Below are 110,045 nucleotides of genomic sequence, written 5' to 3'. Positions count from 1 at the left end.
GGTCTTGTGCTCAAAAAAGAAGTTTGCATGAGAGTTCAAATGTGAGGGTTTTCTGCAAATAGATGATAGTAACTGACACCATGGGCATGAATACGGTCACTCAGTAAGATGGAATAGAGCAACGCCGTGCAATAGAATGTTGGAAGTATTCTGTATCAATGTGGCCCAATACAATAGCCATGAGCCACTTGTGGTTTTTGAGCCCTTGAAATGCCTAGGGCAATTGAACTGAATTTTTAAATTCTGTTAACTTAAGTTTATTAAACAGCCCCATGGGCTAGTGGCTTCCATATAAAACAGCATAGGTATAGAGTTCAAAAGAAGGCCTAGGGCCCAGACTTGTGTGATTCCAACATTTGATGACTAGATTAAAGGAGAAGTGGCCTGAGATATGAGAAGAAAACCAGATGAAGGCATTTGCAAAGTAGGATCAGCTGTGTTAAATTGGGCCAAGAGGTGGAAAAAGATGAGAGGTGAATATATATTGAATTTAGTAACATATATTAGCCAACATAATGAGAGGGTAATGAGAGAGGGAGCAAGGGCTCCAGGAGATAGAATCAAAGTATGCATGTGAAACTTGTAGAAACACTGTCAGGAGAAGTCTCGTGTAGTTCACTGCTACCAAACATTTATCAGATTTACCGGTTGTCAATTTAGAGACACTCTGAGGAGAACAGACTTGTAAGGGCCACGATGGAGGAGTAACCCAGGCATTTTGCTCATCTTCCCCTTTTGCCAGGAAGTCGGTCTGGCCATGTATGTACCAATGTCCTTACTATGTATCGAATGTACTCAGAATTTTAGGACTAGAAGGGACTTAGGATGTTGTTCCAAGCTTCTCATTTCACAAATGCTAAAATGTCCTAAAAGGAGATAAAAATTATGTTAGACCTGCAACTCTTCACATCTTGCACCATTAGAGCATGTGAGATACAAAACCTTGTGGAGCTTTAAAGTCACAGTTTTTATTTATCTTTTTTTTACACTGAGTTTTAGTTAGATGTGCTTGCTGTGCTCACATTCTACCTGGTTATGGTTTCCCACTTTTACTAGCTAGCAATCAGCATACAGGTTAGGTCAATGGTATTGACCTTGAGAAATTGATTATCATGGGAAAAATAAGTTACCCTAGAGAAGCTTGTATATGCTATAAATGTTACAATTTTGTTTTCTTATCTAAGTCTGATCATATTCTTCTTAAATTAAAAATATAAAGATTTTAAAGTCAGTCATAGAATTAAACATTAATCAAAATCTGACTTGCTTTTTATCTAAATAACACTTAAATTAGTATTTGTAAATTATGTCTTTCAGAAAACATAGCCCAAGATTTTACTGAATCGAAATCTTTTATGTTTTGTTTATCCAAGCAGTAAATTCACGACAAATACGTTTAAAGTAAACACAATCTCTTTTCTCATTCCCTACCTCCACCTATACATGTGTTTGTCATAAAGCTAATCAAGAATAGATATGCAATATTTTTCCAACATTATTAATTAATAGAAATATTCTAAGTGATAAATGTTGTTAACTCCTAGTTAACTATAAGAAACAAAATTTGGGGCTTCCCTGGTGGCGCAGTGGTTGAGAGTCCGCCTGCCGATGCAGGGGACACGGGTTCATGTCCAGGTCTGGGAAGATCCCACATGCCGTGGAGCAGCTAGGCCTGTGAGCCATGGCCACTGAGCCTGCGCATCTGGAGCCTGTGCTCCACAAATCACTAAAATTTTGTATTGGAAAAGTTATTTGTGTCTGCACTGATTTACTTCTAATTCTGCAGGCTGTGAACATTTGCAATAAAGTTCAAAATTGTTATCAAATATTAATATGTCAAATAAATACTTTTACAAAATAGCTAAATGATTACAATCATGGTCCCCATAGCTAAATAACCTGGATTTGAATCTCAGCTTCACTGGTTACTTACTAGTCATGTGACGTGGACTAGTGTGACCTCTGTGCCTCAGTTTCCTCATCTGTAAAATAGAGATAATGATGGTAGCTAACTCATAGAGTTATGAGGATTACATTAATTACTATCTATAAGTTGCTTAGGACAGTGCCTGATACATGGTAAGCCCTAATATATATAAACATTAAATAATTATTTGAAGCATTTAATGTTTTATTGAAACTTTAAAAAAATGGCTCTAAGGCTAAACATTTAAATTGTATCTTTTTGGGGGAGTGTGTCCTGTTTAATTTTAAATTTTGCTTTTCATTTTGATTTTGAGAAGCTTTTAAATGATTTTTGAGTAGCATGTAAGCTATCTTTTTCTGTTACAGATTTGGGGTTTTTTAAGCAGTTGTTAGTATAATTATTTTGCTGCCACTTAATTTGTTTTTTTTAAATCTTTTTTTAAATATTTATTTATTTGGTTGCGTGAGGTCTTAGTCGCAGCAGGTGGGCTCCTTAGTTGTGGCTCACAGGCTCCTCAGTTGCAGCATGTGGGCTCCTTAGTTGCGACACATGGGCTCCTTAGTTGCAGCTTGCCAGCTCCTTAGTTGCGGCACATGGGTTCCTTAGTTGCAGCACATGGGCTCCTTAGTTGCACTGCCACTTAATTTGGAAGATAGAACAGCAGCCCAGACTGAGCATTCCTTTTTTATTCACCTTAAATCCATTTTTTCCTCCTACTGTGCCCTTTAAAACTAATGGTTTGTTACTAAAACCATTATGCACTTAATGTATGTTACATACTAAAGTATGCTATAGGAATGTTTTGTCTGTATTTCACTATACTTTCCCAAAAATAAAGATTAAAAATACACACACCAACACTTTAACAAAACACACAGGCCTTAAGAATTAAATTGCACCTACTTTATGGAGTCAAATATTGTAATGTACCCCATAACTGAATTACATACCTTCATTTTCTTCACTTTTTTTTTTTTTTTTTTTTTTTGTCTTTTTTGGCCGCACCACACAGCTTGTGGGATCTTAGTTCCCTGACCAGGGATTGAACCCGTGCCCTTGGCAGTGAAAGCGCAGAGTCCTAACCACTGGACCACCAGTGAATTCCCTGCATTTTCTGCACTCTTAATGAAAAATCTCTAACTTTTTATCCTCTATTATATTCCTTAATGATTACTCCAGTTTTTCGCTTTCAAAAAGCCACAAGTATAATTGAGATATGTTTTTGTAATTGTGTAAGATTCCTGAAATCCAAAGTCATAAATATGGAAGGGATCTTAAAGGATTATATAGTAAACCCCTATATTGAGGAATAGAGTACTTGTTCTGCCTTTGACATTTAAAAAAACAAACTTTTTTTTCCTTTAGTAACACATACTCATGGTTACAAGTCCTTACAGCCATAGTATTAGACATGTAATAAATGCTCAAATACTTATTTAAGAACAGTATATTCTTCTTAATGGCTAAACTAAATTATTCTTCTAACAATTCAGACTTTTTGCTTCATGTCCTTCAGAGGTTATGGAAACCCATAAAATGTAAGGTTATTTTTGGTTTTATTTTCTAAATGATTTCCTCTTGCACGTCATTATAGAGCCCAGTTTCTAGGTACGTAATTATTTTTATTACTTTTCTCTGGTATCTTTCCAAGTAATTTAATCTTCTTTATATGTGGGCCAAAACTATTAAATTCAATATTCCACTTAAAAAAACAACAGGGACTTCCCTGGTGGTCCAGTGAGTAAGACTCCGTGCTTCCAACGCAGGGGGCCTGGGTTTGATCCTCTGTTGGGGAGCTAGATCCCACATGGATGCCACAACTAAGAGTTCGCATGCCGCAACTACGAAGTCTGCGTGCTGCAACTAAGAAGTCCGCCTGCTGCAAATAAAAGATCCCGCACGCCTCAACTAAAACATGTCACAAGGAAAATCCCGCATGCTGCAGCTGAGACCCAGCACAGCCAAAATTTAAAAAACAAAACAAAACAGAAAAAACAACAGATGATCATAAAGTTAAGGACAGACTTTTACAATTCAAGTAATTATTTTTTCTTGAAACTGGGCTACCACATCTGACTTCGAAGATGGCCCTGAGTAACAACTCTTCCGATAAGTCAAAAAATGTTTTTTGTTTTTTAAGAGTTTTGAACTGAAAGTCCACCACTATTTCAACCAATTTCTAAAGACATAAAGTTCCAGAATATAAATTTTAAAATCCACATTTATGAGGTCAATTAATTAGATTTTTATAATATTTTTCTAATTATAAAGGTAACACATATTTAATAAAGAAGTCATAGGAAAAATCAAAGGGAAATAGTACTTATAATGCCATCACCCTACAATAGCATTTACCTTTTGCTTTTTGATATTACAAAAAGATTTATTATATATTTTGTTTTGTAATTTTTAAGACTTACCAGTAACATGAACATCTTTCTGTATATATAATTATCTTGCAAATGCATGAGTCCTAATGGCTTCATAATATTGCATTATTTGGATTTTCCATAATTTACTGAATCTATCACCTATTTTTTAATGTTTAGTTTATTTCCTTCCTTTATAAATATAACAAGCAATGTTGCATTGAATGTCTTCGTGCATATAAATTTTTTTATAATTGATTATTTTCTTAGGCTAAGTTCCTAGACGTGAAATTTCAGGGTATGTGTATTTTTAAAACTTTTGGCATACATTGCAAAATTGATTTTCAGAAAGGTTATATCGGTTTATTCTTCTATTAGCTTTGTATTTGAGTGCCTGTCTCCCACCATCCTTAGAAATTCTGAGAAAGATCCTTCTTAATCTTTGTCAGTCTCATTAGCAAGTTTTAATTATCAGATCATCACTTGCTAGTGAGGGTGAACTTTTAAAAGTTTATTCATCATTTACATATCATTATTTCTGAATTGCCTGTTGATATCTATAATAGACATATTCTGTATCCTAGAAGTCTGGCTTCCATTCTGCCTTGTTTTGGTAATAGCGTACAAATGTTTTTTTGGTGGGGTGTGGGTATGGCCTCTCTGTGCAGTTTTGGAAGGACAGAACATTGGAGGACCTTGACTGCCCCAGCCTAACTGTGGGCACATGACCAAATGTGCCAGTCTGGTTCTCCTAAGACTTTTGAATTTTGCGGGGTGTGGTGCAAAGTCAGAAAGTAAGTTCGGTTGCTGGGTCTGTTAGCTGCTCGTACTTCACTGCCTCCCTAACTAGAGAGCTGCCTTGCCTATGGGCAGCCGAAGGGTGGACTGGAGAAAGGGACAAAACAAAGGCCTTTGCCTCTCCTTGGGACTGCTCTGACGAGCGCCCTGTGGGGTTGGCTAAGGCTTCAGCTGCATCTGCAGCGTTAGTTGGCTTCTCCCTCTGCCCAGTCTCGCCTCCTCATTTCCTTACAGGAGTATCTTTGGAAAGCAGTCACCAGCGAAACTTCATCTTCCACCTCAAACTGTTTCCATGGAACTGTCCTTTTATTTCAGTGATAGCACTCAGAAAAGTCTGTATAGTAGTCCTTCTGGAACTACTTCTCTTGTCCTTTTTGCATCCAGTTCTCTTTGCTTTTAGCTTTCCTATATTCTCCCAGTAATTCACTCTTAAGTTAACCAGAGTTGGCTCCCATGGCTTGCTTTTTGATATTACAAAAAGATTTATTATATATTTTGTTTTGTAATTTTTAAAACTTACCAGTAACATGAGCATCTTTCTGTATATATAGTTATCAATGTTCCTTGCCATTTTTCCAATGTCTTTTACTTACCAGTTTTAGGAGTTTTTAGGTATCACAGACATAAACCTTAAACTAAACTGCTTCTCTTCAGTTTATCAGTTGCATTGTAGTTTTGTTCATCCTAGTGTTGACATGCAGTTATTTTTAAAACAGATTGCGATCAAGTATCTCAATCTTTTCCTCTGTGATTTTTACCTTTTATATAATGCTTAGAGAGAACCTTGCCATTACAAGACCATGTGCATAAAATTAGTATGTATATATGTTTCAGTTTAACATTTTATGTTTAATCTCCTAATTCTTATATAACATTTACTTTTGCTTTGGTATAAGGCAATGATTTAATAATTTTCTTCAAATAATTTGAGTATTTTGGCTTTTATATTAAAGTCTACTTTAACAGTATCCTCAAATTTCAGTGCAGAAATAAGATAAACATTTATCTTTTACTCAGACTATAGTGCAGAACTGTGTCTCAAACTGGCCAGGTAGCTCTGCCATTCTCATCAGGAGCTCTCATCTCTGGGTCAGAGGCAGTTGCTTTCTATCTTGCTTTTTTCTAGTCAGTGGGAACTAGAGAGTAGAAAACAAGCAACTTCCTTAACAACACACACGTGCGTGCACACACACACACACACACACACACACACACACACACACATACTAACACACACACATACTCGCATTCTTGCATCTTACTGGCCAAAATTTAGGCACTTGGCTATGCATAGCAGGTTAGGAAATGTCATCTTTTACTGGGCAGTCACGTGGCCAGCCAAAACCCATGGAATTGGAATTCCCTTTGATGATGAGTCCTGCCAGTGGGTAGAAATCTGCATTTTGAAGGGTTATAAAACATTCTATTAAAATGGCAATTATGTTGAACATGGAACTGAAAATGTACCTAGAAATATTAAGTGAAAATTATACATAGCTAACATTTTGTGGGGGCTTCCCCATACAAAATGGTGTGTGTGTGTGTGTGTGTGTGTGTGTGTGTGATGGTGTACCATAGCAATTCAAAGCTTCTCTTCCTCTTCCTTCACCGTCACCACCAATATGTATTTGGATGTGGAGCTTAAGTTGAGAAGAGATTTTCTTTTAATTAGATGATTTTAAGCCTCTTGACATATCTCACGTACTCCTTTTGTTCAGCTCTCAGATTCCTTTTTTGCAGGGTGGGTAAATATAAGCAATGATGACAGGAAGAATACATTAGTATGAATATTTAAGAGGATTTGCAATTTATGTAGTAAATTCATCAAGAAATACTATGTTCTTGAAAAGGAATGGCCTATATCTGATTTAGGAAGAACTATTAAAGATCTAATAATGAAGAATAATCTTCTCATCTATTCTAAATATACTCAGTAATGGGACTGATTTTTATTGTGATGGTTTGGGCACAGTTTTATATTCAGTTTCTCTGTACTTTATTTTGGGGTTATAAATGCCCAAACCTTAGAATTCATCCTGCAAGCCCAAAAGATGACTCCTTGGAAACTAACATAAAATATTCTTTGGTATCATAGACAGAATATTGGTTTTGTGTATTAGGTGCTTTGTTTTATTTTTATAGTTTTTAATCATGATATATAACAGATACAGGGAAGTGTTTAAACATATATGTACATTTTGATGAAAATTACAAAGCAAATATCTGTATAACTCATGATTTGGTAACCAAACATAACATTGCCAGGTCTCCAAAAGCCCCCAAGTGTGCCTTTTCGTCCTTACAGCCCTTTTGTCCCACTCCCAGATAGTTTGTGATAGTCATTTCCTTGGTTTTCCTATCTGTATATACACCCCTAGACATAATATAAATGGATTCATACTGCATGTTTCTTTGTGTCTTGCTTCTTTTCAGCATATGTTTGTACAGTTGATCCACGCTGATGTGTCATAGTGCATTTATTTTCACAACATTATAGCTTTGCCTTGTATGGCTATATCACAATTTATGTAGCCATTCTACTGTTAATGAATATTTTGCTGGTTTCCACGTTAGCTTTTGTTTTTGCTATTGGGAACACTTTTGTCGTGAACATTTTAGTACACGTGATGGCGAATATATGCGTGTTTCTGTAGGGTCTATATTTAGGAGGATATTGCTGGTTCGTAGGGTATGTTCTTCACCTTCTATAGAAGGTGACAAACCATAGATGGCAAACTTTTCCAAGTGGTTGTACCAAGAATGGTATTATTTTTAAGATTCTTTACCATATGTTCAAATATTTGCTAAAAGTTTCTTGAGAGAGGAAAACAAACTGGTTATACTATGGTATTGTATTTTATTATAAAATAAATTTTGTTTTTATTTTTAAATTTTATTTTATAGAAACAACAGTACATTTTATTCACCACACATTTTCATCTCTTTTGCCTATCTGCTAAGAAAGATGGATGATTGTAGAATGAACAAACCATAAGCACCCAGAAGGAAATAATAATTAAAATAATCAGGAAAATGATATTATGTTAAAGCTATTTTGGATGATGTTTTTTTTTTAATTAATTTTTATTGGAGTATAGTTGCTTTATGTTAGTTTCTATAAAATAAATTTTAAAACACCATCTAGAAAGGATGGAAGCCCATTCTTTCCCAGTCATGATTTAAAAAGGTATCTCAATATGGATGATATATATTAATATATATTATATAAAATATTTATTATAAATTATCCAGTATTAATATATAAAATATAGTATAATATATAATTTATCAATGATATATTCATATAATCGTATAATGTGTAAATATATATCAAATATACTATGTAATACAGCATAAATATATAATATAGATAAATATATATGGTAAAATAAAATTTTAAATCAAGCAAAAGTCATAAGATGCAAAGTAAAGTCTCTACTAATTCCTCTCCCTAAAGTTCTGCCTTAACTGACTGCCTAATTAACAGTTTCTTTTGTATGATTCCTGGAAAATTGTTTATATATATTTCTCCATGTACATAAACAGATGAGAATACATATGGTATTGTTACTGAGTCCAAGCTCGCTCTGCTCGCTGCATGACAGGCCAAAAAATCGGGAGATGAGGTGTTGAGGCAAGGAATACGACTTTATTCGGAAAGCCGGGAGTCCGAGAAGATGGCAGACTAATGTCCTAGAGTACCATCTTATTGGGGTCTCGATGCTAGTTTTATTTTTATAGAACAGAGAGGGGGAGGAGGTGTGAAAGTAAAGTAAAAAGGCCATAAGTCTTACAAAACATCTGCTGGTTTGGCCAGCCTCAGGTAGAGGATGTGTTAATTTCTTCTTTCTTGCAGCCATTCACAGGTGGGCAGGGTCAGAATGTTTCCCTGTGAGATCAGCAAAGGCACTTGTAGTTTAATATTTAGGCAGAGAGACAGGCTTCCCCCAAGGAGGCCATTATGTATGCCAATAGCTATAGACAACATACAAAAAGCAACTGAGAGCAGAGGTTAAAGTAAAAGAAACAGATCCAACATGGAGTCAGATTTTGTTCTTTCCTGTTACAGTATTTTTTGTTTATATTCACTTTATGTAACAGCATGTATGATTCCATTCTTTTAACAGCATGTATAACTCTTAATTTGCAATACTAAACAATGTTGAATTGTTTGGGTATATAATAATTTATTCAACCAAGCACACTAACTGATGGATATTTAGGTCATGTCCAGGTTTTTGTTATTAATGATGATGGATCAGTAAATACATTGGAACATATGCCTGGTAACTGTTGAGAGTTTATTCACTGGATGAAATCCTAGCTGTAGACTTACAGTTCACAGTGTACAAGCATTTTAAATTCTGATAGATATTGCAAAATTGCCCTCCAAAAAGTTGTATCAATTTACATTTCCATCACCTGCTTTTGCCAACATTGTGCATTAGCAGAATACTTTATGCTTGCTTTTCTGATCATTGAAAAATATTGGTGTGCATTTACTTAATTATGAGTGAAGTTAAGGATGATTCTATTTGTTGTTCTTTTTCTTTCAACTGCCTGTTAATATCCTTTGCCTGTTTTTGTATTGGGTAGTTGCATTTTTTTCTCTTAGTGTCGCTGAATGTAAGTTTTTGTGCCCGATGCACAGTGAGGCCAAACAAATGGAAACGTTGGAGTATGGAGCAGAGAAAGGTTTATTACAGGGCCGAGCAAGGAGAACGTGTGGCTTGTGCTCAAAACCCCAAACTCCCAGACGGTTTTCTGGGAGAAGTTTTTATAGGCAAAATTAGGGGTGAGGGCTACAGGGTGTGACTTTCTTCTGATTGGTTGATGGTGAGGTAACAGGACAATGTTCTAGGACTTCGGTGCTCAGCCTGGAGTTACCATCCTCCACCTGGGTGGGGGCCTTATTTCCTACCAAAGAACTCAAAGATATATTGTTATGTGTATTCCTTGAAAAGGAGCTGGAACTCTGTTTTACTGCTGCACTATTGTTTGTTGATTGCTCCTCCTTTGTTTCTGCTTTCCCTCACTTTTCTGATTAGCAACTATTTGAATCTGCCCTTTGGTACCTTTGGAAGGTCTAGGAGGCTGAAGCCTTTTTCCTACAAACAAGAAACAGGGGACAAGGAAAGGCTTTTGCGTCCAGAAGGGCCCTGCGAGTTCATGCTCAATTTCATTAGTGATTTGTAAAACTCATTATAAATTAAAGAAATAAACTTTTGGCCTATTATGTGTTAACAAATATTTTCCTATTTTGTAGTTAATTTTTGTAAATTTTTTGCACTAAGTTTTAATCTTTTTTATGGTTTGGGGGTTGTACATAACTTGAAAATTGCTTAGAAGCCTATTTCACATGTTGTCATTTGTTTTGTAAATTTATAAAGACGGCTAAATTTCAGTTCCAGACCACCCCAATAAAGTGAATAGCACAATAAAGCAAGTCACACAATTTTTTCGATTTCCCAGAGCATATAAAAGTTATATTTAGGGCTTCCCTGGTGGCGCAGTGGTTGAGAGTCCACCTGCCGATGCAGGGGACACGGGTTCGTGCCCCAGTTCGGGAAGATCCCACATGGCGCTGAGCGGCTGGGCCCGTAAGCCATGGCCGCTGAGCCTGTGCATCCGGAGCCTGTGCTCCGCAACGGGAGAGGCCACAACGGTGAGAGGCCCGCGTACCGCAAACAAACAAACAAACAAACAAAAAGTTATATTTACACTATGCTGTAACCTATTAAGTGTGCACTAGCATTATGTCTAAAAAATGTACATGCCTTAATTAAAAGATTTTATTACTAAAAAATGCTAACCATCATGTGAACCTTCAGTGAGTTGTAATCTTTTTGCTGGTGGAGGGTCTTTTCTCAATGTTGGTAGCTGCTGACTGATCAGGATGGTGATTGCTGAAAGCTGGGGTGCTGTGACAATTCCTTAAAAATAACAATGTAGTTTGCCACATTGATGGAATCTTCCTTTTATGAATGAGTTCTCTGTAGCATGCAATGCTCTTTGACAGGATTTTATGCACAGTAAAACTTCTTTCAAAATTGGAGTCAGTTCTCTCAAACCCTGCCACTGTTTTATCTACTAAGTTTATGTAATATTCTGAATTCTGTGTTGTCATTTCAACAGTCTTCACAGTATCCTTACCAGGATTAGATTCCATCTCAAGAAACCATTTTCTTTGCTCATCCATAAGAAGCAATTCCTCATACATGCAAGTTTTATCATGAGATTGCAGCAATTCAGTCACATCTTCAGGCTCCACTTCTAATTCTAATTCTCTTGCTATTTCTACCACATCTACAGTGACTTCCTCCACTGAAGTCTTTAATCCCTCAATGTCATCCATGAGGGTTGGTATCAACTTCCTCCAAACTCCTATTAACATTGATATTTTGATCTCTCCCATGAATCATGAATGTTCTAAATGACGTCTAGAAAGGTGACTCCTTTCCAGAGGTTTTTTAATTTACTCAGATCCATTGGATGAATCACTATCTATGGCAGCTATAGCCTTATGAAATGTATTTCTTAAAGAATAAGCCTTGAAAGTTGAAATAACTCCTTGATCCATGGACTGCAGCATGGATGTTGTGTTAGTAGACATGAAAACAACTTGAATCTCATTGTACATCTTCATCAAATCTCTTGGGTGACCAGGTGCATGGTCTATGAGCAGTAATATTGTAACCAAGCAGGATCCTATGAGGGCTTCCCAGGACAGACCTCTCCCCCATATCCTCTACTTTAGCTCCTCTCTGAAGTACCTAGATAGTAGTATCTAAAGCACATTTCCTGGGTTGTTTTACAGATTCTAAAACCCCCACCAAATGGAAGGTGTCAACTACTTGATGACCCCCAGGCCCTCAGGCCTACTGGTGCCTAAGGATTGATGATGTTAACCCTTGTGACACCACCCTGTTACCTCACCATCAACCAATCAGAGAATTGTACATGAGCTGATCACTTACCCTGAGACTCCCCTCCCTCAACTTGACTTTAAAAATGCTTTGTTGAAATCCACGGGGAGTTCAGGCTTTTTGAGCATTAGCTGTCCTGGACTCCTTGTACGGTGCCTTACAATAAATGCTGCACTTTCCTTCACCCCAATCTGGTGTCAGTAGATTGGCTTTGCTGCATGCAGGTGAGCAGACACAAGTTTAGTTAGGTAACAGTATTTTGAAAGAAATCTTTTTTTCTGAGTAGTAGTTCTCAAAAGTGGGCTTAAAATAGTCAGTAAACCATATTGTAAACAGATGTGTTGTCATCTAGGCTTTGTTGCTCCATTTATAGAGCACAGGCACAGTAGAGTTAGCATAATTCTTAAGGGCCCTAGGATTTTCAGAATGGTCGATGAGCACTGGCTTCCACTTAAAGTCACAAGTGCATTAGCCCCTGACAGCAGTCAGCCTGTCCTTTGAAGCTCTGAAGCCAGGCATTGACTTCCCCTCTCTGGCTATGAAAGTCCTGGATGGCATCTTCTTCCAGTATAAGGCTATTTCATCTACAATGAAAATCTGTTGTGTAGTGTAGCCAAGTGTAGTTATCTTAGCTAGGTCTTCTGGTTAACTTGCTGCAGCTTCTAATCAGCACTTGCTGCTTCACCTTGCACTTTGATGTTATAGAGACAGCTTCTAAATTTAAACCTCATGAACCAACCTCTGCTAGCTTCAAACTTTTCTTCTGCAGCTTCCTCACCTCTCTCAGCCTTTATGGAATTGCAGAGAGTTAAGGCCTTGCTCTGGATTAGGCTTTGGTTTAAGGGAATGTTATTATGGCTCCTCTGATCTTCTATCCAGACCACTAAAACTTTCTCCAACTGGCAATAAGGCTGTTCTATTTCACACACAAAAAGATTTTAAAACCATGATTGGAAGACAGGAGAGGGGAGTAAGCTATTCCATGACTTCAAAAAATGGTTCTGATGTTACAAAAATGTTAAACGTGTATTATATTTTTTGGGACACTTTTGGTTGCAAGCGATAGAAACCCAACTCAAACTGGCATGAAATAGCTTAAGCTAGTTCTATAGAACATCTAATCGAAACTCTGATGATGGATCCAGGGGCTCATTATCAGTCATCAACCACTGTAACCGAAAGTGGGGGCCAGAAGCTTGGTGGAAAGGAAAGTTTGCAAAGTTGGTGGAAAGGAAAGTTTGCTTTATTTTGGATGCCAGCAAACGGGGTGGGGGTGGGGGAGGGGACGCCTGAGGCCGACTTCCCCCACCCCCACCACTGACTACTGACTATCAGTGGGCAAGAGTTTTATAGACAGAGGGAGGGGGCTACATGCAGAAACAGCGCAGTCAGCTCTGACAGTCATCTTGAAATTGGTCATTGGTAGTCTGACCAGCGACATCTTGATTGTTTTAAGTACAATTCATCTTTAGTTCCAGGGTCAGTTTGTTCCCATTTCCTTGAGGCCAATTCTTAGAATTATGGCAGCTTATGTCATGGCTCTACTCTGGTCATCATGTAGTTCTTCCATCTGGTGAGGGTTTCAGTATCTACAAGGCAGCTCACAGGGTATGGCTCAGAATATTACCTATAACAATCGAGAAGGAACTGAAGGTCCTTAACTATTCTTAACGACTAAATTATTAATTTTTAGTCTTGTTAGACTGTTTTCCTTTGTCTCTGCATTTTCTCACATCTCTGATTAAACTTATTCTTTGGCTGAAGTTTTGCCACAGACAAAAGGCAGGTGGAGGATGTAAGGGGCAAGGACCATAGGGTCCTGCTCTGTTTCACCACCAGCCAACACACATAGTAAATAAATATTTATTGAATGAAAATCAGAGCTCTTTCTCCAACTCTAGATTTTTTTTTTCTCTTCGTACGTTAGCATCACTTCTCTTCCATTGGTGAAGGATTCCTCCATGCAGTAATAAAGATGCCATAAGCCATTCCTGACATTGTCCTTTCAGCTTACAGTCACAGAAGAGGACTTCTGAAAGGGTTCAGAGTGTACCACCCTAAAATATGCCACTCTGGCCTATGGATTATTTTGAGCTGAAGGCAAGTGAGAAAAAACAGAGACAAGAAAAACTCTCTGGCCTCCCCATCTGTACCACAAAGGGCAGAACAACCCTTAGTCATTGGAGATAACTCTAGACTCTTATCAGCCCTGGGATGGCACCAGAGGAATCTACATACTATACCTTACCAACTAGCCCTTATCTTCCATTAGTTTCCCCATATATTTACCTTCCCACAGTTTGCTACCCTTAGAAGTCTAAAACCCTTTCCTTTGTCTTGTCACTTCTCTACAAATTTTTTTCTTTTGTTAAGAGCATATATAAACCCCACTTCTAAATACACCTCTGAGTTACTTATTCATCCCTGAACTTTCCCGTGTGTATGTGCAATGCATGTGTTAATAAACTTCTGTATGTTTTTCTCTTGTTAATCTCTCTTTTGTCAGTTTAAACCCCCGCCATTGAACCTAAGATGGGTAGAGGATAAACATCTTTTGTCATTCACACTTCCCATTAACTGACAGAAACTTCTCGGGGAGGTCTCCCGCCACGCTCTGGACTACCTTGAACTGGGTTGTGTGCGTATGACTAGGACTGGCTGTGGATGGGTAGGGGTAAAGTCAGTCTTGCCGAGACCTCATAGCAGGGGAGACAATGATTCCCCAAAGGAATGGATGCTGGCAAACAAACTAAACAACTGCGTCATGAAATCCTTTGCATTACAACTATCTTGGTCTTAACTGACCTAAAACAAATAAACTGCTAGTTATTTCTCCAGTGAGAATGGTTTTATTTGGGATCAACAAAAGAATTGCAATTTGGAGTCTACCACTTTGGTGTGCCCTGAGCAAGTCCCCAACCACAAGGAGAGGAGAATTCTTTTAAGAGGGGAAAGGAAGTTGAGAGAGTTATAGTGAACAAAGAGTCCTTTGGAAGAATTGAGAGTTGGAAGTATAGTGACTTTTCATTGGCTGAGTTGTGACAGTCTCTCACTGGCTGAGCTCTTGCCAAGCAGGAAGAAGGAGTCCTGTTGGTCTCTGCTATCCTCTTAGGGCATGAGAGCTCCCCCTTCTGGCCTCCTGACTCTATTTTAATTAAGGTTTCTGTTTATTAATCTTCACAGTCTATCTATAGCAGTGCTTTTCAACTCATGCTGCAGGTTAGAATCACTTGCTGAGCTTTTTAAAAATAGAGATGCAGAGACTCTACCCTAGACCAATTAAATCAGAATTTCTTGGGTGAGAGTTGGTGGTGGAGAGGGGTGAAGCAGTGATATTATTTTTTAAACTCTTCAGATGACTTTAATGTGCCTTTTCAGTGTGGAACCACTAGATTATTGTGTAAATCACGGAGATAATATTCAAGACAGAAAAATAACAAAAATATTTATAGATAATCTGTTGTCTCATGTGAATACTATAGTTACTTGTTATGAAAATTACTTAAAAGTTCATAGGCCATCATAACCTGTGATCCCAATTAAAGATTTAAAGAAAGAGGAGAATTCAGTGTTGGTTTGCACTCCTTAAGCCAGAGGTAAATATAACACATTTATAAGCTCTTAATCAACTTGATGAAGTTAGGTTAGCTACATTAACACATGAAAAACAGTCAACTTGTTCATGTGCTTTAAACCTATAGGAAATGGATTCATTAGCATCTCCTAGAGGAGAAATTGGCACATGCCATTTCCTCAGCAGTATAGGTGACAAATTGTGCTCTGCAAGGAGTTCTTGAAAGATAGAAAAAGGTTCTATACTATCCTGTTTTCTCACTAGTTATAACTGCATTTTAGACGCTATCTCTTTCAAAAGCCAAAGCTACCCTTCCAGAAATACGAAGGATCAGACTTGTAATAATTCATTCAGGACTGTTATATGATAGCTTTATAAATTCAATTTGAAAAGGGCAGCAATCATTTCTGAGTTCTAATATCATATTGGTGGATAGAGTCTAATGTACTAATAGATGCTAATATTGTGCTAATCCAAAATGTCTTATGCTTACCCTTTGTAAATGGTATAACTGACCATTCTCTCTTTTAATGATGGAATAACTATACTTTTGTAAGCAGCAGCATGGCATAATGAAAAGTAGCTTTTAGGATCAGATATACCTGGAACTAAATTCTGCCTGCTATTTATCAACTGTGTCATCTTGGGCAGTTTAACTTCCTAGTGCCTTAGTATTCTCAAGAGTAAATAACAATAGGACCCATCTTGCAGTGTTGTAAGAATTAGAAATGGCAACTACTGTCCTTCTGCATTTTGCTTCAGAATTTTAAAAAATTGCACAGTTAAAAAATGAGTAAATGTATTCTCCTTATAAGAAAGTAAAACATTACAGGTAAGGAATTTAGTCTTTGATGACCATACCCCTTCCCACCTTGCTAATGGTAACTAGTAATATCAGTTTAGTGCATAACGAGGGACTGAATATACAAATGAACAAGAGCCAGACCATGTATATCAATAGAACTCTGACACACACTCTCTCTAGCACCCAGACTGGTAAGTCAAACCACAAGTTCGGCAGCAATTGGTCCAGAAGTGTCTGAGCTTGGTCGATGACTGTCAGCTTCCAACTCAGGACCAACTAGAGAGAGCAAAGTACGTTCCCTAAACCAATCACATAAGATACCCCTGCTTCAAGTTAGCCAGCCTCTAGCTTTCCATGCCAACAATTTCTGATCACAGAATACCTGAAGACTTCCCTTTTCCCACTATAATACTTCTTTTTACCACTCCCCTGCCTGTCTTTCAGCCTCTGCCAAATATCAGTGATGGTGGCTGACTCCCTTGCTATAGCAAGCCCTGTATAAATATCCTTCTATCATTCTCATTTGTTTATTTCCACAATAGCTTTCCAGTCTTTTTATTATGCATTTACAGATGGATATTCATATGTACGCTTGGGAAATATATACTGCTTTATAGATTTTTTTAAATTGAAGTATAGCTGATTTACAATGCTGTGCCAATCTCTGCTGTACAGCAAAGTGACTCAGTTATATATATATATATATATACACACATTGGTTTTTTTATATTCTTTTCCATTATGGTTTATCCCAGGAGACTGGATACAGTTCCCTGTGCTATACAGTAGGACCTTATTGTTTATCCATTCTAAGTGTAATAGTTTGCATCTACCAACCCAAACTCCCAGTCAGTCCATCCCTCTCCCTTTCCCCCTTCCCCTTAGGAACCATAAGTCTGATCTCTATGTCTGTGAGTCTGTTTCTGTCTTGTAGATAGGTTCATTTGTGCCATATTTTAGATTCCACATGTCAGTATATCATGTGGCACTTGTCTTTCTCTTTCTGACTTACTTCACCTAGTATGATAATCTCTAGTTGCATCTATGTTGCTGCAAATGACATTATTTCATTCCTTTTTATGGCTGAGTAGTATTCCATTGTATATCTGTACCACATCTTCTTTATCCATTCATCTGTCAATGGACATTTAGGTTGTGTCCATGTTTTGGCTTTTGTGAATAGTGTTGCTATGAACATAGGGGTGCATGTATCATTTCAAATTAGGGTTTTCTCTGCATATATGCCCAGGAGTGGGATTGCTGGAGCATATGATAATTCTATTTTTAGTTTCCTGAGGAACCTCCATACTGTTCTCCATAGTGGCTGCACCAACTTACATTCCCACCAACAGTGTAGGCGGGTTCCCCTTTCTCCACACTCTCTCCAGCATTTGTTATTTGTAGACTTTTTAATAATGGCCATTCTGACTGGTGTGAGGTGGTACCTCGTTGTAGTTTTAATTTGCATTTATCTAATAATTAGTGATTTTGAGCATCTTTTCATGTGCCTACTGGCCATCTGTATGTCTTCTTTGGATGCTTTATGGATTTTTAAAAACAAAAATAGTGTCATATTGTACATATTTTTTTGTTATTTGATTTTTTTCTCAAAAATATCCTGGAAATCTCTCCATGTTCACCCCAATTGTTTCCACTGGAGGAAGGTAGTAATATTTATTCCAGCTTCTTGTAACACAGTTAGCTCTGTGGTGCTACCTACTCCAGTGCTTTGCAGGCTACTTGTTTTTCTGTGTCCATCACAAGAAGTTTCTTTCTGCCATTGCACCTCTATCCTACTTCCCTTTGACCCCCATCTCCAGATTACTCCTCCTTTAATCTTCATCCTCTGAGCTGCAGTTAATTCTCTGTGACCTGGCTAGCTGCCTTCCTTTATGGCTGTTAGTAATGGATGTTCTAGGGCAGCTTCTTCACCTTTGCAAAGTTGGGGCATGTCTAGGGCTTCAGAGACATTGGTCTCTGACTGCTCTAGGTCCTGTGTATTGTCTGCTCAATTTCCTCATTGTAACATATGACCAATGCAGTCTTACTCATGCTAGATTCTTTCACCTTGAGTCAGTTTTCCAATTGTATGTAAAGAATTTCTTCCAGTGAATTAAACATACCAACCTTAGAAACCAGTTTGTGAAGGAAGTAAAATAAAGTTAAATGCTTTGTTTACTTTGTTTTTACCCCAAAATTTGGGTAAACCTTGCAGTCATCTGAATAATGTCCCTCCTGGTAAATACCAATACATTCAGAATGAAGACATCAGTGGTAGGGTCTTGGAAGAATTGTGTTTAAGCACTTGGGATGGTAGAACCTTTAGACCCAATATGAATAATTAAATGAATTGATAACTAGCATATATACTCTGGAGCAATATAGCCTTGTATTTAGATCTTGATTCCTCTGGTTCAGTGAACTCGGGCAAGTTTCCTAATTTCTATGAGTCTTAAGTTTCCTCATGTCTACAATGAAGATGAAATTACTTACATTGCAGGATTTGTCAGAGGAAAACCTTTCTTCTACCCTCTTGGGTTCAATAATTGAGGATGTGTGAATTAAGCTGACAAAGAGAAAAGACAAGAGAAAAGACAGCTTTTAATCAACTATTTACGTGGGAGCACAAGGTAAAATGAGACTCTCCAAACAGTTAACAGGAATGGGCAGGGGGAGAAAAGGCTTCTATGGGAGGAACAAATGCGTTTTTAGGGGAACAAATGGGAAGTAAGAAAGATTGTGATAATGTTTGTTGATGCAGGTGCCGGTGGTCTTCTCCATCTTCTTTCTGGCCAGTAAAGCTCCCCTAGAGAGGGAATTTATGACATCCTCACTCCCAGAAATTTCTGCCTTTATTTTGGTAAGAGAAGCTCTGAAAAGACTTCTTTCTGCATCTGTTAAATATCGACTGTTTTATACACTAATATGTATAAAATGGATAACTAATAAGAACCTGCTGTATAAAAAAATAAATAAAATAAAATTAAAAAAAAAATCTCAACTGTCTTTAGTTTAAAATTATCTTCTTACCAACTCTGGGGGTCTGAGTAGGTCTCAACAGGATGCTGTGAGAATAACTGAGGTTAATCTGGTGAAGCTCTTAGCACAGCACTCCAAATATGTTTGCGGTTACTATCGATATTTGAAAATTACTCTTTCTGCCTTGACACCAGTAGCAGAAGAGAAATTATGGGAAGATTGAACCGTTTAATAGATCTCAGCCAGTTTGCTTAATTCCTGGATCAGCATTTCTTATATAGTTATTCAATTACTGATTCATCCCTTTTTGCTCATATGCAATTAAACTCTCAACCTAACTTTTCCAAATCAATTTCTTCTTGATTGTTAAACTTGCCTTAGAATTAATTGCAGTTGTCCTAAATAATTTGGGTGACTCAAGAAAATTAATATCTGCTAAGATCTGTTCCTACCTTTTCCACCTTCTACCTGGCTTCCCATGGATGTTCTGGGTTGTCACTCAAGGTGGGGTTTTTTGAGGGGTTTTTTTTTTGTTTTTTACCTATATCTCCTTCATTTTATTCGGCTTTTTGGCCCTCAAAGGAGAAACAGAAAAATTTTATCTTTGCTTTGGTAACCCTCTCATGTCATCGGTTGTTTTATAAATGCTTAGCATATATAGCACCCTATGAGTTACTGGGAAAAATACATCTTATTAATAGACGTCATCTTTTTTGCCATTTGATAATGTTATAGACTTTCATAGAAGGTCTCAGGAGCTGGAGTGAGCAAAATCCTAGTAAGTTTAGGATAGGTCAGAAGATTTGGATATTAGTTTATATTACTTGCAGGAGGTATGTAACTTCTCTTCAAATTGGCTTGAACACATAAATTGCCAATGTTCTCTTCTGCTGCCTCAACTCACCAGATAAATATTTGGTTTACTTTGCCTGGGAAAGCATTATCAATATAAAAATATGTTAGGTGCTCTCTACACAAATGCAATGGAGTATAAACAGGCTTACTAACTGACTACTTTAAATTGGTAATTGCTATTTTGTTTGTCAATAAAACTTTTATTTATTATTATGATATTAAACAATTGGTATAAATATATTAATAGAATTATTTACTAGTTTCTAAAAACATATACTGTATTTTGTTTGTGAAAATGCATTTAAAAAAACTATAGTTGGTCATTTGACATGAAAGCATTATATCATTTTGCATTCAAAGTTGCCAAGATGAAAATATTTAATGCCATTCCCTGAAGGCTAGTAAGTTTACAATTTGTTGGACCACCAGGGGGAGTGAATTCTAGAGCTAAGAGCCCCTCAGTGATTCTACAGTAGACTTGAATAAAATAAAGTCAAGATCCGTTTACAACAGCCTGACAAAATGCGTAAGAGAGAGCTAGTTTGGCAGCCTTGGGAAATTTGATTAGAAACAAACAATTTTAATATTTTCAATAAAATAAATCATTAACTTCTTTTAAAACCAGTTATGTTTGCATTTGATTATGTCTTTTTACACTAGAAAATTAGAATTTTATCTATGAAATGTCAGCATAGACTCAACTTCAGACTCAGTCTCTGTGGTTGTGGAATTTATTCCTGGTTTACTAGCAACTATTACAAAGCAAGGTCTTCTAAAAGACGTCTTTCTTAAGTTTTCTGTCTCCTAAGAAAGAAGCTGACCCCTAAAACGTCACTTAAAAGACTGCCAACTCAAATCAGAACATTATTTACAATAAAAAGGCAATAGTTCAGGTCTATAACCATAATTACTTGGGTAAATCGGGATAGGACACACTAATTTTTCTACATTGCCAAGGTAATTGAGGGCTTTTTCAGTCAATTAGCCTGAATTTTCCTTTACTATACCATTCATATGACTTGATAATTCAAACTCCATACTTCAGAATTTTAAGCCTTATTTTGAAAAAGTGGCATTTGTCACATTTTGAGATACATAACTTAAAACAGAGGTGCCTTATTGAAAACTGCTACAAACTAGTGATTGACGCTATTTTGCATATATTTTTCCTTCTTGATGGGATCTTAAAGACATTGATTATTCTTAGTTTCTCATATTATGCTATTGACCATTCATCCCATAGCATATTATTTTCTCTAGCTAACAGATGGATAGTCTGAAAACCTGTCCTCTTAACTGAACAACTTGGCCCTCTCAGAACCGACTGGGATAAAGCTGATTTTTCACAAGGTGGAGAGGTGAGGAAGAGGCCTGACTTCTAAATGACCGATGATCTGCCATCTTGGTACAGACGGTTTGATGAAAAAAACTGTTCAACATGGATTCTAGGTAAAGCAGTTAGCTGGCCTTGGAAGACAAACCAGAAGTAACACCTGCATGGCCTGTCCCTAAATAATGGTCCTCCTTACTGACCTGCCATTCAACGGGAGAGGCTGATACCAAGCCCCAGTAAAGGAGCCTCACACAGGCTGGACAGGATTCTTATTACTCTTGCGATATTGGAGCAGAATGAGAACCAGGACCGAGGAAGAAATTCAGCTAAACAAACCAGTGCTAGGGACTTAGGACCAAGGTTGAATTCTGTTATCACAGGCATCAACTAGTCATACATAACTGATTCTAATGGTACCATCATCCATCGCCCCCAGGCCTCCTGTGTCAGACCTATTACTTTTTTTTTAATCTCTCAACTCAAAGGATCTACGCTTTCCTTCATAAAAAGCTTGACTGCATAGTAAAACTATAGCAAAAGTTATTGTCAAAAAACAAAAGCTGGTTTCATTTCCTTAAGGGAAAAAAAGAACTTGGTTTTACAAACATGGGACTCATCTCCATTCTTTGAAGAAGATTGGAAATATTTGTTTTATGTTCTGAGGGTACAAAGATGGGTTCTCTTCTCCAAAGATGTATCAGAATCTTCCTTTGAATACTAGTGTAGAAGGGAAAATATTCCATATTAAAAAAGGCTAATTGTTCATATCCATAATACGAATAACTGCTGGAAAACAAATTTTTCTGAAGGAAAGTACTATGTAATTCCCAAACAAAAGGAAAATAATGGGCTTGATTTCAATCTTCTGGCACAAATATTAAAATGATAATTTTACTAATATAATCACCTTTTTTTAACATCTTTATTGGAGTATAATTGCTTTAAAATGTTGTGGTAGTTTCTGCTGTATAACAAAGTGAATCAGCTATATGCAAACATATATCCCCATGTAAATTCCCTCTTGAGTCTCCCTCCCACCCTCCCTATCCCACCCCTCTAGGTGGTCACAAAGCACTGAGCTGATCTCCCTGTGCTATGCAGCTGCTCCTCACTAGCTATCTGTTTTACATTTGGTAGTGTATATATGTCAATGCTATTCTGTCACTTCGTCCCAGCTTACCCTTTCCCCTCCCTGTGTCCACAGGTCCATTCCCTATGTCTGAGTCTTTATACCTATCCTGCTACCAGGTTCATCAGAACCACTTCTTTTTTTTTTTTTTTTCTTAGATTCTGTATATGTGTTAGCATATGGTATTTGTTTTTCTCCTTCTGACTTACTTCACTCTGTATGACAGACTCTAGGTCCATCACCCTCACTACAAATAGCTCAATTTCATTTCTTTTTATGGCTGAGTAATATTCCATTGTATATATGTGCCACATCTTCTTTATCCATTCATCTGTCGATGAGCACTTAGGCTGCTTCCATGTCCTGGCTATTGTAAATAATGCTGCAATGAACATTGTGGTACATGACCCTTTATGAATTATGGTTTTCTCAGGGTATATGCCCAGTGGTGGGATTTCTGGGTCATATCATAGTTCTATTTTTAGTTTTTTAAGGAACCTCCATACTGTTCTCCATAGTGGCTGTATCAATTTACATTCCCACAAACAGTGCAATAGGGTTCCCTTTTCTCCACACCCTCTCTAGCATTTATTGTTTGTAGATATTTTGATGATGGCCATTCTGACTGGTGTGAGGTGATACCTCATTGTAGTTTTGAGCTGCAATTCTGTAATGATTAATGATGTTGAGCATCCTTTCATGTGTTTGTTGGCAATCTGTATATCTTCTTTGGAGAAATGTCTATTTAGGTCTTCTGCCCATTTTTGGATAAGGTTGTTTGTTTTTTTGTTATTGAGCTGCATGAGCTGCTTGTATATTTTGGAGATTAATCCTTTGCCTGTTGCTTCATTTGCAAATATTTTCTCCCTTTCTGAGGGTTGTCTTTTGGTCTTGTTTATGGTTTCCTTTGCTGTGCAAAAGCTTTGAGTTTCATTAGGTTTCATTAATTAATTAGGTTTCATTCATTAAGTTTCATTGTTTCATCTCATTTGTTTATTTTTGTTTTTATTTCCATTTTTCTTGGAGATGGATCAAAAAGGATCTTGCTGTGATTTATGTCATAGAGTGTTCTGCCTATGTTTTCCTCTAAGAGTTTTATATTGTCTGGCCATATATTTAGTTCTTTAATCCATTTTGAGTTATTTTTGTGTATGGTGTTAGGCAGTGTTCTAATTTCATTCTTTTACATGTGGCTGTCCAGTTTTCCCAGTACCACTTATTGAAGAGGCTGTCTTTTCTCCATTGTATACCCTTGCCTCCTTTATCAAACATAAGGTGACTATATTTGCGTGGGTTTATCTCTGGGCTTTCTATCCTGTTCCATTGATCTATATTTCTGTTTTTGTGCCAGTACCATACTGTCTTGATTCCTGTAGCTTTGTAGTATATTCTGAAGTCTGGGAGCCTGTTTTCTCCAGATCCCTTTTTCTTTCTCAAGAGTTTTTGGCTATTCATGGTCTTTTGTGTTTCCATACAAATTGTGAAATTTTTCGTTCTAGTTCTGTGAAAAATGCCATTGGTAGTTTGATAGGGATTTCATTGAATCTGTAGATTGCTTTGGGTAGTATAGTCTTTTTCACCATGTTGATTCTTCCAATCCAAGAACATGGTATATCTCTCCATCTGTTTGTCTTGTCTTTAATTTCTTTCATCAGTGTCTTATAGTTTTGTGCATACAGGTCTTTTGTCGCCTTAGGCAGGTTTATTCCTAGGTATTTTATTCTTTTTGTTGCAGTGGTAAGTGAGAGTGTTTCCTTAATTTCTCTTTCAGATTTTTCATCATTATTGTATATAGCAAAGCAAGAGATTTCTGTGCATTAATTTTATATCCTGCTACTTTACCAAATTCATTGATTAGCTCTAATAGTTTTCTGGTAGCATCTTTAGGATTCTGTATGTATTGTATCATGTCATCTGCAAACAGTGACAGCTTTACTTCTTCTTTTCCGATTTGGATTCCTTTTATGTCTTTTTCTTCTCTGATTGCTGTGGCTAAAACTTCCAAAACTATGTTGAATAACAGTGATGAGAGTCGGCAGCCTTGCCTTGTTCCTGATCTTAGAGGAAATGGTTTCAGTTTTTCACCATTGAGGACGATGTTGGCTGTGGGTTTGTCACATATGGCCTTTATTATGTTGAGGTAACTTCCCTCTATGCCTACTTTCTGGAGAGTTTTTATCATAAATAGGTGTTGAATTTTGTTGAAAGATTTTTCTTCATCTATTGAGATTATCATATGGTTTTTCTCCTTCAATTTGTTAATATGGTGTATCACATTGATTGATTTGCATATATTGAAGAATCCTTGCATTCCTGGCATAAAACCCACTTGATCATCGTGTATGATCCTTTCAATGTGTTGTTGGATTCTGTTTGCTAGTATTTTGTTGAGGATTTTTGCATCTATGCTCATCAGTGATACTGGCCTGTAGTGTTCTTTTTTTGTGACATCTTTGTCTGGTTTTGGTATCAGGGTGATGGTGGCCTCATAGAATGAGTTTGGGATTGTTCCTCCCTCTGCTATATTTTGGAAGAGTTTGAGAAGGATAGGCATTAGCTCTTCTCTAAATATTTGACAGAATTTGACTCTGAAGCCATCTGGTCCTGGGCTTTTGTTTATTGGAAAATTTTTAATCATGGTTTTAATTTCAGTGCTTGTGAGTGGTCTGTTCATATTTTCTATTTCTTCCTGGTTCAGTCTCAGAAACTTGTGCTTCTCTAAGAATTTGTCCATTTCTTCCAAGTTATCCATTTTATTGGCATACAGTTGCTCGTAGTAATCTCTCATGAAACTTTGTATTTCTGCATTGTCAGTTGTTACTTCTCCTTTTTCATTTCTAATTCTATTGATTTGAGTCTTCTCCCTTTTTTTCCTGATCAGTCTGGCTAATGGTTTATCAATTTCGTTTATCTTCTCAAAGAACCAGCTTTTAGTTTTATTGATCTTTGCTATTGATTCCTTAATTTCTTTTTCATTTACTTCTGATCTGATCTTTATGATTTCTTTCCTTCTGCTAACTTTGGGGGTTTTTTGTTCTTCTTTCTCTAATTGCTTTAGGTGTAAGTTTAGGTTGTTTATTTGAGATGTTTCTTGTTTCTTGAGGTAGGATTGTATTGCTATAAACTTCCCTCTTAGAACTGCTTTTGCTGCATCCCATAGGTTTTGTGTCGTCTTTTCATTGTCATTTGTTTCTAGGAATTTTTTAATTTCTTCTCTGATTTCTTCAGTGATCTCTTGGTTTATTTAGTAGCGTATTGTTTACCCTCCATGTGTTCATTTTGTTTTACATTTTTTTCTTGTAACTGATATCTAGTCCCATAGCATTGTGTTCGGAAAAGATACATGATAAAATTTCAATTTTCTTAAATTTACCGAGGCTTGATTTGTGCCCCAAGATATGATGTATCCTTGAGAATGTTCTGTGAGCACTTGAGAAGAAAGTGTATTCTGTTGTTTTTGGATGGAAAGACCTATAAATATCAATTAAGCCCATTTGGTCTAAGTTGTCATTTAAAGCCTTTGTTTCCTTATTTATTTTCATTTTGGATGATCTGTCCATTGGTGAAAGTGGGTTGTTAAAGTCCCCTACTATTATTGTTCTACTGTCAATTTCCCCTTTATGGCTGTTAGTATTTGCCTTATGTAGTGAGGTGCTCCTGTGTTGGGTGCATAAGTATTTACAATTGTCATATCTCCTTCTTGGATTGATCCCTTGATCATTATGTAGTGTCCTTCTTTGTCTCTTGTAATAGTCTTTATTTTAAAGAGTGTTTTGTCTGTCTTATCTGTTCTTCTGCCTCAGTTATTCTGCTATTGATTCCTTCTAGAGAATTTTAAATTTCATTTATTGTGCTGTTCATCATTGTTTGTTTGCTCTTTAGTTCTTCTAGGTCCTTGTTAAATGTTTCTTGTATTTTCTCCACTCTATGTCCAAGATTTTGGATCATCTTTACTATCATTACTCTGAATTCTTTTTCAGGTAGACTGCCTATTTCCTCTTCATTTGTTTGGTATGGTGGGATTTTACCTTGCTCCTTTATCTGCTCTGTATTTTTCTGTCTTCTCATTTTGTTTAACCTACTGTGTTTGGGGTCTCCTTTTTTTTTTTTTTTTTTGCGGTACACAGGCCTCTCACTGTTGTGGCCTCTCTGGTTGCAGAGCACAGGCTCCGGACGCACAGGCTCAGCTGCCATGGATCATGGGCCCAGCCGCTCCACAGTATTTGGGATCCTCCTGGACAGGGGCATGAACCCACGTCCCCTGCATCGGCAGGCGGACTCTCAACCACTGCACCACCAGGGAAGCCCCTGGGGTCTCCATTTTGCAGGCTGCAGGTTCGTAGTTCCCATTGTTTTTGGTATCTGCCCCCAATGGAAGAAGTAGGTTCAGTGGGTTGTGTAGGCTTCCTGGTGGTGGGGACTGGTGCCTCTGTTCTTGTGGGTGGAGCTGGATCTTGTCTTTCTGGTGGGCAGGGCCACGTCTGATGATGTGTTTTGGGGTATCTGTGAACTTAGTATGATTTTAGGCAGCCTCTCTGCTAATGGGTGTGGTTGTGTTCCTGTCTTGTTAGTTGTTTGGCACGGGGCATCCAGCACTGGAGCTTGTTGGCCGTTGGGTGGAGCTGGGTTGTAGCATTGAGATGGAGATCTCTGGGAGAGCTCTTGCCGATTGATATTACATGGGGCTGGGAGGACTTTGGTTGTCCAATGTCCTGAGCTTGGCTCTCCCACCTCAGAGGCCCAGGCCTGACACCAGGCTGGAGCATCAAGACCCTGTCAGCCACAAGGCTCAGAAGAAAAGGGAGAAAAAAGAAAGAAAAAAATAATTTTAAAATAAATAATTATAATTTAAAAAAAGAAGAGAGCAACCAAACCAATAAACAAAGCCACCAATGATAACAAGCGTTAAAAACAAAACTAAGATAAACATAAAAATCAGAAAGAAATCAGTCGCAGACAGCAAACGCCAAGTCTACAGTTGCTCGCAAAGTCCACTACCTCAATTTTGGGATGATTCATTGTCTATTCAGGTATTCCACAGATGCGGGATACATCAGTTTGATTGTGGGGATTTAATCCACTGCTCCTGAGGCTGCATGAAGAAATTTCCCTTTCTCTTCTTTGTTCACATAGCTCCTGGGGTTCAGCTTTGGTTTTGGCCCCGCCTCTGTGTGTAGGTCTCCCTCAGGCATCTTTTAGGAGGTCTGAAGTCTGCCAGGGTTCAGTAGGTATTCTGTAGGAGTTATTCTACATGTAGATGTATTTTTGATGTATTTGTAGGGAGGAAGGTGATCTCCACGTCTTACTCGTCTGCCATCTTGAAGATCTCCCCAATACAGTCACCTTTTATCATATGTGAAAATGAGTCACTGATACGATAAATCAGTCTTTGTCTTACTCCTCTGATTGAAGTGATATGAAAGAGTGTTGAGAACTTGACACCATGACCATATGTGCTTCAAATGATACCACACTCCTGATTTTCAACAACCAGGTAAGTATAGATTTTTCTTGCCTGTGCCACCAAATTCCATTCCTAATAAACACCAAAACTTATCATCTTGTGTTGAACCTATGGAAACTCTATTTACAGTTGGTGAATGTCCCTTTATGATCAGAAGGAGTTAATGTGACTAAACCTTCTAAATGTCTCACTTAACAGCGGACACTCTGGGGAACTGGACTTATTAATGTATTTTTTTTTTTGGTTTAGTTTTTAATGAGACTCAGGAACTGCCCCCCCAAACATTTTTATTAACCCATAATATGTGTCAGCCCTTGCGGTAGATACCATGGAGAGTAAAACATAATCCTGATGACGGGAAAACATGGAGTCTACTGGAATAGAGATTCTTGAATTTTTTTAACCTTCTATTTGTTCCCATGAAAGCATTTTCAAGAGGACTCCACCACAGAAGCACTAGACATCCATAAGAGATTAATAGTGTTTCTCTTTGAGTGGTGTGATTACAGGTGCTTTTATGTTTCTAAGTTTTTTGTTTGTTTATTTATTTTGCAGAGAGTATAGTTAATTTTTTATAAGTAGAACAATAAACACTAGGTTTTGAAGCGATTAAAACTAGGTTTTGAAGTGAAGTAGTCCCCCTTATCCATGGCAGGTATGGCCCATACATCCCCAGTGGATGCCTGAAACCACAGGTAGTGCTGCACCCCACCTATACTACTAGGTTTTTTCCTGTACATCCATACCTATGATAAAGTTTAATTTCTAAATTAGGCACAGTAAGAGAATATCTGAATTGTCAGCATTGTCTTGCTCTTTGGGGTCATTATTAAGTAAAATAAGGGTTACTAGGACACAATACTGCTACCCAGAGGGCTACCAAATGACTAATGGGTGGGATGTACAGAAAAAGGGTGGTTCACATCCCAGGCACAACGGAGAAGGATGGCACGAGGTTTCATCATGCTACGCTGAACGGCGCACAATTTAAAATGTATACATTATATATTTCTGGAATTTTCCATTTAATGTTTTTGGACCACAGTTGCCTGCAGGTAATTGAAATGGTGAGAAGCAAAAGTGGATAAGGGGGGACTACTGTAGTGCTTTTTCACGACAACCTCGATGAATATTTGTTAAGTGAATGAATACATTTTTCAAATTCTTGAATTTTTCTCCCTTAAAAACATTAAGGACATTTATTTCAGGTCAGAAGAACTCCTCAGACTTCCTCTAGGAGAGGTATTCTGCTAACTTGTCTTCAACATTTGAAAACCACTGACAAGTAAGTAAAGGGCTTGATAAATTCTATGGATGTTATATTGTACCCAGAGGATAAAAAGGTGAATTTGTCTTCTCACTTTTCATTTTTAGAACATTTTAGAAATAAACTCTATTTATGTAGGACATAAACATAGTTTTAGATCATTAAAACAGCTAAAGTCTTCCAACCCATCTTGATGGACTAGATTAGAGAATGCAAAAAATATCTGTCTAAGCTGTAGGATGTAAAAATAAGAAAATGTGATGAAAACTAACCTTAAGTTACTAGGCTAGTTACTTAAGTTACTAGGTTAGTTACTTAAGTTACTAGGCTAGTTGGCTGGAATGTGAAGGATAATGAGTCCAGCATTCCAACTTTAGACAGCCCACTCCCTTGGTATATTTCTTTAGCCAGTGGCTATGTTGCTAAATTAGCCAGACTTCCTGCATAGATGTTCTATGGTCTTAAGGAAACCAGATAATAGGAGCACAGTGATATCATGAAAAAACCAATTCGAAATACAAACTTTAAAAACTGTGTGTGTGTGTGTGTGTGTGTGTGTGTGTGTGTGTGTGTGTGGCAGGGGGTGCTTTGGCTGGTGGAAGAGCCTGGAAGTAGCAGTCGTATTTGTTGGTAAAATTCTCTACTGATCGGGTATATGCCACCGAGACATTTAGAGTCCTGTTGAAGAGACAAGAGACATACACACGGCAAATTAAATAATAAGATACATCATATGCCTTTTATAAGCCACTCATTTCCCTCTGTGCCACATCTTATAGGTCTTGGACAAAAGACCTATAACTGGACAAAACTCATGTAAGCTCCTGCCAGTTACCTACTACTTCCTGCCTAGAGCTTCTCGAAGGCCAGTAGAAATGCATAGTCTCATGCATGTACAATCAGGAAGTACAGGGGAGTTATTGCCCGCAGAGCCATCTTTAATCAATGGGGGACAGGATCTTATAAATAAATATTTCCTCCTTTCATCTCCCAGTGGATTTCCAGAGATGCATTTCATAAGGCTCACTAGAAGATCCTGGTGAGACCTGGCATCAGTTACTCACAGTGGGGGCCAATTCAATAAGGCATCTTTGGACTGGCTCTCCCTCCTTCTTTGTCCCACTCCCTCAGCCTCTTAATCATGCTTCTTGGGATCACTGCCCACATAAACTGCCAATATGCAAGCCTATCTTAGCTTTTCTTTTGAGAGACCCAATGTCAGACACCAGGCAGGGAGAAATCAATGTGATGATAAGGCCATGGCCTAAGAAAGGTAATTGTATTGTAAACTGAAATCGAGAGATGGATTTCAGAGACTCTACGAAAGAATTGTTAGAACTCAGTAATAAAATAATGAAGAATGAGAATAGTGACCTTAGAGAGCGAGATGATGAGTTCTATTCTAGATGAGGTCATAATTTAATGGTAATACCCAGCTGGCAGTTGGGACTAGGATTTAGGAATCAAATTGAGAGTTGAAAACTTGAGAGTGAATAAGTTCTCTAAAAGAAGACTTTTGAAGAGATAACCAACGGCTATAGACTGAATTTCAGATAATGATCAGATTTCAGAAGTCAAGAGGAAAAAGAAAAAACTAATAAAAAATAGAAACATAGGGGCTTCCCTGGTGGCTCAGTGGTTGAGAGTCCGCCTGCCGATGCAGGGGACACAGGTTCGTGCCCCCATCCGGGAAGATCCCACATGCCACGGAGCGGCTGGGCCCGTGAGCCATGGCCGCTGAGCCTGCGCGTCCAGAGCCTGTGCTCCGCAACGGGAGAGGCCACAACAGTGAGAGGCCTGCGTATCGCAAAAAAAAAAAAAAAAAAAAAAAAAAAAAAGAAACATAGGAAAATAGGAGTTTAGGGCTATGTATAATGGTGGGAGGGGACATATAGTTCAATTCTACCATCAGATCAGGGATCAGACTGAAGAGGCTCAAGATGAAAATAGGTAATACACAGTGAAGAGATGGAGACAGTGATGGAGAGGGCTTACTGCACACATGATGTAGGTGGAGATAGTTCGTTCCTGACACACAAGCTTGCTATTGTGAACTGAAGGAGAGAGGTTAGAAGCTTGTAAATCTGAGCAATTTTTTTTTCAGAATTTAATAAATGGATAAAAGGTAGTGGAGAGAACTTACATATAAAATATATCCTGAGCTTATTTTATTTCTAAATAAACTTTATTGAAATTAGTCATTAGTTACTTAAAAATTGAGATTTATCTTGCTCTCACACTTTCTTGCCTTTTTATTCTTAAGAACACTCATTTTTAAAAAAAAAAGCATACTCATAAGCACTTTCTCTAAGATGTTGGTCTACAGAATGGCATTATTGAAAAGTACCTCTCTTCCAGAAAATATTGGAAGAATTCCACTTGCATAAATATTGCATAACTCAGTGCCTACTTTTACATACCCATATTTGCGGTAAGCTAATCCTGGTTTCCAAAGAAAGGCTTTTGCACTGTTGAACAGCATTTCTGAAATACTGCCAACTGCATCTTGCGATTAAAGTTCTCTGATATAAAACAGGTTAGAAAGGGTGAGATGCCATGCAGGTATTTAGAGAGAGAGTTTGACTTTGATGTTTTATATTTGAATGAATCATGGTTTAGTTAATCTGTTTCTGCAAAAATATTTTCAATATGCAATCTGATCATTTTCTACTTTTCCATTGAATGTTTTCTTTTTGGTGATTTTCAACCATCTGCTTTAAATATAAATGACAGTATATCACTGTGTGCTTAGATTTTAGCATACTTCATCCCTCCAGGGTATGTTTATTATCTGTTGGACTTATACTTTGAATTAAATAGTTATTGAATGAGTGAGATTACAGACAGTGGCTAGTTGCCCACAGAGAATAAGTGAGCCTTACAAACCACATATTGTTTATCCAATTAGTTGTGATAAACCTCTTGCTTATCTATACAATATAACTATGACAATCAAACTGTAATGCACTTGCAGGAGGTTTTTTGTTTTTGTTTTTCTTGTTTCACATTCTTATGACCATGGTATTATTTCAATTGATATTAGACTACTGCTGAGCTCTCACTCTTTTTAAACTTTTACAGCTTTTAGTTTTGCTTAACTTGTGGACTGACAAACATTCCACATGTTATTTTAATTCTTCTTTTGGTGTAAAACTTTCTTTGTTCTCAATGCACAAGAAATGCAAATTCCTTTTTTTTGTTTTTGTTTTTGTTTTTGTTTCTTGTGGTACGCGGGCCTCTCACTGTTGTGGCCTACTCCCGTTGCGGAGCACAGGCTCTGGACGCGCAGGCTCAGCGGCCATGGCTCACGGGCCCAGCCGCTCTGCGACATGTGGGATCTTCCCGGATGGGGCTACGAACCCGTGTCCCCTGCATTGGCAGGCGGACTCTCAACCGCTGCGCCACCAGGGAAGCCCGCAAATTCCTTTTTGATAATGAGATTTTTAAAAAGGAGGGGAAATAAAAATTTTGCAATTCTACCAGAGAGAACCACTACTGACATTTTAGTTTATACAATGTCATAATTTCTCGTATGTCTATATAAACAAAAATGTGATTAAATATGATATAATCTTCCCAAACTTACTTTTTTCATTAGCATGTATCATAAACACATAATGTTATTTATCCTAATATTACCCTACAACATGATTTATATTGGGTACATTATAGAGATACTAATCTGTTTCTTTTAAATGTTTAGTGTTTTTTTAAAAAAATTTCTTCCAGTTTTATTGGGACATAATTGACATGTAGCACTGTATAAGTTTAAGGTGTACAGCATAATGATTTGACTTACATACACCATGAAATGATTATCACGGAAAGTTTAGTGAACATCCATCATCTCATATAGATACAACATTAATGAAATAGGAAAATCTTTTTTTCCTTGTGATGAGAAATCTTCAGATTTACTCTTTTAACAACTTTCATATGTAACATACAGCAGCATTAATTATATTTACCATCTTGTACATTACATCCCTAGTACTTATTTATTTTATAACTGGAATTTGACTACCTTCAACCAATTATCCCCCCACACCCTGCCTCTGATAACCACAAATCTGGTCTCTTTTTCTTTTTTTAAAACGTTTATTGGGGTATAGTTGATTACAATGTTGTGTTAGTTTCTGCTGTGTTTAGTGTTTTCAATGCTGTGATCAACAGCTGTGTAGTTAAATCTTTCCTGATTTCCTTAATTAATCCTTAGAATATATCGCATTATTTCTGTATTAGAACTTTTATTTTCAAGTAACAGAAACCCACCTGAGTTAACAAAAAAGAGGAATATATTAGACGAACACCAGGGGTATTTTGAGGAACCTAAGGACGAGGATGGAGCTGGAAATATTCTCTCGACTCCTATGTATACTCGTCTCTGTACTTCTGATTCATTACCTCTCTCTCAGCCAACAGTCTTCCGCCGCTTCATGTTACATGGCCACAGACAGCAGCCAAGTTTATATGTCACAGACTCAGCCATCCTGAGAAAAACTAAATCGATCCCAATCCTTTCTCATCTCCCCACCCCATTCACAATTCCAGATTTCCAGGATTAGCAGATGTTCACGCTGGCACAATCAACTTGGGCCAAAGGGTGTTGTTTGGTGAACTTGATTGCCAAGAGTCACCCAATAGCCATATAAATGGTGGGGAGGAAAAGAGGGACTGGGGAGATGATCTATAAATACCGTCACTCATCACACACATTTTTATTTTGAGATATTCATTGTAATAAATTGGCATTGTTAAACCAGCAAAAGAAAGTAAATTCTTTTTTTCTTTCTTTAATAAGAATAGCTTTTTCCAAGACTGAATTCATTTTATCCGACAGTGGACAGCAACACCTTTACATATTTTTCAGCTTATACTTCTACAAAGGAGATACCATCCTCTACAATCTAGTTTGACTCAAATGAAAAATTATCTATTGTCAAAATCATAATAAGAATAAGAAAATTCTAGTTTGGGATTAACAGATACACACTACTATATATAAAAAAGATAAACATCAAGCACCTACTATATAGCACAGGGAACTATATTCAGTATCTTCTAATAACCTACATATATATGTGTAACTACATATATGTACATGTATAACTGAATCACTTTGCCGTATACCTGAAATTAACACAACATTGTAAATCAACTATACTTCAATTTAAAAAAATTAGAAAAAAAAAGAAAATTCTATGATGGAAAAACAATCTTAAAATTTGTCAACTCTTCTCTTTTAGACCTAAATATAAAATAATGTTTCTTACGTAATGAATTTTATGGTTATTATAAGAAAAGTACATCTAGTATTTAAGAATAGAACATTAATATTTATAAAGAAAAACCATGACCAACTTAAAGTAAATCTAAATTTTCTACAGACTTTCATTATGCAATTAGGAAAACATTTCCACAGGAGAGTGAAATCTTCCAGTCAAGCATGTTGAAACCTTTTGGAGAAGAAGGAAATAATAGGATAGAAGGCACGAGGTGAACAGAATTTCACCAGTTCTATGTTATCTAGAAAAGGCTATAATGTTATATAAGTCTGGGATTTCTACATGTTTCTCAGTTCTCTTATTCTCTACTTTATTTACCTATTGCTGAGTAATAAATTACCCCCAAATTTAGTTTATTTAAAACAACAAGCACTTATTATCCAACATAGTTTCTGACACTCGGGAATCCAGGAGGAGCTTAGCCAGGCAGTTGTGGCTCAGGGTCCCTCGTGAAGTTGCAGTTAAGCTGTCAGCTGGGGCTGCAGTCATCTGAAGGCTTGCCTTAACTGGGGGATCTGCTTGTAAGCTCACTCGTGTGGCCATTAGCAGGAGGCCTCATTTCCTCACTACAAGGTCCTCTCCGTAGGGCTCATGACACAGCAGCTCATTTCCTCCAGAGCAAATTACCTGAGAGAGTTGGTAGGGAGGGGGACATAGAAGCTACACTGTCTTTTATGACTTAGCCTTGGAAGTGACAAACCATCACTTCTGCCATATGCTACTGGTCATGTAGAACAACTCTAACATTAAGGGGCTTGGGGGCGGGGGATTATGTGAATACCAGGAAGTGGGAATCACTGGGGATCATCTTCTAGGCTGGCTAACACATACACCATTCTCAGATCTTAAAAATTGCCCTCACAACTTGATTTATATTTACATCTCTAGATCTGATTCCCTTCTACTTTTTTCTTGGTACTCGCTGTAATGCTACAAATTAATTGTAATTTTACGGTTTGTATGTGGAGACTTTCTTCCAGTAGTCCAAAGTTTAGGGCTTGGGTTTCTTACATTTTTACCAATGATCTAAATTCTGAATTATACATATTATACTTATTTTAAAAAATAGGTTGATTAAATGTTTCTCTCTTTTTAGGCTATTATTCATTTATTAATTTATTCAGCAAATAATTATTGAGTTCAGTGTATTGTGTTTTTTAAAGTTTTCCAATACGTCACCCTGTGTTCTAGCCTCCTCTTTTATTTATTTATTTTTATAAATTTATTTATTTTATTTATTCATTTTTGGCTGCATTGGGTCTTTGTTGCTGCGCGCGGGCCCTCTCTAGCTGTGGCTAGCGAGGGCTACTCTTTGTTGTGGGCTTCTCATTGCAGTGGCTTCTCTGGTTGCGGAGCACGGGCTCTAGGTGCGTGGGCTTCAGTAGTTGTGGCAGGTGGGCCCAGTAGTTGTGGCTCACAGGCTCTAGAGCACAGGCTCAGTAGTTGTGGTGAACAGGCTTAGTTGCTCCGCGGCATGTGGTATCTGCCTGGACCAGGGATCGAACCTGTGTCCCCTGCATTGGCAGGTGGATTCTTAACCACTGCGCCACCAGGGAAGCCCTAGCCTCCTCTTGTAAAACAGCTTATTGAGATATATTTAACATATCATCCAATTCACTCATTTAAAGTATAAAGTCCCCTATTTTTTTTTGGCCACGTGGCTTGCAGGATCTTACTTCCCCAACCAGGGATTAAACCCGTGGCCCCTGCAGTGGAAGCTCAGAGTCCTAACCACTGGACTGCCAGGGAATTCCCCAAAGACCCCTACTTTTAAACTGTATTTTTCAAGACAAATGGCCTGACAATATCTAAAATTGAGCAATCAAAGATATTTGGCCACTCTGTATGTACTTAAATAAGAAGGTCCATCTTTAAGACTCCATGATCTTCTACCAGAGCAAACTTGAAGAACAGATGTCTTATTTATTCTTCCTGTGACTGCTCTGCAGAATTCTGGAGACTTAGAGGGGTGTTAAATGTATAGCAAACAGGACCAAACAAGTAACCTCAGTGACCTGAAGACCTGTTTACCAGGATAAGTCCTCCAATCACAGCTCTATTATTTCCCCCAAAGAACAGATAAACAGACCAAGTCCCAAGTGACTGTAAAAGACTATGTTTACCAAATTATCAGCACACACCCAAATGCTGTTGCTCCAGATAATCTGGTCTTAATGAATGGAAATCATCTTAACTAATGATATTTCAAAAAGTAAAAGATGTTTTCACGTGCTCTTCAAAAGCTGTCACACAAGCATAAAACAGAGTAAGTGTTGATCTTAACTGAAATGTAGCATATAGTCTTTTGTTTCCCTCCTCTGGAATAATTTTTAGCTATTTAGAAAAAATTATGCAACTCGTACATGTACTCTGCTGAAAATAGAAAATACTCAAAAGCAAAAGTACAAAAAAGAATTCATAAGCACCCTTAATCCTATTATCCAGAGATAGTCTGTGCTGGTTTGCTGTGTATTCTTTCAAAAAACAAATTTTGAGGAGCATATATTTATATAAATTTTAACTGGTATATTGCAAGCTTTGACAGTCTGAAATTGAAAACTGGGCTTGCATTAATATCTAATACTCACATTATTTCTAATTGTTGTGCAGTCAGTCTGTCGTGATCTCCAGGAGGTATACACCACCGTCTTTCCTCCCTGCTCTGGCTCCCCTGAGTCCATGTGCACTGACTAAAACGGCCCTGAAGGAACCTCACCATCACCCTGCCCGTTTGAAGGGACCTTCCATCTCACAGTGCTTAGAAGGCTGCCAACTATCTCATGGACCTCAAAGCAGCATTGACATGTCCATGACTCTGGAGAAAACAGCTCTTTCAGCTTCTCAGAGCTCAGCTCTAAATTTCCTGTCAGCAAGACTACAAACAGATACACATATTTATCCTTATCTGTAAGAACAAGTGACATTTTTTAGGAGAGTGAGATCTCAAACCAAATATATAAAACAAAACAGTTCTCTCAAACAATAATACCTGTCACACAGTTAGCACTGTATGCATGTAAGCTAAGAACACTTAGCTTCCCCATGTAGGCAGCCTCCTATGTGAACCTCTAAAACATTCAAGGCTGGGGGGCTCACCAACTCAAACACCTTCTATTCGAATGAGGGATCAGCTTAATACTTACATAACTAAATGGCCTATTCAGGATTATCAGATCGAAGAAGCAATCTGCCCTAAAAGTAGATTCAATACTGCAAAACAAACAAACCATAAAAAGCAGCTCACTGTATTGACAGTTTTGTAAGGTTTTCATCTCCATCCAGGTTTCAGTTGGCCAGGTTTCAGTACAGATATGAGTTCAAGGTCCTTTTTCCTTGATTAGTAATCTCAGCTCCTACGCCAGTTCCTCTGTGGAGGGTCTTAACTATGGGTGTGAGTGGCAAAGGGGGTTTCATATTCATGCTTTAGGCATATGTATACTTTCAAATGGTTGCAATGAGAATATAGTCATATATTAGTTATATAATTTAGAAAAAATACTGCCAATATCACAACCAACAAAACAGAAGTAGAAACCTGGCCACAAATACTTTGAAGCCTTCACCGTGGATCTCATGGTACATCTATTTCTAGCTCACTGTTGTGTAATGGTGGCAGCAGCGTGATCCAGTGGAAAGATTAGCTCAGGAGTCAGTGCGCCTTGCCCTGTAACAACTGTGCGATCCTTGAGCATGTCATTCAGTTTCCTTATCCATCCTGTTATGGAATGCTGATGTCTCTTGGAACTCCACCATTCTAGAGTGTGTATGACTCTGGTTTGAATGCTCTGGTTGTAAGAAATGTCACATTCTTTTCTTTCCCAAATAAAATTGAATCTTGATTTCTCTTTTACTGTGTTGAGGGAAAATTCAATGTCGATCTTTTTTTCAGACTTCTTTTCCCCTGCTATAGGATTCTGCCAGAGTCCCAGGGACATTGTGCAGCCCACCCATCTAGGAGTAAACCCCTGGTCTTCGATACTAAGCAGTGTGAACATGTTGCTTGTCCAGTTCTGCAAGGCCTTGTGTGGCAGTACCTCAGCTTCTTTTACCCTTAGTGTGACCATGAGGATCCTTTAACAACCCTCCAAGATAATCCTCTTAAAATGTATTGCTACCTCTCCTATACCAGTCATTTGTCTGTTTGCTTTCCGCTCTGTTCCTGCTGGTATACTTTGCTCTTTTAATATTCTAGAGAGCTGAAAGTCTGCAAGTTACATTTCCCAGGGTCCCTTGCCAGCAGGCTTCTGATTGGGGCTGCTAATGGGAGGCACTAGCAGGGTACTGGAAGTCAGGAAGTAAGGAAAAGATAATCATTCTGTGGCTTCCAGTTTCTGACAGCATCTCGGGCAGCAATGATGGTAATGACTACAGTGACAGGGTTGCCAAAGTTCCATGCCCAATTGGGGTGGCACCTTACAAACACATCCAGAGCCCACTATCAGCAGAGTGGCAGGTACAGGCTTGTGAACCACAGCCTGGGAACACTGGCAGTTTATAGTCTTTGGGTATCATCCTTCTTGCTTGTCATCCTCCATCTCCTTCCTTTCCTGTTTTCTCTCTTTTAGTACTTTTATAAGCAATTGGATTAAATTTCCTCTAACTGGAATATCTGACTTGGGTTTTGTTTTCTTGACTAGATACTGATTTACAAACCCTGTGTCTCCCCTACCTAGTATCCTTGAGGCATCCTATCACAAGATCTGGTTACCTCTCGTGGGACCCTGGGTAAGAGTAAGATGTTGTCCCTGCTAGTCTCAGATCCCATCAAACCCTAGTTAGTTAAAATTCTTTGGGTTGTAAATGACAGAAACTCAAGTGAGGAAACAAGACAAATTGGAAAATTTATTATAAGTGTAAGCCATAGAACCTCAGTGCTGGGAAGTGTCTAGGCCTCCAAAACCGTGGGTGGAAGCACCGTAGGTAACTATCAGTTAGCTAATGCTGTACAGCAAACAAAGACTCAGTGGTGTATAATAACAGTAAAAAACTTAGTGGTTTATAATAATAATCATTTATTATTTTTCATGAGTCTGTGGGTTGGTTGGGTAGACTGGGCTTGCATGATCTCATCTGGGTTTCTTCATGTCTCTTTGGTCAGCTTGTGTATCCTTTAGGAACTGGCTTCTTAAAATGACCTTGGTTAGGGCACTATAGTCGTGCTCCTTATCCTTCCAGCAAGTGAGCCAAGCATGTTCTCAGGGAGTGGATGGATCAAAGAGAAAAAGGGTAAACATGCAAGGCTTTTTGTAATCTATGCTTGAAACTGGCACTCTCTGACTTTCACCAAGTCACAAGGCCAGCCCAGATTCAAGAGATGAGATATTAAGCTCTGCCTGTTGATGGGAAGAGCTGTAAAGTCATATTGTGAAGGGAGGGACATATAGGAAGGGGAGTGAAGAATTGGAATCAGGTTTGCAATCTACCCACTACAGTAAACCCAGGAAGTCAGCTCTGCTTTTCTGTGAAGATTTGCTTTATTTTTCATTCGCACACCAGTTTTTTTCCTTTACCTGGTCCATGTGGTAGAAAATGACCGTTGCTACCAGCTTCCTCATTTATGTGTTCACTATTCAAGAAGACAAGCAGGCTACAACTGGAACCTCAACCAACGCTATATATCCTGGAAAAGATCTCAGGGGCTCATCTTGAGTCAGGTGTTCACACATGGATCAGTAAATTTTGGTCTAGAAGACAGAGTCAATTGGTGTTCCCATTATAGCCATATGGATGGAAGGAGAATAGACAGTAGTTATCAGATCAGGAGGCAACAACCCAAATGTTATCTAAATGAACCACAAAACATAAATTGTTCCAAGATATCTTCAATTTTGTTTTTAAGAGAAATGTCTTTTTGAAAGTATGACTTACGTCATGAACAAAGGAGGAAGACGGGTTAGTGTGGAGATCAAGAGGATGGGTTCTAGAGTTAGACTGCCTGGGTAGGTATCTCCCATCTGCCATATCGTAACTGTGTGACCTTGGGCAAATTCTTGACCTCTTTGTGGTCCAGTTACCTTAAAAGTTAGACTGGAAAGAAAATGATTCCTACCTTATAAATTATTAGAAGAAGAATTTAATTAGAGAATGCATACTATATATACAACACTGTCCATACCTAGTATATGCTTGATAAACACTAGCTATTGATACTGTTATTACCACTAAAGAAAAAGTGTTGAATGCTGAGGATAAAAATTCATTAGCATAGCACTTGTGATTTCTATAACCCTCATTGTCAGGTATATCTGCTAGGTGCTGCTAGAGTTCCCTAGTTTGAAATTAAATTAAACTCTTCACAGGGCATCCTCACTGGAAATTCCAGATTTGTGTTTACCATTCTGACGATTAGTCATCTTTTCAAGGCCTTCCTTCAGGTTTCTGTGCATGTTTATTAAAGACACAAAGAGTTAAGCCAAAAGTATACAAAGTCCAGGAAGGCCAAAATGGCAGTGATGAAACTGTGAACCCATCAGAAAGATGGGGATCAGAGAGTGACTCTGCTTGAGGCTATAGTAAGTCAGAAAATCATATAGTTTTGAAGAAAAAAAATTCTTTCTTATCCAGTTTTCCCCCAACTCCTACATAAAGCCCAGAAACCTAGAAGTGTTAGTGATTGTATATCCAATAGTCCTGGCCAAAAAGGAAAAAGAAAAACATTTAAATATTGAAAGATTTAATACAGATAATGTTAATAATACTATGTAGAATGCAAGTAGGCAGGAATTCGGAGGACACCAAATTCGAACCTTATTTTAGCAAAGATAGGAAGAGCTATCTGCTTTTTTCTTTTAATTTTTATTTATTTTTCTTTTAATTTTTAATGTAATATAATTTTTTGAAGATTAGATAGCATTCAATGAACTCAGTTTAAAAGTATGTGCAAGATGTTATGAAAATAGCTTCTTCTGTTTTATATGCCACACCTACATTCTTCGTGCATATTCACATAGGAAGCAGCTAAGACTGAAAGCAGGCAATTCTTTTATAATCTTATCAAAAATAGAAGCCAATAATTGTAATGACTCACTTGTTTCCTTCTGTTTTCAATCCTTATCTTGGGACCACAGATTGCATTACAGTTCATAAGTAATTGTACATCTTTTGTGAAGCACCTTGAAATGTTCTGGCATGACAATAAACTGGCCGTGTTTTAGAATTCCCAAACAAAGCTAAGTTTTGTGGCTGAGTCCTGTCCCTTTAATGTAACACTTAATATTATTTTAAGAACTGCAGCAAGTCACTAGAAAAAAAGATCAGAGCCAAGCCCTTAATACATAAAATAAATCAATTTTTATAAGAGATTTCCCTAGAGTGAAATCTATGTAATTATTTTCTTCACTTCTAAAATATGCAATAAGCTTATCTCATTGTAAATTCTAGGTAACATGATGATTAGAGAGTTTTTTCTTCTGTATTGTCCTTGATTCCAATTTATATTTTCTCTGCAGAAGTACATTTGAGTATCTTGAAAACTATGAATAATGTTAGTTTGGTTGAGGGTCCAACCGATATTAAAGAAATTCCTATGGCAGAAACTAGGCACAACTCATTTGATTATTAATACAAAGTTAAAATGTGTGGTGCGGAGTGTGGAAGAGACTGTTAGTTGTTCCCTCAAATCCATTTTCCACTTATTCTCTATTAATAAAGCCCCTGGTATTTATCTGCGTACATGGCTGCCCCAAATCAAGGCTGCATTTCTTACCCTCCCTTGCAGCTGGTTATGGCCAGGTAATTCAGTTTTGGACAATGGGATCTAAGAGGCAGTTATGTATGACTGCCTATAGACATTCATGTGAGCGAGAAATACACCACTATTACCCCCGTCCCACCACCCACCTGCTCTCATTGGATAAAGGGATAGTGAGAGGTGACAAGAAAGAGAGTTCTTTGTCATTAGGTACAAATGACCCTGAGAAGGAACTATACCTCAGGCTGTAATCAGAATAACAGACCAGAGCCTTCACCAGCATACAGTTTCAATAGAAACAACATATTTATAAGCCATCCTTAACAGTACAAAACATTTGTTTGTGAGCTGGTAATTACTTTTCTATCGGAGGTTATCACATATTATAGTCCCCACCAATAGTTCTACCTCTGTTGAAGGTGGAAAATGAGAATTGGGCTCAAATCATGGGAAGAGAGATTTGCACCATAAAAAAAAAAATTTAGAGAAGAATTTAAAGATACTAAAGATAATGAAAAGTGAAAAAACCTAAGTAGAAGATCTTAATTCTGTTTATATTTGAAATAGGATAAAGAGCTGCATTTCGTTTTCTAGTTTTTCCAAGTCTCTTTTTGCTATAGACTTATATGATTCCCCTAAATATTGCATCTTTTTTTTTTTTTTTTTTTTTTTTTTTTGCCACGTAGTGTGGCATGTGGATTCTTAGTTCCCTGACCAGGGATCGAACCCATGCCCCCTACAGTGGCAGTGTGGAGTCTTAACCACTGGACCGCCAGGTAAGTCCTATTGCATCTATTTAAAATTATAGAAGCCCTTTTCAGAAAAAGGTATAGTTTATCCTTTATTCTTTTTTTCTGTCTAATAGGCATTACTTGGAAAAATCTACATTTGACTGCAGATGTGAATAATTCTTAGGGAAACTAAAACAAACAAACAAAACCCCACTAGCTTACATTTTTATTTTTGTCATGGATACCTTAGGTAGTCAGGTAAATATATATTTAATCATATCAAAGCATCCAGTTAAACTATAATTTCTAAGCCATTTTACAGGTCATAAATAGGACAAAGATATCCTCATTGCATATTGTAACTATTTTGTTTAGAGCATCAGGTAAGATTGACTGTAATTATAGTTTTCTTTATCAAATTTAGAAGGCTATCAACCATAACACACATTTATTCTACCAGTCATTTTAATCAAGTCTGAAAACCACAGGGCAACCATCACTGTATTAGTGGTCATATATGCCCTGGGGACAAAAATGCCTAAACAATTCTTCATTCTCTGGGACATGAGAAAAGAAACAAATGTGAGACAATCTGTGCTTCCTTTTGGTGGTCTATGCAAATTCTTGGCCCTTGGTCATCTCTTTTCCCTAAAAGAAAAAAAGAGTGATTGATGAATTTATGCTACTTCTACTACTCCTACAATAACAGCAAAACTGATCCTAATTTTTCTCTTTTTGCCTGAAAAATCTCCCAGAATAGCCATATTTCTTTAAATACAACTTATATCTAGGCAGCTAAATCTAGAGTTTTTCCCTAAGTTTTACAAATACATTGTCAAGATATGGTAACTATACCAGTATATGTTTCCTCTTTTCTATCTTCTCTTTAATTTTGACTATAGTCTGCTTATACTGAACATTGACCAGGATGAAACATAACATTATCAATGGAGCATTCTGCCCATATCTTAGCATTATGGTATTTATTTATTTTTTAAAATTATTTTTTTCTGGTAAAGTGTGATACAATGGAAAGGAAGGTAGACCAGGAATTAAGAGAACTAGATTCACTTTTTGCGTTGGATCTTGATGTGCAGTGTGAACTTGGGTACCCAGGGTGTTAGTGGGCATCATTACTTCACCTCTACCATGAAGGGAATTAGACTAAAAGGTCCCCAAATTTTTTTCTCTAAATTACAATATGCTGAAGTCATGATTTGAACAAAAGTTTAAAAATACCTATTTATTTACCTGGTATACTCAACTTAAGTAAATTTTCCTGGTTTTTGCTTTAAAAACTATAAACCTTAGCCATAATAGCACTTATGGGGCAATTTTAATGGGAATTTGAAGTAGATCCTTTATTGATGTTTTAAAAAAAATACTAACTATCCGTGTTTTCTCTGTGAAATGAGTGGATTATATATGATTATTTTATACTTCATGAGCATTTAAATATAGGACCTCCAACTGCAAGCTATACTTGGAGTAAATTAAATAATGAGCAAGTCTGCAAATTTATTATTAAAATCATATTTTTTGTTTTGTTTTTTGTTTTTTCAAACTCTAAGTGTATATTTTCTAAATTAACTGATGCTTAAACTTTTGGAGAAGAAATTTGGAATTGTCGGAATCTTTATTCAGACTATCAGAAACTATAGAAATAAAAGCATTCCAAGGATGAGCCAGATTTCATCGTAATTCAGTTTGTGCATTAGCCATTCCCATAGCCCGGAGTGTTACTTTTCTCATCCCGAACCCATTAATTTATATTCTTAGAATGCCCTCCTCTTCTTATTCCCACTATTAAATCTCTTCTTCCCTTCCCCTCCTCGGGCACCTACTCTGCCTCCATACTATTGATTACTGGTGCAGCTCACTTTGACCTTTCCTCCCCCAGCTGTGGACCAGGCACTGAGACATCTCAAGGGAATGCAAAATCCCGGGGCTCATGGGATCAGTGCAGTCTGTCTATCTTCCACACCTTTTCCTTCTTGGTTGCTTTTAGCCACAGAGCATTCGTCCTTTGTCTTTGGAAGGTGTTGCTGTTTGTTTATGTTGTATAATAAATTTAGTTAGCATCTGCAATTTCAAATTATTACAGATTTCACATGAATGAAAGCATCGGTTCACATGGATTCCCCCTTGACCTTCAAATAAGAGCTAACCTAAATCAGAATTATGCATGGGAAAGCTTATAATTCACTGAATTTACCTCAGGACTTTCATTGCCACTTTTAAAAATTCTCAGCTGATTTATAGTGACTTTACAATGCTGCGGAGAAATGCCAAATCGTTTGGAAGATATAGTAGTTTCATCAGCTACTGAATGAATACAGATAAGGAAAAAGAGCTGAAATATAAGAAGCACCTGGTTTATATTCAAACTACAAGTGCTTCAGACTGACTACCTAACAGTTGTCTTCACTTTTCTGAGGAAAATCACTAAAATGTAGGATTCGTTTCCTGACGTTAGCGGACTGATAAGGACATCGGAAAGAGGTAAACTTTGGGTAACCAAAGGCTGTGGAAGGTTCAAAATCAAGGGCATTCTGAGTCATGCTTAGCTTGAAATTATAAGCTGGGCAATGATGAGTACTCTAGAATAAACTAAAAATCTTTGTAATGTTGAGAAAGGAAGACAAGAAAGGAAAGTTAGGTGAGCAGAAAAGCCAAAAGTGCAGACAAAACGTTATTCAAAAGCATGCCCTCTGAATCAACACTGACTGGCTGTGTTTTGTTTATATAATTCCCGGATGTATTTGAAAAGTATATACTTTCCATTGGTAAATATCATGTTTTGTGTGTGGCATTCATTCATAGTCAGAAACAGTGTCATGTTACATTCATCTGTTCTTGGCAAGGAAGCTGGAGAGAAGTCAAATTTTGAGGGCTTTTCTTAAAAACGGTGCTGAATCCATCCATAAAGAAGAGAATGTAGATGTTGAAAAGCTATGGTGTTAACCTGCTAATTTCTAGACTTGCTTGTAAATTACATTCTCTTTGTTAGCAAATACATCAATTTTAAGTCAGATAGATTTTTGCCATAGTGCAGCTGTGTTCTGCTAGTGAATGAAAATTATTTAATAACCTGCCACCAAATTCTTTAACCAATTCATCATCTGGGATTAAAGTTCTCAATGTTCATTCTATTGCTGAGTGGGTTTTCTCCAATTTAACTGAGAAATTTTACAGACAACAGACAAGGTTTTCCTAGCTTTAGAAGTGCATCAATGCATCCGTACTAAAATTCCTTGCTTCTATTGAATTATTCATACTACTGTCATCCAATTAAGAATTCTCTCTTCATTTTGTTAAGGCAGTTCGTTTTTATGTCACATGAAAATGGGTAAAAAGGCATTTGCTTAATAAATGAATGATGCTGGATTATTTTATCTTTAAGGTCCTTTGTAACATAAATTCTATGATAAAACGTTAATATTTTCTGAAAAATAGAAATTTAAGACTTTTATTATTCACATATTAAATGACATTATTCACACCCACATAGAAATCTTTTCTTTAAAACATCCTTTAAAGTTGTGAGTTTCTGGTATATGTTTAACAGAATGCAAGTCTTCCTAGGAAATAAAATTTTGAACTATTTTCTGCTTTCAGAACTTAAATATTAGTTGGAATACCCCTCTTTTTTGAATTTTATTTTGTGACTTAAAAATAATATGTGTCACCATAGCCACATGGGTAGATTCCAAAGCAAAAAAGTGGGGTATTTTGACAACCCTTGGTAACTCTGTAAATTAGTGGAGAAGGTGTGATCATCAGTGGGAGACAGCATGCAAATCCGCATCCAGATATCAAGAGAAAATTCTTTTATTTTTTCACAGAGTTCCATACACTGAGACTATCCCTGTGAAACTGCCTAATCTCGAATTCTATAAGTGTTTTAAGTGGACTCAAGCCTTATGTGTTAGCTTTGTATTATAGCTGCCTTAACAAATTACCACAAATGTAGTAGTTTAAAACAATATAAATTTATGTTTATTTATTAAGCCAGACACCGGTCTCACTGCGCTAAAATAAAGGTGTTGACAGTGCTGAGTTTCTCTCTGGCAACACTAAGGAAGAATCCATTTCCTTGCTATTTCTAGCTTCTCGGGACTACATGCATTCCTTGGCTCCTGGCCCCTTCCACCATCTTCAAAGCCAGCAACTGTGTTGAGTCCTTCTCATGCTGCCATCTCTCTGGTTCTGTGCAGCAAGGAAAGGTTCTCTAGTTTTAAAGACTCATGTGATTAGTTTGTGTCCACCTAATAATCCAGGAAAATTTCCCCATTTCAAGATCCTTAAATTTAATCCCATCTGCAAAGTCCCTTTTGCCAAGTAAGGAAATATATTCACTGATTCTGGGGACTAGGGCATGGACATATTTGGGGGAGGGAGTTCATTATTCTGCCTACCGTACCTTGGTAGACATTCATTTGCTAATGCTTTTATTCCTCTCCTCTCCCTGTCTGTACTGATAATCATGAACATTCTGTCTTCTCTTCATGCCCTTCTTTCAGGAATTTCATTTACTCTCAAGCATTTGACACCTTACGTTTACTGGGGATGATTTTTTATTACTGACACATAATGAATTCAGTATTTTGTGTTTTAATTTCAATTAATCTGAAGTCAGTAATCTACTGTTACTTATTTTCATTTATATGACATGTAAATCAGTTATTAAACAGGCAAAATTTGGGAATTCCCTGGCGGTGCAGTGGTTAGGACTCTGTGCTTTCACTGCTGAGGGCCAGGGTTCAATCCCTGGTCTGGGAAAGTAAGATCCCATAAGCTGCACGGCATGGCCAAACCAAACCAAACCAAACAAAACAAAAAAAAGGAAAAAAAAAAACAGGCAAAGTTTTAGCTGATTTAGTAGGTTGTAACAACTATGTATAAACTATTGTTATTTTATAAGCTAAAATATTGATGTAAATAAATGAGGAATTTTCATCTAGAATGCCTTCTCTGACTGATTAAAGGATTGATTTTCTGTTAGAGACAAGCTGCTTTTCAGAGTTACTACTCACTTGAGTCTCTGATTGGCTGTATAAAAATATGGATTAAATTTAAACTATATTACAGGGATGGGACTTCCTTGGTGGTCCAGTGGTTAAGAATCTGCCTTCCAATGCAGGGGACGTGGGTTCCATCCCTGGCTGGGGAACTAAGATCCCACATGCCACAACTACTGAGCCTGCATGCCACAGCTTAGAGAGAAGCCCACGAGCCAAAACAAAAATCCTGAGTGCCACAACTAAGACTGGATGCAGCCAGATAAATAAATAACAAATAAATAAATATTTTTAAAAACCTGTATTACAGGGATAGGAGTGAAGGGTAGAGAAGGAAAGGAGATTAGTAGCTTGGATTAGGTTATTACCTTTATTAGTGGTATTTGTCAAATACTCCTGTTTCATGGCCCATTGATTTCAAGTCGCTAAACCACTCACTTTAGAACTAGTGTTGCCAGGTAAAATTCAGCACACCCAATTAAATTTGAATTTTAAATAAACAATGGATGACTTTTTAGTATAACTATGTCCCATGGAATGTTTGTGACATGAGACCAAAAGAACAGTTGTTTATCTGTATTTCAAATTTAACTAAGTATTTCATAGTTGTACTTGCTAAATATGGAAACTCTATTTGGAACTAAAATTTGCACCAAAAATATAGTTGATTTTTCGACAAAGGTCAGGTTAAATTTGTCTTTGCTTGTTCCTGATAAATTTCTAACAAATACACTCGAATTAAGGATGGGGTGATAATGCCATATAACGATTAGAGAAACAAGTTGAGTGTCAATAGTTGTTCCTCTTCTTTTCTGCTAGGAATTCTATGGGAAATGAGAAGTTTCCTAACCTCTGCATTTTAGTTTTTCATTTTGAAACACAGGCCACCTAATTCAGAAACATTTGCAAGTTTATAAAAGACAGGGCAGACCAATTTTGGAATATAAATTTAAATATGGATGAGATTAGTAAATGCAGAAAAGAACAGGGATATCATTTTATAACATTCCCATAACTTTATTTTTAACAAAACCAGTTGTAAAGTTGCCATAGATCAAATACCCACATCACCACCAGCTCTAAAGTAGCTGTACTTTCTCAGTTTTTGTTATAGTTGGGATTTTTGATGTTTCAGATATCACTTGAAACAAAGGGGTAACTGACTGGTTGCTTAGGTCCTTGGATTGTACAGAATGTTAGTTGACTTGGGACTTTTTGCCATGGGGCTCTCACTGCTCCATTGCTGGGCCTCTGGGATCAAGTTTCTGTCTTCACTTTACCTTTGCCATCAACCCTAATGCTTTTTACATCTTCATTAGTAAACCTTAGGCTCATTCTAAATCTCTGAGTCTCTGTAGCCTTGTACATCTTCATCTTCACCGCATAGTTTCCACACGTGGGCATGGCGTTACCCTAGATTTTCTGTCATGAATTTTCCAGAGACTTTGAATAGAGTCATTTCTCCTTTAGGACCACATTCTCATAGCTCTGCATCCTCTGTAGGCAGCTATTATCATTTCTCTCAGTGAAGTCTTCCTTGGCCCCCTTGACCTTGCTCTCTGCCTGACTTCTATTCTGACTGTTCCAACACTGTAGATTACCTTCCATCTTGAGCTTTCCATGACCTGGACCTCAATTTCATGACCTTACAGACCTTCTTCTCCTTTTTTTAAAAAAATTGAAGTATAGTTGATTTACAGTGTTTCAGGTGTACAGCAAAGTGATTCAGTTTTATATATATATATATATATATATTCTTTTTCAGATTCTTTTATATTATAGGTTATTACAAGATACTGAATATAGTTCCCTGTGCTATACAGTAAGTCCTTGTTATTTATCTCTTTTATATATAGTAGTGTGTATCTGTTAACCCCAAATTCCTAATTTATCCCTCCCCCCTTTCCCCTTTGGTAACTATATGTTTGTTTTCTGTGTCTGTGAGTCTATTTCTGTTTTGTAAATAAGTTCATTTGTATCATATTTAATTTTATTAATTAATTTATTTATTTTTTATATTTTGGGCCGCACCCATGCAGGATCTTAGTTCCCTGATCAGGGATTGAACCTGTGCACCCTGCAGTGGAAGGGCGGAGTCTTAACCATGGGACCTCCAGGGAAGTCCCTGTATCATATTTTAGATTCTACATATAAGTGATATCATATGATATTTGTCTTTCTCTGTCTGACTTACTTCACTTAGTATGATCATCTCTAGGTCCATCCATGTTGTTGCAAATGGCATTATTTCATTCATTTTTATGGCTGAGTAATATTCCATTGTATATGTGTGTGTGTGTGTGTGTGTATATATATATATATACACACCACATCTTTATCCATTCATCGTCCATTCATTGTATATATATATATATATATATATGTGTGTGTGTATATATATGTACCACATCTTCTTTATCCATTCACCTTTCAGTGGACACTTAGGTTGTTTCCATGTCTTGACTATTGTAAATACTGCTGCTATGAACATTGGGGTGCATTTATCTTTTCGAATTAGAGTTTTCATCTTTTCTGGATATATGCCCAGGAGTGGGCTTGCTGGATCATATGGTAGCTCTATTTTTAGTTTTTTAAGGAACTTCCATGTTGTTTTCCACAGTGGCTATACCAATTTACATTCCCACCAACAGTGTAGGAGGGTTTCCTTTTCCCTACAACCTCTCCAGCATTTATTATTTGTAAACTTTTTGATGATGGCCATTCTGACCTGTGTGAGGTAATATGTCATTGTAGTTTTGACTTGCATTTCTCTAATAATTAGCAATGTTGAGCATCTTTACATGTGCCTGTTGGCCATCTATATCAGACCTTCTTTAGCACCTCTTCCTTGGTAAGAGATTTCTGGTAAAAGATATAGGACACTGTGGGCCAGATCCTTTGCAAAGCCAGTTGTGTCATTAAAAAGATTATAGGTCATGTCTAGAGCCAGAACAAAGTATGAGAGGCAGGCAAGATCCAATCAGGACTAAATGAATAGAAAAGTTTGCAGCATCTCATGATGCAGTAAAGCGATTAATAGAATCAAATCAAAGCATGAAGGAAGTTAATTGCAACCAGGATGAGGGTACAGAATTCGAGATATCCCAGTTCGGGGATTAAAATTGACTTCATGAATGGCATGGGGTTGTTAACACAGTTTATATAAAAATGGTAAGTCCACTTGTGGTTTCAGCAAAATAATGGATATGTAGATCTCAAGTCCCACTTTCTAGGCTTAAATTTCTGAGCTATGAGTAACTATATCAAAGTCCTAGAACTTTGAATTAATCACTTCATTCTACCTGACGTGATAAATCGCCATTAATTAAATGTCTTGATATTCAGGAAGGTTTTAAAGTTAAATATGAATACAATGAAATAAATCAAGCCCATGGTAATTTACCTTTATATAAGAACATTTTACACAATCATTAGGAAAATGTGTGTATTTGTTACCTAATCTGAGAGATTACACATGTGACTTCCATTTGAAATATGTATTTGGTTTAGACATGTGACTTAAGTGGAAAAATATAATAAAATTGGAATAATTTAAAACATCAGTTTTGTACTATTTAAGGACATTAGGACAATTGTGATTCATATTTTTTGTAGATATAATTTATTATATTTGTAAGAGTTACGTAGGAGCTGAGGGAGATCTTTCTTGTTAGGGCTGTAAATGTGTCTGTTCAGGCATTTGAAATGCTTACCAAAACTCAGATTTATTAAATGTATAATTTAAAATGTGAGACCAAATGTAATTAACTAAGTATTTAAACAGAACTTCTTACGTGATTTTAATCTGTTCAACAGAAGTTAGTTGAACATTAATAAAGGAATATATGAAAATGGTTTTTCCTGTTTTATATAACAATTAGATTTTTAAGTGGAAGATTTGGATGTTGATCTCAAAGGCTTAAGAAAACATTGTTAAAATTTTTTTGAATATTACTTTGAAACCTAAATAACTGTAAATAGCCCGTTTTGAACACAAACTAAAACACCGGACGTAACATTTAACATTGTATGTTTTCCCTTCCCTAATTTGTTTTTCTGCTGCCAGAGTATGGTAAACAGCTTCCTGTTCTGCCCCAGATACTTCTTTTTCTTCCAAGCCTGGCTGAAGTTCTGCATCTTCAGAGTATCTTCCTTAAAATCCAGCTATCAATGATTATTTCTTGCTTTGAACTTTTAGTACTCTTTTATCTGCTTCATTCACTTTGGGCTGAACTGTTATAATTTTTCAGCCACAACAATGTCTCTTAACCCACTGGAAGGCAACATCTTTGCACCTCATGCCTTCTGCACTACTAGGTACTTTATGCACTACTAAGTAAACAGTTGCCTGCATCAAATCCTTGACTGAGTGATTTTATGTATTTCAATAGCAATAAAGTTTTTTATTTATTTCAATAATGCAACACATTTTTATTTTTAACAGCTTTGTTGGGGTATAATTTACACACCATAAATTTTTCCCATTGAAAGTATACAATTCAATGATTTTTAGTAAATTTATAGAGTTGTGTGACCCTTGCCACAATCCAGTTCTAAAACATTTCGATCACCTACCCCTCCAGAAAGAATTCCTTTGTGCTTATTTGCAGTCAACCCCTATTCCTACTTCCAGCCCCAGGTAATCACTGATCAATTTTGACTTTGCCTATTCTGGACATTTTATGCAAATTGAATCACACAATATAGAGTCCTTTGTGTCTGACTTCTTTCACTAACAAAATGTTTTTGAGGTTCATCTATACTGTAACATTTATCAGTATTTTGTTCCTTTTTATCGCTGAATACTCTTCCATATATGGATATACCGTTTTGTTTAATCATTCGCCAGCTGAAGAACATTTGTGTTGTTTCCAGTTTGGGGCTATTGTGAATAACACTGCTATGAACATCTGTGTACAAATCTTTGTGTGAATATATGTTTTCACTTTCTTGGGTAGATTCTTAGGAGTGAAAATGCTGGATCACATGGTAAGCTTATGCTTAACTTTATAAGAAACTACCAGAACTATTTTCCAAAGTGGCTGTGCCATTTGTAATCCCAATGACAGCAAACATTCTGAGACCTATTTTTTTTTCTAGACTCTGCTGGTTTCTGTGGTTTCAAAGAAAAGTCACAGTCCCTGCTTCCTAAGGGTTCACAGTCAAGTACAAATAAATCAATTACCTAGACTTGGTTTTTATGGCCCTGTAGAAGACAGGACTGCATTTGATTGTAAGTCGCACAATACTTGTTTATCAGATTATCAATATTTCAATATTAAAGACATTTAATGATGTCAGATAATAAGAAGTCTAAAGATAAGTACCCCTACTTGGGTGCAGCAGTTTAACAATGCTATTGGTAGCCACCGTTCTTTGCATCTTTCCTTTCAACCTCAATGGGTTGACTTTTCATTCTAATGCTTGTCATAGAAGGTTTCAGTATGGCTATTGTAGCTCCAGGAATTGCATCTTGAAACTATTGCATTCATGGCCAGAAGAAGATGTAGTCCTCATCATTGTTTTTCTTCTTATTACAGATAAATCTCTTCCAGAAACCATCCCCCATAGAAAATTTCCCTTATATTTGTTTGACTGATGCTGGGCTACATACCTACTTGTAACCCAGTCTCTATCAAATGAGGATGGATTACCATGCTCACTTACCCTGGGACTGGGTGAGAAATACAGGTCACATTATGGTTTTTTTATATTGAAGTATAGTTAATTTACAATGTTGTGTTGGATTCGAGTGTACAGCATAGTAATTTGGTATATATATATATATATATACCAAATATATATATATAGGTATATATATAATTTGGTATATATATATATATATATACCGTATATATATATATATATTCTTTTTCAGATTCTTTTCCATTATAGATTATTACGTGATATTGAGTATATTTCCCTGTTCTATAGAGGAGGTCCTTGCTGTTTACCTATTTTATATATAGTATTACAAGTCATGTTGAATCTCATTTTTACCGTGATTCTTCGGACAGTCTTTAGAATCCACGTTGGGACCATCACATTAACATTCTGAGCCCCAGTTTCCTGTTCTGTAAAACAAGGGTATTGAAGTTAGACTAGATCTCTGAAGATTCTTTTCAGCCTAAAAGACACCTTGGCATATTAGAGTTATTAAAAATTTCCCTTCTCCATTCTAATGTGAATTTTATGGGGTCCAAGTTCATTCTTACTTGATTCTAGGTACTACAACCAAGGTATAGAAGTGGAGAGGTGGGGAAGAAATTTTTATTTTCATTTGATTTCAGGCAAATCCACCTTTTTCTCCATCTGACTTTGCTTGGATCATATCTTAGAGCTTAAAATACTTTTATTAAGATAGCATTGAAAGAATTCAAATCATGATCTTCAATACTAAAACTCCCTTGTTTAAAATATGTCTTTGTGGTTGGCTTGTCTGCTATTTTAAAAGCACTATGATGCTTAACTATTCCAGCTGCTAAATAGGACAGGTGTCTAATGATCCTCAGAGCAGTTGTCTAAAAATAGAACCTGAGCCTGGACTATATTATCCGGCACAGCCGTAAGCAATCACCACTATAATTAATGTAAATGAACACCATTTTATTGATGAATTTTAATGCAGTACAAAAAGATTTTCACTATTTACAAAAATTGGGTTAACTCTTCCAGATTAGAACCTAGAGTTTTATGATTTAGGGGAAAATTTTTAGCCTACTGCAAAAAGGTATGGCACAAAATATTGTATGCCAGAGGATGTCCATTTGGTATTTTTCCTATGAACTTCTTAATGTAGGTGGCATGATGAGATTAATTTTCTTGGACTTCATGAGGATATTCTACATATTGCTTTTTTCACTTAATACTGTACTACTCTGGAGATCATTTTATAACAGTCTATGTAAACATACTTCATTATTATAACAGTTTGAAAGTATCCATTTATTTAACCAGTCCCTTCTTGATGGATACTTAGGTTGCATCCAGTCCTTAGTTTATTATCAACCACTGTGCGTTTCAACAAACATTGCAATTTAACAAACACTAAATACTTACTCTGTATAAAGCCCTATTTCAAACATTATTAGATAAATTAGAAGTGTTCTTTTGCCATCAAGGAACTCACAACCTAGTAAGTGTAGTTGGCTGACAGTTCATGGCCTGTACATAAGAATCCAACATCACCCAGAAATACTTTTTCCTGTCTTGATATTGCCACTTTGTTTAAAAATCCCCAGTCTGCCTTTCTCTTTACATAGATACAGGAACCATCCCCCACCTTTTTTTTCCCTTTTTGTCTCTTGACTCTTCATCTTTGGTACTTTAGGAGAGGCAAAACTTTACCTCTACCCGTCTTAGATTTTCAGCTGGGATTCTTTAACAAAAAGATGGATTATCAAGAGAAAAACAGTTTATTGATGTGTACAGCCCACATCGTGGGAGAGAAACCTAAACCAAAAGTAACTCAAAATGGTGGCCTAGAATTCCAGCTTATATAGCATCTTCAACCAGGAACAAGAGATTTGTAAAGTAATGACAGGATAGAGGAAAGTAGTTGCAGGCTGCCAAGGACACAGACTGGGGGAAGGTAAATACTTACTGGATACAGTAAGGTTTGTTTGCAGATTCCTCTGGTGCCATCTCTGGGCTGATAAAAATGTCTTCTTTCCTCCTGGTGCAGGGAGGGCACCTTTATCTCCTGTTTTTAGGAAGGAAAAGGAGAGCCAGAGTATCTTTCTTACACCTGCTATTTCTTAAGTGCCAACAGTCAATATTGACTACTGACAATAGTCAATATGCCAAAGTGGCATACTTTGGGGTGATATATTCTGGTTTACTTCAGGACCAAAGAGTTTGCACACTAGTGAAAGGATTGTGGAGGATCTGTGAGCTTCACCATCCTTGGTATGGTAGATCAATTAGAGAAAAAAATTGGAGGTACAAATACCATTGCAATATTCAATTAGCATATGAATTGCAGATATAGCTATGATTAAAAACACTGTGGGGCTTTCCTGGTGGCGCAGTGGTTGAGAGTCTGCCTGCCGATGCAGGGGGCACAGGTTCGTGCCCCGGTCCGGGAAGATCCCACATGCCACGGAGCGGCTGGGCCCGTGAGCCATGGCCACTGAGCCTGCGCGTCCGGAGCCGGTGCTCTGCAACGGGAGAGACCACAACAGTGAGAGGCCCACGTACCGCAAAAAAAAAACAAAACACTGTGGATATAGACCAAATGCAGGTAAATATTATAAAATATTTAACAATAAAATAAATAATATTTAATAATAAAATAAATAATATTTAATAAAAATAAAATACTTAATTCTTGATAGGCTATTAATAATATTTCAAATTTGCACAATAATTTATTTTTAAAAGTATTTTAATACATATAATCCCATTCACCCAGATTATTGGACAGATAGACTCTTGGAAATGCTTTGGAGGCAAAACTTTATCACTGTAATTTTGTTTGTCTTTGCTGCACTGAGGGGCATGCGGGGTCTTAGTTCCCTCAACGAGGGATCAAACCCACACCCCCTGCAGTGGAACTGCAGAGTCCTAACCACTGGACCACCAGGGAATTCCCTATCGCTGTAATTTTAATGAACTAAAGTGAAAATGAACTTTAAGGATTTAGAATTGTAGTATTTTAGCACTAGAAGGAGATTGACAGTTTGATCAACTGGTTCAAATAGTTCTGTGAGTCTAGGATCACTTAATAGTCTGATAAAAGCTACATTTCTTCTCCTTAGAAAGATAAAATTCATGATATAATTTTGGTGTCCTGAAGCAAGTCCATGTACCTCTAGAGCAGTGTTCTGTTTTATTTTTGAATAACTTTATTTAGATATAATTTAAATACCGTAACATTCACCCATTTTCAGCATGTAATTTAATTTAATGTATTCACAGAGTTGTACAACCACCACCACAACTTAACTTTAGAACATTTCCATCGCCTTAAAAAGAAGTCTTCATTCCCTTTAAAGTCACCCCCCATTCCTACCCTCAGCCCTAGGCAACCACTAATCTAATTTCTGTCTGTATCTGTAGGGCAGAGATTAAAAAATTTTTTCACTCTTATCCACAAGAAGAAATATGTTCGACATCCAACTCATAGATGCACACGAAGACACAACAAAAGTTGTATAAACAATACTCTTATTCTGTTCAATGTACTCTGATATATTCCATTCTATCACAAAAATGAATTTTATGACCCACTAGTAAATTCTGACCCCCAGCTTGAAAGACTGTATCCTAGAGGGTCTACCCTAAGTAAAAATAAAACCAAACTGAACCTTGAAGCATATGGCCTCCTGATTTAACAGCTGAAGAAACAGGTCCAGAACTGTGACTTGCTCAAGGCAAAATTAGGATTAGAACTCAGTTCTCTTTTGTCCTAGGGCATTTCATTACTTGTTCTAATTCCAATTTCCATGACCTAAGAGCAAAAAGTTGCTAAATGGTCAGGAGAAAAAGTGTTTAATGTGTTATAGTTTGGTGCAGGAGAAAAGAAACTAGATTCTTCCTGGAGGATGGAGGATCACGGAGGGTGGAACGAGTGTGAGGTTGTTCTGGACCACTAGAGGAAAGCACGCCTGTTGCAAGGTGACCAAAAGCTTGCCCTGGAGGGCACAGCCTGGGACTAATGGCCCTGCATCTTGTTCAGGTTATTAGAGTTGAAGCCAAGCAGCCTTTCCCACTGAGATGTCTCCTGTGGCTCTGTTGCCCAGGAAGTTCTGGTATGAGCAAGGGAGTTTATAATCTTTAGCAGTGACTCTGTAGCCCAAGCAGAAGGTCCTTCATTTGCTTTCTGCAGCGCCGGTGGCCTGTTACCCATCTGCGTTCAGAGCACATGCCTACAAGTGCATCGTCCTTCTTGTTTGCTTTGCTGCAAGTTGAAATGTTAGCTCTCCATAAACTGCTGAATACTCAGTGTGATGATTGTGAAACCTATTGCCTGTGATTCATATTTTGGGTAACAAGTGGCAAATTGGATGGTAATAGTAGGTGTCAATGTTAAGAATTCAGATATTAAGCAATTAATCACTGAACTAACTGATGATAACTGTGAAGAAAGGTACAGAACCCCCTGAGATCTTATAACAGGGGTTACCTCTCTAGGCCTGCTGAATGATGGACTCCAAGCTTTTATCATTCTATTTTCAAGATGGGAGTGCTTTACATTTCCAAAGGGGCCCAAGACACCCTCTCCTGAGCTTTAAATGTGGCTGAGTAGTTGAATGAAGTACATGGGTAATTTCCAGAGCAATTATCAGCTTCTTTGGTAGGGAGATACATGATTAAACATTTTGTCAACCAAATCAGTTGTGGAGAGGAGTCACAAAGAATGAGGATTCCATTTCAGATTCCAACCCTGGAACTTCTTAGAGCTCCTTAGCTCCTAGGAATGGAGCTCAGGGTAAACTAGAGAATGTGTTTATGTTCTTGTCAGAGGGAAGAACCAGATATACAGGAACTAAATGCAATCTGGCTTGAGCAGAGTGTGACGGAAATTTGCGAATGAAAAAAATATTGGATGCAAAGTTTTTCGAGAGAATTGAGAAAACCAGACAACATATGATTCTAGTAAGATGGAAGAGAATTGAAACCTGAGTAAGGAGAATAAAAAGTAGAGAAATATAAGAAGAGGAAGAAGATATAAAAATCCACCTGAAGGAGAGGTAAGGATGATACGTGTGAGCCTCTTCATATCAAAAAGTGTATAACAATCTGGACCATTTAGAAAAGGAGTATGCATACTCCTGAGAATAATGGTGAACCAATACCTGGCTCTTGAGAAAGGAGAGCAGAAGAATGTGACTTGGACAAGAGGAGAAAAAAAAGGAAAGAATATGGGACAAAGAATGGCATACTAACCTGGGAAGAATTGTGATTCATCCAGGAGGGCCTTAACTATTAGGTGGAAATCAACCTTTTGAGTGAAAAATGGACATTGTGATTTCTTGTATGTATCAAATTTTGTATTGTATCAAATCTGCAGATTTGATGTGGCTTGTCTTTCCCCAGTACAACAGTTGGTATGGAAAGTCTAAAAAGAGTTATTGAGCCCATTTATTGGAAAATGAATGGGTTTGGAAGCTTATTTTGTCAAGAAGTTTCTAGAAAATAAATTGATGGACTTTAGACATAGGAAAATTGTCATTCACTTTTTCCAATTAAGTTCTGTGACTTTAGATGACTGATGAGAATTTAAAAGGTAAGGACTAGTTACCAAGATGGGATCTGAGGATGGGATTTAAATCTCTAAATCATAGCTACAAATAATAGGAAGATAGACTTTTGGCTATGGCTGGGGCACATCTTGTTAGAACAGAGAAGCAGGCATTTGCCTGGTCTAGAGCTCTTAGAACTAAATAGGAAGGAGATGGGGAGAAGATGACGAGAAACACCCAGCCCTCTAGGGAAACACCGGTTGACATGGAAAGAAGATTGTGGGAGCTTCTCAGGTTTTGACAAGTGACAATTGGCAGGGCACCAAAAATAACCCTTGGAGCCTTAGACATCCATCCCTTGTGTCATATGGGTATAGATAGCAAACAAGGTGAACAAAGTGAGCCTAAGATCATAATCAACAAGTTTGAAATTAGATGCCTCACTCAGTGTACTATGCCATAGCCCACAGTGGGAAAGGGCAGTGGCAGCAGGAAAGAGGGTAGAGATGATGTGTTAAGAAGCCGGTGGCGCAGTGGTTGAGAGTCCGCCTGCCGATGCAGGGGACACGGGTTCGTGCCCCGGTCCGGGGAGATCCCACATGCCGCGGAGCGGCTGGGCCCGTGAGCCATGGCCGCTGAGCCTGCATGTCCGGGACCTGTGCTCCGCAACGGGAGAGGCCACAACGGTGAGAGGCCCGCGTACTGCAAAAAAAAAAAAAAAAAAGAAGCTACATATCTGGGAGGGAATCCTTTTACCTGCTCCTGCAAGCAAACTGCAGAATAGGAGAGAGGATGAGGGAAGAGAAAAGCGTTTCCTTGCTCTACAAGTAAAATCCATCTGGTGAGATAGGTATAATGAACAATGCACTCCTGCTACAGATCCTAAAATTGTCACAGAGAAAACATATGGTGGTGATGGAGGGTTTCAGCTAGCCAGTCATCTGCCTGGATGTTTCACTAGGCTGAAGGTAACCAAGTTTTGTCCGGCTTTAGTGACTATTACATTCACCAGAAAGTCATTTCTGTCAGTCAGCTGTACTATTTCTCATCCAACGTGGATAAAAGTCTAATGGCCTCAGCCCATTCAAACAGTATTTTCAATCCCAGAGAGCCACAAGATTAACACCAGGCTGCAGCTCTTCCAGAATCTAAATAAAATTTATGTCTGATGGTCAGTTGACTAAAACAATAAAAATAACCTAAAATGTTATTTTCTCAATTTAGTACATTTTCTCCTGTTTGTCATTCAGATACCTTTTGGAGTCTGTGTCCACCTCCCTGCTACTTTTCCCTTTCAATGGAGGAGGAATTTTGATTTTCCATTCAATATTACATGAAATGCAGAGAAGAGAGTAAGGGCACTGCAAGAAGGGAAAATGTATGTACTAGGCAGGTTTTTTCAAAATAGTGTGTTAATAAGAAGATGAAGTAAAGAGGCCAGTTTGGCTATAGTTGGCTGGAGTATTGATTCAATGAGGGAAGTAGTGGGAAATAACCTTGGGTAGATAGTTGGCAGTCAGATTGTGAAAGCCTTGAGTGCCAACTTAAGTTGTTTGAATTTTTTTTGGCTGCATTGGGTCTTTGTTGCTGTGTGCGGGCTTTCTCTAGTTGCGGCGAGCAGGGGCTACTCTTTGTTGAGGTGCGCAGGCTTCTCATTGCGGTGGCTTCTCTTGTTATGGAGCACGGGCTCTAGGTGCATGGGCTTCAGTAGTTGTGGCGCACAGGCTTAGTTGCTCTGTGGCATGTGAGATCTTCCTGGACCAGGCCTCGAACCCGTGTCCCCTGCATTGGCAGGCGGATTCTTAACCACTGTGCCACCAAGGAAGTCCCTGAATTTTATATTAAAAGTATTGGAAGTCTGGAAATGTTTGAATGGGAAGTATCAAGATGAGAATGATTTTTAGTAGTATTAATTGGGTTGCCATGGCTAGGGTAAATTTGAGGGCTAAGGGGGTTGGGGGGATACTGACAGTAGGGAAACCAGATAGAATAATATAATAGGGCAAGCATGAGCTGAAGAAGGCCTGAACTAGACTGATGATAGTGAAAGAGGTGGAAAAGAGAGATTATGCGGAAGAATTTCCGGGGTTTGATGAGGGAGAAAGGGGGAAGTCAGATTATGCTGGAATTTGGAGTTCAGGTGGCCAGGATAATGAAAGAGAAGATGAAAAATGAAATTATTGACATAGGACTTCCTGGTGCTGACAGGAAATCCAAGTGTGGAAGTCCAGGAAGCAATCTGAGATAAGAGAATGCAGACAGGGTCAGAAGCTGGAGTTAGAAATACAGATTTTGAATTCATTTTCACAGAGCTATTAGCTGATGCTGTAGAAATATGAGCTTTAACTAAAACATTCATGCTGTTAGAATTATTTTTGCTAAATATATTTCCTCCAGAAAATATGGTTTAAGGTAGGTTTTTTCGTGCCTTTATCAGTCAGAGTTCAGGTGTAGGCAACAGAATCTAGCCTGTTTAAGCAGAAAGATATTTGGCTATTAAGAAGTTTGTGAAATCATTGTGGAGGAGGGAGCTGAAGAAACAGCTTCCAGGTTGAACTTCCAGTAATGACTCCTCAAATCTCATTCCAGACCTGGGCATTGGTGTGAGATGCTTCAGTCTCCCTCCACCAGAGAGGGAGAAGTCTCTGGGTCAGGAGGCCCATCACTTCTGCTAACCACAGGACAATGCTGCATCTGTCACAGACCTGCCTTTCTCTTTATGAGTGTTTCTGAATCAAAATCGGAAACCGTAAATTTAAAGGGACCAGATGTCATTTCTTAGCTTTGCAGCTTCTAGATGCTAGAAGGGAGTTGGCCTTAATGCTGAGTAAGTCAATCCACAATTATCCAACACAGTGTTTCAGCCCCATTTACAGTAAATATCTAGAGCTGAACTTTGGGTTTGCATGACTCTCTTAATCAGAGGAATGAGACTGCAACCCTGATCTTTCTGTAGGCACTATGTCATGTTTTTCACGGTCTTTTGTTTTTAGCATGTTCTCCACAGAGCTACTAGTTCAGGCATGACAATAAGAGCCAAGATTCTGAGGTTGTGTCTAGGCTCAATGAGAAAGCATGCCAAGATTGATAAATAATGTCTGCCCAGGGCTGGGGAGGGGACAATGGTACCTTCTATTTGCCGTCTCATTACTAGGTCATTGCTTCATTAGTGATAAATTACTAGTTTGTGACTGTACATTACTGTTCTTACGTGTTAGAAGAAATAGCCACTCCAATATTTGGGGACTGGAAATGTTTTCTACTAACAGAACGCTTACTAAGTCCTACATACCCTGAGTGTACTATGTACTTGAATTATTTTTTTTAACTCTAGGTTTATCCAGTAGTTCCTCCCTGCTTCCTCTATGATCCGTCTACTGATTGGATCCATCTACCCTATCCTTTTCCCAAACTGCTGCCTTGGGAGAGTCAGGCCCCTCAGTTTGTGCTTGTGGGAGTGAGAAGAAGTGGCATCAGGGCCATGCAGTGTGGTGTGAAGTTGGAAAAGGCCAACACCTTAGCAACTTCCAGCTTCTAAGAACAGGAGCATTGCAAGCCTTAGGGGTAAACTCATCTGATGCTACCTGGAGGGGTTTCTCACTTTCCAGGGACCTGGTGAATTCAATTTTAACTTTTCTGAATGTCTCTCCCTCCCGTGCTATACTCATACTTCAGGGTCACCTGCTCTTTGACACTTCATTGATGACATCCCCCGTCCCCACTCTAGACAGAATTGGCCACTCCTTTCTCTGTATTCTCAGATTACTTGGTACGTACACCTTCTGTTGTAGCAAATATCAAATTACATTTTAGTTGTTTATGTACATGTCATACTTTCAGACTGAGCTACTCAAAGGCAGAGGCTGTATTTTTAAAACCACTATTTATTAAGCTTTACATATATTATCTCTTTCATTTCTTACAATAAACCTATGAGGAAACAGAGGCTCAGAGGTGTTAAATATCATGACCCACTGTAAATACCTGGCAGAAACAGGGCTTGAAACTAGGTCATGTTTTATATGTACACCTAGCACAGTGCTTGGCATATGTGTGTGGGATGTCAATGAATGCCCATCAAATGAGTAAGTAGTTAAATAAATAAACTGTACGCCACAAACCACAAGGAAGCCTTTTTGGGCCACCAGTTAAAAATAAGTCCTTTCAGTTACTCTTACAGCTCTGAGCAGTTCTGGGGTTGCTGAGTGTACAGTTAATTCAAACCAGACCTTAATACCTAGGAGAAGGATATATCATGAAACCAGATTACTGGAAACAAAGCAGCTGATCATCTTACGTAAGGTCATCTACTGAGCCTGGCCTTCCCAATAAGGGAAGCTTGTCATCATAATGCTTATTTATAGATTCAGTTTAAAATGTTAATACCACAGTGTCAGAAACATACAAACACGAAGAAAAGATGGAAAAATAGAAGCCTTCCTTCCATTCTACACATTGAGTTTTGTCATGCCCTGTGTTCAGCTGAGAGGTTTTCTAAATAAGACCTACCTAAGGAACATGGACAGAACAACTTACTCCACTATGTTTGTAGAGCCTTCATTGATTACTAGTTTTTGGTACCACTACCTTCCAATGTCCCAAAGGAGATCCTTGCTCTGATTTTAATAAACAGAGATATTGTCCAACTAGATTAGTTTTAGGTCTAAAGATTTTGTCTGCTGGCATAACTAGTAAATAGCAACCAGGTGTCTGAATTATCTTTTGGCTTTCCTCTTCTGCTGTGAAGTGAGTTTTTCCATCACTAGGTCTTCCACCACCATCTATAGGGGTGGAGGTTAGGAGTGGCCATGTGCTTCCAGGGTGCTGCTCTGGGAATGCTGGACTCTCTGTTCCCCTGGGTTCATGAGCTCACCCTGTTTCCATGTGTCACTGCACACGTGTTGGATCCTGATGGAAAAATAGTTGGGATTGAGTGGAAATAGCAGGGAGTGGGACAGCTGCATTTCAAAGCTTTTCATTTCCTTTTCCTCTGTATCCAGCATATGGCTTTAATGGGGTTGCTGAGTGTATAGTTCTGTGTAGTTTCCTCCTTCACATAGTTTTCTCTTTCACCTCTGTGCTAACACCAGCCCTAATCTTAAAAGCAAAATAGCATTCTCACCTGTCTCTTGGGAAGATGAGTTTTACTTTGATTAAAAAGAATTTAAGAAATTAAGCTCTCTTAGAAATTCTGCTCATGTAATCTAGGACTATTATTTTTTTAATGTGATCATCCACTGTAAATTTTTTTTTTTCTATATCTTTTTCTGGAGGGGAGTAGGGTAGAGGTTTGGGATATATCATGGTCCTGTGGTAGTAGGAATGGAGACTTTTTTTCTGGTCCTAACTTTGCCTCTAACTAAATGACTATTTCAGACATGTCATTTAAACTTTTGGGTCTGTAGAACATGAACATTGAAGGCTAACTGGATGATCTATAAAACCCCTTCCTGATTAAAAAAAAAAATTCTAGGATTACATCCATCTAATTTTCAATATTTTTTGTTTGCTTCTCTTTTGGTTTCCCAGAATCTGAGTGAAATAGAATTTGGAGGAAGTACAAAGTGTGAACAGGACTATTTTCATCCAATAAGGATTTTCTACCATAAACACATTTTTCATTGATTTGTTGTTCTGTGGATTTTCTGTGAATCAAATTTTTCAAAATTACCTGTGGTTCACATGTTTAGAAAGATTGGAATATAATTAGATCCTTTGAATGACTCTCAGAGTGACCATTAAATCCTCTCTGGAATTTTATTAGTTTATTGAAAACAGGGCCTTAGTGTCTTCTTAAGAAGAAACAGAGTATGTATTTTAGGAAGAAACTTCCTGGAATGGATTAGTCCAGGAATTTGTGCTCAGGATTTTAGCTTCCAGTCCCCTCCTCCCCATCTTTATTTTTGCACTTGATTTACTACTTAACCTTCAACAATTGCTTCATCTCTCTAGGCCACAGATTGCTCAGCTAATGAACAGCTAATGTATTATTTCAGAATTATCTAGAACTTAAGGGTTACCAAGTTAATTTCTGTAATGTGTTTTGAGATATTCCAATAAAGAGTGATAAGGACAATGTCTTATTTTAGTCTCATTTTCCCCTTCATGCTATTAAAAACATTCAATATGAGAAATCCTATTTTTGCTTTCCAAGCAGAACTTTTGAAAATGTTCATGGTAATAACAATGCTGTAAAAAAAAAATCAGATATTTATTAACCTTAAGCATTCACATTATTTATTAAGCTTCAAATCATCAGCATTAAGTTCTCCCTTTTTTTTTTTCCTGGGTGCTATCTAATTTCTTTGCATATCTTGGTGATTAAAAGTATCCTATATCCAAAAAAAAAAAAAAAAAGTATCCTATATCCACTAACAAGAGGGTGGCTTCACTTCGTGCCAGATAGAAACTCTAATTCTCCCTAGAGACTTTAAATTGTGTAGAGTGGATTAGAAGGACGTCTTTCTTAGTTCTATGAAGGCCACTTTTATCCAAGGACCTTTATTTCCTGGCCTAATTTAGCCACAGGCGTCCTTTAAAGTTGAATAGTACCGATGATTGATAAATATAATCTGCATGGAGATATAACAAGTAACAACTTAGAGACTGTTCTTTATCTTTGGCAGTGGAATTTCAAATCCACATGTCTTTACAGATTAAATACTTATCTCCTGGGTTGAATAATTTAAAACATCAAAAACTTACTTGCTTTGAAATGGCTGGCATGTAGACTAACCATTTTATTGTCATCTAGATCCTTTATTATTTTATTTTTTCATGTTTTTCAAATGTTACAACAGTTGATGGTCTGCTGGGTCAGTAATATGGACATTTTACCTGCTAATGTATGCCAGTGTGAGGGTGGATCCAGGTTTTTTGGGGGGCTTGTCTGAGTTTGTTTGGGCTGCTACAGCAGAATACCATAGACTAGGTGGCTTATAAACAACAGAAATTTATTTCTCACAGTTCTGGAGGCTGGGAAGTCCAAGATCAAGGTGTCAGCAGAGGGCTGGCTTCCTGGTTCATAGATAACTGTCTTGTCATTGTGTCCTCACATGGTGGGAGGGGCAAGGGAGCTCTCTGAGGTCGCTTTATGAGGGGCTAATTCCATTCATGAGGGCTCCACCCTCATGGCCTAATCACCTCCCGAAGACCCAACTGCCTAATACCATCAAATTGGGGATTAGGTTTCAACATACGAATTGGGTGGGGGGAGGGGTAAGACACATTCAGTTTATAGAAGGGCCTAAAGCTTACATAATTGGAGAAGTCTCTAAGAAAAAGAACACAAAGTAGGTATGATGGTGAATTTATACATAGAAAAAGAAGTTACACACAAAAATAAATTTAAAAGAGCTGATAAATATCACAAATTAAATATCTGAAACTAAACTGCCCTTTCCCCAATATTTTTGGGTATATGCACTTTGATTACCTCTTCATATACCAACAATTTGAAATTGTATATCATTTTCTGTAGATGAAATAGAATAAATTAATCTTTTCACTAGCATGGTTGGTTGAAAATTTTTTTATTATTATTGATAGTTTATAAATGTTTCTTTTATTTCCACAACCCATTATTGGTCATGAAAATTATTGATTGTTGTCAAATTTGGGAAACCTCTAAAAGTTTCACTCACATATGCACTGTCTCTAGTATTCCTCCAAACACAGAAATGTAATAAATATATTTTATTTCATGCAATTGCCATCAAAAGAAAAAATATGGTGTGTTTATAATTGTATATGCTGCATTATTGAGTATATTCATGACAGAAAGAGAACTTTTACTTTGACTAGATATTTATGGGAACTACATCCTCTATTCACAATTTTACAAGTCTGATGATTGGAGGAATTTTCCAAAGACTCACGTTTCCTTTTTCACCCATATACATTTGTTCCTGGGGGCCATAGAGGACGTTCAAGTCACAATACTACCTCTAGCTCTGCACATTTGTGTTGTGACGTCTGGTGAGTCAGCATAGTAGGCATTAGGGATATTCCTGGAAGCCATTCCTTACTCCAGGATGGTTGGCAATAACTTATTTATAATGGAGTAATTGTGAATCATAGGAATATATCTCATTCAAGCCAAAGTAAATGTATACCCTATTCAGTTTCTATTTAACTGGATCTTAAACATGCCTACAGGCAGGTCACCACTAACATGAGAACTTAAGTGACAGTCAGGACAAAGGAGTAGAAAGAGACCTTGGTCTTAACTAATTGTTGTTACAAGACCTTTTCCGTATTTTATAAAAATGTAATATTCTCTGAGTACATTGCTGGGGTCCCTCCCAGGGCCTTGGAAGGTGCCTATGAAAGTGAGGATTCTGAACCATAAATGCTATTAACTTCACAGAAAACCTGACTCAGACCACGTGCTGGGATTTTTGCCTTTGGAAATAATGTTCTTTATATCTCTGGTCCAGGGGTGAACACCCCGTTGCGGCGCCAGGCATGGTGCTGATGGCAGTTCTGCTGTCAGGGAATAGCAGTGGACCTCTTTCTTTCCCTTCCCCACCTTTCCTTTTGTTTCTGGTATTCCCAGAGCCTAGCATTATACTTGGCACATACCATGTGGAGAAGCAAGAAGATGAACCTATTCAAAAGTTCAAATCCCACTTCTGCTGTTTGGCTTTTGAAAGATTTTTTTATGAACCTCAACTGTAAAATGGAGTTAATAATACATATCTTCAAATGTTTTTGCTAGCATCTGAGATAATACATGAAAATTAATTTTTGTGAGCCTTGGTTTACTCATCTATAAAGTGAAATTAATAGCACATATCCTAAAAGGTTGTTTTGAGCATCTGAGATAATGCATGTAAGTTAACCAGCACAGTACTTGGAATCCAGATGGCATTGATCAATAAATTATCACTACTTGTAGGAAAGACTCACCAAATATTCTTGTGCTCTTCTTCCCAGCCTCCCTTGCAGTTAGGTTGTGACTAGCTCTGGCCAATAAAATGTGAGAGGAAAGTGGCATTTATGGGCCAAGACAGTTAAAAGCCAGTGTATTTCCTGCATCTCCTTCTACCTCTGCAGCAGCAACCTTGGTGATGGTGTAGCTACACTATGCATGGATCCTGGATCCCTGAGTCACTATCAAAGGAGAATTCACAGGAGAGCTTCTGGGCTGTATTTGGACGTTGTGTGAACATGAAATAAGAGTTGATTGTGTTAATCCACTGTGATTTGGGTTTTTTGTTACTATGGTTTAGCCTAGCATTATATTGTCATTATTATTATTGTTATTATTATTATTACTGAACTGAACTACTCATGAACTTTGGCATTTTAGTGATACATAAAGCTACCTAGCACATTGGCTCCTGTGCTCAGTAATGGGGACATAAAAATATTGCTGTTGCACATAAAACCACTAGTTCTTCCACAAACACTGGATCTAAGGAGGTCAAACTAAAATAAAATAGGAAAGAGAAAGAAGTGCATTAAAATTTCCATTTGGCTCACCATATCTAATCCTTTCTATTTAGGCTACGTTATTTTCATGAAACGCCGACTCTAAGAGTCATGCATATTTTTATGACATTAAAAAATAATGTCCTTTTCTATCAAAGTTTTAGAAATTATGTTTCCTCCCTTTTAAGTTTCATTGGCTCAGCAATCCTTCATTCCTTAATAAAAGTTCTAATTAGAATGCTGTGCACTGCCTTCAGCATTAGGAATAAATTCCATAATCGCAGATTCACAGATGGGCAGCTGGTAGGTTACATTCAGAATTTAGCCAGCAACAGGCACCAGCATAGAATGAATATCTGTGTTTTTATTTTTGGAGGAATTATCACTTAAACTACATGGAAGGGACTTCCCTGGTGGTCCAGTGGTTAAGACTCTGCGCTCCCAGCGCAGGGGGCCCAGGTTCGATCCCTGGTCAGGGAACTAGATCCCGCATGCCCCAACTAAAAGATCCCGCATGCCCCAACTAAAAGATCCCACATGCCGCAACTAAGACCTGGGACAGCAAAAAAAAAAAAAAAAAAAAAAAAAAATTCGTGGGAAACTTCCATTTACCACCTTTTTTTTTTTTTTTAAATAGTGAAACTCTAAAAATGGTTCCAGGTGTCCAGCTCTCTTTGGGAAGACTGGTAGAAATGGGTTGTTTCCTAGATCCTGTGCGATTGTTATCAAAAACCTCCAGAAGTAGACCAGGGCCAGTGCAGATCATGGCAAGAGGTTAGTACCTGAAGGGCTTCAGGACATGCCACCCCAAAATATGCTGTTTTGACATATTGACTATTTTGAGCTGAAGGCACTTGAGAAGCAGCAGATGGAGGAAGGGCTCTCTGACCTACCTTTTTCTACCTAAAAACAGGCCATAAAGTGAGAAAGATGCCTTCCTGTACAAGCAAGAGAAGTCTCTGATCCTTAATACCAGAGACTGGAAACAGTGCTGAAATGGGTCTGTACAAACTTACTAAAATAACCTTATCTTCCTAGTTTTGCCCCTCCAGGTATCTCCTCCTCACTTCCCACCATGTGCTGCCTCTATTTCAAACCTCTTTGTCTTATTTCTTATAATTTATCATTTCTTTGTCTAAAAGGTATAAAAGCTTTCTGCTCTGGTCACTTCTTCAGGTCTTCATTCTCTTGTGAAGGTCGCCATTTACCTATAAAATTCTAATAAAACCTGCATGTTTTTCTCCTGTTAATTTATCTTTTGTCAGTTTAATTCTTAGGCCTAGCCAGAGACCCTAAGAGAGTAGAAGAGACTTTTTCCTCCCCTACATACCAAAGAAGTAATACCAATATTGGTAATACCAATACCATCACACTAATCATTATTGTGATGCTCTAGAGAAGTGACCAGACCACAGATCAGAAGGTTGGAAAGTCAGGTGGGACACAGATGGTTTGGGAAACTGGCCTTGAACCAAGACAGAGTACTGGATCTTTTTTTTTCTGAGTGCTGCCTAGACACCTGGGATGGGGGCAGGCAGGCAGCAAGAGTGATGAACAGGTCACAGTCTTAAGGATGTGGAATTAAGTTGGACCCTCAGGACAGTTTGAGAAAAATGAGAATGCTTTTGACACAAAGGAAACATGCTAATATTTATTAAACTTGAAGATGATATAAAAGAAATATACATAGGTTAAGGAGGTTTCATAACCTTAGTCTAATATGGACAGAGGGGTTTACTATTAGCTTTATATGGTCCTTGTGTCCAGATATTCCATGACAGAAAAAAGAGCAAAGATTAAAAAAAAAAACAACCCACATCTAATGAGCCTCCTTAAATCACCAACTGAACTACTATGTTGCAGAAATACTTGGATAGGGACTTCCCTGGTGGTCCAGTGGGTAAGACTCTGCGCTCCCAATGCAGCGGGCCCAGCCAGGTTCGATCCCTGGTTGGGGAACTAGATCCCACATGCATGCCATAACTAAAAGATCCCTGCATGCTGCAATGAAGATCCCGTGTGCCATCTTAAGACCAGGCGCAGCACAGCACAGGGAGATCAGCTCGGTGCTTCGTGACCTAGAGGAGTGGGATAGGGAGGGTGGGAGGGAGACGCAAGAGGGAGGAGATATGGGGATATATGTATATGTATAGCTGATTCACTTTGTTATACAGCAGAAACTAACACACCATTGTAAAGCAGTTATACTCCAATAAAGATGTTAAAAAAAAAAACAAAACCACTGTACACTTTAAATGGGTGAATTGTATAGTACGCGAATTAAGTCTCAATAAAGCTGTTTTGTTAAAGTGAAAAAGAAGAAAAGCCCAGGCACAGCCTAAATAAATAAATACATCATAAAAAAAAAAGGAAATATTTGGATAGTCATAACAGATGGGCCTAACTTAAAAAGCTTCTTGGCAATGTTGGGATATGACTACACATTCTGAAATATTTGAAGAAATCTACATAATAAATTGCAGCTACATCCCCAATAAGGAGACATGCAGAGGAAAAGGAAAGCGTTCCTGCAGGTATTCTGAAAGCAGGAAGAGTCCTTGTGCTGTCTCACTAGCAGAAGCAGAATCATTGCTCAGATTTCTCTCTGATTTACTACCACTAGCGACAGACAAGTTGTTGTGAGTTCACTCCGAAAACCCTCCCATGGGGGCTTCAGTGCTTTTTCCCATTTTCCAGAGCAGCGGCCTCCAGCAAGAGGCTTGCCGGTGGCTCTCCCTCTGGCCAATTTAGCCTCATTAACCACCTGCAGGCCTCTATTCCCATTCCTCCATGAGGTGCTGGCTCTCACACTTGAGCATCAGCATCACCTGGAGCGCGCGTTAAAACACAGATCGTTGGCCGAGCTCCCCCTGTTTCTGATGCAGTCGGTCTGCTCTGGAGCCCAGAAACTGGCCTTCCCAACAACTCCCCTGGAGATGCTGTTGCTGCTGGCCTGGCGGCCACCCTTGAAGAACTGCTGTTTAATATACACCCCAGAGGTACTTTTATAGTAAGTGATTTATTAACAAAGTGAATCCTTTTCTGTAATCCTGGAGCATGCTTACCAATCATTTTTTACTACTCGATGCTGAATGTTTATAATGTTTCTAAAGATCTTCTCTGAATCACCAAATCACTGGATCTCGGGTGTTCGACAAACCTTACGGGGCCAGACTTTCTAATTTCTTATTTTTCCCCCTTTCTTTATTGGGCTTAAGTATAATTTTACCCTTTGTGCTCCAACCCAGTATCCCTGGATTTTCTGATAAAGTGTCTGTCTTCCTCTCTAGCCAGTTGTTTATCAGTGACAGGCTCTTTCTTCCTGTTCTTCCTTGTCACAAGTAAGGATGGTAGTCTAAGAAACACATTGACTTTAATAAAAGTGTTGTAAATCGACAAGGTATCGGTATAATCAGTACTACTTTGGGTCACCTCCCCTCTCGGAAATGGTGCTACTCTTACCCGATTTTCTGTACTATTATTTGATCGCCTATTACTTTTTCCTCTCTGAAAAGCATGATATAATTCTTGCAGATGAGAATCCAGCTTAATTCCTTCTTTTTTTCTAGTTCTGAAAGTTCTTTTTTCTTCAGGCTCATGATATTTTCGTATAAGTTACTTTCTGTCATCGTGTCTCCCTGCTTGCTCTTCTTGGTTTCTTGTTTGTTTTCATCATATATATATTTTTTACTGTGCTAAAATAGACAAACAAAGTCAACCCTTTTAATGAATTTAAGGTGTACAATTAAGTGGCCTTAAGTACATTTATAATACTGTGCTACTATGACCACTGTCCATTCTCAGAACTTTTTCAACATTCCGAACAAACTCTATGCCCATTAAACAATAACTTTTCATTCTCCTCTCCCAGGCCCTGGTAACATGTATCTACTTTCTGTCTTTATGAATATGCCAGTTTTAGGTCCCTCGTACTGAAATCCTACAATATTTGTGGCTGGCTTATTTCACTTATTATAATGTTTCCAAGAATCATCCCTGCTGGCTTTTATAATCTGTATTTCTTCTTAGTTCTCTGCAACAAAGCTTGCACTTCTCTAGTACTCTTTTCCAAAATAAAACTCTTCTTTTTATTTTTATGACCACCCCTGCTCCTCCCCCCTCCACTTTTCTTTTGAAAACTGACTCTCCCTATCATGAAAGTAAGGATTCTAGCATCATTTCTTTTGTTTGGCTTTTACTAGCAGGTGAATAGAGTTTTGTGTGCTGAGTATTCATCCCGTGACTCATGTGTAGTGCGTCACTGAAATCTCTGCTATCATCTTGTTCCATAACCAGCCACAGCAAGTAGAATTTTCCCAAAACCTTTTAGGTGTCTCTCAGAATTTTGCCAAGATCTCTTTCTAGATCCTTCTAGAAGTCATCTTTAAACTGAGGGAAACAGGGAAGAATGAAAGTACCTGTTGGAAGTTGTATTGCTTGGACTTTATCTGCCAGGCAACTTTAGCATCCTGTCATTCACATGACTATTGTTTTTTTCTCAAATAATGAATGAAGAAAGTAGACAGTAGGGGTTGTGAAAAAGTTTAAAGGACAGGAGAGTCTTTTAATCACATTTACCTGTATTTTGTTGCACAGGCTGGTGCTTTACATCTGACAGAGCGGCAGCACATGAGTCACTGCCAAAGCGGGGAAAACCCCAATTATCTGATAGATATGGTTGGCACAGGGCGATATCTTGGCTTTTGATTACATATGAGTTCAGGTTGTGTATCACTTTGTTAAAGTTGTGGAGAAAGTAAGGGTGCCTTCAGGGAAAGTAAATAGTACGGCCAAAGTACTAGATCAAAAGAAATTGTTTCCACCAATAACATGGATTCCTTTTCCATCGTTTGAAAGTCACATTAACTTATAAACTGCTTGAACATTAGGCTTGTGCTCAACTATGGCCCAGCTATCAGTTGGCTATCAAGCATGCAATCAATCCAAAAATGATTTTGTTCATTTTTGTTCATAGTGATCTCATTAATATATATACATTATATATATACACATATACATATATATACATTTATATATATTATATACAACTGTACACATGATTGGAAAAGCTTGGGTAACTACTAGTTCCTCCTTCCTTCCTTTAAAAAACTGCTTATTGGTACTAATTAGTGAATGATGTTTTAATAAATAGTACTCTTTCTTTACTTTTGTATATGACAAACTCCATGTGCTCAGAAAGAATAGAGATTATGTGTTTTTACTGGACTTCCAATTCAATAAGCTAAGCTTGGTTTCATTTCCAAGTTCAAAGTTACTTAAGGAAAATGGGAAACATAAATAACATTGTATGTACATTTTGTGGGCAGATAAAACAGAAAGTACTTGCACAGAAACATTAGCCTTGCACATTCATTTTGCCTCAACCCTGATATTATATTCCCCCACCCATCATCATGCATTTAGAAAATTATGTTTTAAAAAATGGCTCACACTACAGAAGCAAGGAATGAAGAGATCATTGTAAGGATGGAACTTTAACCCCTCTATCCTGAAACTCTGTTTCTAATTAAGAACTTGAAACATTCAATCCATGTTGTGGCTATATTTTCCAGCATGGAACTTCTTAATAGATATTGAAAAGAAAGTGTTCCCTGTATTTCTAGTTCTTCATTCAATCTCTTAGACTTTGAGTACTAAGATAATTTGATTTAATGTAGTCAAACCAAAATTTGAAAGAAAAGTTTTTAAGCCCTGCTTCCTATTTGATGATTAGTAAGCAAAGTTCCTTCTTGCAAAAAGTTCATAATTTGGCAAGGGTAAATGCGGGACAGGGGTGTGAAATAAGGTGAATAGACATGTACGGTTTAAGACAATGCAAAGAAAATGAAGGCTAAGGAATAGTACCAAGGCCTCTGGCTCTGAGGGTTTGAATGGGGAAAGAGATCGGGTACCCTAGAAGAGATAAGGAAAAAACAGGTGGTAGCATTTGAGATGGATCTTGATTCTCAGAGTTGAATGTGCATCAGGATCACCTGGAGGACTTGTTAAACACAAATTGCTGGGCCCACACTCAACATTTTTGATTCAGTAGGTCTGGGGTGAAAATTTGTATTTCTAAGTTCTCCAGTGATTCCCATACTGCTTATTCAGATATAGTACTTGAAGAACCATTGCTCTAGAGAGACTGAAAAAGAACAGAGGGTGTTTAACCCAGAGAAAGAGAATGGGCAAACTTGAGAGGCAAGAAACTGAAGGGCACTTTGAATAATAATGATGATTGATACCTAGATTTTTAAAGTTATCTCATTTTTGCCAATGAGGACATGAAGTTTCACAGAGGTTAAAGAGCTTGCTTAAAGTCACAGACCTAATAAGCAGCGAGTCAGGATTTGAACCCATGGAGTCAGCAACCCAGAACTTTATGTCTAACTGCTGTGATTAATAGTTAAAAGCAGTACATCTTGACTGACACAGGCTTTTTTTTTTTTTTTTTTTTAGGCAGTAGTGAGAGTTAAGGCTTAGCATGCAGGTTGCAGTTATATTTCAGAGGGGTTAAGTACAAAATTCCTTACCCTGGCACTTAGGATGTTAATAGAGATGTATTAAAATTTTTTGATCAGGATTAATTGAGCGGTAATGTATATAATCAAGAGAGGCAAAAGGATGGAAGCTTAGTTAGAAGCTTTTATAATAGCCCAAGGAGGGAATTTCCTGGCGGTCCAGTGGTTAGGACTCCACGCTTTCACTGCCAAGGGCATGGGTATAATCCCTAGTCCGGGAACTAAGATCCCGCAAGCTGCGTGGTATGGCAAAAAAAAAAAAAAAGCCCAAGTAAACTAGGGCAATTGCAGTTGGAATGGGGTGGGGGGATGGGGATAAGAACTCCTTTGCAGATTGGCTATACTAGTGATCCCCAGTCCTTCTACCAACTGTGATTCCATGATTTGAAAGATTTGGTTTATGATGCAAACTTAACAAAGAGAAATGTGTTCTATCTGAGATCATTATTTTTCCCACCGTAACACATCCAGATTGTAACTGACAGTCCATAATCATCAAGGGCTCAAAATCCCAGCACTGTCCCAGTTGTGAATAAGCACCAAGCCTGAACGAGTGAGCAGACATTTAAAAATATTTTACTGCTTTCAGTTGCAGGTCTTTGTCATGGTACCCATATCCAAGGTCAGTCACATAACGAACATTTAAAATTTAAGTCTGATCTACATTCATGTTTCAGAAATTCTTCTGATGCCATCAAAAGCCAGTGGAATGTTTTCATAATCCTGAGATAATAACTAACCATACTGACGTAAAATAATTCCAGCCAAAACAAAGAAATCCATGTGGTTTTATGACTAAATATGTAATATACACTAGCCATTTGAAAAATTGAATATATCTTTCCTCTCTTTATGCTTCTAATAATACAGGATTTTGCTGCCTGATAATGTATGTGGGTGCCTATGATTAAGAGTCAAGAAACATTCTCTAGTTTGAGGTCTGGCATTTTGGAGGCAGCTGGAGAGTACCGATCAAGACAGAAAGTTTGGAGAAGGGCCCCATTTGGAGGAGCTGGTGCTAAGTTGATGTGGATCAGGACAGGCATGTTGGGATGTCTTTTAAACTCAGGACCCTGAGGCAGGATATCACTGCCAATCAGTGCTTATAAAAACAAATATTGAGGGCTTCCCTGGTGGCGCAGTAGTTGAGAGTCCGCCTGCCGATGCAGGGGACACGGGTTAGTGCCCTGGTCCGGGAAGATCCCACGTGCCGCGGAGCGGCTGGGCCTGTGAACCATGGCCGCTGAGCCTGCGCGTCCGGAACCTGTGCTCCGCAACGGGAGAGGCCACAACATTGAGAGGCCCGCGTACCGCAAAAAAAAAAAAAAAAAAAAAAAAAGGAAACTTCGGGAGTCCAGAAAAACCGAATTTGTCTCTATCCAAAGTGAAATATTTTAACCTGATAAACTTTTCGAATGCCATTTTCAGATAAAATAAAACTTTTCTAATGTTGATCTAAAAGTTCCACTTAAAGTTTGTAACTGCTAATACCCCCAAGCCCCATGGAAAAAAATTTTTAAAGTTTCTTTTAGGCATAATAGTGATAGCCCACATGTATGTGGTCAGGAAATAGTTATGCACCAGGCCTCCAGTACCTGTAGCTGGAGAAAGCACTCAATGAGGGGATCCATTTCTGCACAACAGAATCTAGTTTCTCCCTCACAGTAGCATCCAGCTGAAAGTCAGTCCTTCTCACACTGTCAAAAGCCAGAGCACCTGAGAGGGGAGTCATTCATGGAAGCAGGTACTCTTGTAGAGGGCCTGGGAAAGGAGTTCTAGTATCTATTCCATAGAAATTAGGAAGAGCAATAGCTAGCGCTATAAATACAATTCATTACATGTATTTGGAAATTGAATTTTGAGCAATTACCATCAAAGATACTGAATATCCACTGCAAATTAGCAAGTCAACCTTGCTAAAGGAAACAGCAACTCTGACACATACCAAGGTAGGAAGGGAAACAGCACAAAAACAGGGAAATATCAGCAGATAACGTCACCAAGACGATGAAACAAAAGGAGACACGAGGAAGACCATAACTGCTGTATTATCCTTAGCTACACATAGCTAAATGCAGCAGGTATATTTAGCCACACATAAATAAATGAGTCACCATTCTCTGATGAGGAAAAATTAGAAAAAATGCTAAAAGGGAGTAATTCCAAGCTATATATCACTTACAGTGAATATATGTATGTATGCCTCTATTTGCTTAAGTTAGATGTTAAGGAAGTTCTATGTAGTTTATTCCTCAGTGGGGGGGTCAGTCATCAACAATTATATTTTTCCTTTCCTTATAGAGATTCATAGGAATTTCCGGGTGTCGCTAACCAAAACCCGGTGGATCCAAGGAGCGGCCAAGCCCTTGGTACTAGCGCAGAGGGATGAAGGGGCATCCCTGTGCACCCTAAGCTGCAGGACCACCCAACCAGGGTCAGTGCAGCCCTGGCAGCTGGCAGAGCACAACCTGGGACAAAAGGTAGATTTAGGAATGAATCTTTAGTTCAGGGTTAACCAGAGAGACTGCAGCTGGGCAGTGCAAGCTGTTGCATCTTGTAATTAAAAGGGTTTCCTGTGTGGTTACCTGACATAGTTACTGAATGGCTTGCATGAAACAACATGCAGCATTCTGCAGATACTTCACAGTTAACCTTATATCATCACCATGCAGTCAAAAGACAAAGAGAAAATGCAGGGAGAAGCTTTTAACAGCAATTTGTAGCAAAAATGTTTAGAATAAGAACATGTAGTTCTTATTGCTTGTTACCACTGGTTCTTATGTTAATCGCCTAATTGCAAATTGGCTTTCATTAATGTCTGGATACAACTGAAATAACAACACTTTCTCTGCTCTGATATCCTGCTACTTACGTACATAGAGCATGCCTGTACATAAAGATGTTTTTTCTTTCCACAAGCATTTAATGGCTCCATTTTTTTCCTTTCTGTTTGGTGGCAGAGAAATAAGACTAGTGAACCATGTGGCTGTATTCTGAACCCATATCTCATAGATGGACTATAATATAAAAATGGAAGTGTTCTGAAAAGCAATATATGTATCTGTATTTACAAAACAGCCATCAAGTCCAAAGTTCTGGAGAAGATATTTGCTGCCTTTGAATATTGCTCTCCTCTTACCATGGCCCGTCCTGGCATGGTGGCCCTCTCTCCTTAAAGAGAGGCAGGCTTAAAGTCACACTTACTCACTGCATTCTAAAGGTGACCATCAGCTTCCGTTAATGAAAAAGGACACTAACCAACCATTGCTTGCGGCACTTGTTTACAAAACCAAGAGTACCGCCTGCATGGTCATTCCTGGCCTCTAGGTGTGTACCATTCCAGATGTTCCCATGGCACATAGAGTATCAACACCTGAATACGTAGTGTTTAAGTGAACCAGTTTGGAGTAAGCCAGTTACTGCAGCATTCTACCAAAGGAAAGGTAGAATTGCCAAGTGGCAAACATAGCATTTCCTCCTCCTCCTTTTTAAACTTCCCTCTAATGCAAACTCTGTTCATTATAGAAGATCATGTAGTGATAAAAATGTACAGAAGAAAACAAAAATTACCCTTTCCCCATGCAGAAATAATCGATGTAAGTACTTTGCAATTTTTTTATCCATTCTTTTTCAAGATTTATTATTTCTATTTTTTGATACTTCTGGATATATTTATTTCATTATGTATAATGAATGTATATGTTCATCACTCAGAAAATGTTCCAAGTCTATAAGGATTAGTTTACTTTGTTTGTTTGTTTTCCTCCGAAAGGAGGACTTGTTTTCAAGAAGCCAAATTTTAAGTCAGTATAGCATTCAGGTTACAGATGGTCCTTTGATGAGCTACTGGAAAGGAAAATGCAGAACTGTCTATTCCATTGGTGGTATACCATAGTACTACTCTATATCTCTGATTTTTCTGTTTGTTTTTTATTAGGCTAGTTGAAATACATGTTCATCTTCATTTTGAATTTATTCCCAGAATTTTCTTTTTCATAGCTCTGGGTTATACACTTTAACTAATTGTCTTAATGAACTCATCTTATCTTCAAGAATATCTAATTCAAAAGTTACTGTTTATGAAAAACAAATTTTTCTTATAAAATATAACCTTAAGGAAATAAATAGAACACACCAAAGTAATGAATAAGCAGGATAAAAGAAAAAACTATGAATGCAGCTTAAGGTCTAAATCTTAATTCCTTGGGTAAAAACCCTCTTTACTCTCTCAATCATAGAAAAGGGCCTGTTTTTTGTTGTTTTAAAATCAAGCTAAACATAACACCAACTAGTTTCATGCCTTGAAACTAAAAAAGTCTAGTTTCTCTAAACCAAAATTTTCCTCTTTCTTCTTTATAATGGGCTGAACTTGTCATCAAGTATATCAAAAGCTTAATAAAAATTAAACTACTGAAAAAAGTGACAAACCTCTTTGGTTCTGATTGGAAATTTACTGACTGAAATGAAAGCACTGAAGGCAGGAAATAATTTTTTGTGGATAAATTCAAATGGGATGAATGAATGAATTCAATTTTTGGTCTGTATAATTTTTCCGACTTTGGCTTCCCAGGCTTTCTGGTGACTTTCACAAATAACTGCTGTTTTGGAAGTACACAGATTAATTTGGCTCCCAAACGAGTTTTCCTAGGACACTCTTCAATCAGGGCCCTTAAGCCAAGTTCACCCAGCATTCAGGCACATGTGAAAGTGTCTGAAAAATTTGCAAAGAGGAGGTAGAGATGTGCTGGGTTCACTAGCCTCCTGAGCAAAGTTTCATTGCCAGAAAGAAAGGGTGACCTATTCAGTAGAGAAAAGGGGTGACACTGTGGCGGCCCTCTCAAATTAATCCCTAATACCCAGATTAATCCCTGGTTCCTATGTAACAGTTTTAGCAGCTTTGCCGGAAGGGGCCCTAGCAGCTTCAGGACACGATGGCCTTGCCTCAGAGTTTGCACGCTCAGTAGGGAGAATTGTACCCTTAGTGGGCATTGGTGATGGCCGCTGCTTTTGGGGGTGAATGTCACCCTATATCTAGTGCAGGAGAAGAGGAGCACCAGCCAGAGGCCACCATGAAGGTGGCAGAGGAAGCATTTTTTTTTTTTTTTTCTTTTTGCGGTACGCGGGCCTCTCACTGTTGCGGCCTCTCCCCTTGCGGAGTACAGGCTCCGGATGCGCAGGCTCAGCGGCCATGGCTCACGGGCCCAGCCGCTCCGCGGCACGTGGGATCTTCCCGGACCGGGGCACGAACCCGTGTCCCCTGCATCGGCAGGCGGACTCTCAACCACTGCTTCACCAGGGAAGCCCGAGGAAGCATTTCTTGAGAATTTTCATATTTTGTGGGAGGAACTGAGGCTGACGGGGGCAGAGTCAGAAAATACTGTTTTATGATAAATGTTTTGACAACATATTTATTTTTCTAGCTGCAGTGACCTAGGAGATATGAATTTTCCTCCAACTCTGAGTCTGTGCTAGAATAAAGATGAGCCAAAGTGGGTGGAAAAAGCATCTGAGGCTTGGAAATATGATTAAGTATGCATTTTAGATACTATTTACTATCCAATTTTTATTTATGTGAACTGGTTGTATCCTACTAATGTGCATGGCCCAGTTCCAGTTGGATGTTAAGCAGGAAATGTCATATCAGAATGTCTAGCAGTTGATAAAATATGATTTATTAAAACTCTGTGGTATGAGGAACACTGTTTAACGCCATGGAACATACACGTTAGAGGGATGGAAGCAGGGTATGTGTGGCAAATTCCTATCTCCATTGAATGTGTCCATAACTGTGCTTTATGCTGTTGTCTTAATTATGGGCTAAATGACTACCAGTAATTGTTAAGAGCTGTTAAAGGTGTTGCCTCTTATAGAAGAAGTATGTCTTTTAGGCTTCCATTGTAAAAGCTGTCTAGTGCTGGGTCCTTAAAAACAAGAGCTTAGTGTGGGGATTCACAACCCAGGAAGCTAGTAGAAAAGGTCAAGACAGTTCTGTAGTTTGGCAAATAGAGCTTGTCAGGAGCATATGCTGATGTAAACTTCTAAGGCCAGGACCTTATTTGTTTTGTTCACTGCTGTAGCTCCAGCACCTAGAACGGTGATGCTCATTAATATGTGTTGAATGAATGAATGAAGGGACATGCAGTGAGCACATCTCATGCAACTTGGGCAGGAGGAGAACCAGTTTAAAGCAAACTAGATGAGCACAGCTCCGTTTCAACTGAAATTAGAAGTTGTCAGCCTAGAAAAGAGCCATGTAGTCTTCCCCAGGAGGCAAGGAAGATGATTTTGATCCATGGGTAGCAGAAGAGAAATGTTTAAATCAGGGCCACTGAGAAAAATTTGTAACTTATATTTATGTCCCCTGTTGTCTCCCCCATGCCTGTATTGAGAGAGTTTTGTAGACCATCTACTATGAGAAGGGGTATAGGCTCTGTGGTTGTAGTAGTTATCTGTTGCTGAGTTACAAAGTTACCGTGAAATGTAGCAATTTATTTTGGAATCCAGACATAGCTTAAATGGGTGGTTCTGACTCAGAGGCTTTCATAAGGATGCTGCCAAGCAGTTGGCTGATGCTGCAGTCATGTCAAGGCCCGACTGGGGTTAGTGAGTCTGCTTCCAAGCCCACTCACGTGGTAGCTGGTGGACCTCAGGTCCTCACTGGCTGTTGGTAGATCGACCACAAGGTCACAGGAACCTCTCTTTAAGGCTGCTCAAACACAGGATACCGTTTTCCCCCAGGATGAGTGATGAGACAGAGAGAGAGGGGAAAAGAAATGAGACAATCTTCTATAACCTAATCTCAGAAGTGACATCCTATTACTCCTGCCATATTCTGTTGTTCACACAAACCAACTTGAGAAGTGTGCGAGAGAACAGTTCCAGTATATGAATACCAGCAGGCGGGGATCCCTGGGGGCCACCTGAGAGGCTGGCTACAGTACTAGCTATGGGCACGGTTCCATAAAGTGTGTCGCTCCATAGGGGAAAGAGTGGCCTAAGCCCCAAGGAGTTTATAGTCTATTCTGGACTATAGAAATACTTGAATAATTTTTTTAAAAACGAAAGCTATCTACAAGTTCGAAGTAAAATCCAAAGATCCTCCATAGGTTTCTGCCATAGTATTTGAAATGGAATGCTTCCAAAGCCAACTAGTTTGGGGCCCAAGAGCAGAAATTGATGCCAGCCTAGCATCTCTGGATCAGTCCTATCTGTGCAAACTGTCAGAAGGGGCGGAAAGGAGTCACCTTTTCAATTCAGCTTCTATTAGTTGGTTCTCTGGGCAGGAGTGAGGGGAAATCCTTTTAATCACTCCACACCCCCATTTTCTGGCTTGCACAACCTCTTTTTGACATAAGGATTATCTTCACAATAAGGGGCTTCCTCATACCTCCAGTCCAGCCTCTAAAAAAAGCTGTATTTCCATCTAGAGAGTGTTACATCCATAATAGTCTCACAACTTATGCAATAATTTAAAAGTTGTCTGACAAGTGAGGACATGCACCTGTGTCCTGGTGCGATGGGAGAGAGAGACATCTGGGCTCACGGAGACAGGGCTTTTCTGTGGGCTGAGCTCTGCAAACTGTCCTCTGTGTAAAGTGTTCCTGTCTTCTCAGTGCTTGGTGAGGTTGCTCCTGTGGCTATGTTTCCACACGGGGGAAGGATCAGCAAAATAAGAGTCCCAGAATGTCCTGTTTGAGATCCACAGCCGACCTGGCTACACCACAAGGAGTTAAAGCTGTCCCTCTGCACCAGCAAAGCAACACAGAGCAAGGGAGGCTCTAATTGCTATTTTAGAACCGGCCGGGGGATCGGTAGATGCAGTGATCTAATAGTTTTTTTCCATAGCTATTGTTTTGAGACATGAGAGCTATCGGTAGTCCTTATAATCCAAATTTTCCAAACCTTAGCAGTTGTCATGATTTGAGTTTGAATTAACCTTTAAGCCATTTTATTCCTTAGATCCCTGAAGCCATTAGACAATAAAAGCGCAAGCTGCTAGACTCTGGCTGTTTTGTAAAACCACATAGTAGATAATAATTACAATGGTCTTTTCCATTTCTTAGATAAGCTCTGCTGGCAGGATTAATAAACTTGATTTCAACATTTCAATGAGGGAGTGGTTATATTAAACTACTGAGGTTGATTCTAGCAACATAATCTTTACAGTAAATATTAATAGAGGAAAATCTGATTCTTGGCAAAAGAGATAGTGAGGTTATTCATCAAAATTTTACTTTGATCTAAATTCCAATTTACTTAATACACATTCTTTAATAAATCTTATTATAGACACATTGTTCAAATTATAGACTCTAGTTACAGAAGTCATTCCTGCCAACTCTCTGGGTGCTAAGAAAGCCATGATTTAAAGGTCTGTTTTTAGGTAGGTATCTGATGAGAGAGGAAATAGTGTCTTCGTTTAACAAATGGGAAAGAAAACAAATGAAGATTTTGGGTGACCATCTTCTCTGCTCTTCTTTGTCTGCAACAGTTTATTTCCTATGATTTTTACCCATTGGCATGAGGAATAGGACTACTTGTCAAAAGCCGGTCTGCTGAGTAGAATTCAGTTTCTAAGGCAATTATGCAAAGATTGTCCTACTTTTTTTTTTTTTTTTTGCGGGGGGTGGTACGCGGGCCTCTCACTGTTGTGGCCTCTCCTGTTGCGGAGCACAGGCTCCAGACGCGCAGGCTCAGCAGCCATGGCTCACGGACCCAGCCGCTCTGCGGCATGTGGGATCTTCCCAGATCGGGGCACGAACCTGTGTCCCCTGCATTGGCAGGCAGACTCTCAACCACTGCACCACCAGGGAAGCCCTGTCCTACTTTTAACAAAACTTACTTGGCCCTTGCACATAATGCTCCAGGAATTCTAGGCAAAGCATGATGGAAAGGAGTGTGCTTTTAGGAGTATGGCTGCAAAATGTCCCCAAGAAAGGTTGTCTTGTCCCCTGGATAGGTACCTCCAAGACCGCCTCCATGACTTTGAAAAAATGTATCACTTGGTTGTTATCAGGGCCTTCACAAAGGTCGCTTTATTCGTCTGCTAACATTTAATAAGCACTTACTGAATTCTACTTGGTGCCAGGTAGAGAAGTAGGCGCACTGAACAACAGATGTGTAGCATCGTTGTTAAGAGCTTGGATTTTGAACGCTAATTGCATGAGTTAGGTTCCTATTTCGGACTTGCTAATTGTGTAGCTTTGGCCAAGTTACTTGACTTCTTTGTGCCTTGGCTTTTTCAGCTGTAAAATGCGGATAAGAAGAGTATCTATCTCATAGAGTTGATGTGCGGATTAAATGAGTTAATGTGCGTAATGCCTTTAGAACAGTGCTTGTCATATAGTAATGCTGCATGTTTTAGTTATTGTCATCATAAATATTATTACTGAAAACAAACATAGTCTCAATCAGTTATTTGCATCTAAATCTCCCCCCATCCACCCTTCACATGTCATTTCTCATAGTTACTTTTATTTTTGTTAAGTATAAAGTAAATTTTCATGGACCTTCAATAATTACAGCACTTTGCAATGTGAGACCCTTATTTTATAAATGAAAACCAGCCCTGGAAAGGCTGTTTGAACGGCCCGAAGTAAAAAACTTAGTTGGTTACAGTGCCAGGATTAATATCCTGTTTATGCCTCTAATACCTAAACTGTGGCTTAAAGGTCAGGGTGGCATAGCTTTGGGCGCCTGAGCTCAGACCTAGGGCAGAGGACCCCTGGCTCGTTCCCCTCTTGCCACCACTACCCAGTGAACAAATAAGCATTCATTCCTTCTCCACCAAAGCCAGAGACTGTGGCTTTGAATCTCCTTTAGGAAAGCGTTCTGGCCACTTTCCCAGCCCCAAGCGTTTGTATAGCTAGCATTGATACAGGAGTGAAGAAAATGTGAGTGAGTGTCTCTGCCATTGCATTGTTGACAGAAACCAATCCAAATTAGCTTACACAAAAATGGAATGTATTCATACTGAAGGAAGACATGAGAAACAAGCCTTGAGAAGTCTTCAGAACTATTTCACATTCCATCAGAATTCTCCGTCTCTCATCTCTGCTAGAGAAGCAGAGTGTTGGCTTCATTCTCCCAGATCAGCTTTCCCCACATATAGGGATCTGGCTACCACAGCTTCAGACTCAGAATCTTATGTGATACAACAGGCCTGGCTTGCACTGTGAGCCCATCACTGTCAGGGACAGGGGAGGTATTACGAGTGTCCCTGTTGTGGGCAGCAGAGCAGAGGGGAGGATGGATTTACCAACCATCTCTTTCTATAACAAAACTGTCTCTGACATCTGTTATTCTGGGATTTAAGAGCCCCAAACTCCTCTCTGGATGAAGGAAACAGCAACTTGCCTAATATTTAGCATTTTATAATTTTATAAGCATTTATATTTGGCCACACATGGAGCAGTTGTTTAAAAGCCGTTTTTTACAAATGAGAAAATCAGGAATCTAGCTTGTTGTAGTCATGTATTTAGTAAGTAATCAAACATAAGTTAGAACTGGGTCATTTTGTCTCATTAAGCATTCTTTCTACCCATTTTGCTAAATCAAGGTATTTATTGTTCTTCAGTTTGTATAAAGGCAAAAAAGGCATTGAATACAGTGTGCTAGGGACCTGGTACAGTGTGTGCATCAATACGTATATGGTGAATGAATGTCTTGCCCATGTCACAGAGCGAAGCCTTAAAAAGGTGAGAGATAGAAATGAAGATTTGTGCATCAGTGAGGCCCCCCCAGCTTTCCTTGGCATGCATCCATCAGGGCTGGAGCTCTTCTTGAGTACTGGCTGATGGAAGTTTTCCTTGTTTTCTTTCCTGATTCAGATTGCCAAATCCTTGTGTTTGATTTTAAATATATTATGTCAGTACGTCCTGTTTACTTGGATTAGTTCACAATTATTCTTTTCGTCTTCTGTTCTATGAAACAAGGGTTACTTTTTCATACCTGACCGGATGCTTAGCATGTCTTATGGGCTTAATTTTGTTTAGTTCTGGCAAATACATTTCACAACTGTATTTAACAACCCAATCAGTTCATAGGCTTGGGGGTTGGTGATGAGTAGAGTGAAATTCTACAAGCTCGTTTGCCTGGCTATTAATGAAATGATTCATTCTATATTAAATGTTACTCAGAACAATTCTTAAAGGGATCCATTTCACTCACCAGATCAATGATGATGTCCTCACTGAGTTTGATCTCCAAAATCAGAACTTGATACAGTGAATAAGGACTTGAGAATATGGCTTTGCAAAGAACCTACTTCTGTTTCAAACCTGGGAAACTGCTGACCAAATCTCAGGGAAGTTAGAACACAAACCTTAGGCTCCATAATTATCAGTGAAACCAGTTTTTAAAAATGACACCTAACCACCAAATAGCCAACAATAGAAGTATTTCATAATTGGCAGCAACTAACCCTTTTCAACTTTCATTGAGATGAGAGATGAGATTCAGTCTGTAGTTTTCCCTTTGAAGCCTCAAGCTCTTTGTAAAGAAATGAATTTACTTCCCATGGAAATAAAGGGCTGGCCCCATCTATAAGCAGTGGAAAATTCCCACGTGCCATCTTGCGGAGCTGTTGAATTAGGGATCAGAGAATTCATTATATATACTGACCAGATCTCTGACGGCTTATATGGGTGATCAGATGTGCCACCTCACACTTCATACGTCTATAAATGTAAACATCGGGCTATATAAACACTGGCTTTGTACTTAAAAGGAAAATTAGCTCTACATTTAGGGTCTTATTCTTAGAGTCTCACTTGTTATTTTCTTCTAGTGTAAACACATTTCCATTTCTTGGCCATCCTTTTGTTTTGAGTAGTATTCCCCTTAAATCATAGTTTAATATCAGTAGTCTTCAAAGCATGTGCCATGTTTGGGGTACCTTTTAGGTTCTTCGCATGTTCCTTGTCCTTCTATGTAATTTTATCTTGCATTTCTTTCTTGGTTCTTATCAATCTTCTTTACAGGTATCTTTTCCATAGATTTTCCAGTGCTCTTTGTTTTTATCCATTCTCAATACTCAGCTTCATTGACTTTAATGGTGTTCTCTAAAGAGGTCTCTTTGGAATGAAAACTGGTGAAAAAGAGAGGTACTTCTTCTCAATGGCACTGTTAGTTTTGGCTTTCAGCTTTCAGAGTCTTAGTTTTTCTGGAAGCCATTCTGATAATACCTCTGTGTAGAAAAAGCTTCTCAGTTTCAGACAGTGCCGAAAACAATTCTAAGCTCTATTAACCATGTCCTGAAAATGCAAAACTTCAATAGTTTCTCATCAGCTTAGGTTTCTTTCTGGACAAAGAGAAGAACATGCTGTGTTCTTGTTATTAAGCCCAGAGTTGACATATAGTGAGCTGTTTAGAACTGGAAGATCCTAGTCTTCGCCCGACTTTGGGACCCAAGTAGATCATGAGCCCATTTGACTGCAAGCCGCTCTGGGTCTTGAACAACTCCAGGTACAAACATTCTGTGGACCTTCAAGACATTCTTCTCAATGTTAGCTAAAATTGCTTGTTGTCCTTTTGGCCTTATTCCTTTTGTCTGTCTTGGGTGAGTTCCCCTGCAAACTTGGTGTTAAATTAAAGCCGCCTTTCTTTCTTCCTTTTGAACAATCTCTTGTCCTCCCGTCTGCTTTATATGCCTCTTTTGGGTCTCCAGGAACACTGGGGATCAGGGAGAGGTAAGAGCCTGGCTTTCCTATCCAAGCAAGGAGAGGAAATGAGTCTGATCGGCTCCCATTTCCTCCGGCTGTCACATGATGTCACTATTGGAGTTGGCTCCCAAGAGAGGTGGTGTTTGTCATACCTGTGATGACCCTGTGGTTCTAGGTCACAGGTGTCCTTAGAGGGAGTCCAGTATCACCCTTTTAACACTAAACTTGGCTCACACACAGGCACCTCTCAGGACATCAGTAGGCCTCAGGTTTGCCGAGTTGGTCTGGTCTGGTCCATTTACAGACCCAAAACTATCTCTCCTCTCTCTCAGTTGGGCTCAAAGAATTTGATTTCCCTCATTCTAAGAAAATTTGCTCAACCTCTGTTCTGACAGAGGATACCTTGGAAATTCAAAGGTGTTTTATCCTAAAGGTTTCAGAGTGATCTCAAGGCATTCACAGCTACTCCTCTTTTAGCTGGGGAGAGGATCATTGTCTGCGAGGCACAATCTCCAGTGATATAAAGGCGATTTTATGGCACTTTTCTAGATTACTATATAGTTTAACTCGTTTCCTAAACTGGGACATTTTTGAAAGGTCACTATTAATTACACCAGGACTCTGGTCATAAACAAGGGAAACTAAGATGTTTGACCACTATAAACTTCTTTCACTAGAGAAGAAAAGGAAACATAAATTTAGTCTGTGGTGGGCATTCTAACACAATGGACAACAGTGTTCGAACTTTTAAACCTTGACAGAAAAGTCAAAATTTGTCTTCAAACAAAAGTGGATATTATACTAATTTCACAAAGTCCCATAGCTAAGTCTTTTATATTTATATATGAATATGAATAGATGTAGTTCCTGTCTGCTTTTTTGAAGAAAAAAGCCAACTTTCTAAATCTGCTGTTCCTTCTGTGAAATTACACTTGGTCCTTAAATTAGATGATAACATTAAAGTTGAAATTATGTTTGATGCCGTGGTGAATTCCTTTTCATTATTATTTAAAATCGCTTTTTATACAAATAGCAGTTGGAAGAATGGTTTGGATTGGGGATACGCCAATATTTCATTCTCTTTAAAATTGGATAATGTGATAACTCAGAAAAATGTGCATCCTGGCTTAGCCTAAGCACCAGTCATTGGTTATCATGGCTGAATTCTGAGTAAATCTTGCCTAACCTTGTAGCTCAGAAGACAAAGTGCTCCCTGTTATATTTGATAGGCCCTGGAAGATAGTGCTGTACCTCAGGTTACTTCTGAGTAACTTGTGGGCAGATACCCTGTTCAAGTGGCATAAGTAGATTCAACAGAGTATAAAAATGTCTGGATTTATAATAATAACTCTTGTGAACATTAATAAATGGTGGAGGCCATTTTGTTTGCATTCCACAAAGGATGATCTTTTTGTAAGCTTGCTGTGTGGGGGAGATTTTGGGGCTCCTTTCCAAGATAACTTGGCTTTCGTTTGGCTGTTCTGTGAATTGATTACCTGGAAAATAATGTAAATTACAATTACAGTGGTAAGTCACAAGTAGGGACAACTAGGAGGCAGGTTGTCTAGTATGCAGAAAAGCCCTACCTATTAAGGGAGACATTTAGGTCGATTGGTGGATTTATGGGATCATTTTAGTGTGCCTGTGTGTAAGGGTATTGTGCTCATTGGTGCTGGATACACATCATGATGCCTTGATTTTATGATGCAACCCTAGCTCAGCCAGCTCTGGAGAGGGTGAAACGAGAGGGGTATAAATTTATCATCATTCCTGGAAAAATAACTCAAAGCTCCCCAAATTCTAGAATATGCCATGCAGTTGAATAGCTAATACCGTGCTGCCTCGTATTTTCCTGAAATTGTTTCACATACGAGGGGTAGTCTTAGCTCTCCAAATAGATTTTTTTTTTTTTTTTTGCGGTACGCGGGCCTCTCACTGTTGTGGCCTCTCCCGTTGCGGAGCGCAGGCTCCAGACGCGCAGGCTCAGCGGCCATGGCTCACGGGCCTAGCCGCTCTGCGGCATGTGGGATCTTCCAGGACTCGGCTTCTCCTTCCTCATATCCCTCAGTCAAATTCTACCTACACATCACACTACGCTCACTGGGGCTTTCATTTGGTTGGCTCACATCAATTATGTTTAGTAAATAAAAATGATGTACTTGTAGAGATTAAAAAGGCTTTAAAAGTGGTCTAGACTAGAGGTTTTCAAGGAATGTTCTGTAGGGTCTCAGGTGTCCCTTGGGAAGGTGGCCGTCCTGACCAAGGAGTGGAGGGGGCGGGGCTCTGGCCTTTAACATCCTTTGACGAGAGAAATGCTACTTTTATCAATTTTAAGTAGTGAGATTTTCATAAGATTTCATTTTTTCTTTCTTTTTTTTTTTTTTTGGCGGTACGCGGGCCTCTCACTGTTGTGGCCTCTCCCGTTGCGGAGCACAGGCTCCGGACGCGCAGGCTCAGCGGCCATGGCTCACGGGCCCAGCCGCTCCGTGGCATGTGGGATCTTCCCGGACCGAGGCACGAACCCGTGTCCCCTGCATCGGCAGGCGGACTCTCAACCACTGCTCCACCAGGGAAACCCCCCCCATAAGACTTCATTTTAAGGATACAAAAGTGTTCTGTTCAAGAAAAAAGGTTTTCAAAGCTGCTTCACTCTATAGGGATTACAGATCACTACCTTGCTCCTTCCATTCCACCAAGTTCTTGGGCTCCTCTTGGAGCACTTCTTTCGGACTTCTTTAATGCCATTTGACCAGGCTCCATGTTGGACTGTACTGATGTGTACAGTACTTACTGTTCAGTAAAGATTTAGTAAATTTAAATTCCTCCCAAAGTGTCACAACTGTTTAGCATTAAAGCCCCTTCTATGAGTGTTGACATAATCCTTTCCAAGACACTGATGATCGCCAAGATTGTTTCACTACCCAACATATTTAGACTTCAAAAAGTGAACAAATCTTTAAAAATATTTGAAGAGAATTACTCAAGTAATGCATAATATAGGCTACTAAACATTCAAAAAATGTAGAAATGTAAGGAGTAAAAAGGAAAAGTGCTCTTTCACCCATCAGCTTTCCCCTAATCGAGACTAATTCCCTACCCTGCTGTTGAACCACTGTTAAACATTAACTTATAGCTTACCAGAGAGTATTCTATGTATTTACGTACATTCACATGTAGTTTTTGTTTTCTTCATATAAATAAAACCAGACTCATATTGTTCCATGACTTAATTTTTTTCCTCCTAACACAGCATAGAGATGTTTCCAAGTAAATACACATGTGTTGATGTCACTCTTGTAAATACCTTCAGAGTACTTCCATTATATTTCATGATGTGAGTGTCACAAAAAATGAACAAAGAGATGGTTTCCTTTTTTTTCTGTTACAGATATTCCCGCAATGAATTTTTTTTTATGTGCCTTCATGTACACACTTGAAAGTGTACCTCTAGAAGAAATACCTGGAAAATTCCATAGTCAGTTGAAAAACTTGATCAATGGAGAACATACGACCCTCTAAATTTCTATATTCATTCATATTCCCACTAGTAGAGTATGAGAGTATTTATTTCCTCATCATCTCAACCAATATATAACATTTGAACTGGTATATTTTTCTCTTTTATTATATTTCCCATTTTATATATTAATTTTTCCAATCAGACTAAAGTGATATTTTATGTATCTTTGTTTTTTGGTGGGGTTGAATATTTTTGCACGTTATTTCCCTTTGTAGTTTTTCTATAAGTTATCTTTTTTAACATTGCACATGTTTCCACTGGGTTGCTTGTCTTTTTCTTACTGATTTTTAGCTTTGTTTGTATATTTTGACTATTAATCCTTTTTTATATATGCCTTTTTTATTCTAAGATAAATATATTTTATCTTAATCCTTTGTTATGTATGTTACACATATTTTCTCTTTTTTAAAAACAATTTTTATTTTATACTGGAGTATAGTTGATTTACAATGTTGTGTTAGTTTCAGGTATACAGCAAAGTGATTCACTTATACATATATCCATTCTTTTTCAGATTCTTTTCCATATGGGTTATTACAGAATATTGAATAGAGTTCCTTGTGCTATACAGTAGGTCCTTCCTGAGTATCTATTTTACATATAGTAGTGTGTATACGTTAATCCCAAGCTCCTAATATAACCCTCCCCACTACTTTTCCCCTTTGGTAACCATAAGTTTGTTTTAAATATCTGTAAGTCTGTTTCTGTTTTGTAAATAGGTTCATTTCTATCATTTATTTTTAGATTCCACAGGTAAGTGATGCCATATGATATTTGTCTTTCTCTGTTTTACTTCACTTAGTATGACAATCTCTAGGTCCATCCATGTTGCTGAAAATGGCATTATTTCATTCGTTTTTAGGCTGAGTTATATGCCATTGTATATATGTACCTCATCTTCTTTATCCATTCCTCTGTCGATGGACATTTATGTTGCTTCCATGTCCTAGCTATTGTAAATAGTGCTGCAATGAACATTGGGATGCATGCATCTTTTTGAATTATGGTTTTCTCCAGATATATGCCCAGGAGTGGGATTGCTGGGTCATATGGTAATACTATATTTAGTTTTTTAAGGAACCTCTATACTGTTCTCCATAGCGCCTGTACCAATTTACATTCCCACCAACAGTGTAGGAGGGTTCCCTTTTCTCCACACCCTCTCCAGTATTTATTGTTTGTAGATTTTTTGATGATGGCCATTCTGACCATTGTGACGTGATACCTCACTGTAGTTTTGATTTGCATTTCTCTAACAATTAGCGATGTTGAGCCTCTTTTCATGTGCTTTTTGGCCCTCTGTATGTCTTCTTTAGAGAAATGTCTATTTAGATCTTCTGCCCATTTTTTGATTGGTTTTTAAAAAATTTTTATTGGAGTTGATTTACAATGCTGTGTTAGTTTCAGGTGTACAGTGAAGTGAATCAGTTATACATATACATATACCCACTCTCTTTTAGATTCTTTTCCCATATAGGCCATTACAGGGTATTCAGTAGAGTTCCTTGTGCTATACAATAGGTCCTTATTAGTTATCTATTTTATATATAGTATTGTGTATATGTCAATCCCAATCTCCCAATTTATCCCTCCCCCTGCTTACCACCTGGTAACCATGAGCTTGTTTTCTACATCTGTAACTCTATTTCTGTTTCGTAGATAAGTTCATTTGTACCCTTTTTTTTTAGATTCCACATATAAGCAATATCATATGATATTTATCTTTCTCTGTCTGACTTACTTCACTCAGTATGACAATCTCTAGGTCCATCCGTGTTGCTGCAAATGGCATTATTTTGTTCTTTTCCATGGCTGAGTAATATTCCATTGTATATATGTACCACATCTTCTTTATCCATTCTTCTGATGATAGAAATTTAGGTTGCTTCCATTCCTGGGTACTGTAAATAATGTGGCAATAAACATTGTGATGTATGTGTCTTTTCGAATTATGGTTTTCACTGGATATATGCCCAGGAGTGGGATTGCTGGATCATATGATAGCTTTGTTTTTAGTTTTAAAAGAACCTCCGTATTGTTCTCCATAGTGGCTGTACCAATTTACATTCCCACCAACAGTGTAGGAGGGTTCCTTTTTCTCCACACCCTCTCCAGCATTTATTGTTTGTAGACTTTTTGATGATGGCCATTCTGACTGGTGTGAGGTGATACCTCATTGTAGTTTTAATTTGCATTTCTCTAATCATTAGCAATGTTGAGCATCTTTTCATGTGCTTTTAGGCCATCTGTATGTCTTCTTTGGAGAAATGTCTGTTTAGATTTTCTGCTCATTCTTTGATTGGGTTGTTTGTTTTTTTTTTGATATTGAGCAGCATGAGCTGTTTGTATATTTTGGAGACTAATATTTTCTCCCATTCTGTGGGTTGTCTTTTTGTTTATGGTTTCCTTTGCTATGCAAAAGCTTTTAAGTTTACTTAGGTCCCTTTTGTTCATTTTTGTTTTTATTTTCACTACTCTACGAGGTGGATTCAAAAAGACATTGATGTGGTTTATGTCAAAGAGTGTTCTCCCTATGTTTTTTTTTTTTTTTGTGGTACGCGGGCCTCTCACTGTTGTGGCCTCTCCCGTTGTGGAGCACAGACTCCAGATACGCAGGCTCAGCGGCCATCGCTCCCGGGCCCAGCCGCTCCGCGGCATGTGGGATCTTCCCGGACTGGGGCACAAACCCACATCCCCTGCATCGGCAGGCAGACCCTCAACTGCTGCGCCAACAGGGAAGCCCTTCCTATGTTTTCTTCTAAGAGTTTTATAGTGTCCAGTCTTATATTTACGTCTTTAATCCATTTTGAGTTTATTTTTGTATGGTGTTAGAGAATGTGCTAATTTATGTGTATGGTATGTGTATGGTGTTAGAGTGTATGTGCTAATTTAATTCTTTTACATGTAGCTGTCCAGCTTTCCCAGAACCACTTATCAAAGAGACTCTCTTTTCTCCATTGTATATTCTTGCCTCCTTTGTCATAGATTAGTTGATCATAGGTGTACAGATTTATTTCCTGGCTTTTTATCCTCTTCCATTGATCTATATGTCTGTTTATATGCCAGTACCATACTGTCTTGATTACTATAGCTTTGTAGTGTAGTCTGAAGTCAGGGAGCCTGATTCCTCCAGCTCTGTTTTTCTTTCTCAGGATTGCTTTGCCTACTAGGGGTCTTTTATATTTTTACACAAATTAAAAAAATTTTTGTTCTATTTCTGTGAAAAATGCCATTGGTAGTTTGATAGGGATTGCATTGAATCTGTAGATTGCCTTTGGTAGTATAGTCATTTTGACGATATTGATTCTTCCAGTCAAAGAACATGGACTATCTTTCCATCTGTTTGTGTCATCTTCAATTTCTTTCATTTGTATCTTATAGTTTTCAGAGTAACAAACTGAATTTTCTCTTAATTTGTTGTTTAATTTTTAATTATGTTTATGGCCCTTTTGATATACAGGATTTATATTTCCATACAGCCATCTCCATTGATCTTTTGCAAGTTCTGTCAACTCTTCCTCCCTAATCCAAACAATTCTTTCCACCTTTCTTTCTAATATTCTTGTCTAAGACGCTGCCTCCTCTTGCCAGGACCACTGCAATAGTCTTCTACCTCCTGGTTCTCCACAATTCATTTTCCACACCTCCTCCACTCGAAAATGTCTATCAGATATTACTTGTCTTCTTACAATTCTTTAATTTCCTCAAATTACATTTAGGATAAAATCCAAATTTCTTACTCTGGCTTACAAAGTTCTAAATGGTCTGGCCTACCTCTCAGATTTCATCTCTTATGGTTACAATGCTTCAGCTACCTAAACATTTAAGTCTCTCAAGAAAGCTAAGTTTAGTCTTCGTTTATGGCATTTGCAGTGGTTATTGTCCCTGAATAGAAAGCACCCCTTCCAGCTCTTTGAACGACTTGATCCTTGACATTCAAATCACAATTTACATTTAATATCTTCAGAGGATATTTCCCTCCAAAAATAGTCACTGTAATTTTGATCATCACACCCAGCTTTAATTCTCACCATAACACACATATAACTATTGATCCTCTTTTTATCCGTTCATTGTTTGTTGAATGATCAGTCTACTTATTACCTGTGTAACCACTCAACTACCTATCCATCCATCCACTTACCTATCTATTCACCTATAAATGTACCTATCCAGTCATTCATCCATCTCTTCTCTTTGACCTTGTGACCAGTACTTAAAAAATGTATTTGCTGCCATTTCTGAAGTGTTTGGGGAGGAAGTAGAGATAAATACATATGATTAATTTATAGGGTGGCCATATAATTCATAATCCAAACCAGTACACTTTTGAGAGTAAAAGGAATTATAATTACACTGAGACAAGAGGTATAAACTGGGACTGTCTCAGGCATATGATTATCCAATTAACTATCAGAAGTCTTTTATTTAAATTATTGAAACTTGATACTATTTTAATGTTTGGTATGCTTTTTATTCCTTTGTTCTTTACTTAATAAGGTCATTGACTATTCTAATATTTAATATTATCAAATTCACATAACTCTATGTTAGACTTTTTCTTGGGATTAAGTTACATTTGTAGCAGAAATAATATTGTTGAGGAATTGATATATTGCCTTTGGTCAGAAATGACATTATTAAGAAACATAATGTATCTCTCCATTTATTTCAGCTTTTAAATATATTTCAGAGTATTTAATGTTTTCTTCATATGAATCCTGTATAATTTTTGGTTAACTGCTTTTGAAATTCTTTTATATTTTGTTGAGCTGATGTAAATGAGATATGTTTTTTTTCACTTTATTTCCTTACCTATTATTGTTAGTATGTAGGATAACTCAATATTTGTTTCATAACCATTTAGAGCCCTATTTCAGATTTTTTTCTTTCATCTCATGTTATTTGTGTAGGAAATATATTTATGCTTACTGTGGAAGATTGTATTTTTTAAAGATGGCTACACTAGCATCTCCTATCCCATGTGCTCTTCTGAATATGACATTGTCACTCCTCCACCAAGAGTCCCCATCCACTGAATGTGGGCTTAGTGACTTACTTAGAACCAATAGAATGCAGCAGAAGGGTTGCTGTGTGACATCTGAGCCATTCAGTTTCTGCCTATTCTCTTGAAACCCTTCCCTCTGGATGCTCCCTGTTGGGAAGCTCCTGAGTACAGAGATGCCATGGTTTGAGGAGTCCAAGCCACATGGAGAAGCCATGGTGTGCCAGTATTCTGGTTTACAACCTCAGATGAGCATTTTAATTATACTTGCCCAGGCACCAGCCATGTGAACATTTCCACATGATTCCAACCCCAGTCATCTTAGTCACCCCTAGCCATTCTTCCTAGCTAAGGTCCCAGACATTGAGGAGCAGAGACAGGCCATACCCACTGTGCCCTACCAAATGCCTCATGCTCTGAATCTATGAGATCTAAGTTCACAGTGTTACATAGCAATAAGTAGTGGAAGATTCATGAATCAGTGAATAGAATACGAAGTCATAATAACTTTGCCATTTGTTAGTCTTGAGACTTTCATCATATCAATTCAGCTTTCTTAGACTCAAGTTTCCTTATCTATAAAATGGGGACAGTGTTATCTGCCTTTCCAAAACCACAGAGAATTGGTGAGAATCAAGTGAGAAAATTATGTGAAAGCACTTTGTGAAAATTGATGTGGAAGTATAAACAACTCTCCATAAATATGAAGAGATGCATAAATATGATGATTAAGCTTTGAGTCAATATACAGATATTTCTTTCTAACGTCAAATAGGCTTAATGATTTCCCTGGGTAAAGCTGGCTGGACCATCTCCTGGGAAAGGAGATCCTGGTCCCATGGAACTGCATGCTAAATCTGTGAAACATGCAAAGAACTCTCTGCTCTTTAACGATAAATGACTGAAATTTCTTCTGGGAGAGGCAAGATTTGTGCAGTTCTATTCAGGATTGAAGAAATCCAGATATCTCAAACATGACCTGAGGTAAAAGTGAAACTGCTAGAGAGTGTCTTATCTTTGTTGAGGTTTTTCTTTACAAACTAAGGTCACCACATTAGAAACAATCGAAACCACTAGTTGGGAGAGCTGCTTACTCTGTTACTCCAAGGCAAACTGAGGCATCAGCCACAATGGCTTACATCTCCAGCATGAAGTGCCAGACCATTCATGATGAAGCCAAGCTCACCAATTTCCATGCAACCCAAGAAAATCAGAGTTCGATAAAAAAGTGTTTGTCCTTTAGAAGAGCAGCGAGAGAGGGATCTCACTCTCAGTGTTTCCACTCTGTTTTCTTGTGAATCTAAAAAAGGAAGGTGTTTATACGGAAAGTATAAAGATGTGAACTTCCTGATTTTTATGCCTGGGTTGTTCTCAAACCCAGTTGCTGCTCACCCTCTTTTTGACTCTTAATTCTGCTGTATCTAAAACAATTGAGCATCACTTTAAATTGTCTGTTTTAAGAATTTTACGGCTGTGAATAGGCAAATGAATAGAATTTAAGGCTTAAGGGTAGCATGATCTATTGGAAGGGACATTTACTTTTTAGTAAGACCTTGATTCAAATCTTATTACACACGTATTAACAGCATTGACTTCAGCTATCTGCCTACATGCTTTGAAACTCAGAAATGGGGTTAACAGGGATAGTACTATTTACCTCCTTATGCTATTATGAGGATTAAATGGCCTCTTATGTTTGGGGAAACAAAGTCATGTTGACATTTTTACCCCAACTTCCCTGGATCAGATCTTCTGCAAACGTTACTGCTGAACATACCAACAATTTCCTTCCTCTTTGTCAATTTTCTCCAGGTATTTCTGGAACTTCCCAGGTGTTTCTACAAATGTTCATGCATGGGTCTCAGCCCTCATAAAGTTTGGAATAAAACAGTTTATCAGCCTCTAACTCCTCACCCTGTAGACTTCAGGGTGGAGATTAGACATAAATTCCTCTCGATAGTCTTATTTTCCTTCTCCCTTCTGACTTACCTTCCTGTTCAAGTTTATAACCGAAAACTACTTCTTACTTGAATGCAAATCAACTCATGAAATAGACTTGGGAATCACCAGACCTCCCAGTTTCTAGGCACAGCAGATGCCGAGTTCTAATTTGGGCTTACTGGGACATCTGGCACACACAGTCTCACAGACACGATCAAATTTAGCCCAGGAATGGCTAAGTGACAATCCAAGATCACACAGTCAGAACTCAAACTCAGGTCTTGGGCCACCACAGAGCCTCTTCTACATGCCACAGGATCAGCCCCTTTCCCCTGGGTGGCTTTGGAAGAGTCCACTCTGCAACAGTAGACTCAAAGGCTATTTTGTGGCTTAGCCTGGTAGCTGCCTTCCATGATATTGACCTACAAAGGTCACCCTGAAAAGCCTGTGAGGCTTTCTCACTCAGTAGGAAAAAAAAAAATCACATCTTTATTTTTCACCCTTGGCAAATATGGGAGTGTACTTTTCTTGAGTAAATACTCATTCTTTGTGTTTAATTTCTATTGTGTATTCACAGTTTCCGTTTATGGGAAGAGTCATGGCTTAAATTAAGCCGACCTCATAACATTTCATATTTAATTCCTTCCCTTTCCTTTTACATGTTGTTAAAGTTCTGGGATATTTCTTGGGAGTATTAGCAGAAAAGCTAAGTAGTGCAGTCACACACATACGTAGAGAACAATCCAGTGAATTTTTGATCCCCTGTCAAAGAAGCAAACCAGCCAGCAACTAGATTCAGGTGCAAGTGACATGCAGTTAGTGCTCATGGGAATCAGCTTAGATAGCCCATCCAGCTCCCTGCAATGAACAGCCCCTGAAACTCAGAAAACTCAGAGGTTGAAAATAAATATAGCATTGGTTTCCAGTAAAAAAAAAACAACTAATACCTGAACTGATGTAGTAAAAAGAGATGCATAGTCAATTAAAATAAGCCTTCAGAGTCCCTTTTAAGAGGGAGGTGTGCAGACCTCTCCAAGTCTCAGCCAAATATTTTCTACTTTTTTGGAGGGTCTGGACTACAGACCTCAGAAAAATATATGAAGCTCTTGGCTCTACCTTGAGACTCCTGAGGAGATAGGAAAGTCATAGTTGCATTATTTTGTATAAGGAGAGAGGGGCTTCCTGTAAATGGAAATGTCATATAACTATTATGTTATAACCAGGACTTTTATCATTAGGAATGTTTGGAAAAAAAAATCTCCTGAATAATTCCTTTATGTCCTTTCTCATTGTCCTTATTCAGATCTCACTTCATTTCAGTATCTTTTTAGACGTTTGGGGCTGGAATTTAAACAAAATTGAAACTGGTATCAAAAACCATAACCACCCAGTCTGACTTTCTAACCCTGAATCAAAGACAGATCAATCAGTCAATATTTATTTAAGACAAAGGGTAAATAAAATGATTTGCTTTAATTTTTTTCTTTCATTTTAAAATTCCAGTGAATAGGTTTAAAATAAAACAGACATTTTTTCCTTCTTTTGATCAAGAACATCAAAATATTCTCAAAAATGAACTGAACAAAATGTCTGGATTTTTAATTCTAGGGTCTGCAATCAAAGGGAGAGATTGAGATCAGTGTTTGCGTCTTTAGGAAGGTACATCTTATTACTGAGATGCTGGGAAGATTAATAAGCTTTTTGTAACCATTGGTCATTTCTTGTTGGTGTGCCCCTTGACTTTAGGAAGTTGATTATCTGAGACTTGGCTTGATTCCTATACTCTCTTGGTGCTGTGTTGGCTAGGAAGTCCTTGGAATGGCTGGGAAACTGTTAACCAATCAAATCATTGTTCTGTGCACTCCCATTAGCTCCTGAAGCTTATAGAAGATTAGGTACAGTTCCAGCTTTCTGGAAGAAAAAAAAAAGGGCAAAAACCTAATTTTCAAAAGGTATTGTAGGAAAGCTCTCCCTCTTATGCCTGCGTTATTTAAAATAATTACCGTAACACCTGCACTTTGCTTTCTCTGAGGAGACCTCAAGTTTTTGTACTAGGTAAAAATAAACCCCAGGACCACTTTGTACACTGAAATTTGCAGAGAAACAAGACTCTCAATGCAGTCTGACATTTCCATTAGTGTTCAAATGAATGATGGCCACGCAGCTCCCACTGGAGCCCTCCAGTCTTCAACTAAATGTAACAGGAAATTACTCCTGACACTTCAGGGGACAATTGTTCTCCACCCCCCCACCCCATCTCTGTATACCCAAAGTCTCACTGTTGTCACTTATCTTGATTTTAGATCAATTTGTGCCAAAGATAAGAATTTCCATTTTAAAATAACAACTGACACTTACTGGTTGCTTACTATGTACCTGTAGAAAGCACTGTATATATTGACTTAATCTTTAACACAACTGCATGGGGGAGGTATTATGATTGCCACTTCACACAGGAAGAAAGTAAAGGCATAATGTACATTCCCTGACTATGTAGGCTCTTTAAGAGCCTGAATTGTTTTGCTCGCTGCTGTATTCTCAGCATCTAGAAGAATGCCTGGCACATAGCAGATGTTCAGTAAATACTTGCAGAATGAATGAATGAATACACAAACAGCCCCCAAGGTCACATAGCCAACTGGGACCCAGACTCAGCTGTCCGACCAATGCCTGTGCCCTTTGCAGCCTCAGTGCATGTTTTCAGGCAGTGCCACCGCCCTGTGATCTCGCTCAGCTCAGAAGAGGAAAATATGGCTAACTTCTCATTGTCATAGCCTTTATGAAATCACCAGCCAAAGCAGGATCAGAGTTAAGTCCTTAGGGCTGCTGTTGTTTGGGTTTGCTACAAATAGTCTGATGAACTGAAGAAGTAACATGGTGTAGTGGAATCTGAAAGAACATTTAACCTCTCAATGTTCCAGTCCCATCCTCTGTAAAATAGGAATAAGTATACTTACCTCGTATAGGTATTGTGAGGGTTAAATGGAAGCAATGTAGATGAAACACCTAGCACCAACGTCTCACACAGAGCAAGCATTCATTATTAGTTTACTTCGTCTTTCTCCTGTTGAATCTGAGGCTGCGTCATGCATTTTTGGACAGGGAACAAAATTCTCTGCTCTTTTCCTTTCGAGCAAAAGATGGAGGGGGAGGACTTCCCTGGTTGTGCGGTGGTTAAGAATCCACCTGCCAGTGCAGGGGACACGGGTTCGAGCCCTGGTCCGGGAAGAGCCCACATGCCGCGGAGCAACTAAGCCCATGCGCCACAACTACTGAGCCTGCGCTCTAGAGCCCGCAAGTCACAACTACTGAAGCCCGCGCGCCTAGAGCCCGTGCTCCACAACAAGAGAAGCTGCTGCAATGAGAAGCCCGCGCACGGCAATGAAGAGTAGCCCCTGCTCGCTGCAACCAGAGAAAGCCCGTGCACAGCAACGAAGACCCAACACAGCCAAAACTAAATAAATTAGTTAATTTTAAAAAACTAATAAAAAAATATGGAGGGAGAAAGCCTGAACAAGGACATTCGCCCCTAGGGTATGAAAGACACAAATGTACTCAATTTGTACTGACTGTTCACCTGCAGGTAAAAATGCTTCCCTGCAGATATTTCAGTGCGTGTGTAAAATACTCTGAGATAATCCTGGCATTAGTGGACATGGAAAAAATGCCAAACAGACTGAGGGGCTGTGGATGCTGCAACAGAGCCTAATTAAATAGGTTATGAAATGCTGTAGGAAATGTCTAAGGCCCTAGCTTTTTGGAGGTTAAGGAGGGAAACCTTTTCAAGATTGTTATTGAGAGAAGGAGGGATGATAACTAAACATTACAAAGGATTAAAATTTTAAGAAAACCCATATTTAAAAAAATGTACATATGGAGCTAAAAAATCTGAAAATATCCCTTACAGAAAAAAAAGGAGTGGCTTCCTAAATTTGATTGAAATGCCTTTGAACTTTTTCCTTGAATATAGTGTGGGATCCCGTGTGGGACTGAGGAGGGAGGGAGAGCCTTGGGGGAAAACCGAGAAGTGGGGAGCTGAACTGAAGAGTGGGGTCACCTGTGTTGCTGGCCCTGGGCCTGCTGCTCATCTCAGCTGAGCCCTGCAGCAGGAGCTAGCTTTGGAAATCAGCTTTAATTTCGAAAAGGGAAAGGAAAAGGAAGGATGGTAAGCCCTCGTGGTAGAGGCCTCCTATAGACAGGAGTCCTGGGAGCCCCTGCTCAAGAGCTGCTGGCATGTTCCCCGTGTGCTGCTCTGAGCTTGCGGGGTGTTGCAGTTTAAATTCAGAAGAAAATGCTTCATCCCAAACAGGACACTCAGCCAGAACCCACGCAAAGTCCCCAGACGGGGAAATGAGCTCTCCCCTATTTTCTTGTTTCCTGATTTACATTTACCCAGAGGCTTAGCACTGTTGCTTGATCTCTATAAACTGTCTTGGAGATTCGAACAACTGAAAGAAGGTCTTTAGTGGAATGTTTTCCCCTTGAGATGATAGGTAGTAAAGCCAGAATTAGGAACAGGAAAGATAAAGCAAATATGAAGTCCCATTTGTCTTTTCTCTTTCTGCCTCCTGCACGGCTACTTTAAGTAGCAGTGTGAGGAGGGATGTCGCTGTTTATATCTCATTGCCATGACTATTTCATATGTCTTCCTTTTGCCTGCCATCTTCTTTTATTCTTTATTTATCACTACAATCCTCCCTCTCAGCTATTTAAATTTCCAGTCTCTCTCTTCTTCCTTTCTAGTACACTCACACAAGACTTTCCGAACTTGATAGGTTTAGAGATGCCCCTTTTCACCTCTCCTAAAGGGTTAAATGCAAGAGATTTTTATTTTTAGAGTTAATTTAAAAGAATATTTCTCTGAAAACTTTTTTAATAACTTGGAATGCCTTTTGAGATAATTTGATACAGGTTAGGGTGCACCAGAAGAAGGGCCATGCATTCCAGCACTGGAGATCGTGGTAGATCCCAAGCAAAGTAAAATAAATTTGTCTTCGGTAACATGATAGCTCCAGAGGAGACTGAAATATAATTTAGAGGTGAGCTAACATGTTTTCTATGAGGATGATAACTGACTAAATTATCAACACTGTACCTTGATAATATGATTATCAAGTTTGATAAGAACTCTAAAGATCTGATTATCCGTGTCTCACTCCTAAATGCCTCAAATCAACTTTACATTATTCATGCATAGCTAAACCAAAGCATTTGGCATTCTCCTATTATCTTGCACTCTTCTCCTTCTGTAACATGTTTAGGAAAGTGACGATGATTCAAAATCCATAATATATTCTATATAATATAACTATATGTCTAATACTAGTTATTTTGTTGGCTGTAAAACTCCTTTGGGGATTACACCCTTATTTCTTTCCCAGTAATGCTCTTTATTTATTTTTTCTGTCCATCCTGGCTTGTTCATTTATTCCACAGCTGGTGAGTTCCTACAAGCACATAATGCTGCATGCTGGGCATTAGAAACGCAGTGGTGAATGGACAGACGTGGCTAGATCATCCTGGAGCTTAACATCTACTGGTTTCTTTAAGTGCTTTGTTTAAAAAAATAAGTAAAAAAGCTTATTCCTTCCTTTGGATATCAGTACTTTCAAACAGCAAATACAATGTATCCTACTTAAAGGCTGAAATAATTTGACTCATAAAACTATACCTTGACGGGGGGTGGGTGGCAGTGGTGGTGTGATGAATTGGAAGATTGGGATTGACATATATACACTAATATGTATAAACTAGATAACTAATAAGAGCGTGCTGTATTAAAAAAGAATTCAAAAAAAAAAGACTATACCTTGAAATCAATCATTGATCTGTAAAGTACCCGCGGGGTGTGAGTCATTGGCTATGATAAGATATACCACAAATAGAACCCAGATGCAATCTTTGAGGAATATATAGCATATACACACATACATTTTTTTTACTATTTTCTACTTTTGAGTTAGCTTTATTTTTAAAGTTTATTTTATAGAGGTATAATTTACATGAAATAAAATTGATAGATCTTAAGTTTTCAGTTTAATTTTGATAAATGCATATGGTTATATAATACACATCTCTAATAGTTAAAGAACATTTCCATTACCCCAGAAAGTTTCTTTCCCCCATCCAGTCAATTCCCACCTTTCTCCAGTCCCGGAGTCCACTACTGTTCCAAATTCTCTCACCATAGATTAGGTTTGTCTGTTCTTGGACTTCATATAAATGGAATCAGATAGTATGTACTTTTTGGTTTCTGGGTTTTTTTTTTTTCCTTCATATTATGTTTTTCAGATTCATCCATATTACTGAGTATAACAATAATTGGTTCCATTTTAACTCTCAGTAGCATTCCATTGCATAGATATATCAGAATTTATCCATTCAGTTATTGATGGACATTTGGGCTGTTTTTAGTTATTATAGTTATGTTTCTTATACAGGTCTCTATGTGGACTTTTTTTTTCCATTTCTCTTGGGTAAAGACATAGAATGGGATTTCTGAGTCATAAAATAAGTTTATGTTTAACTTTATAAGAAACTTCCAAACAATTCTTCAAAATAGTTGTACTATTTTACACTTCCATCAGTGATATATGAGAAGTTTAATGCTCCACATTTTCACCAGTGATTTGTATGCCAGTCTTTTATTGTTGATTTTATGATTACTTTACATATTATAGATATAGTCCTAAGTTAGAAATATTTATATGAATATTTTTTCCCAGTATGTGGATTTTTCTCATTAGTGTTCTCCCAAATGTATTGCTACATCCTATTTATTTCTGTGTTTCATCCCCAATTAAATTAGACTTTTGAAATAGAAAAGCTAAGAATTCAAATTTGAAAAAAATTATTGTAGCATCTCTTCCCTGAAGAAATAAACACAGAATGCCTTTGCTAATTAAATGCAAGAAATGCCAGAGGGTATAAAGAAGTCAGAAGATAAAGCTAAAAATATTTTCCTATCACACAGGGTTGAAAAAAATTTTAAGGCCACAGCATGCAGCATGCGGGATCTTGGTTCCCTGACCAAAGTTCGAACCCGGGCCCCCTGCATTGGGAGCACAGAGTCTTAACCACTGGACCGCCAGGGAAGTCCCTATTTTTTAAAAAATGAGAATAGAAATACATACAACTGTAGGCAGAGAACAAGGAGAGAATGATGAGAAAGACCTCAAGAGACAGGTGCAAGAGAGGGGAATGTTAGGGAATTCCCTGGGGGTCCAGTGGTTAGGACTCCGTGCTTTCATGCTGAGGGCCAGGGGTTCAACAGCATGGTTGAACCCCTGGCCCTCAGGGGTTCCTTAGGTCCGGGAACTAAGATCCCACAAGCCGAGCTGCGTGGCCAAAGAAAAAGAAAAAGAAAAAAAAGACAGGTGCAAGAAAGGGGAATGATTAATGGTGCCAGGCTGGTGAAGAGACGGGAGGAGATAAATTAAGGAGACAAGAGATGGGGTTCAGCTCAGAAAGATAGCGAGCACTTTGCCTGAGACAGAGATGGGGAAGGGAGGGATGAAAATGCAGAAATATGTTGGCAGAGAGAAGGGAATTTGTAGAATCTCCTGTCAAATGGCTTTGATCTAAGTAAAGTACAGGATAAGTCACTCCAGAGACTGAGAAAGGCATAAATTGGGCTGGGGGCTTGAAGATCATGCGTTGCAGTGAGAAGTCTGGAGGAGATGAAGGAAAGGACTGTCAGTCAGAAATTACAGGCCATGATTTATAAGGTGACCCCTTGGTTCACTGGCCAGGCCATCTGCAACACCTTTCAGAGCAGGAAGTAAAAGGGGTTAGTGTAGAGTTGGGCATTTAAAAGGTAGACAAAGTAATAGGACAAGGTGGTGTAGAATATCAGATGTTGAAAAGTCCATTACTGAACCAGTAGACAAAAGTCTGCCTCTATCATGAAGAGGGAGAAGTTCAAGGTCAGAGGAAGGCTGGTGGCGTAGAAGAATATGAAGCTCCTGAGAGCAAATGTGTTAAGTGATGTTAGAGTTAGTCTGATTGCTTCCAAGCTTTTGCAATTATGACTAAAGCTGCTATAAACATCCATGTTCAGGTTATGTGTGGGCATATGTTTTCAGCTCTTTTGGGTAAATACCAAGGAGTGTGATTGCTGAATTGTATGATAAGAGTAGGTTTAGTTTTTTAAGAAACCATCAAACCGCCTTCTAAAGTGGCTGTATTTTTGCATTCCCACCAGCAATGTCTGAGAGTTCCTGTTGCTGCACATCCTCACCAGCATTTGAAGTTGTCAGTGTTCTGGATTTTGGCTCCTCTAATAGGTACGTAGTTTTACCTTATTGTTTTGATTTGCATTTTCCTGACGGCATGTGATGTGGAGAATCTTTTCATATGTTTATTTGCCATCTGTATATCGTTTTTGCTGAGGAACCTGTTAAGGTCTTTGGCTCATTTTTAAATCAGGTTGTTTGTTTTCTTCTTGTTGAGCTTTAACTGTTCTTTGTATATTCTGGAGAATAGTAATTTACCAGATGTATCTTTTACAAATATTTTATCCCAGTCTGTGGCTTATCTTCTAATTCTCTGATATTGTCTTTTGCAAAGCAGAACTTTTTAATTTTAATGAAGTCCAGCTTATCGATTATTTCTTTCATGGATATTGTCATTGGCATTATATCTAAAAATGTATCACCATACCCAAGGTCATCTAAGTTTTTTCCTTTGTTATCTCCCAGGAATTTTATAGTTTTGTGTTTTACACTTAGGTCTATGATCCACTTTGAGTTAATTTTGGGGAAAGGTGTAAGGTCTATGTCTAGATTCATTTCTTTGCATGTGGTTTCCACTTATTCCAGCATCATTTGTTGAAAAGACTATCGCCTTTGTTCCTTTGTCAAAGATCAGTTGATTATATTTATAGCAGTCTATTTCTGGGCTCTTCATTTTATTCCACAGATCTATTTGTCTAATCTTTCACCAATACCACACTGTCTTGATTACTGTAGCTTTGTAGTAAGTCTTGAAGTCAGGTAAGCATCAGTCCTCCAGTTTCAATATTGTGTTGGCTATTCTGGTCTTTTGCCTCTCCATATAAGCTTTAGAATCAGTTTGTTGATATATTTATCAGTAGGTGAAGGGATAAATAAACTCTGATACATCCAGACAATGGCATATTATTCAGCACTGAAAGGAGACGATCTAGCAAGCCATGAAAATATCTGGAGGAACCTTAAGTGCTTATTACTAAGTGGAAGAAGCCAATCTGAAAGGGCTACGTACTGTGTGATTCCAACTATATGACATTCGGGAAAGAGCAAAACTATGGCGACAGTAAAAGATCATTGGTTGCTGGTGGGAGGATGGTGCAGGGAGAGATGAACAGGTGGAGCACAGAAGATTTTTAGGGCAGTAAAAAAACACTCTATATGATATTATAATGGTGGATACATGTCATTATACATATGTCCGAACCCATAGAATATGCAACACCAAGAGGGAACCCTGAAGTAAACTATGGACTCTGGGTGATTATCATATGTCAATGTAGGTTAATCCTTAGCAAAAGAAAATGTACCATTTTGATGAATGATGTTGATAATGGGAGAGGCTATGCATGTGTTGGGGCAGGGGTTACATGGGACATCTCTGTACCTCCCTATTATTTTGTTGTAAATCTAAAACTGCTCTATAAATATCAAATCTTTAAAAAATTTTGACCAAGTGCGCCTTCTTGAAAGTGATTCCTTTTTGCTGGTCACCTAGTTCCTTTCTGTTGGAAAAATTCTCTCTCACCGGTAATTCTGTTTTACATTTGGAGCTGCTGAGCTTGCATATTAAATTTACTTTTGCTTTGCTGCACAGCTCTATGTGTTTTGCAGAAAATGAGATACTAAAAATAGAGGGCGAAAAAGAGAAAAAAAGCAAGACACATGGAATCTTTATGGGGCTGTACGTAAAACAACATATCTTATAATGAGCCCCTACCAGAATGTTGAGAAGGCTCATTTATAAACTTTTTTGTCTCTTTTACATTCCTCATGTCTTCCTGTCTTAACTAAAATTTGCTAATAGTCATTGAGCACATTTCATTATCTGCTTGCAGATTCTAATTTTCCCTCAGTCTTGCAATAAATATACTCAAGCATTCTGCCAAAAACACAGTCTCCTGAGAAGATCCATTTAATAAGAAAAGTGAAAGGAGGAAACTGAACTTACTCTAGCTTTGGCTTGGGTTGCAGTAGAGCCTTCAATCTGATTTGCCTTTAATAATAGTTGACTGCCAATTCATTAAAAAATTAACAATAGCTCTGAATCAGTGTTTGACATAATAACTACAACCCAATATATTCCTTGGCTAAATATTTCCAGCCCTCAGTCAATGGTTATTGTCATATAAACCCAGATTTTTCCATCGTATTTTCTGTTTGGCCTGGGATAAATGGTTCGTCAGTTGTATCTAAGTTTAGAATTTTAGAATCCTTCTGAAATCTAGTCTTATTATCTATCTGTTATCTATTATTGTCTTTCTGGAGTCTATTATTGTCCCTCCAGCTTCAATTATTCTTCCTTTAAATTGTTTCAGACCAATGGGCAAATCTCCTAATCTCCAGGGAAGGACATGTTCTTGTGACCTAATCCAGAACTCAGTAAATTGTGCTGTTTTAATTTAATAATAGCGAGGGGAATGCAAGGTATAAAAGTCAGTGCCCTCAAGGATATAAGCATCTAGGTGGGGAGGCAAGACACACGCATGTGAAAAGAAAGCTGCAAGCTAGGTTATTAACTGCCTAGTTTAGGGTGTTGAACATGTGCTGTAGGAATTCAGAAGCAGGAGAAATCACTGTGGGCTGGAGAATTCAGGAAAGATTTTATGAAGGGATGGAGACTGAAGGATAAATAGGATGCCAAGAGGAAGACGGAAGTGGTTAGGGTTATCCAGGTGGAAGCCATTGCAGGTGAGGCACAGAGATGGAAAGGCAAATGAGAACTTGGGAAATGATGACTGGAACACAACAGAAAGCAAGGTTTGAGCTCAGAAAGGGGAGATGTGATTGGAAATCCAGGCTGGAATAAACAGTGGTGGATCTTGAATGTTACCAGTTCAGGGAATTTGGAGTTTGTTGTGTGGGATGTAGGAAGCTATGTTGAAGCTGGAGAGAAACATGATAAATTTAGATCCACTCTCTTTATGGTTCTCAGTAGACAAAAGATTGCTGTTAGCTTTTGTCTTCCACGCACTAACATTTTAATTTATCAGATGCTAATTATTAAATTATGTCCAGCTCTTCCTGGAACTAGATGCATCTCTGAATCCATCTCCCATTCTTTTAAGGGTACATTTACCACAATTCAGAGCCTTGAAAAGACACTGTAGTCTTTGTTTTGCTGCTGGGGATGTTCAGGTAAGAATACCTGACTCAACTGTCAGCAATTAAGCTGACTCAACCAGTCACTGGCTATGAGGCATAAACCATAGAATTCTAATGCTCAGTATTTAGTTTTCCTTTTCCTTTCTTCCCTCCTATTGAAAACGTTTTTAGATGCTGAACTCTTTGTTGGAAAGGAACAGGTCAGTTTTCTTTTGGGCTTTAAAATGCCTCCCAGAGAGGTGACACTAGTAAAACTCAGACGTCCCCACTGAGAACCTGTGTCTCAGAA

The 110,045-nt window shown here is 38.2% G+C and overlaps 1 long non-coding RNA gene across 1 annotated transcript; it reads left to right on the top strand.

Moving 5' to 3' along the window:
• Positions 1–26,719: 26,719 nt before the first annotated feature.
• Positions 26,720–107,188, top strand: LOC149749637 (uncharacterized). The gene is made up of 4 exons (XR_016392761.1): positions 26,720–27,030; positions 27,976–28,189; positions 29,368–29,444; positions 106,627–107,188. It is a non-coding gene; the product is annotated as an uncharacterized LOC149749637 (long non-coding RNA).
• Positions 107,189–110,045: the final 2,857 nt, after the last annotated feature.

The sequence above is a fragment of the Delphinapterus leucas genome, chromosome 3 (assembly GCF_059928025.1).
Source record: "Delphinapterus leucas isolate spDelLeu-1000000601 "Yukka" chromosome 3, BTC_Dleu_Yukka2, whole genome shotgun sequence".
NCBI lineage: Eukaryota > Metazoa > Chordata > Mammalia > Artiodactyla > Monodontidae > Delphinapterus > Delphinapterus leucas.
The sequence above is the reverse complement of the archived record's forward strand: the minus strand, read 5'-3'. Positions and strand labels throughout refer to the sequence as shown.